At 37.6% G+C, this 115,181-nt stretch overlaps 6 protein-coding genes across 9 annotated transcripts; 3 read left to right on the top strand and 3 right to left on the bottom strand.

Moving 5' to 3' along the window:
• Positions 1-17,690: 17,690 nt before the first annotated feature.
• On the bottom strand, positions 17,691-22,666 carry tmem182a (transmembrane protein 182a). Its single transcript, XM_056243673.1, has 5 exons — positions 22,245-22,666; positions 19,526-19,664; positions 18,944-19,042; positions 18,255-18,392; positions 17,691-18,080 (listed from the first exon to the last, which is right to left on the bottom strand). The coding sequence occupies exons 1-5, from the start codon at positions 22,386-22,388 to the stop codon at positions 17,857-17,859; spliced, it is 744 nt and encodes a 247-aa protein (XP_056099648.1). The 5' UTR covers positions 22,389-22,666; the 3' UTR covers positions 17,691-17,856.
• A 5,103-nt stretch (positions 22,667-27,769) lies between these two features.
• Positions 27,770-39,477, top strand: mfsd9 (major facilitator superfamily domain containing 9). The gene is made up of 6 exons (XM_056243683.1): positions 27,770-27,928; positions 29,580-29,667; positions 31,076-31,119; positions 33,662-33,791; positions 33,886-34,095; positions 37,788-39,477. Exons 1-6 carry the CDS (start codon positions 27,845-27,847, stop codon positions 38,639-38,641), a joined length of 1,410 nt encoding a protein of 469 aa, XP_056099658.1. The 5' UTR covers positions 27,770-27,844; the 3' UTR covers positions 38,642-39,477.
• A 3,413-nt stretch (positions 39,478-42,890) lies between these two features.
• On the bottom strand, positions 42,891-61,544 carry slc9a2 (solute carrier family 9 member 2). Its single transcript, XM_056243675.1, has 12 exons — positions 61,463-61,544; positions 58,898-59,361; positions 50,386-50,636; positions 49,675-49,892; positions 48,944-49,143; positions 47,586-47,675; positions 47,420-47,490; positions 46,455-46,622; positions 46,192-46,297; positions 45,036-45,152; positions 44,127-44,217; positions 42,891-43,434 (listed from the first exon to the last, which is right to left on the bottom strand). The coding sequence occupies exons 1-12, from the start codon at positions 61,542-61,544 to the stop codon at positions 43,097-43,099; spliced, it is 2,196 nt and encodes a 731-aa protein (XP_056099650.1). The 3' UTR covers positions 42,891-43,096.
• Positions 61,545-66,639: 5,095 nt separating this feature from the next.
• inpp4aa (inositol polyphosphate-4-phosphatase type I Aa) lies at positions 66,640-94,729 on the top strand. 4 transcript variants are annotated; one of them, XM_056243666.1, is made up of 24 exons: positions 66,640-66,768; positions 78,053-78,264; positions 79,143-79,187; positions 79,749-79,867; positions 82,659-82,775; positions 82,860-82,939; positions 83,053-83,161; positions 84,189-84,279; positions 85,514-85,661; positions 85,876-86,006; positions 86,117-86,221; positions 86,303-86,411; positions 87,708-87,725; positions 88,078-88,264; positions 89,315-89,533; positions 89,620-89,761; positions 90,892-90,921; positions 91,009-91,181; positions 92,083-92,206; positions 92,301-92,568; positions 92,708-92,805; positions 93,300-93,412; positions 94,166-94,320; positions 94,402-94,729. In XM_056243666.1, the coding sequence occupies exons 2-24, from the start codon at positions 78,165-78,167 to the stop codon at positions 94,532-94,534; spliced, it is 2,814 nt and encodes a 937-aa protein (XP_056099641.1). In that variant the 5' UTR covers positions 66,640-66,768; positions 78,053-78,164; the 3' UTR covers positions 94,535-94,729. The 4 variants fall into 4 exon arrangements, with proteins under 4 accessions (XP_056099641.1, XP_056099639.1, XP_056099642.1 ...); XM_056243664.1 differs by having other exon boundaries at positions 89,620-89,926; XM_056243667.1 differs by lacking the exon at positions 87,708-87,725.
• A 10,108-nt stretch (positions 94,730-104,837) lies between these two features.
• On the top strand, positions 104,838-110,714 carry si:dkey-4e7.3 (uncharacterized protein LOC402865 homolog). The gene is made up of 7 exons (XM_056243682.1): positions 104,838-104,855; positions 105,053-105,123; positions 105,346-105,530; positions 109,001-109,180; positions 109,264-109,375; positions 110,074-110,210; positions 110,350-110,714. Exons 3-7 carry the CDS (start codon positions 105,354-105,356, stop codon positions 110,695-110,697), a joined length of 954 nt encoding a protein of 317 aa, XP_056099657.1. The 5' UTR covers positions 104,838-104,855; positions 105,053-105,123; positions 105,346-105,353; the 3' UTR covers positions 110,698-110,714.
• A 324-nt stretch (positions 110,715-111,038) lies between these two features.
• LOC130078158 (cytochrome c oxidase assembly factor 5) lies at positions 111,039-113,501 on the bottom strand. Its single transcript, XM_056243674.1, has 3 exons — positions 113,259-113,501; positions 111,927-112,010; positions 111,039-111,171 (listed from the first exon to the last, which is right to left on the bottom strand). Exons 1-3 carry the CDS (start codon positions 113,358-113,360, stop codon positions 111,130-111,132), a joined length of 228 nt encoding a protein of 75 aa, XP_056099649.1. The 5' UTR covers positions 113,361-113,501; the 3' UTR covers positions 111,039-111,129.
• Positions 113,502-115,181: the final 1,680 nt, after the last annotated feature.

Raw genomic sequence — 115,181 nt, 5'->3', positions numbered from 1 at the left:
TCCAAGCCGTTTCTGAAATTATGTAAAACCATTTCTAAACAAAGAGCAGGCTTTAATAAGACTTGCCATTTTGTTTCATGCAATTCAAATACTAGCAAGATTCTAGGGGGCAAAATGAACTAAATTTAACTAAACGTCAAAAGGGATTATAAAGCTACATATAAATAGGGCTCTAGGAAAACTTGAAGAAATAGAGTAAAGGAGTCGCAAAACACAATCTGTTGCAGAGGTTTTTGTTGTAGCTTGTGCAGTCTGAGTCTTCCTGCATTGGAATATGTGCATATTCCTTTAAGTCCATAGCCTTTCAAGCGTTTCACCTTCAGAAGTGTATTACAACTTGTGATTAAAACACTGCCAACATATGTATCCATGTCAAATATAAATATGAAGTATAGCCTTATCAGATTCACAGGACAAAAATTCAAAGGACGCAAAAAAATAAAATGTTACTTCTGGTTTATAAATCTATTTGTGATCAGTATCAATGACATTAAATGACAGAACTGGTATCATCTGAATCAGCCAATACGGTGGACCTTCAAAAATTGTGTTGGAGAATGTGGGGCCTTTGAGTCAAAAGGTTGAGAACCACTCATGTAGATGAAAAGCTTATGTTGAAGTTTGATATCAAATCAAACAAGAGAATATGCTATGATATTTCCTCCAGTATGCCTGCTTGCTGTAATTATAACAATGCTACTTGTAAAATTTGAAGAAACTGGGAGTGTTGATATACTAAATGAATTAAACATGACTGTATTTGTGATTTTAAGATAAATAATAATAAAAAAAGTTATTAAGAGGGAAAAGAAATATACTGTATATATATATATATATATATATATATATATATATATATATATATATATATTCAGATTACAGTTTATTAGTTTTTAGCATTTAAATGGTTAATTTTTATTTTGAATCATCCTGTGGCCCCCAGGTTTAGAACCAGTGATACACATGTTAACAGTATAGTAAGTAAATAAATGAACAAATAAATTAATAAATAATATTTAAATGGGTCACACTTTAGATTAGGGTCTAATTTTCACTGTTTACCTATTACTTATGACTTTTGCCTAAATAAACTCCTAATTACTGCTTATTAATAGTTATTAAGGTAGTTGTTAAGTTTATTGGGATTAGGATGTAGAATATGGTCATGTAGAATAAGGCATTAATATGCTTTTTATATAAGTGTGTGTGTGTGTGTGTGTGTGTGTGTGTGTGTGTGTGTGTGTGTGTGTGTGTGTGTGTGTGTGTGTGTGTGTGTGTGTGTGTGTGTGTGTGTGTGTGTGTGTGTGTGTGTGTGTGTGTGTGTGTGTGTGTGTGTGTGTGTGTGTGTGTGTGTGTGTGTGTGTGTGTGTGTGTGTGTGTGTGTGTGTGTGTGTGTGTGTGTGTGTGTGTGTGTGTGTGTGTGTGTGTGTGTGTGTTTTATGTACATAAAAAATGTCCAGGTGGTTAAACAAAACGAAAGTTAACATTCAGCATTAAAAAATGTGAGTAAACTCAACGAAATGCGAGTAAACTCAACTTAAAGATAGCCTTTGTTTCAATTCAATAAATAGTCAAGACAATTGATTACTTGAGAGTTTAATTTTTGAACACTTATAAAGCGATGAAATGAGTTCAAATAACTTAATGGGGAAATCATGTTTTACAGTTCCAATTTAGACTGATGTCCATGTCTAAAAACACAACACAAACATTGAAATAAATACTACACTCAAAAAATGCTGGGTTGTTTCTGTAAACAAATTGTTGGGTTGATTGTGCTGGGTCAAAATGCTGGGTTGTTTGGGGCACTGTAAACACATTATTGGGTTGCTCATGCTGGGTCAAATGAGTTGTAAGGGGGTAATTCACAAATAAACAGCTGGTTGGGTTATTTTGACCCAGCAACCGGTTTATTCTTTGCGGAACTTTCTGGATTCTTCACTTCTAACTCGAGGAGGACTTCACTCGGAGGTCGGAGCATGCAGTGTTTTATGGTAAGTTAATATGTTTACCAATATTTTTAACAATAATAATTTCACTGTTCAGCATACAGTCTTTGATATGGAAGTGTGAGGGGTATAACGTATTTATTCTGTAAAACATTAGTAACAGCTAGCCGGTTAGATTTTTTTTTGACAAAATGCCACGTTGTAAACCAGCTATATCAGCAGCCTTAATGAAATATGCAGTTTAAATTGTAATTTCATCACGTAAATATCGTATTTATTGTGGACGTTTAGTGATTAAAAGTGAGGAAAGCGTTTTGAATGAACCCGTGCACGCGCAGTATGTTTATGTCCCTAGGGCTCGTACGTAAAAACTGCGGGAAAAAAGTCTAGTCTGTGTGGAAAGTCTGCTGGCACATTTAAGAAATTCTCGTCAGAAGAAGCGACGGGGGTAAGTTCCAGCACAGTCTGGGTGTTTCTTCTGTAATGTCTATGTCGGAACCAGGATCGTTTTTACCAAAAAAATAAAATAATAATTGTATGACGTCCGACGTGAAATCTTTACAAACGGCGACTGAGGCAATGAGAAATAAATCGATTTCATATTAAGCATGTTCTCGCCCTGAACCCATTACAAGTTGTTAGGACCTGAGGTAGGCCTATAAGAATAATTTAGTACTACTAAGACAGTGGTCATGGATCAAGTGTGCGCGATTGAGGCCAAATAGTTTTTGCTATTGTCACAACAGCGCCATTTTAAACACCAGGGCAGAAAAGTCAGAAATGCTACTTTAGAAATATGAATTGTTATATACAGCATACTATTTAAATGTTAATGCAACTTTATGTATTATGCTCATATTGTTTAGCTGCTGGCTTTGGATCCTGCAAACTCTGCTTCCCCCATCCATCGAACGTTACAGGAGAGGAGGAAAGGGCATCAGACCCACCACAGAGGCTCAGAGGTCCTTGACATGCAACCTGTAAGTTGCTTTAGTGTTTCTACTTCAATAAGGGTAGACGTTTGATATGCTTGATAACTATGAAATTAATTTAGGTTTAGAATATTTAAAGGTGCAATCTCTTGCAACATAAAATTGCTTTTTTTTATTTGTTTTATAGATTTTTGTTCATTTTTAAAGCTGCAGTCCATTTTTTTTTTGTGTTCAAAATTTACAAAATGTTTATAATGAGCGAATCCATTTTCCAAATCGTGTTTTTGTCTTATCCTGAATCCCAGACTATTTTAGACTGCTAAAGTCTATTTAGATGTGTAAATATACATTTTGTTTGTTTTTCACATTTGGCCATATTTGGTAATGTTTGCAATAAAAAAATATAAATACTTTCACAAAAAACTTGCATGTCAGTTATATTGCAACACTTTAAGTGATTGTGTGTAATCAACAGTTGGGGACCAACATGGATGAATATTTACAAAATGACTGGAGCATCAGGGATGCGACGAGGGGGACACGTCAGACCGTTGCCATTGTTCCAGGCCACGCCATCGAGACCGAGTCTTTGCTGGAGGCTGGTGATCTTGGTTTCAAATTTTTATTTTGTTTTTCATGTTAAATACACGAAGAAGTGTATCAAATTAATGGAAAAGAATCGTCCTCTGTCAAATTTGAGGAAAACCCTGTGATATTTAGTCGCATTGTAAATGTTTGTAGCCAGGGGCGGACTGGCCATCTGTGTGATCTGGAGTATCACAGAACGGCCGGTACTCCAGGACGGCCGGCGGGCCGGCCCACCACCCGCCACACACGCAGTCATAACCTGTTTTTTCCCCCCACTAATCTGTTTCACACTCCAGTACTGTAGGTGGCAGCAATGCACCTTTAAGTTGGATGCCAGCGCGGAGCATTATCAGCTCGGCCCAAAAACACTGCGATCGCGGCCGAAGCAGCTGTGCGGACTGATCTCGATCACGCGAACATTATTACACAGAGTTGCGCGATCCACTGAGAAGCATTTCAATTCAGCGCAGAATTCTCTATCTCTATTATAAACCCACAGATGGCTGTGATTTAAGCTAGTTAAAAGCCAGATTAAACAGCGCTGATATTCTCAACATCTTGACGCAAAAAAACAGGTGAAACATTGTTCCAAGAACAAACCAGTTAGAAGACATTTCACTCCACAACTTATGAATTAACTGTAACTTAGTAAAACAAACTTTTTTGGCAGAAATGTGCCTGTATTCATATTAAAAATGCTGTTATATTAATAGTCATGTAGGCCTATAAATGTAGGCTATTAAATGTAATGCAGTAATGTTTTTGTTTAGAAGTTATGGCAGTTTATTTATTTATTTTGCATTAAATATTTATACTAAATGTTTATGCTACAATAGGTTTTTAAAGAATATATATATATATATATATATATATATATATATATATATATATATATATTACAAATTTTTCACCAATTGTTGAACCAGAATATCAAGATATTTTATTATTTCGCATATGATGGTGAAAAATAAAAAAGTTAAAGTTAAAAGTAAAGGTAAGGTAAAAAACACCACCATGTTATATGTATAATAAATATTTTTGAGTTTAGCCCTTCTAGATTATTTTATCCCTTGAGGTAGCCCTCACACACAAAAAGGTTGGAGACCCCTGGTATATAGTAACTAAATGTTTTATAATTACAAGTTTGTGTAATTAGGGTTTCTGTAGCCAGTGACATTTCATTATTTGTATTTTATTTTCAATGCAGATGTAATGGCATTGTAAATTTTGTTGTTTTTATTTGAAGACTGAGGCTTCATTAATAAACAAAACCCCAATTGTCATCATTGTTTTTGAGATATTACTTGCTGTGAATACCTTGTCTGATATAGGTTACAGTATTGTGGCATAGTATCAGGACATCCTAGTGGCTAGGGGCGAATGGCTGGATGATGGGCCTATTTGGGAGAAAGTCCAGGGCTGTTTTTAGCCCCAGTCCGTCCCTGTTTGTAGCTATTCTTAATAAATCAACACATCTTAATAAATAAAATCATAACCGTATAAGAGTTCAAATTAGTTGCTTATTGACTTTTAAAGGTGCATTGTGTAATACTGTATTTAGGAGGATCTGTTAACAGAAATGCAATATCATATACATAACTATGTTTTCAGTGGTGTATAAAGACCTTACTTAATGAACCGGTATGTTTTTTTTTTTTACCTTAGAATGAGTATACATTGTATTATTGTAATAATTGTTCACAAAAATATATTAAAGAGATGTATTAAAAATGTAAAAAAATAAAATAAATGATTGAAATCACATATACAGTGGCCTCTCTGGTTTATTGTATTACAGAGACAATCATTATTTTACATTAGTAATATAAAAAATATTTGTTACTAATTTTAATAAGGCAATGATACAGGAAATAACCCAGCACATGAGTAAGACTTAACCCAGCAAGATGGTCAATTTCACCCACTGGTTGGGTCAAATGAATGACCCAACAATATGGGTTAAATGGAAAAACCCAGCACTTGGGTCAAACCAATCCAGCGTGTGTTAGTGACCCAGCGGCGTGGTTAAGGTTGGGTTATTTTTTAACCCTGCATTTTTTTAGAGTGTACACTCCCCCGTCTGTCCTATTATTGTCACACAAGTATATGCTTGATTGGGACTGTTTTGGTCATGAGTGTACTGATTTCTGCCGGGTGTACTGATAATGGGACAACACCATGGTGTTGATTCTTTGACACACTGAAGGTGTAAGTCATTATCTCTCAGTTTAATCGGAGGTCATGTACTGTACATATTCTACGGCTCCCGACGGTCCTGCCAGGCCCACATGAGTGTCTTGTTGTGGAACACAGAATTTTGTGCAGTGCTGTGAACATGCTTATTATCAACACACAATTATCTGGCCTAATCATGTGGAACTGCACAACAATCACCAGGGACCAAGGAACTAACAACATTCTCAACCAGACTCGTAAGTATGCATTTATTGACACCGCATCACAAGAAAGCCAGTGTCCCTGTCAATATTCTCTTCAGAATATTTCCTGTTGATCTGATTTTCAGTCTATATTTCCAAGGATTTTTTTTATGTATTCTCTGACTGATTGATTTTCACTCCCATCTCATATTCACGTAACGCTCGGCTAGATAAACCTCTTTAGAAAGCTTCTCTGGAACACCAAAGTGTGATGCACAATCACATTACTGTACAGTATATTGCAGTCTATAACGGAGTGGTCCACAAAGTACAAAACATCTATTGCACACTTATTTTCTCTTTCAACACATTCAGAATTAATTCACACATCTGTGTCACATCCCACCGAGAGTATGAGGAGAACTTGTGAGTTATAGGGATTGATGCTTGAGGTATACCTCATATATCTCACAATCACAGAAAAGCCTATGATTAAATTTGAAGCTACAACCAAAGTACATGATTAGGATGATTTATTTGTAGAGTTGAATATTTCAGAGGTAATAGTAGTAGACAGTTTTAAGGTACAAGGTAAAGTAAAGTTAAATCACAATGGTGGCTAAGTTAAACCAGTAATGAGTTTGTTCCACTTTTTGAAACCACTTTGAATTTATTTACTGAAACACAAACAATTATTAACAGAAATGTTTGTCACAAGTTAAACGGAAACATGTTGTCATTACATAATGATGAAAACACTGTGCCATGAAAGCCTACGTGAGGCCTAACTTTAATAGCATGCCCTGTGAATGTTAGCATAGGCCCTGAGAAAATATTTTGTTTTAAAATTTAAAATTTTTATTTTAAAGCATTTATTAATATTAATCTGTTTAATACATTATTCAAATCTAATTTGTATCTGTTGATATTATTCAATTAACCTGAGATACTATTAACAAACAATACAAATATGTATTTTTATTAACTAACATTAACAGAGTCTAAAACTGTAATGACAAATGTATTGCTCATTGTTAGTTAATGCATTAAGCAACGTCAACCAAAAGGACCTTGTTAAGTGTAACTAAGATTTCTCAACAAAAAAAGTTAGTTCATGGTGTTATTTTAATTTATATTTATTATGTGTCAAACATACATTAAGTTCTAAATTTATATCACTATATGCTATACATTATTGTCCAGTATTTTGACTAAGCCTTGATTTCTCATGTAACAGTGACCTCTTGTGGCTGAAATTTAGATGGACACTACAAATGTATCTAAATAAACACTTTGTTTAAAGTGATTTCCTACAAATGACTTGTCATATTATGGTCAATCTTATTGGTGAAAATTTGTTTAGCACTATATAACTGCAGCATTTATCAGTAAACAATGGTTAGACTGGTTTATCCAAGTTGCACTAAATCCTTTCCATCCTTATACATGATCTCAGTTCAGATCTATGTGTCCACACTGGGTTATGAGAGTTTGGTTCTCATGTGCAATATGATCCGAGGCCTTTAAATAACACACTGTCCAGCATTGCAGGAGGCCAACAGCTGGCTAGAGAGAAACTTAATACAGACGCAGACATTCTAAAGACTGACAGTAAAACATATACAACCATGCAGAAATCGATACACAAACAATGCTGCAAACATTGTGGAAAAACTCGTATATTAAGAGAGCATGCAGTACAAGACATATATTGATTGATATACATGCTAAAGTTTAATGTTTGTAATATTGCTTCAACAGTCCTATGTATAGTTAGTGAGAGCGCATACACACAGCAGCTGTCACCTACCATATAAATGAGTCATATCTCCCTGCAATTCTGCTGTTATATGGACGCACCTGTCAGTGTCTCATCTCCAGTCTGTCTCTGATGGGAAAAGGTAATTTCACCTCATATATGTAGTCTTAATTTTGCATTCACATTTGGCGTAGTGCTCTTTCTTTAGCATAGAGCAAATATGGATCTATCTTTCTTTCTATTATATATATATATGAATCCTTATACATACATATAGATCCAAATATGGATCTATCTTTCTTTCTATTATATATATATATGAATCCTTATACATACATATAGATCCAAATATGGATCTATCTTTCTTTCTATTATATATATATATGAATCCTTATACATACATATAGATCCAAATATGGATCTATCTTTCTTTCTATTATATATATATATATAATAGAAAGAAAGATAGATACATATTTGCTCTATGCTAAAGAAAGAGCACTACGCCAAATGTGAATGCAAAATTAAGACTACATATATGAGGTGAAATTACCTTTTCCCATCAGAGACAGACTGGAGATGAGACACTGACAGGTGCGTCCATATAACAGCAGAATTGCAGGGAGATATGACTCATTTATGGGAATAGGTTGCTTCATCTGGACCTTTTCTCTCTCTTTTTGTAAATAAAAGGATCACAGCTGTGCAGACTAGAATTGGTGCTGGGGAAGCGCTTGTGGAAAGAGGTCCCTGTGGTAGTAGGTCATACCTGAAAATTGAGGAACTACAAATGCAAAGACTGGCGGCAGAGCTCTGCCTAGGGAAAGACACGGGTTTACCATTAGGGAAACATTATTGTGGACAATACATCATATGGGATTGCCATCAGGGAATATGGACCACCTAACCCAAGTATACAGGCTGACCTGAAAAGGACATGCATCACGTGTACTGGGCCTGGTGTCGAATTCCTCCGCTGAATTCGACTGCCGAGGGTGCTAAGGGAAAAACTCACGTCCAGGGTTTGTAGATATATATATATGTATGTGTGTGTGTGTGTGTGTGTGTGTACATGCTAACAATTTTTGTATGTTTTTTCTATTTACGTTTTCTTTAGGTTGACAAAGAAAACATCCCTGCAATACTGCAATATTCTAGGAAGGTTAGCTATTGGTTATAAAAATCAACATATCGGCAAGCCCCGCGTGGCGGGTAACAAGCACACTCACAACATCGTAACCTACCCAACGGCCCACATAAGCTGTGTAGTCCTTTGTACAACGCGGAGAAAGAAAGAACAGTACTAACCATGGGAATAGGTTGCTTCATCTGGACCTTTTCTCTCTCTTTTTGTAAATAAAAGGATCACAGCTGTGCAGACTAGAATTGGTGCTGGGGAAGCGCTTGTGGAAAGACGTCCCTGTGGTAGTAGGTCATACCTGAAAATTGAGGAACTACAAATGCAAAGACTGGCGGCAGAGCTCTGCCTAGGGAAAGACACGGGTTTACCATTAGGGAAACATTATTGTGGACAATACATCATATGGGATTGCCATCAGGGAATATGGACCACCTAACCCAAGTATACAGGCTGACCTGAAAAGGACATGCATCACGTGTACTGGGCCTGGTGTCGAATTCCTCCGCTGAATTCGACTGCCAAGGGGGCTAAGGGAAAAACTCACGTCCAGGGTTTGTAGATCCAGGGAACTCACATGGACAAAAAAGCGTATGTTATCACCTCAGGGAGGGGAAAGGCACTGTATGCAAGCTGCACACCTGGCCCATTGTCTGTAACTTACCTGTTCATACCCAATAGCACATGGGACGAAACTGGCTCAATCCGGAGATTATAAAATCCTGCAAAGGTTGATAGAGCCCAGGAACACTTCTCGTAGAGTGTGCACGAACTCCTAATGCCGAGTTCACACTGCACGGTTTTCAAAGTAGTCAGGTCACTGTTCTTTTCACACTGCATGACTATCTGGGGTGGCATTCAGTTGCTGCTGTGTGCACACTGCACGACAGAGGGATTCACATTGCATGACTGTACAAAAGAAAGAATCGCCGACAACTTCTGTCTGGTCCGCAAACTACGTTTCACAACCAAACACACGCGAGAAGGGATGAGGAAATAACGCAAGATCACGCGTGCGCGAGACTGAACTTGTTATTAAATATGATACCCCGCAAGAAGCTTGCGATCCAAATTGTCTGTGCACTGATTTGCAGCGAAAAGGAGAAAAAGAAAAAGAAAAACAGATTATGCAGGAGAAAATGGTTGGGGAGACACGGGGAGCCAGGATTGTGTGTTCAGCAAAGAGAGTTGGAGGTAAATAAATTATTTTTGCAATGTGCTGCTGGTCAAGAAAATGTTTGTGCTTTGTTTCTGTTTGATATAATTGTAAATATATCTATTAAAATACTGATATTCTGGTCTATAACTCCTCCACGAACATCCCGCTGCCCTGTATCTTGCTCTCTCGTTGGCTGTAGGTCATCGCCAATGTAATTTTCAGTCAGAACACATTTCACACAGTAGGATTTTGAATCACCAACAGGTCCACATATTTAGCATGCCAAATATCTCACGGGCGTCGGCGACTCATCGGCGATTCTCTCAGATCACGTCTTTGATAATTCACACTGCATGATTGTCACTTGCGTGAACAAGCACAGATTTGCATATGATTTCGGGCATTTGTCGGCGATCTCTCAAAACCTGTCGGTGAGTGAAAATCGGCGCTAAAATTGTGCAGTGTTAACTCGGCATAAGGGGCATGGCACGCCTTAGGCCTGGTATGCTAAGGCAATTACATCCACAATCCAGTAGGCCATCCTCTGTTTAGAGATGGCCTTCCACTTCTTCTGCCCCCCAAAACAGACAAAGAGCTGCTCAGAGCTTCTAAAGCTCTGCGTGCGGTCCAAGTAAACTGGACACAGCAACAACAAGGCTGGGTCTGCCTCATCCCGAGGCAGCGCTGGCAAGCTCACCACTTGGTCTCTAAAAGGGTTAGTGGGAACTTTGGGCATGTAGCCTGGCCGGGGTCTCAGGATCAGGTAAAAGTATGCCGGACAGAACTCGAGGCATGTTTCACTGGCAGAGAACGCCTGCAGGTCCCCAACCCTCTTGATGGAAGTTAGCATGGTCAAGAGGCCCATCTTCAAAGAGAGGGCACTTAGCTTTACTGATTCCAAGGGCTCAAAAGGAGCTCTCTGTAGGCCCAGCAATACTACAGAAAGATCCTATGAGAGAATAAGGCATGGCCTAGGATGATTTAACCTTCTGGCGCCTCTGATAAACCAGGCTATTTACATTTATATTTAATCATTTAGCAGACACTTATCTAAAGTGACTTACAAGTGAGGAGAACAACAGAAGCAATCAAACCAACAATAGGGCAACAAGGCAACAAAATGCAAGTGCTGTGACTAGTCCCAGTTAGTCCAGCACAGTATACATAGCAAGGTTTATTTTTATTTTATAAATAGATATAGAATAGTAAGTGTTAGTATTAATGGGTCAAGTTTTTCAGCAGTTTCTTGAAAATGACTCAGCAGCTCGGGTTGAGTTAGGCAGGTCAGTCCACTAGCTTGAAACAGTCAAGGCAAAGGTCAATGAAAGTGATTTTGTGCCTCTTTGGGATGGTACCACAAGGCACCGTTCAGTTGCAGAATGGCCTGAAATCTGAAGTAGAGATTTTATGTACTGTATGTGTGTTTGTAGAGCCAGTGGTTTTTCTGTAGGCAAACATCAGTGCCTTGAATTTGATGCTATCAGTAATTGGCAATCAGTGCAATTTTATGAGGAGAGGTGTGATGTGCGCTCTCTTTGGCTTGTTAATGGGGCACTTGGCAACTAGTCATTTCTTCGCCGATTTTCACTTTTGTTGTCGGATGTTTTCTCATCGAGCTCCCCCTACAGCTGTGCGGCGTATATTTTCACAACACTGTCATAAAAAAACTCACTTGCTGCACCTTCCTCCTGCTTTCTACCGCTGCTCATGTGCATTTGTTATTATCGGAGCCGGCCAACTTTATCGTGTGGAGCTATGTCTACTGAGTGGGTAATACATCATACACAGTATCATAGAATTATGTCGGATTGCCATAAAGCAGTTCGTGTTTCTCGCTCGTTTTCGCTCATTCTTGTTTCTCACGAGACTTCTATTTCCAACTTACCGGGACATTAGTCCCCATGTTGCAAGGTTGGTTTTCTGCCTGGGGACGCTGGGGGGAGCGGGTTATTGAACCATTAAAATGATTTCTAAACGGTTTTATTAAGTTGAAATAGTTGCCAAGTGCCCCTTTAAAGACCACTATCGCTGCTGCATTCTGGATCATTTGCAGAGGTTTGACAGTGCATGCTGGAAGGCCTGACAAGAGAAGATTTCAATAGTCCAGTCTGGATAGAACAAGAGCTTGGACAAGGAGTTGTGTAGCATTCTCCGATAGACATATAAGGCGAATCTGCAGGACCAGGACGACCTAGCAATGTGGTCTGTGAAGTTTAACTGATCATCAATCACAACTCCAAGGTTCCTGGCTGTCCTAGATGGAGTTATGGTTGACAAACCTAGCTGAATGGAGAAGTTGTAATGAAGTGTTGGGTTGGCTGAGACCACAAGCAGTTCTGTCTTCATTGAAGGTTAAGTTAAAGGTGGAGGTCCTTCATCCAGAAAGAAATGTCAGTCAGGCAGGCCGAGATGTGAACAGCTACCGTTGGATCATCTGGCTGGAATAAGAGGTATGAGAGTTGTGTGTCATCAGCGTTAGCAGTGATAGGAAAAAACATGTTTCTGAATGACAGATCCTAGTGATGACATGTAGATGGAGAAGAGAAGTGGTCCAAGCACTGAGCCTTGAGGCACCCCAGTATCCAGATGTTGCGACTTAAGGGGGTCGCACACCAGACGAGAAGCACAGTGTCACGTCGCGTCTAGGACAACTCGAGAGATCGCACACCAGACACGCACTTTCTCAGTTTATGGCCAGCAATATTGTTATGTTTAAGGACATTATGAAATTAAGATAATGTCTGTACTATGTTATGATTGTACTGTACAATAAAATACAATCATTGCTGAGTCTGCAGTCTGAACACGTTACCTCAGGACGTACGTTAACTGAATTAATTGAGAATCCCAGCTAAAAATTCGATAACATTAGCAATTTTCATCCATGCAGCTGATTTCTGTAAATGAATGTAAAAACTAAATGTATCTTGCAGCACAGGGTGAAGCCAGTATGTAAATTAACGATGATTTGAGACAAATATAATGTAAATTGAATATAAAACTATGTAAAAGGCGCCCTGTGGCACGGCAGGATTTTGAACAGTGTCCTGAGCCGTAGCTAGGTACCGCTGCACTTCTCGTCCGGTGTGCGACTCCCTTTAGACACCTCACCCCTCCATGACACCCTGAAGGACCAACTTGAGAGGTAAGACTGGAACCATTGGAGTGTGGTTCCTGAGATGCCCTTTGTCATGAGGGTTGATAGGAGGATCAGGTGGTTAACCATGTCAAAAACAGCAGACAGATCCAGCAAGAGTACTGAGGATTTGGAAGCTGGTCTTGCCAGTCTGAGAGCTTCAATAACCGAGAACTGTGTAAGAAAGGTAGAGACTTCATTAAACATGAACACGGTTTCTTAAGCAGTGGGGTTATCCAAGCCTGCTTAAATGCTGTGGGAAAGGTTCCAGTGTGAAAAGAGATGTTGACGATGTGAGTGAGTGCAGGTACAACTGAAGAAGAAATGGCTTGAAGGAGATGAGTGGGAATAGGATCAAGCGTACAGGTAGTAAGGTGATTGGAAAGGATGAGAGACTTCTGCCTCCGAGAGCGGCGAGATGGAGGGGAGAATGTGTGTGTTTGCCGTTAAGGTGTGAGTCAGTTTGTAGTGTAGAAATTTGGCTGCTGATGGTTGTTGTTTTATTTATGAAGAATGTGGAAAAGTTGTCGGCTGTTGGGGTTGATGAAGGAGAGGGAGGATTAAGAAGAGAGTAGAAGGTTTTGAAAAGCGTGCGAGAGTCAGAAGAATTGCTCATTTTGTTGTGGTAGTATGTCATTTTAGCAGTAGAGACATTAGCAGAGAAGAAAGAGAGGAGGGATTGATACAAACCAAGGTCAGTGGGATTTTTCAATTTGTGCCACTTCCTCTCTTCAGCCCTGAGTTTAGAACAATGTTCGCGGAGAACATCAGACAGCCAGGGAGCAAAGAGGATGGCGCAGGATGGCCTGGATGAAAAGGGGCAGAAGTTGTCTAAGCAAGATGTTAGAGTGGAGAAAAGAGCATCAGTAGCACTGTTAGTATCTCGTGATGAGAGCTGATTATAGAGAGGAAGTGTGGATGAGACCAAAGAGGATAGGCGGGAGGGTGAGAGTGAGCATAGGTTATGCCGAAAGGTGACGTGGAGGAGTGCGTGCTGTGTCATGAGCCAGGTTGAGTTTAAGAGTGAGGAGGAAGTGATCTGAGGTGTGTACTGCAGTGGAGTAACCAGCAGCTAGTCAGTGGAGCAGTAGAGCATTTAAATAAGGTCCACCTTATTTGTGAGTAGCCACAGTAGACACTCGCTTGAGGTCAAACGAGGCAAGTAGAGTGTGGAAGTTAGCAGCCAGGTTATCAGGTGATTATCAAGTTGTGCCCTAAAGATTTACCATCCACTGCATCTTGATGTGCCGCTATGACAGCCACATACACGTTCAAGGTGGAAGGGGACATCTGGCCCTCCAACTTCTCCTGCAGTTAGGAAAGCACTGAATCAACTGCGCATCTCTGTGGGTCTTTCCCTCTGGAATCAGACAAGTTAGTAAACCGACTCGGCCAGACATGGAGATTCCAGAGGTCTGGGTGCGGGTGCCAGATTGTGCCCCATCCCAGATAAAGAAGGTCCTTCCTCAGGGGGATTCACAGGGAGGGGCTGTAGCAAGGAGCATGCACTTCGAAAACCAAGTCCGGGTGGGCCAGTACAGAACAACCATCAAGACCTGGGGTCAGTTGCATAAACTGCTAAGACTAGTCTTACAAGCTTTAGTCATACATTTTTTTTAAGTCAGTTACATAAAAATGTAGATTAGTCTAATTTGATACCGAAAAGTAACACTGATTATCCCTAACTAACTGCTAGTTGGTCATATTAGTTCTTAAGACACAGTCTTAAAGGGATACTCCACTTTTTTTGGAAATAGGCTTATTTTACAACTTCCCCAGAGTTAAACTGTTGAGTTTTACCGTTTTTGAATCCATTCAGCCGATCTCCGGTTCTGGCGGTACCACTTTTAGCATAGCTTAGCATACATCATTGAAGTGGACAAGACCATTAGCATTTCTCAAAAAAAAATGACCAAAGAGTTTCGATATTTTTCCTATTTAAAACTTGACTCTTCTGTAGTTACATCGTGCACTAAGACCGACGGAAAATGTAAAGTTGCGATTTTCTAGGCTGATATGGCTAGGAACTATACTCTCATTCCTGCGTAGTAATCAAGAAACTTTACTGCCGTACCATGAGTGCAGCAGGCGCAATGATATGACGCAGCGCCTGAAAATAGTCCCCAGCTCGGTAACTTCCAACGTGACCGGGACTAAGTGCCTGCGCCTGCTGCACTCATGGTACGGCAGTAAAGTTTCTTGATTACTACGCAGGAATGAGAGTTTAGTTCCTAGCCATATCAGCCGATGTAACTACAGAAGAGTCAAGTTTTAAATAGGAAAAATATCGAAACTCTTTGGTCATTTTTTTTGAGAAATGCTAATGGTCTTGTCCACTTCAATGATGTATGCTAAGCTATGCTAAAAGTGGTACCGCCAGAACCGGAGATCGGCTGAATGGATTCAAAAACGGTAAAACTCAACAGTTTAACTCTGGGGGAGTTGTAAAATAAGCCTATTTGCAAAAAAAGTGGAGTATCCCTTTAACATAATGGCTGTTTATGCAACTGGCCCCTGTACTTCGTCCTCCCAGCTTTGGCCAAAACATTCCTAGAATGTTCTTATTCAGTTCCCAAAAAATAACTGGGACTAAATAAGTTGTAAATTATCTCTATTGACAGCTGATGATAAAGATTCCAAGATTTTAAAATCAGAATGAAATGGATCTGTTTTCTAAATGCATTGATCTTATTGTCAATTTATCCATGTAAACATTTAATTGTTTGTGACCTCAAATTTTTCATCAAAAAGGCATATCTTGGCAAAAAAAACTACAGACTTTTCTCTTGTGAAGAATTCCAGGCAGGGATGGAAATTAACTTTTTTGTCCACCGGCCACTGTGGCTGGTGGATTTCAAAATCTACCAGCCACTCAATGTTTTTACCAGCCACTTTCTTGTTTTTAACCGACAATGTGTAACTGCATGTGAAAATGAATACTACAAGAATACTTAAGCAGTTTATTTAATCTCAAGTCTCAATGAAATACTGACATTTTCTCTTTCTCTCACCCTCGGCCTCATCCACCTAATCTGTCATTAATTTTTGATTTGATGATAAATTGAGCCAGCCTCCAAAAGTAATTAACCTGTCCTGTGATTTTTTTTTTCTCCCACACAACACTCTCCACTCCAGACACGGATTTATGAGCTATAGTCTGTTGGTTGCCTTTACATTAGAATAATATTTAATATAATCTAGATATGAAATGGAATAAATAGCATTCAATACAAAATGAATATGTCTCATATATTGAAATCAAGTTTTATGTGATAAAATATTTGCTTTGTTGTGCATTAGAACCACATCAGGCATTTAGAACAAAATAATTTATTGAAGCATCCAGATACTTCACCACGTGACAGCAGCTAGGCTCCTGATTGGTTAACGTGGCGCGAATTGACGCCAAAGTTCAGATTTTTCAACTCGGGCGGCAGACGCGAATTCGCGTCAAACGCGTGAATGCACAAAAGCACTCAATAAAATCATGCGCGTGGAACGCGTAGACGCTCGAACTTGCCGCGCGAATGAGGCGTATTCGCATCTACCACGGCGCGCTCTACACCTCATTCGCGCCGCAGGAATTTTTTACGCGTGTAACGCGTCTTTGCATTGACTTAACAATGACATCACTCGCGCCAGACGCTCTATTCTCGTCTAGTGTGAACGCACCATGATGTTTTCTCTGCAGACCTCTACGCCTGTGATGTAACGCCACATTTTTGTTTGAAGGTGTGCCTCCTCTAAAAGTGTCCGCCGTCCGGGTGAAACAGTATGCTATTTTTATTTACCCGCCACCACGGTGGCCGGTAGGTGAAGCGAGTTTACCCGCCACAACACAAAATCACCCGCATTTGGCTGGTGGCGGGTGCTAATTTCCATCCCTGATTCCAGGCTTTTCAAATAATTCAGTCTGCTAAAACCGTCCCTTTCTTACAATCGAACTCAAGCTTACATTCAGAACTGCCTCCATCCAATCAACAACCAATGGATAGAACCAAATTTGCACCTTACATTTTTCTTTTTCGATTATCTGTTACATTCTTATGCACATCATCACAATACAGAAGAAAAGATTTCACTACTTCCATTTTATCGCAACTTTAATATAAAACGCACAGAGTTAATTTCTTTTAAATTAAAGGTTTAATGAATCTTTTGAAATATTACATGTCAATTGTATGTGATAGCATAATATTATTTACAAAGCAAATATATATTATTTACAAAGCAAATATATATATGTGCTATGGTGTGTGAACAAGCTGTTCAAGTAAAGCGTAAAGCTTTCAGGTCAGGTGGGTATTTCTACAAAGCTAAAAAATCTGTCTATATATATATATATATATATGTTAAAGCCTTTGGGGTGGAAACAAACTCTAATAACCAGTAAATAAATAATCAAAATGCAAAGTGGAAAATGGGTAAATGTATACTTAAGAAAGTTTAAGCAGGCAGAGAGAAGTATACCAGTATGTTTCAGGCAACATACAAATATTTTACATAATGTAATGTTTTGTGCAATACTCACATAAACACTCACACATACATGAAGTGTTCCCAAACCATTCATGATCGATGTTTACAGTACTGCTCACAGCCTGTGTCACAGCACACACGATGACCAAATACTGAAGCAACATTTGCAAAATTCGAAGGCAAATTCAAATCAAATTTATAATATCTGTAGCCCAACCTATCATAAAGTTAACGCACACTCAGAGTTTAGAGCCCAAACATGTTTTCTTCAGTGATAGATACTTAATGCACTTGGAACATACAATTTCATTGTTCTGTTTCCAAACTATTCATGAGGTTCAGTTATAATGATGTTGGACTGTACGGCCAATCACTAGGAAGAGAAGACCAGACAGAAGACAGAAGAACACGCCCACTGGAGCAAACATGAAAGATAGGCCATAAGTCACATTGAGCTCAAACTCTGAGCACTTCTTTGACTGATATTCCTTATACGAGCTCATGACATCCAAAATATCTATCCAGATAACATACATCACAGTGACAGCGAGAAGGAAGAAACCTGGAGAAAAGAGACAGCATTGAGAGTTGGAGAAATAAAAAGTAACATGAAAGAGAGAGAGATAGTGTAAAGATAAATTAAATGTTCGTGAAATCTGTAATGCATTTTTCAGTACTGCACATGTCCAAGTGAGGAAGAGATACACCTTACCTCCTCATGACATCTTTAACTTACCAGAAATGAGGTAGAGTCCACCCCCTACTTTATAAAGGTGATGACTAGCAAATGGAGCTGCGCAAATGATAATGAAACCGCCAGCCACCACAGCGGCCACACCCACCAACATGGAGACGCTCCAGAAGCCTCTGTAGACTAAACAATCATGTTTCCAATTACAAACCAGAGGGGAAACGGTTCACAGTACAGCTAATTTATTGATGATGTTCGGTGAATAGCATTGAAGTTTACTCATGTGAACAGAGTTACACTATACACTACACAGCGACACTAATGCAGGCCTTTAAAAACAATGCCAAATGCTGTTCACCGCTCGCAACCCATTTGACAGATTCTTTTTTACTTTAAATAATAACAATAAGTCAATGAAAAGAAAATTAGGAAAGCAAATAGTTGAATGAATGAATGAATGAGGCATATGATGTATATATGTATGCATTCATTCATTCAAATATGGTTAATTTTGATTTCATATTGACAGCTAATGAAAAATTCAACAGCCAGATAATGATGAATGAAATTAATTGAACCAAGCTAATTATTTATAAATAAAATAAAACATATTTTTGTGTAATTTAACAATGTCAGATACCATGGCTGTTTTCATGGTGAGTACCAGGTTAAAATGTAGCAAAATAAAATAATATTAATAAAGTAATGTAAAATAAAATAAAATAAAATCTTACTTATGGCAGACTGGTAGCTGGTAGTGTTGTAGCTCTCGTCAGGGATGGGAAAGGGGAGAAGATATGCAGGTTTGCATACCCTTGCATGTGGCTGATTTTCTAAGGGAAAAACCATGAGAATTGCCATTTATTAGTGTGTGAGTTTTAAATCATTGTTTCAGTTAATATTCAGAAGTGTTGTGAAGTGAAGTTGTTTGCTGACTAAAATAACCTGAATTCTTATTCCCTCTGTTTGAACCTTGTGTGGCCTTTCTGTAGGGCAACAGGTCAAACCTCTTTGATATTTGTGGCAAAGACTCACCCAGAGCTTCACAAGAGGGCCACATACCTCGTTCAGTGAACAAGTCACTTTACAAATATAAAGTAATGGTAGCAGTTTAAAATGTTCAATTCATTAAAACAGCAATTCTTACAGCACTTATTGTCCATTATTATGTCATGCTTATGTTAAACATATATTATATGTATAAATGAACATCAACCTATATAAATAAATACTGTAAAAGTTTGTGTGCTTGGAAAACCACAGAACATGTCTCTGAATGTCTATTGCACTAAAGCAAATATAATAATCTCTCTTACCAAACCAGAACTTCCACAGATTGTCATCATTCATGATGTCATTAAAGGTACAGCGCCAAAAGAAGCCCTCGTGATGAAAGGTAATGTTCTGGCCGTCACTAACTTGGTGCTGACCCTGGTTGACCACGACATCACCTCGCTGTGAAGGAGCAGAGAGCAGAGGTCAGAGAGCAATGGACAACTGTTGCACAGCCAGTGAAATTACAATATTTAAAAACAGCTTATAAACAAACACTTGCAATCTATGGATGGACACATCATGCTATTTATGTGTTTAGATGCACTTTACAAAAAGAATGTCAAGGACAGATTGGAATGGAGTGAATCCGAATAATAGCTTGGACAACTGTAGACCAGTTAATGACCAACTAATGACCAGCCTGGCCATCTAGAAAACAGCTATCATGTTCCAAAACACAGCTAATAGCAGGACTATTCAAGAGAAGTGTGCACTAGACCCAGAGCCCAGTGCGAAGTAGCGGGGCCTCCCTCGGTCCGTTCAGGTCTATGGTTCAGGTACGTCCTCTGATTAAGCCAATAACAAGTTCTAGGACTTAGGACATTATCAGAAGACATTAAGAAGGATGTAATTAATCCAGGCAACAACAGAAAATGGAGATAATTAAGAAAGTTGCATTCAAGCACCGCCAATCAAAATAGATACGGAATTAGTGATGCATGAAAAAAGTTCAACCTTAAGCTTTTTCCTGTAGACTTCCTGTTGGTGCTGTTGACATGTAAAGTTTGATTAAGGGTCTTGAGAATCCACGAATTCTGCTTGATCTTTTAAACTCCCTTTTTATCTATTTTTCAGCCTCCACAAACACAAGCAGATCCAACACACTCTCATGGCAATTCATAACTATTTTACGTTTTGGCGAACTGGTAGTTAATTCGTATGAATTTATATGATCTCATTTGTACGTTTCATACTCTCTTCTTACTCCTCACTGACGGTTAGGTTAATTTTTCTCACTTTTTTTCTCTACGCCACCTCGTAAAATAGTTACTTTTTATTTTTCATTAGCTTGAGTCGGGAGCTTCTCACTTTTCCCTCCCAATCCTTTATGAGGTAAACCTAATTCATGTGTGACTTCTATGAATAGACACCGCACTGAGATTCCAGTTTGGTTATTTAGTATTAATAGGGGTGTGACGAGATCTCGTGCCACGAGATCTCGCGAGACTAAATATGACGAGATTTCTCGTCGAGTGAAAAAGCTGTCTCGCGATATCCCCATTAATATTCCACCGCTACACTCACATTCGCCTAAACTATCGTTTTGTTGTTTTTATAAAAAATAAAAACCATTATAAACTAATGCAAAAGTTTGCTCTGCTCATCCAGCGCGAGTTGCCGTTGCAATCAGTGCAGCACGAATCACAGTTCACTGATCGCATGACGATGGCGGAGGATTCGTTGCGCAACAGACTAAAACGTCTGGTAAATGTCTTATCATTTAGTATGCGCGCTCAGCACCGCTGCTCCCTATACGCGCGGTCACGAATTTGTAAGTGAAAGTAAAACACAAGCTCCCTGATGTGCATTGCGCACAAATTAGGCTGCATACATAAAATAATCCGTCTCCCAATACCCATCTCTGGACTGTTTATTTGCGGCTCTGGTCTCTGTTGGCAGTGGCACTGCGAATATTGAGAGAGCACTGTAACGTACAAAGGACAACAGACAAGGGAGGCTCCGTTTCTGAACTTATAATCGGAACGCAAGAACAACTGTAGAGACAAACAGCCTCGTTTCTCTCGGCCTTTTCCGAACTCACCGCATTAACCCTATAACTGCCGGTGCAAAATAAAACCGCAATTTCACAACAATTATAAAGAGTCTGTGTGCTAACTTTGATTATGGTTGCACTCGCACTTATTGTTTGCACTTAATAAGACTAAGAGAAAACAGTTATTTATTTTTGTTATTTATACGGTTTTTATTTCTCTGTTAAATGTGTGTTAAAAGGAGTTCAGTTAGGAGGTCACACACAGCCTCAATCAGAAGTTCTGAAAGCTCTTAAATGTACAGTAAGGTCTGAAGAGACTAATGTGAAATTATACAGGAGAAAAGCCAGTCAATAAAAACCTTTTACAGTGCTTGAATATTGTTTTCTTTCAATGCATTTGATAATTCATACTCATAAAGTAGACCTGAAATGACATGCATTAGAAGATTATTAGTTAAAACATTGAAAAATGCACCTGCATACTATTTTTCCAGCCATGAATTTTGTCATTGAGGATTTCTGAAAAATTGTGCAAAAATCTCGTCTCGTCTCGTTCTCGTGAACCCAATCTCGTGTCTAGTCTCGTCTCGTGAGATAAGCGTCTCGTCACACCCCTAAGTATTAAGTGTGGTATCAGACTGCAGCATGTGATAGTCTACACTCAAGCTACTCGGACGGAGACTGTAAATACTGACGTACGAGGATGTCATATGACTGCACTGCTTAGAAAACAAATATGCCCATGACTGCTTCAGTATCTTGCTTCAGTAAGGATCAAAGAGTAGAAATATAGTTCAATTTAGTTTCAATAAAAAAGATGATACACTAAAATCCAAAACATACTGTAAAGAGAGCCTTTTCATTTTTTTATAGACCATCCCTAAATGTCTTCTTATAGAAGTAATATTCACATCAATAAAATATGAAAATACTCATCCATGTCAAACTTTTTCCTTATGCCCTAAAAGGACTAAAACAACACCCACCTCCAAAGTAACTGGACCATTTGAATGTGGATTACAGGTCTCTGATGCCAAGAGCCAATAGTCCGTGCCAAAAGACAAGAGAATGAACAGAGTTGCCAAGGCACCAAAGAGCCCAGCGAAAAATAGTGCCACATGTAACTTCATGATGACAATCTTGGAGCGCTACTTTTTCAATCGTTTACTGCTTGTTAAATAGTCTCTCCTCCTTCCCACATGAAGTAGTCGCTGAAATTATGTAACTCCTCAATGTGTGTGATAAATAGTCCAGTTAAGCTCAGCAAGGTTTATAGTGTGTTATCACAAATGGCTGTTCTAGTAATCTTCCTTGCTCCAGTGTCTATGTGTGTGTGTGTGTGTGTGTCAGTGTCCTCTCCCTTAGCCAGAGCAGGACCTGGCATTGGGTGGGGAGTGGGTTTCATGACAGCACACCAGCGTAGAGCTGCCCATTGGGCTATTTTGGTCAGTTGAGTGAAGGTGCCTGCTGCCTCTCTCAGAGGAGTGGTTTAAGAATGGGATTTTCAGGAGGGAGACGAGTGGACCAAAATATCCCCCTACAGGACAATCAGCTGAGGGAGGAATGAAAATGAAGACAATAGAGCCCAGCATTACTAATGTCTGTCACAAATCCCACCACCAACTGAAGTGATGTTATGAAATTAAGACGAATCCTGTACATCCATTTTCACATACCATATACGGATATACATCCGTACTGTAAGTTTGGGGTCCTTTTTTTTAAACAAATTAATATTCATCAAGAATGCATTAAATTGATCAAAAGTGACAGTGAAGACATTTGTAATTTTACAAAAGATTTCTATTTCAAATAAATGCTGGGGTTTTTTTTCTATTCATCAAAGAATCCTTAAAAAAAAGCAGAAAAGCGCAACCCAGCACAACTGCTTAATACAAATCATATTATAATGATTTCTGAAGGACACTGAAGACTGGAGTAATGATGCTGAAAATTCAGCTTTGCCATCTCAAGAACAAATTGCATTTTAAAATATATTAAAATAGAATTTTAAATTGTAATAGTTCACAATATTACTGTATTTTTGATCAAATAAATGCCACCTAGATGAGCAAAATAGGCTTCTTTCAAACATCCCAAACGTTTACTGCTTCCACTATATCGTAGGACTTACGATACATGGATTCCACTTGAATCTATGGATTGAAACGGTCAATACCTGGGAAAAATACAATATAAGCTCATTATATTTCAAGTGGGGCATTTTGCACTGAGCAGATAAACCTGTGACCAATTATCACTGTGCTGTGAATGAAGGCCAGAGCCACTGAAGTGGACACAAGGCTGTCCAAAAGGGCTTTGCCTGAGAAGCCATCCAGGGATTAGAGATACAGTAGAAAAATATGTAAGCTAAAATTAAAAATAATTACAGCAGATGTCCATTGATGACTGCAAGTGTTGGAAGTCTTTCTGGTGTAGTAATGACTGTCTGTGGTGTTTCTGCACAGCAGAGCAGGGGCAGTTTTATAGAGTAGAGCTAAATTTATCTCTGCGTCTTGTTATAATACTGAGAAACAACAGTCCTTTTCATCTGCACAGAAAGACAAAGTTAGTGCTACTTTAATGTTGATTCGGATTCATTGCCGCAATTTAAGCTGTCATATGTTCTGCTATACAGAATCAAAAGCATTCCTTTAGCCCAAAATGTGAGGACTATTTGAGTGGGTTCATGTGAGTGTATTTATGTAAACTGTCTTGGGAACATCACTGTATCAGCTGCACTGGGATGATCGAGTGTCATGGTTTCCAAAATTTCATATCCAATGCCGTAAAGGATTTGTAAACAAAATTCCAGAGGGCAGTTTAGCTCTAAAATGACCATGACATAAGCTTGGACTGAGTCATGCTCACCTGACAATATAACATGTGAATAACAACAAGAACACAGTCAAATTCAACAAAAAAGAAGAAAAGACTGTGAGGTTTGTATATCAAGGCAGTTTAAGGTTATGTGAGAAATATATATAGGAGGTAACGCGAGATCTCTAAGGCATGGCACCCACCCTCTCACCCACTCTAGAGAACCAACTGTTGGCACAGCCTGGCAAAGATTAGGAAGACTGCCAGTAGATGGAGCTCAAGCATGCAGAGTAAATAACTGTATAGAGTATTGTATACTGTATGCTACAAAAAAGTAACACAATCTGTGCTACAATAAATAATATAATGCTACAATAAGAACTAACTTTTATTTAATAACCAAGAACTACACTGCCAATGATATTTGTGATTAGACAAGAATATTAGAATATTTTATAGTATGTTTCGATTCGAAAAATAGTATGTTTCGAACTATTTTATTTAAAATGAGTTAATGTGCAAAAATAATAATTTAATAAATTGCTTAAAAAATATTTAATTGTTTTCTCACTTGAGGTATCGACTCGATTCATAATCACTATAAAGCAATATTTCTCTTTTTCTAACCATGTCATACATAATAATAAAATATTATAAATAGTGCTGTCAAATCGATTAATCACGATTAATTACATCTAACATAAAGTTTTTGTTTACATATTATCTGTGTGTATAGGTAACACTTTAATTTGATGGTCCCTTTTGAACATTCTGTTGACTATAAATAAGTTTGCAAGTGCAATGTTATTTATAGTCAACAGAATGTGTTAAAGGGACCATCAAAATAAAGTGCGACCTATTATTATATTTATATATATATTATATGCGTGTGTGCACGTGTCTGTGTACACAGTGAATAAATATATGTGCGTGTGTGTATACACATAAATATTATATTAATATATATACACGTAAACAAAAACTTTTATGTTAGATACGATTAATCGCAAATTAATCGATTTGACACCACTAATTATAAACTATAATAAAATAAAAACTAATAGTAAACTATGACATGGTTAGAAAAAGAAAAATATTCTGTAGTGATTATGTAAATATTAAATATTGCCTCAAGTGAGAAATCAATCAAATTATTCATTAAACAATTTATTAAGTGATAATAATAATAATTATTGTATTGTTGTACTTAGATTACTTGAATTGTTAAAGTCATTCACTCGTAAAAAATAAAAGGAAAAAGAAAGGAAGCAAACAAACAAAATAAACGAAAACAATATATATAATCTAAAATAGACCTAAATAAGATTTTAACTTGTTTTGAATTGATTTTGATATTGGGCAAAAATTTGCCTTATAATTTGTGTAGGCTACTTTAATGACCCACATAAAATGTTTTAAAGTGGAACAAACCATGTAACATCATAAAACATAATTTTAGCCAAATCATCAAACCCATTAATAATACTCACTGATACTTGTTCACTTGATCTTTTTCGCCCAAAATCACACCTGCTGTCTAACTTGCTTAGGAGGAACTATGATTGTTTTAAGAACAAACATTTTTACTTCACTTCAGAAAAGAAAATGAGAAGCACATCAAATATTTCATAATAAATGTTTCACTTGAGAACATTACCACCAGGGGGCTGTTCCATAAACCAAGATTAGAGTATAAGCCAGGCTTATTTCGGTTAGTCAGGCTTATTTTTGGTAGATTCGGTTTCATAAATCAAACTTTAAAAAGTTCAAACTCAGTTACCCTGGCAACTTATGCTGGGAAACTAGCCTGGTCCAGGGCAGGCTAACTGTCAGGCTAAGCCTCAGTTGTTACACAGATCCTCAACACTGACCGACAAGAACACAATGATATTACCACTGACAGTCTCTAATACCATTATTGGACTTTATAAATACACAGTATACAGAAAATCAACTTAAATAAGGCTACAATATAGACAATATAGACACATATATAAGGCGTTTTAAAGTTGTCCGTTTAGGATATGTCATTTTTGTAATAAAGACATTTTAATTAAGGAGTGCCTCGGTCATCAGAGAATTCTTTCTCTACACTGTCATATATATATATATATATATATATATATATATATATATATATATATATATTATGTACTTTATTATGTCTTTCAATTCAAACACATTTAACACAATTATACAAATGGACAGTTCCTTTAAAGACATCATATTTTCCCCCAATAAATATTCCTTATTTTTCCTTCTACTTTTTTTTCTTTTGTGATAATACCAACACATACATATAAATAAAACAATAAATAAATATTAATAAAAATATAACATTCACATATATCAAACTCTTATAATGAATGACACATAATTCCTAATAGTTATTCAAGTAATATTATTTAAATATCAAATATTCAATATTAAATAAGTAAATAAATAAAATAACAAATAACTAGAAATAAAAGGGAAGGTTACATAAAAATGTAGTTAATGTAGGCCAATATATATTCCTTTATTTTATGGAATATTCTTTGATTTTAGAGTTGCACATATCTTTTCAAAATGTATACATTTGTTCTTAATTTAATGTTATCCTCTCCATAATGTACTTTAGAAACTAAATCTAACCACTCATTTAAAACTGGGGATTCTTGCTTTCTCAAAAAAAATATTGCATAAAAAGCTGTAATTCTCAGCATTCTAAATAAGTATATATCATCTTTATAAAGTAGCATAGGTCCTATACCCAAAACTATATTTTGTATCTTTATATATTTAGTTTCTTAAAAAAAATCATCCCTGAATTAGGCTACTTCTGTTCAATTTCTTTTTTTTATTAGAAGTATAAAATATATGAGTGTAATGAGCTAGAAGTTCACTGCAACATATCCAACATCCTAAAGAGAAATTATTATAATTAGAAGATATTTCTAGTGTTATAAAATATCGCATATTAATTTTCCAAGAAAAATGTATATTTTAGTCAGAATTATTGCGCTCCTATTTGGCGCGCATGCGCGCAGCAGCGCTCGTTCATAAAGATTAGCAGCAAAATGGATACATTTGCACGACTTTCTAACATTTACAGATGGAGAATATAACTGCAAAATGTAATTTTTGCACTGTGGGGGGAAAAAAACATGTCACAAACGCGTAAAACAGCACAAAATATACGCTGTTTGATGGTGGATCGATTTGATCCACGATCGACCTCTAGGGCTGCTTCAGAAACGCGTGCACACGCAATTAGCTAGACTAGATAAACCTGGATCAAATTAGTGAGATTGCGTGAACTTCAATTACCTTTTATGGAACCACTTTAGCCCCAACTTATTTGTTAGGCTCATTCAAGTCCGGTTTTGGAGTTTAATCCCCGCTTTTCTAAGCTTCATTTATGGAACAGCCCCCAGGTATGTTTGATATCAGTTCAAATAAAGCGCGTGTCACTGCTCGATGCCTTCGTTCACTGGACTGTACCATAAACAGGAGATCCTGTACATGAAATGAACCATCACTCAGCATTTCACCATGTGAAACACCCGCCCATTCGTAAGCACGAAATGAGTTACCTCTTTTTGAATTAAATAAACACAGCAGCACAAAATATTCGTGATTTCCAGTAGGATATTACTCTGGTTACACATCGTGCTCCCCTTTTATAGGGGACAGATGGTCTGATCCTCATGATGTCTCGTAAAGAGCAGCATAGCAACGCTGTCCATCGCTTCCGCATTGACTGCAGTTCTGTCAATGCGGGAGAATGAATAACTCTAAATGTGCCATTACGCACAAACGACGGAGACCACAACGCATCATACGATGTATATACGTGGTGGGATTCATGGTGAGTATCCTCTTTTGTATTTGCCGATGGTCAGCTCTTCTGTATGGCATTGATCGCAATGACATCATTTTTAAGCTGCTGTCAATAAGTTTGCATAGATCTGATGCCCCTGTTCTACACATCTGATCCATATTCTCATACTGACATGTTCTCAGTAGCTCATGACATGACAAAGATTCCCATGTATTCATTTTTAACACTTAGATAAGAAGAATTTGCTAGAACTGTTGAAATATAAGACTGTTGTTTACAAAGGCTCATTGGTTTTACATAAGCAAGATATTCATAATTTAGTGGTCTGTATGAAAACAATATTTTCACATTTGCTCAGGATTTTAGATCATAGACGCTTTGGCAACTTATATGTTTGCATGTGTAGAAATCTTTTGTCCAGTCTGTGGATTTTGGTAACACTCCTGAGAAAGAACACATTGTCTCTCCTCTTCTTTCCCTCTCAGACACATTGAGTTCTTCCTGGTTTTAATTCATCCATAGTTTCTCTCAGTTTAAAGGTTTTAGTTTTTCTAGAAAGTGCCGTGACACTGGATTGAGGTACGGTGTGACTTCAATCAAGTGCTTGGGTTGCCTGACTGCAGAAGACTCACAAATCTAGATAAACAGGCTCAACGGCGAAAGGCTTTTGTTTCAGTATTTCTTTCAGCCTATTTAAGCCAACCGACATTGAGATACTGTAAAGACAAATGACACACATTATTCATTCATTCATTTAGTGAATCAGTCAGTCATTCTTTGTTTGTTTTTTAGCATTTTGATGAACTAGGCCTACTTCCAGAAAGCATAGTTCTGTTATTAGTTTTAAATAAAAGTATGTGTTCAGTTGTCAGGGAAGATATTTTAATTAACTTGAAAATTCCTTTTTTTAATCGTTGAATAGTCCTTTTATCGTTTTTTACCTTTTTTTCAAGTCACCTCTGAATCATAACATTGAGTTTTAATTCTGATTTTTTTTTTTTTTTATAGACATCAATGAGAAACCAAGTGGTGAAATTCATTTTAGAAATGTGAAATAGTATTAAAATGTCTTAAATTTCCTTTTATGACATTTTCATTTGTCATTGAAACCACAAAAAAAAAAAAAAGATATTGTATACTGTAGGTCTGTTATGCAATTCAGAAAACAATACAGAAAACTGTTCAGGATTCATGTAATTAGTAAATTGAATTCCATATTTTAGCCATCTCAAAATTAAATCTGCTGTAATTAGACTCTAATCATAGTCTTAAAGGGATAGTTCACCCAAAAAAATAAAATTCTGTCATAATTGATTCACCCTCAAGTTCTTTCAAACATGAATTAATTCCTTTCTTCTGCTGAACACAAAAGAAGTTATTTTGAAAAATGTCAGTAACCAAACAGTTCCATAGTATTTTTAGGGGGCGAATGGTCAGATGAATGTGCAGATGAAAAGTCAAAGGGGCCCATAAACTGTTTGGTTATCCATATTCAAAATATCTTATTTTGTGTTCAGAATTAGAAATTCATACAGGATTGGAACAACTTGAGGTTGAGTAAATAATGACCGAATTTTCATTTTTGGGTGAACTATCTCTTTAAATACTAGAAATGTGTTTCTTGAGCTGTGTTTGCTTTGCTGACGTATAAATCCATTTTATGTGTGTGTGTTTTCAGGATCTCTTTGGGGTCAGTATGATTATCCCTTTGCTGAGTCATCATGTGAAGTTTCTGGGAGCAAGTCCGACAGTGGCTGGGATTATAGGTAAGTCTCTGGTGTTGTTGTTAAAGTCGGCATGAAAAGGAACTTGCGATCGTCTTTTCTGTCCTATCGTGATGTACTGTATATCTGAGTGAAACGGCTTATCGAAAGAAAAATGTTGGCAGGACTTTTTTTCGAGCTGGAATTGATTGGATCATTGGATGGTTGTGGTTTGCTATTGCTGTGATGTCATGTGAGTGACCAGTTGATCACACCAGTAAACACGTCATCAGAGAAGAGAAGAGAAGAGAAGAGAAGAGAAGAGAAGAGAAGAGAAGAGAAGAGAAGAGAAGAGAAGAGAAGAGAAGAGAAAAGAAAAGAGAAGAGATGTTGCTGCAAGCGGGAGGGGAAGATATTTTGATTAAAGAATTAAAAAAAAAATAATGTGCACGGATAAATCATTTATAATAAATACTGCAATATTTTATTAAATTTTGATTTCATGGTGACTTTAAATTCCATGGTGGCACTGAGTTTCAGTATTAGTAGCATATTTCACTATTACAAACTAGTTTAGAAAATTGTTGCCTTTCGTTAGCTAGTATGAAAATGAGTTTAGACAGCTTATTTTCTGCTGTGATCAAGAGAAAAGGCTCACATTTACTTTATTTTGATTACTAAAACTATCAAGGCTACAACAAAATTAATTTGCATAGATTTGAATAAAAATCTACCAAAAAATGGTAGGAATTTAAAATTGTGTGCCCGCGTGTGTGTGTAAATAGTTTTGATTAATTTTCTGGCAAGTTTTATAGTTCATTATTCTAAATGTAGGCTGTTGCCAAACACTGTAGGCCAACAGCCATACAGTAGGTTTGCTTTCAAATGCTCCTAGAATTAGAGTCTAGAGAATTATAAAATTCATTAAAGCAGTTTGCCACATCAATTTTGGTATGTTTTTCAGGTCTTACTGAATGAATATGTTCTCTAATGATTAGAGTGATTTTTGAGGGTGCACAAAATCAATTCAGTTGATACAATTAGTGCAAATTAATTTTATTGTGTTTTTGTAAATATATAAGTCCAATTTTGTTTAATTCTGCACATCCTGTTCTCAATAGAGCCAATGTTAATTTACTTTTCTTACTTTTTCAGTCAACAGATGACTTCATTGCTGGCGGATTGTAATTTTTAGTGCAAAGACAAGCAGGTCTTTGAAATCAGCAGTACATTGCCTGCGCCTCGTCTCTGATTAAAAGGGCTGCTTAAATATGGCCCATATAATGTCAGTGGAAATCACCAGCTCAAAAGATATTTTCACTGATTTCATTAAATTGTGATCACAAGGTCTCGTTGCCTCAACCGCTTGATTGTGAAACTAAAAATATTCTTTTTTTAGTAATTAATTTATTTGGTGATGTTTCCCTCTGCTGTCATGACAAATAAAAAATGCTGTTTCCCATTGTTGCAGGATCTACCTATGGAGTGTTACAACTCTTCTCTAGCACTGTTGTGGTAAGTGGTGTGTGTTTTTTTTTTTTAGTGAGCAGCATTTGCTACAGGAATATGATAAACTCAATTTAATAATTCATGTTTTCTTCTTCTGATCTGTCTCCATATAGTTTAAGGCACATATCACAGTAATTGTTTATTACAATCAACATTACACCTCTAACTGCATATTGCACTCACGTCTGGAGTGTGTTACTGTAAAATGAGTCGTCATATTGCCATTGACAAACACACGACACACACATATTTAAAGTGGTTAAAGCCTGAAGGTCACAGGGCTAGTTAAGAAGTGAATGAGATGTTTGTCTTCTCTTGGATGTTAAGCATAGAGATAGCAGACAGGAATAGTGAGCCTCTATGAGGCTTTGTGAGCCTGTAGGCCAGAAACAGAGAGAACATAGTAAATCCAATTTAAGTTTTTATTGCATTATGCGTGTGTGTGTGTGTGTGTGTGTGTGTGTGTGTGTGTGTATCATACCTCAGTCTAATGAGTGCTGGTATGGAGATGCCTGCAGTGCTTGCCTCGGGCAAGCCTGAGACATTTCATTTGTGAGGTCCGAGGTCTGCCTGTAGGCTATAATTTGTAGCTTTCTTTGGTGAAATGCTTCTCTTTAATAAACAACTAAGATTCTGACTCAAAGGTTCTGCAATGATTCGCACACACAAAAAAAAATGTCATACTAGCTGAGTGATATGTAGTGTCCTGAAGCAGTGGCATAGCCAGAATAAAATTTTTGGGGAGTCCCATCTTAAAATGACATTATAGGCTAAATATATACTGCATATGTTCATTTCTGCCTGGGGGTTTTCCTGACCGACAACCGATTAAATTATGTTTAATTAGAATTAAATTAAAATGGATAATTGTCACCTATTAAAAATAACTAAATTTGTTTTGTTCCGTTTTCCATGCACAAATAGCAGCATAAACAACAGAACATGAAGATTCGCACATCGATACATCACGCACCTGCAGCGTTTCTGTGAATGGAGAAAAACTGAATAAGATTAAGCCTTAGGTGCCGCTTCACTCTCTGTCTCCTTGTGGAAAGATGAAGTAGGCCTACAGTAGATACTGTAGCACTTTTTCTCCTTCTCGCTCATCTTTCTGTGATTTCTTGAAAAAGCTTAATTTTTAAGCGAACTTTGTGCATCCGCCATTGTCAACGCATGTTAATGAACTCTCACGCGCAAAAGAAAATGACAGTGTATAATCTACGCACAACACGTTAATCAAACCAATAAGTTTGAAAACAGCCATTGCATTTTACTGTGCAGCATAGTTTAATCTATCAATTAGAGCAACAAATCAACAATTCTTTAACCGGCCCCCTCGTGGCTATGCTACTGTCCTGAAGTCACTAGGATCTGTTAACCACAAAAAGAATCTGACCATGGGACTCAACATGTCAGTCATTTTAAATCTTTGGGTTGGACATGGAGGGCAGGGTTTTGGAGAGAGCTATTTTGCTAAGATTAGCTGTTTTGCTAGGATTAAGGAGGGTTAGCTGTTTAGCAAAACAGCTAGTATTACTTACAGCATCTTTACATGGTCACATTCTACATAAGATTTTCACATTAGCTGCTACTACTCTAATTGTGGAAAAGAAGTACACTTTAGCATACATGTATAAAGGAGTATTTATAACTGAAGTAATATTTTAAAAGAACATAGGCCTACTTAAGTGCTTAACTGAATGTAATGTAATGTTTACTGATACTTAATTGCATGTTAATTGCAATCAAATGAAAATGTATTCATATTACATATAATTAGCCGAACTTTAGAGTTGACCCACTTAAGTAGGAATTCATTAAGTTCATCTTTATATGTAATTTCATAATTCCTTCTAAAGTCTTTGAAATGTTTGTGCCTAGTATAAAATATGAAATAAATATGAATGCAACACAGACCAAAGGCATGTAAACGAACCAAAAACTGCACATGATGTCACAAGATGCGATCCTAAAATGGACAGAATGCTTATACGCATACCTGTTTTTTTTCTTTTTTCGTCATAGTCGTGATGTTGTCTATCACAATTCGGTACAAAATCTCCACGCAGCAGGTCTTCGTTTGTGTGTGTGACAGAGGGATTCCTGCTGCTGTTTTGACTCCTTTACACATTTTATAAGCTCTTCACGAGTTCTCAGCTGGTTAAAATACCATCATATGTAGACTACGCACATTCAACAAGCACATTTATCCCAGCACACAGCATTGTTTTGGATGTTCGGTAAGTTCCGTTGCAAAATATACAAAATAAAAGCAGACCAATCAGGTTGTGAACATATCCCTATGCCCTTAGGTGCGGTGCTAAAATGCCATTGTGAATGTGGACCAGGACTAAATGTTTTTTTTTTTAACACACCCTTAATAAAACCATGCAGAAATTTGATCTTCTTCATCTCTCTTCGTCATCCTTGTGGATTAGTGTTACAGTCTGCAATTCTGTGTTTATTTCTCCATGGAGACTAATTATTGAAAATGACTTATTTTATATACAGGTATCTTTCATTGTATCTTATATTGTTTCGTCGGCAGGGAAGTTGGAGTGATGTGGTTGGGAGGCGCTATTCACTACTGACGTGCCTTTTGCTCAGTGCCTTTGGATATGGCCTGCTGGGTCTGTCCACTAGTATTGCGCTCTTTGTTCTGGCCAGGATACCAGTGGGTGAGTAGTGGAGTACTTTTGTTCATGTAGCAAATTAGGATGTGCATTATTGCTTCAAGTCACACATTAATGTGATTTCCTTTTCTGTCGAAAGGGCTTTTTAAACACTCCCTGTCTATCTGCCGAGCGCTCCTGTCAGATCTTGTGTCGGAGAAAGAACGGCCTCTAGTGATGGGTCACTTTAATGCAGCCTCAAGTGTGGGATTCATCCTGGGACCAGTGGTGGGTGGATATCTCACTGAACATGAGGGGGGTTTTTACTTATCCTCATTCGCCTGTGCAGCCATTTTCTTTCTAAATGCAGGTGAGCAAGACTGACAGTAGTTACATGATTAAAGGAAGTAACTTATTCCTTAAGAGTACAGACAAGTATAGACAAGCCAATGTTTTATGAGATTGCTGTTATTTTGTAATGCATTAGGGATAGTTCACCCAAGGACATGTGTCATTGTTTACTCACCTCATTCCAAAACAACATGACTTTCTTCCTCTGAACACAAAAGGAAAAATGTTGAAGACTGTTTGCCATTTAATTGCAATGAATGTGAGCTGAAGCTTTCAAACTTCAAATAAGACACAAAAGAACTTATAAGAATACCGTATAAAGGTGCTTCATATGTACAGTATATGAACTATATACCAAGTTTAAAGCCATATCAGTGATGTTTGAAGTCCAAACCATTTTTCATGTATCTTTTTGAAGCTTGAAAGCTTCAGTCCCTATTAATTGTACAGTAATTGCATGGAAAAGAGCAGCATTGGCATTCTGCTAAATGTCATCTTTTTTGTTCCACTGAAATAAGAAAGACATGAGTTTGGAATGGCACGAGAATGAGTAAATGATTACAGAATTTGTATCTATCAGAATTTTGAAACTATCCCTTATTAAAAAGTACACTTTAGCATACTTAAAAAAAAAAAAAAAAAAAAAAAAAACGTTTTTTATGGAAATAATATACTTTAAAAAAAATCATACTTAAAGAGTTCCCTGGTGAAAAATAAATATACTCAAATGTATTTGAAATACATTTACTTTATACTAAGTATACTACAAATACATGTACATATTTTTGTACTTTATATAAATATCCTGCAATTGTACTTTTAGTATACTAAATTGGTATTCTTAAAGTCTTCTAAATTGGAACTACTAATTTTGTACTTAATGCACTTTAGTTATCCAGAAATTGTGCTGAGGTCCAACTAAATATATACTTAAGTATATTTGATTGTGCTGAAGTGAAACTATTGCAAGTATACTTTAGGTACACTTTAAATATCTTGCATTTAAAGACTGATATTATACAGAGATCATACTATCCTTCTAGTGATATTAAAACACATTTTAGGCTTAATATTAAGAAATGTGCATTGTGCAATAAAGAAGTACTCCAAATAAAGTTTAATTAAAATATTTATATCAGTAAGTCTCAAGCGATATGTCAGTAAATATGTTAATGTGTACTTAGTATGAAATGAATGGATTTTAAATACATTTTGGTATAGGTTTTTTCACTTGGGTTAGTTTACCCAAAAATGAAATAATCCCATAATTCACTCACCCTCAAGCCATCCTAGGAGTATATGACTTTCTTCTTTCTGCCAAACACGATCGGAGTTATACAAAAATATAAAAAATATCCTGGCTCTTCCAAGCTTTATAATGGGAGTGAATAGTAATTGAGATTTTGAAGCCCGAAAAAGCATCAATCCATCCATCATAAAAGCCGCTCCAGGGAGTTAATAAAGGCCTTCTGAAGGGAAGCGATGTGTTTTTGTAAGAAAAAAATGTCCATAATTATAACTTTATAAACTGTCCGCTGCCCCCTGCCCCCTGGAGCCGTATGGATTACTTTTATGATGGATGGATGCACTTTTTTGGGCTTCAAAATCTCAGTTTCTATTCACTCCCATTATAAAGCTTGGAAGAGCCAGGACATTTTTTAATACAACTCTGATTGTGTTTGGCTGAAAGAAGAAAGTCATATACACCTAGGATGGCTTGAGGGGGAGTAAGGCCCTGTCCACACGGAGACGCGTTTAGCTGTATACGTACACATTTTGTGTCGTATTGGCGTTTCGTCCAGACAGATCCGGCGTTTTGGGACACTGAAACCGCTATTTTTTTAAACCGGGTCCCAGGGTGGATAAATCTGAAAACGACACCCTTGCGTTTTCGTGTGTACAGCCAATCCGTATATTTTGTGAAATGATGATGTCATCACCCCACGTGTCGACTAGTCAGACACTGCTTCGTCACGTAACAGCAACAACAACTGCCGGACTGCTTGCATAATAATAATAATATAATATAATGCTGCAGAAACTACTGAGCCTCTTGTATTCCTTTATTTATTATTTACTTGAATGTATTTTTATTTAATTTATTTATATTTTCTTTCGTATGCTATGGTGCTGGTCTGTTGTCTGACATTTCGTATTTTGTAGGGATGGGCATTTCAAGCAAAAATAATATTCGACGATCGATGGGAATTATTTGATTATTATTCAAAAAACGCACCCCTGCCCCACATGCTCACCGTAAAACGGCGCTCGCTCAAATTCCACTCCGACATTACATTTCTCTGTAGGTTACTGTAGGCCTACGTGTTGTAGCCAGTAAAGAAAATGTATTTAGATTAATATTTATGTTTAAATAATGTTATTTTTTTATTTAATCTAGGTTGATTATGAAAAGTGAACCGCATGCATGAGTAATAATAAGATGCGCAATATATCGGGAGACCTAATTTTGACCACATTAAGTTTTGTTTTGTATAAAGGCATTCTTTAAAGTGAATTTCGTTTTGTATAAATTGTATCTTAATTTTAATCAATGTTTCATCAACCAGTTGCCTGGATTTAATAAATAAGAAGCAAATATAGCCTATACCAGACAATATAATTAGGACATGGACGCGCCGGCGCGATATAACTTGCATTGCTCGTGAACTGGAGCTCGTCTCATAAATATATAGAAAGCTTGAAATGTCTACTTTTAAACAACATCGAACAACAATTCAAAACGAAAAGAAACAGATAACTCTCTCTTATGTAGCCTAATCCGTATGAAGTGCATTAGTCAAGACTGACACAGAAAACACTAGTTTATTAATAAACAATTAAAATGTCTCCTTGCTATATTTGACACATTCATTACTTTTGCCGGTTCTTTGTGGTAAGCTTTCTGAGTCCGCTAACTAATCGAATATCGTGACTCCCTATTTTGTACCAGGCCATTTATGGTTGTTCAATAAAGTTCTTGGTAAAAAAGAAAAGAAGCTACTGTGCCTAATATTATTGTATAGTAGGCCTATTTCTTTTACTGTCTATGTATAGTAGCCTACAGTGCGCAAGGTTTATGCGCATGCTCTAAGTCTTCTTCTCGCATTTTTTGGCAGAATTACAGCGCCACATACTGGTCTGGGATGTATACTACATCGTTTTGAGTCGGTTTCAGTGGTTTCGTGTGTACGCAGATATTTTTCGAGACGCCGCCGTGTTTACGGATTTTTTTTTTAGAACGAGGAAAAAAAATATCGGATAGGGAAAGCTCTGGCTTCGTGTGGATGTGGCCTAAATCATGGGATAATTTTCAGTTTTGGTTGAACTAACCCTATAAGTGTGAATGGAAACAAATGTTTTCTGACACTTAATTTCATGTTAATTGTAATTAAATTCAAATATATTATAGTTTGAATTTATATTAAATGCAGTTAGCTGAACTTTAGAGTGCTTAATTAAATATAAAGTACTTTAAAGTACTTTCTTAATTTTTTTTTTATATTCTTTGAAATATGGTTAAGTGTACTACCGAATGCACTGACAAGCATTTATGATAAACTAAAATACTTTATTGTCCTTTCTATTGAACAATCATTTCTATTGAACATTTAATAGAATTTAGTACATTTCTTTTTCACAAGTGATGCCTTCAGATGTCTGCTACAAAGCAAGATAAACTACAGTTTACTTATCCAGATATTGTCTTCTCAGGTTTGGTCTGGATGCTACCGTGGAGCGAGACACTAAATCACCGTATAGATGCAAATGCTAATAGTAAAACCAAACCCAGCAAAACCTATGATGGGTTAAAGAACTCAGTCCAGCAGAACTTCTCAGACAAAAACTACATTCGGCATCCTAATGCACCTGCAGTCCATAGTCGAGCAAATGGAGGATGGGGCTGGAGGGACATGTCTATCTTCCAGTCTGCCTGGAGACAGCTGACCTCAGTGTGGATGCGGATCTGCATGGTGGCGTCCTCGGATTTGTTGGACGTGTTCCTGGTGCGGCTTCTAATGGCTGTATCTATAATGCTGTACTATAGTAACTTCTCCTTAGCCATGGAGGAGCGTTTTCAGCTCAAACCAAAGATGACAGGATATTTGATCAGCTACAGCAGTATGTTGGGAGCCCTTGCTGGCTGCTTGGTGGGACCCGTAACAAACCTCTATGGCAACAACATGTCTGCTTTATTGTTGCACTCTACAGCGCTCACCTGCACATTGATCTTCCTGTATGCCACGGCACCCAATGTCTGGCAGGTCCTGCTGACCTCCACGTTCTTTGCAATCTCTACCACTATCGGCCGCACTTGCATCACCGACTTGGAGCTGCAGCGTGGGGGAGCCCAAGCTAGTGGGACGTTAATCGGAGCGGGACAGTCAGTCACAGCTGTGGGACGGGTCCTCGCACCACTGCTGTCTGGTCTGGCTCAAGAATTCAGCCCCTGTGGACCTCCTAGTTTAGGGGTCGTGCTGGGTCTGCTAGCTGTGGGCTTGCTACTCGTGAGGACTCCTAAGTGGGACAGTAAGACAAAGGTTAAAGACAAGAGTCCCAAACAATGAGGTGTAAACCACTTAAAGTGAAGGAAAGATAAAGGACTGTGATGGCAGCTGTCTTTTTCCTCTCAGGTAATGTGATTGTGGGAGTTTGGATCTGTATACCAGCTATAGAATGTCAGGACGTCAATGTGAGAGATGGCCGTCAGTAAGGCTGCCTCCTGTTCCGCCATGCTGAAAGAGAGCAACTGCCTGTTCAAATGCAGACTGACAGAGTCCGATGCAAAGTCTAATAAGATGAATGTTTATGTCAGAACATTTTGCTGTTAAATGGTCCAACACCATTGGCAAAAGTAGTTTAAAACATCTCGGTTACATATCTAACATTGGTTCCCTGAATAGGGAACGAGACGCTGCGATAGCCGTCTCTATGGGAACACATTCGGTGTGACAAATGTCTTAAGTCTTAACACCACCATGCCATTTATTGGCCAGTAGCGCTTAGCACCGCCCAAGAAATACGTCACGTATGCTTCATATCAGCATACTATGCGCCATTTCATCAGATTTCTATGACGAAGGAAGCAATTATCGAAAGGTATGGGAAAGGCCGGCATCGCAGCGTCTCGTTCCCTATTCAGGGAATCAACGTGACATAAGTACGAGACGTTTCCTTTCATAGGTTCACTTCAATGCTGTGATAGCCATTGCTATGGGAACGATAGACCATAACGCCTTCCCATACCTGAAAAAAGCTGGAAAACCGAGAAAAGAGTTCGCACAAGCAAATTAAACTTGGGAGCCAGGAGCCATCTTCACATCCAGACCACAGAACTTGATAAAGGTGTTCGGAGAGGATCATCTTGCCGCAACATAAATATCTTCCAAAGAAGAGCCCTTAAAGAGAGCCTGAGAAGAAGCCATTCCTCTAAGGAATGAGCACACACACCTAGAGGCAAAGCCATGCCATGCGCCTCATAGGTCGCAGAGATAACCTCGATCACCCAATGAGACATCCTCTGTTTGGTGACAGCAGCTCCTTTGTTTTTACCGCAAAACACACAAACAGTTGGTCAGATCTATGCCACTAGACTGTGCAGTTGACATAGATCTTCAACGCCCTCACCGGGAAAAGGCCAAGAGGTTGTACATCACTCCCAGTCCCCGAATCAGGAGGGGAAAGAGTCTCCAAGACCACCTGCTGAAGCGAAATGCAACGCAACTGTATGAATATACCCCGGCCTAGGTCAAGGATAGAGCCACCAAAAAGGACCGTCTTAAGGGTCCAAAACTTATCTGACATCGACTCCAATGGCTCAAATGGATGTCCTGCTAGACCCTACATGATAGATAAATCCCAAGAAGGAATTTGTGCAGGGCAGAAAGGCCTAAGCCGTCTTGTCCCTTGCAGAATACGGGAAACCAGGGGGTGATGTCCAACAGAAACACCTCCCCATGGGCACATGCTCAGCAGATATAGGTGCCACATAAACCGTAAAAGTGGAATGGGCTGCCCCCGCCAAAGAAAATGTATTTTTTTTGTATTGAACCTACAGGGCAATGAACTGGGTCCAGGTCACGCTGCCTGCACCAAGAGGCAAAAAGCGTCCACTTAAAAGCATTCGGGCACCTCGTAGAGGGGGCACTAGAGTCAAAAATAGTGTCTGCAATCTCAGCCGAGAGACCAGAACACATTAACGTGCTCTGCTCAGGGGCCACACCCACAGTTTCCATAAATTGGGACGGGGTTGCTAAATCATACCCTGGGCAACCTCCCAAAGAGGCCCAACTAGCAGACTGACCAGATCTGAGAACCATATCTGAGCGGGCCAGAACAGGGCCACCATCAACAGATGTCTCACTTCATCCGTCCGTACTCTGAGCAGAACCGCTGAGAGCAGTCGGATCGGCGGGAAGGCATAAAGTCTGGTCCTGGGCCACTCCTGAGCCAGAGCATCCACTCCCAGAGGCGACAGAGGAGACAGGGAGACCCAAAGCTGACAATGCGTAGTCATGCTCGAAGCAAACAAATCCACTTCCGTTCGGCCGAACCTCCGCCATATGAGGCTCATCACTTGAGGGTGTAGCCTCTTGGCCTGCGCCCAAAGTAGGACACAAAGTATGCATCATCTGGTCCGCAGCCAAAATAATCGATTTACGAGCTTCCAGAGCGGGAATCAGATTTTAATAAACCAACAGATTCACAAAGCGCTCCTCGGTTGAAAGCATGTGATCTGGGGAGAGAAAGAAAGAAAGAGAAAGTGAAATTCTGTTCACTCACAGAATACAGCTCAAGCGTACAGCTCGTGCAGCGCCTCGGCAACCGCAGAACTGGAACAGCGGGGGTTGAACGAACATCTTTCTTTCCTCAGAAAGAAAGCAGGCCTAGAGCGCAACACTTACAAACAGGTTATCACAGAGACAACAATCAGGTAGGCTGCTATTAGCTCCACTCACCTGTCATCATGAGCCTGTGACGAACCTGTCGCAGTGTGTCCATACACTTTCGGAAACTCATCGTGTCCGCCTGAGAGGAGTAATATACTGCTCTAAAGTAGTAGACTTAGAACACAAGAATCTCTTTCTGACGGGCAACAGAAAATTCTCTTCCTGAAGGAAATGAAAGCTAATGAAATGGCGCTTAGCATATTGAGATGAAGCATTCGTGCTTAGCGCTACTGGTCAATTAATGGCTTGATGGTATAAGTGCTTCAGACATTCGTCACACTGAAGGTGTTCCCATAGCGACAGCATTGAAGTGAACCTATATGGGGATCCAAGGCTATTCTATTTCAAAACATCAGAAGTGGGACATTCATCGTTGAAAAACGTTTATCTGTGTTCCCTGGTCAAATTTCACACTAAAAGTCAGATAAACATATGAAAGGTAAGGCTTATATGCTTCCAAGAAATCAATTTAGCATTTTAGGAGGGATAAACTTTACTACATGATTGAGTTTTATGGAAGTAAAATAATGCCAAATGTTTTTGAAACAAAAAAAGCCTGTTGAATTGCACTACTTGGAAAAAAATATACATTGCATTAATCATGCTTGTATTTTAATGCATTGTATTTTTAGGGCTTGTATTTTCATGAGCTGAAATTCAGCATGGTTGAATATTTAAGCTGTGAATATTTCAATTCAAAATATTTAAAACACATTTTCATTATTAAAAATTCAATAATCCATATTCACTTCCAAAATATTCAAACTGTTTAAAAAATACAACCTATAATATTCAACAGGCAATTTTCGGGCCATTTTATTTCGCTTTGAAAATTCGCTTCCAAAAATTCAGTGGTTCAAATTCGACAGTAAATTCAACGTTGACATCCAGGAACTGCAGGAAAAGCAGTAGATTACCGAGCATAGTCTCCATCTGCTGTTAGTCGACCTCACCATATTTTTTTCAAGTAGTGCAATTCAACAGGCTTTTTTGTTTCAAAAACATTTGGCATTATTTTACTTCCATAGAGTTTTACCTCACTGTGGCATTGATGCTCGTTTAACCACTATTTATCATTGGTGTACTTCAGAATACGCACTTCCTTCTGTAGTTCTCCAAAGGCTAGCAATAATGTTTTCCATACAACTATACAAAAAAACGAAATAGATCGTGACTGCTGTTCAAAAGTTTGGGGTCAGTAAAATGTTTTTGTTTGTTTGTTTGTTGTTTAATAATATTTTTCAGTAAGGATGCATTATATTGATCAAAAGTGACAGTGAAGATATATATTTTTTTTAATCATAAATGCAATATTAAAATAGAAAAGTTATTTTAAATATCTGCATTTCTTACTGCATGTTTGATCAAATAAATGCAGCCATGGCGAGTATGAGACTTCTTTAAAAAACATAAAAAAATTGCATCAACCCCAAACTTTTGAACGGTAGTGCATGTGTGGGAAATGTTTTTTTTTAATCATTGTTTTTGTTTCGATTTTTAAATTTGTTATGTTTTTCTGAATTTGTTATGTTTTACAGTTATTACTTTAAATTTAATGTCAGGAATTGTGTTCACACCTGAGCATAACAACACAATTTTTGTCTAAGAACATTTTATTTTACAACAAATGAAAATAAAAGTAGCCTGAGCCTACACAAAATTCCACTTCCATGGATCAATAAATTGTTTCATTTCACATATTTATATTTATCTGTGCCTAAATAATGTAATTAACTTAAATCCAGTTAAATCTCATCAATAGCAATATTTAAGTTCCGAAAGCTAACGTTCAATTCAGTGAATTACAAAAAAATAATAAAAAACTTGTAAATGACAATGCACTCAATTTAAATGCACATGAAGCACACAGTGGTTTTAAGACCTATATATCACAATTTCTGATGGCTTTAGTGTCGTAGAAAGCTTTTATGTAAATTCTCACATAGGAATATTTTATGATTGTGTTTAACATGGAGTAAATTCTTCCCTTTCTCTCTAGTGTAAGTGTTTTAGTTTGCTTCAAAGTTGTGTGATCTCATCCACAGATAATAGCAGTCCAGCTGCATTAACAGATCAGCGTGGCCTCCTCATCAAAGGCTGTTGTACATCATTCTGTGGTTCCTGTACCCATGTGTGGGGAGACGGCCATGATTGCTGCTCTCCACCCTCACAGTCTTTGTCACTATAGTTTCTAGATGAGCCATAAGGCGGATTTGAGGTCTGATGCCCTGAATGGCTGATGTTTGACCTCAGATGTGACATCCTGTAGCCCCTCTCCTCCTCATTTTGTTCATCCAACATGTTCACAGAGGAAGCTAGAGGCATCACTGCTTTAGATGACAATCTCTGTGGATGCTTGAACATAGGCCTGGTTGACGGATAGTCAATCTCGGTTTCTGTATCACCATCTCCTAGAAAGATACATTACCATCTATATTACTGTCAATATACAGATGCTTAAAATCAAAATAGTTATGAAAATCCCTTGTTCTAAATCGTTGTAATATTTACAACTCTGCAAGATGTTCATTAGAAAAGCATGACAAATTATTCATGACAAAAAACTCAAACTAATTCAAATAAATGCTGTTATTTTTAATTGTCTATTGATCCAAGAACCCTGAAAAATGTATCACAGTTTTCACAAAAATAGTAAGCAACACAACTGTTTTCATGTTAATATTAAATGTTTCTTGACAGCATGTGACAGAGTAATGATGCTTAAAAATGTTAGCTTTGCCAGAATAAATTAGTTTAAAATATATTAAACTAGAAAACCGTTTTTTTTTTTTTTTAAGTGTTACTATAGTTTTGATTAAAAAAAGCAGGCTTACTGAGTATAAGAGACTTCATCTTAACAAATCTTACAGACCTCACACTTTTGAACGGTAGTGCATATATTTCACCATCATGTTGAACAGTTTTACTGTACATTGTGAAGAGACAGAATTGAGGTCTTGTACATAATCTCTGAGATAATCTACTGTATGTAAGTCAGTTGCTGTCTATATGCAAAACATGTAGAATCTGTTTTGCTACATGGACCAGAGGTTGAACTATAGAGATGGTTTAATTACTGCTTTAATACTGTATATTCTCTCACCGGTGTGACCGAATCTCCGTGGAGGAAATCCAGAGTTCAGACTCTGACCCATCGGGAGAGACAAAAACTTCTGGGACTTTTTTGCAGCATTCTGGTGCAGCAGAGAAGAGCAAGGAAAGGGTCCATGACAGAAAAAAAGACTCTCATGTCCATAATCAAAAGTATATACAGATCCGGGGGGTGAAAACTTTGGAACAGGATGAAGATGTCCACATTTTGGAACAGGATGAAGATGTCTGCTAAATGAATAAATGTAAATGTAAATGTAAATGTAAGATGTCCACATTTTTCTTATTTTGTTTAAATATCAATTCATTTTTATTTAGTAGGCTACTACATAAGAGACTTACATGTTTCCCTGAAGACAAATGTACACTGATCTTCAAATTCAAAAAGTTCCCCCCCCGGCTCTTAATGCATCATGTTTCCTCCTGGAGTATCAATGTTTGAACCTTTTTTCAATAGTTGTGTTTGAGTCCCTAAATTGTCCTCAGTGTGAAAAGATGGATATCAAAATCATACAGTTACTGCTGGAAAGGGTCAAATATACAAAAGATGATGGAAAACTGAAAATGTTTCGTGACCAGGGGGATTTTTCTGAAGAATATTTGGCAGTTTAACTGCTCAGGACAAACAAGGGACTCAGGAACAACCATCATAAAACTAAAAAAAAAAAACGGTTGTGGATCATCCAGGTAACGAACGACACACAGTATTAAGAATCAAGCATAAACTTTAAACGGGGTCATTTTTATCAATTCAGCACGTTTTTTGTCTTGTGGACAATATGTAATTTTAGACATTTCATCAGTGAAACATGTTCTGATTTTAAGTTTTTGTCTTATATCTCATAATTATTTTACCCTGTATAAATAAGTGCTCTGTATAAATTTATGTAGTGTTACATACAGTGCCATGGAAGCTTCCACCTCTGAGGCTGCGACGTAAACTTGTGTGCCGTCTCATCAGGATCTCTCTGGCTGTGATATCATTGGGTAATGAATGCTTATTGGTATAAGACACTGTCTGTTAAGAATAATGGATAAAAATATATAGATCACAATTTGTGAAATATTGCAAGGCACAATAAAGTAGAAAAAGGGACATTATTAACAATTGTATGTCCCACTACTTATTCCACATACTATACAAAACTGAATCATTCAAGAAAACATTAAACTTTTCTATAAAACATGGTAGTTTTTGTTCAGTGTAACATTGGCTACTTGTTTCTGGACCCAATAACGTCATACAAATGCGACAAAAAATTGTTATATCTAATGTCGGTCAGTACCCTAAAATATATTCAAATTCTGTTGTCAAATTTCAGCTATGGTACTGGGATGTTCTGAAACTTCCTATTGAGCATTTTACCCTTTTTTGTGGTGTTTTTGGTTGAAACCTTTATGATAATTTATAAAAATGCACCTTCAGTGCATTACTTTGCATATCGTTATAAATAGTGTAACCAGTCCTACCCGACCTGGTCCGAGCGATTCAAACAGGCATCTCCGCCTCTTGAGGCCAGGGGAGTGAGGTTTACCTGCACAGTTCTCACTAGCTAGCCTCCTTTACACTTACCCCCTAAACCTCACTCCCATCCGGGTCACGGCACCAAATGTAACTTGACCTGCTCCGAGCGGGATTCGAACCGGCGTCTCCGGCATGGGAATCGCAGTCTCTAGCTCGCCTCTTGAGGCAAGAGGAGTGAGGCCTTCTTTACACTCACCCCCTAAACCTCACTCCGGGTCATGGCACCAAATGTAACCAGTTCTACTCTACCAGCTCAGAATGGGATTCGAACGGTGTGTCCGGCATGGTCGCAAAAGAATGCTAGAAAAGGACTCTAAAGACCGCAGTCTCTAGCATCGGTCTCTATCGTCAGTCGCTAGAGCGCGTCTTGAGGCCAGGAATGTGAGGTTTAACCGGGCTATTGTCTCCGTTACAATAGCAAAGCTATGATATAAAAATATTAGCTTTGAATTTAATATAACACCTAATATCTTTGAATTTTTAGTACTTTCAGCAATTCCAATATTTTTCAGGACATTCTGTCACAACTCACCCTCTGTCTGATCTTGTACATGTTTTTTGATAAGAGTTCATGCATACTTGTCACATCAGATGACAAGAACTTCTTCCTGGACTTTGAGGCATTCTTTGTTTCTTCACTATAGTAAACGAGAACAGAGAACAGAAATCAACAGGAAGCAAATCATTGGGATTCTCCTGTGACTTCTAGTAAAATGATTAATCTATTAATAAGCTAAATTAAAAAAGAGAAGCATAGGACAGGAAAAGAAGTGACTGTGCAAAAAGGAGACGTACTGTAATAAAATTAAAGAGGGAGCTGCACTGATGTCACCGGACATTGTGTCCAGAATCTCCATGGCGTTCTGAAGCTCCAGTTTCTTATACAGAGCCACAATGCTCGATTCTGGACGAGTATCACGGATTAAAATCTTGCGAATGATCCGGTTATTAAACTTCATGAACCTGACAACCAAAGATTTTATAGATCAAAACAAATTAATCTCACAATCAAAATCACATACATTTTAGATACCAGAGTGTAGATTACAGAGTGTACTGGACTGTGTACATTTATATTTAGCTTCTACATATAAACTGAGTCACTGAATAAATGTCCTTTATCCATTCAGATCTTTTTCCAAAATTGAACATAACTATCCAAGGGTAATAGCTGTGGTAGTAACTAACAAGAATAGTCTTTATGACAAATTAATTTACATAAGCCTGAGGCTGATGTTAACGCATGTTCACATATAGACTGAGACAGAGCTGTTAGACCAGTCTAACTGGTGGCACAATTTTAAAACAAAAAAGAAATGAGGAAAGTGGAAACATGACACAGAAATACTTCTACTAAGCTACTATCAGCAGAGAACTGTTCTTTTATATTCAGAAAAGCTGTGTAGAGGAAAAAAAATAACTAAAATGTATCTGCTTTTCTGCTGTTATCTCGGGACGCTAGTCCCCAGGTAAATAGCGTTCGTCAGCTCCAGATTGTATCCAGCCTCTCACAGAGACTTCAGATGCCCCAACACCTGCGATGAGATGACTAAACGCCTGTTAAGAGACAACTCGACGCCTGTGAAAAGACTACTCAATGCCGGCGATATGTTATGCCCTAAATTAATACATGATTAACTAACTGTATTTTTTCTATGTACATTTCTCAAATGCACTTTCTGTAAAGCTGCTTTGAAACAATATGTATTGTGAAAAGCGCTATACAAATAAATTTGAATTGATTTGAATTGAACTCTTACTTGTCTTTCCAGTAGTAGTGACTCCATTGTCCACATAGATCTTCTATGCCTGCAACAGTGTGCTCCATTAACTGAAACAGAGTAATGGCACCAAGACTAAATAAACTGATTAAGATTATTCATTAAGTGTGTTTAAATTAAATGAATGAAACCACTGAAAACATACCCTTTTGTGAATCTCAACACTGATGGTCTCTTGGTTTCGATTTGTCTTACGGACATTCATTAATTTTAGAAGAGGTCTTATTGTAATTCCCTGCAAAGAGAAATAGTCTTTACTATACACTACCATTTAAAATTCTGCTGAGTTTTCTTACATTTATTCAGCAAGGATGCATTAAATTGATTAAAAGTAATTGATTATCTCACAATAATGTCATTTATATTGTTACAATTTTTTTAATATAAAAAAATGCAGTTCTTTTCAACTTTCTATTCATCAAAGAATCCTGAATAAATATATGATGTTTCCGCAAAAAAATATTATGCAGCATAATAAACTGTTTTCAACATTGATAATAATAAGAAATGTTTCTTGAGCAGCAAATCAGCATATTAGAATGAATTCTGAAGGATCATGTGACTTAAGACTGGAGTAATGATGTTACTCCACAGGAATTAATTGGCCTCAAAGCAGAGACTACAGTGCGCCTGCCCGGAGACCAGCAATGGTTCCCCTTTTACCATCGGCGAAAGCGAGGAGAAAACCAAAATGCCAGCCACATAGTCCGCTCCAGTGAGAGAAACTCCTGGGCTGTTCTGGTGATAAATGCCTGTGTCTGTTCCAGTGAGAGAAATTCTCGAGTACGTTCCATTGAGAGAAGTTCCCGAGTCCATTCCAGTGAGAGAAATTCCTGAGGCTGTTCCAGTGTGTGAGATTCCCGAGTCCGTTCCAGTGAGAAATCCCCCAGTCCGTTTCTGTGAGAGTGAAATTCCGGACCTAAGCACAGAGAGTTCAGCACTGACCATAATGGCTCTGGCATTGTGTCTCTGGGCCACACTCGTCCACTCCAGCCCAAGAGCACTTTCCAGTGTCTGCTCCAGCCCAAGAGTAGCTGCTGCATCTCGTGCCAACTTTCCTTTGTGCTGCAACCAGCGACCATGACAATTGCTGTTTTTACTGTATTTTTGGTCAAATAAAAGCAGGATTGGTGAGCATAAGAGAGCATAAGATTTTTAAAATATCTTGCCGACCCAAACATTTTAATTGTAGTGTAAATTTAAAAGCCATTTATGGATCACAAGGAGTATGCGTTTTCGACTACCTCTGGAAGTGGTCGAAAGTGGACAATCTCAACACATTTTAGACCCTGTTTACACCTTTATTTAGTGTCGTCCACTTGTGATCTGATCGACCAAAGCGCATAACGCTTAATATCAGGTGTAAACAGGGCATAGCCTAACATCATTGCAAGTGTTGAACAAATACATGAAGTTAACGCTGTACTTGTAAAGATGGTTCATAAAAAGGCTTGTTTAAACACAAGCACTTGTCAGCAAGACTCAGTTGCTATGGAAAGGTACCTGAATGAACACTGTGAAGATGATGACGACAATCGTGTCTGTGATGAATAGCTTCTTGCGACCAATGCTCTCAGGGAGAGTGAAGGCCAAGGCAAAGGACACGGCTCCTCTCAGCCCACCATAGGTTAAACCAAACTGATCTTTGAAGTTAAAAGGAATTGTACGGAAGGGGTTAATGATCTGCGTAAGGACCAGGATTCCTAAAAAAAAATGGAAATAAAATAACATTTGAGCCAGTAGCTCAAGTTATGTCATTTCAGATGACAATTTGCATTTGTTCCAGACATACTGTGTCTGTGCATTAGTGATGTGGAATTTACAGGTTACATCATTAGACCAGCACGTGGAAACAAGTGACCGTCTATATGATTCGTTGAATGATTCCTAAAGTTTGTAAGTTCAAAACACTGATTCATTCAGGAACAACACACAACTGTTTGATGCTCGAAGACATGACTATTCCCTCTGCTCTGATTGGATCTATTTCTGTTGGTGGAGATAAAATAGGCAAACTAACTGGCAACGGTGTCTACTGTACGTTACTTATATTTCTTGTTTGTTGAATTGTTTGTGAAAATTAATATCAAATAGCAATAATCGCAATCATGCTGGTGTGTCAACACAGCTGCTGCGATATGGTTTAATTGTAACCGATGACAATAAGAAAACGACTATTAAAAACTTCCTAATAATTTGAGAATTTGTTATAATTCACAAATGATCTCCCATACCCAGGCCTCTCCAAAGCAGAGCAAATAGCAGAGTAAAGAGTATGTAGCCCCAGTTCCACTCGTGCTCTGTTGTTATGGTAACAACACCCAGGAAGAAAAAGATCAGAGTTTCTGACACACTTCCGAGCATCTTAATGACATGGCGAATAGTGGTGCAGGAATGCTGGGATACATTCTCCTCCACGTAATACTTCATAGTCAAAGCACAGGTTACAATTCTGTAGAAACAGGAGCACAACATTCAGGAAAATTAATGTTATTTTCAGATATCTGGAAGCAAGCTTTTACTCAGCTGACAGACAGGGAATGTTTTCTGAACTTTCCTACTGTTCTTCCAAGGTTCTCTCAAAGTTAGGAACAAACGTCCTTACAGTAACATCAATAGAATGTTTGTTCAAAGTTATCTGGTCTTTAATAATGTTCCCAAAACATTAGCACAAAAACATTATCTATACAAAGTTCATGGAAACATTTTAGTAGGATGCTAGTCAAACATTTTTAAATTACCTGTTTTTGAATGTTCAGAGAAATTCAAAAGTAACAATCCCATAATGTTTCTCTAATCCCATAAACTTTCTTTAAAGCATTTAAAAAACTTGATGTTTTGAACAGTCAGATAACGTTCAGAATTAATGTTTTATAACTTAATGGTAACGTTAGCAAAATGCACTTAGAACATTTTTGTTAGCTGGGTAAGGACCCCTTACTTACGCCATGATGCTGGAGATGGCAAAGAGCTCAGCTAAGAGGTAGGCCAGGTAACTGTACAGGAAGATGATTAGAGGCTCGATCTCTCTCACTTTTCCAGTAAAGCGTGTGGTGAAGGCAGCCACAAAGCCGAACAGAAGGCCGAAAAACACACCACCCAAACCTACCACAAAAAAACTACCTATGTCCAGAAAAACTTCTCCAGCTTCAACCTCAGGCATCACTGCTACATGATTGAAAAGATTATACAGCACCTGGAAAAAAAAAAAAACAGTGAGAACTTCCCTGAAGTAGGGGACGGAGACGTTACATCAACTGACTGACGCATTGGGATCTCGCCTGAGAGTCCAATCACCTTCGAGTTGTAAGAAAACAAGCCAATGTATATTGGCAAGTGAGATTGGCACGGCAAGCCACTCCCCGTACATACGGGTATATAAGGCAACCTGCAACTCACTCATTCAAGTTTGCACTGTGGATCTGAGACAGCAGTTCCCTATCAGTTAGTCAAGTTCGAAGTTATGTCAGAACTGACAGATGCATTGGGATCCCTATAGAAAGCGTCACAACCACTGCCACTTCCCAGCGCCCCGTGAAAGTCACATAGACCTCTGTACCTGGTGAGATGGAAAGACATAACTTTCCAAGGGGATGATCATTACCTGCTGTTCCTTTGTTTTACCCTTATACAGCCCTGACTGGTTGGATAACACTAGGGAAGCGTGCCTTATTCAGATGGAAAGGGACACTACAGAGACCACATCCTGCCCATAGGGAGGTAACATGTGGAAATACACATATGGACTGACCAGTGGAGCAGTGCTACATATGGAAAATCCCTGCGGTAGGTCCTGCCTAGACAGGGATAGAACCATTACCAATGCAGAGATGGGGCAGTGAGTGTGGGATCTGCCCAGGGAAAGACATGGGTTTACTGACAGGGAAACAGTACCATGGAAGAATAGACATATGGGATTACCAAGAGGGAATCATAATATATGGGGCATCTAGCCCAGTGAATTCATGAATTCAGGCAGTTCAGCACCGACTGGGCACACTCGTTTGTGAGACCAACTCCATACCGAGAAAAGAGATACTCTGCGAATGCCCACTTCCCGTAGGGGGGCAAGGGCAGCCTCTGTGACTTTCGTGAAGACGTGGGTCAACAGGGACAGCTCAAAGGAAAGGACTGAGTACTGAAATGCCTGACCCTCGGACGCAAAGCATAGAAACGGTCTGTGTCGAGGTAAAATCGAGACAAAAAGGCGACGGGCAGGCGGAGGGGCAGCATCTTGTGTTTGATCACCGCCGTCTGCTTCTGTACTGCCAGTCTGGGAGATGGGGGAGTCGAGAAAAGCGAACTTGGTCGGCCTCCTTCATCTAAGCCAGGTTCAGCCAGAGATGACTTTCCTGGACCACTAGAGTGGATATCGTCTGACCGAGGGCCCGCGCTGTGATTTTCGTTGCCATTTGCAGTTCCTGTCATCAACGCCGGTTTAGAATGACTCTCCTGCAGCTTCTTTAGCGCTTTGGCCTGGTGTACTTGCTTGGCGGCAAGAGCGGCCGAGAACTTATAGGCCTTGGATGGGCGGCGCGGGTGATTCACCCAGGTAGCAGCACTTTGCGGGCATAAATGCACCACAATTGCACGCTCCACCTGAGGAATCTCCTTGTAACGCTTGGCTGCCCCACCGTCAAGGGTACTGAGAGCAGAGGAAGCAGTGAAGCAGCTTCTGGCAGTAAAAGACTTCCACGACTTGGTGACCTCCTCATACACCTCTGGGAAGAAAGGAACCAAGCAGATACCAATCATCCAGTCACGAATGTTTGGGACCTATTGGAGGTGGCCTGGGGGATGCGTGGCAGATAACTCTGGATCTGATTCGAATTGCGCTCCCCGATGGGGGCAGCACAGGCGAGTCTTCATCCCCAGAGGACTCATGCCCGCTCTCCGATGCAGCTATCGACATCCAGGAGAGGGACATCACCCCCATGAGGAAGACCAGCAGCCTCACCCGGAAACTCCACAGCCTTCGATGGGGTGGAGGAGTGGGAGGCCCGTTGGAACTGGCCCGGCGGGAGAGCTCCCACTATAAATATCAGATCACCCTGAGTATTACCTGAAGTGGTCCTCGGCGGTGCAGAGAAACCAGAACGAGGAATAACAGAGGGGACTCCACATTTTTCAAGGTATTGGAGTCTCAATCTCAACATTGCAATGGCCATGTTCATGGTCATGATCTTCATCAACGAATGCTGCCTCAGCGTGCTTACGGCCCAGACACGTGAGGCAGTGATAGTGGCTGTCAGACGGGGCCAGGAAACAACCGCATCCAGAAACACACAGGTAGAATGCCATCTTGAAAAAGACACAACGTCACCCATGCTTGCTCTTTTAGGGAAAACTGCTCTTTTAATAGTTGAAGCGTCCAGTGATGAAACGTTAGTAGACTATGGAGTGCCGCAAGGATCGGTGTTAGGCCCTCTGCTATTCTCAATATATATGCTGCCACTTGGTAATATTATAAGAAAACATGGAATTAATTTCCACTGCTATGCTGATGACACTCAATTATATATTTCATCACGACCAGATGAAAACACTAACCTATCTAAATTGACAGAATGTCTTAAAGATATAAAATGCTGGATGACGTGTAATTTCCTGCTATTAAATCCAGATAAAACGGAGGTATTACTTATTGGTCCAAAAACCTACCCACAAAATCTCTTACAATACAACTTTAATTTAGAAGGATGTCCTGTTACCTTATCCACCACAGTAAAAGACCTGGGTGTTATACTAGACCGCAACTTGTCTTTCGAAAATCATATTTCATATGTTACAAGAACTGCCTTTTTCCACCTTAGAAACATTGCTAAATTACGTAACATGCTATCTGTTTCTGATGCAGAAAAGTTAGTTCATGCATTCATGACCTCGAGACTAGATTACTGTTAGCTTTATTAGCTGGTTGTCCTGCATCTTCAATAAACAAGTTACAGTTAGTGCAAAATGCAGCCGCTAGAGTTCTTACTAGGTCAAGAAAATATGATCATATAACACCGATTTTATCATCTCTGCACTGGTTACCTATTAAGTTCCGTATCAATTACAAAGTACTACTACTGACCTATAAAGCCCTAAATGGTTTAGCTCCTGTGTATTTAATGGACCTTCTATCGCCCTACAATCCATCGCGTTCTTTAAGATCCCTAAATTCGAGGCTTCTGGTCATTCCTAGGATATCTAAGTCCACTAAAGGAGGGAGGGCGTTCTCACATTTAGCTCCTAAACTCTGGAATAGCCTTCCTGATACTGTTCGTTGCTCAGACTCGCTCTCCCAGTTCAAAACTAGATTAAAGACGCATCTCTTCAGCCAAGCATTCACATAATGCTTACCTTTTATACCACTGTTGAATCAGATCGAATGCATTAATATTATGAACAGCAGCTACGCTAATTATTTCCCATCTGCTTTTCTGCTGTTATCTCGGGACGCTAGTCCCGAGGTAAATAGCGTTCGTCAGCTCCAGTTTGTATCCAGCCTCTCACGGAGACTTCTGATGCCCCAACGCCTGCGATGAGACAACTCGACGCCTGTGAAGAGACGACTCAACGCCGGCGATATGTTATGCCCTAAATTAATACATGATGATTAACTAACTATATTCTTCTATGTACATTTCTGAAATGCACTTTCTGTAAAGCTGCTTTGAAACAATATGTATTGTGAAAAGCGCTATACAAATACATTTGAATTAAATTGAATTGAATGAAATCGCTGCACTTACCTGTGCAAGTTTGCTCTTTAACTGCGAGCACCGCTGAATGCGCCATCTCTCCAACTCAGAACTGCTTCCCGCTCTTGTTAGCTCACACGATAGATGATTTACAGGGCGTAAGTGTCTGGCTCCGCTCCGAAGCGAAAGCTTTAATGAGTGAGTTGCACGCTGCCTTATATACAGGTATGTACAGGGAGTGGCTTGCCATGCAAATCTCACTCGCCAATGTACATTAGCTTGTTTTATTAACACTCGAAGGTGATTGGGCTCTAAGGCGGGATCCCAATGCGTCAGTCAGTTCTGATGTAATGTCGAACTTGACTGACTGATAGGGAACTACTGACACGTACGTACATAATACACAATTGATGCACAAATACAACACTTTCAGAAGGATTTTTTCCAACTGATGAATGATAAAAACATTTAAAGCCAATCAGAATCCAGTTTCGAAACTACAGCACAAGCTTATAATAAACATAATGTGGGTTGGCAATGGCATGGATGCTAAATAATTATTGTTTAGTTATCTTTATAGTTATTGTTCTAGGTGTGAACATGCTTTAAGTATACAGCTTCAAAACATACTTGATAAGTACAAATTCCTTAAAGGGGTCATATAATGGTACATGCACTTTTACAAGTTGATTGTACTGAAATGTGTGTTGGCAGTGCCTATACACAACCATCATGTAATGATAAAAATCCATCCAGTGTTTTTGTTTTAATCTCCTTATATGTTTTCCCCTGCCTCAAATCGAGCCGTTCAACCGTGTGACGTCACACGGTCGGACGCCCCTCCCACGATTGTTGATTGACAGCAGCGTTTCAACACAGACCCGCCCTCGCTCGTGAGCGAGCTGTCAATCATAGTCCGTGCGGACCGGCGCGGTCATTGTTGATATGCTGGAGCACTGTCTGTCTATGAGCAGAATGGAGTCTAAGCGAAGTGGTGTTCTAATCTTGGGTGTAATAACGAACACAAGTCATTTTGATGTTCCTAAATTCGAACCGCTGAAGACGCAGTGGCTGAGTTTTGTTTACGATGGGAATATTCCCCACGAGCAACGTCAATGCGTTCATGTTTGCGCGAATCATTTCTCACCAGACTGCTTTATAAACGAGGAGGGTCAGTATAAAGCTGGTTTTGCTAAGAAGCTGCTCCTGCAGTGGCGGCTTGTCCATAGGGGCTTGTCCATTAAATATTTACTATGTTTTTCAATACGTTTCATGGGCGAGGGACGCCGGACACATGGGTGTCTATGTGAGTACACAAATTCTCGGGCAGCATGTGACCTGAAGCTGGTCTCTGATTGGTTTCTTAAAGATCCTCCTCGGGGCGCAAGTCGTTGCGTCCCTGGCCAATCATAATTGGATACATGTTATTTTATCCAATCTGATCATTCAACTGTCATTCAACTGTACGCGGCGGGAAATAACCTTGCTTGCTACTAGTCTGATCACTTTTTATTACGCAATGGCAGCAGTTAATCCAAATTCTGTTATTTATTTTACAAAAAAATCCTTTCTCAAGACTTTCGCTTGAAGAAAAAACAAAGATTAAGGATCTCGGACCGGAACAACCAGATTTACACATCCAGCAGCAGGCAAGTGACAGAGGACGAAGCTACAAACGGAGCTTTACCCGCGCTTGTTACGAGAAACGGAGCTGGCTGACTGGATGTGATGTTAGCAATGCCCTGTTTTGTTTTCCCTGTCTTCTTTTTCAAAGTGTCGGCACTGAAGTTTTATGGACAACTACGGGGGTAAGCGACCTCAAACATCTATCTGACAAATGCAAACGTCATGAAAGTAGCCGCAGCCATCTTAAGAATAGCGTGAAATTAAAGTTTTTGGGCAAAGTAAGCATTGCGGAACAACTAGATGAAGGCTACAGGATTGGCATTAGGAGGCACAACGAAGAGGTGACAAAAAATCGACACATACTGTCCAGGATAATAGACTGTGTAAAGTTTTGTGGAGCATTTGAGTTGGCTTTACGTGGTCATGATGAGAGTGAGAGCTCAGATAACCCTGGTATATTTCGCGGATTGGTGGATTTTGTGGCCTCTCCTGGTAAATTTCTCATGGTATCAATCTTCTAAATATCTTCCTTTCTGTTCAGCAGAAGAAATTAATTCATACAGGTGAGTATATGATGACAGGCTACTACCTTACATTTATATATTGTTTAATTATCTCTATAGGTCTGTGACACAATCCTGGTACACACTAGGGAGCGTTTCTCCTTCACAGACCACCTTGTCTGTGCCACCTTGTTGCAGGGGGACAGGTTTGACGAGTACAAGGATACATTTCCTGACGATGCATTGAGCAGCACCATCAGAGCGTACCCGATGCTCAATGGAAGCAAGCTCAAGACAGAGCTCAGTCTTATCTACAGCAAGCAAGAGTTCTGTGCCTGCCGTGGTGCTGTGGACCTATTCCAGCTGTTTATGGAGAATAATCTCGAAGAAGTCTTTTCCGAAACTGTGACTCTCCTAAAAGTTATCATAACCACACCCATGACCACGGCTGAAGCTGAGAGGTGCTTTTCAACCTTGAAAAGAATTAAAACCTTTCTCAGAAACACCATGACCCAGGAGAGGCTGAATGCACTGGCATTGCTGTCCATGGAAAAGAGACTTGTCACAGCGATGACTGACTTTAATCAGAGAGTAATTGAGAAATTTGCTGGGCAGAAAGAGAGAAGAGCTAAATTTATGTTCAAGTAGGAAAGATGCTTTTTGGTACTGATTTGTTGATCTGAAATGTATATAAAGAAGAGCATTGTTTTATGTTCAAGTAGGAAACATGCTTTTTGTTGGTCTGAAATGCACAGACCCTTTCGTCGGAGATAACGAGAATTCACTTAAGAGACCTACAGACCCTTTCCAAAAAATTAGAATATCATGGAAAAGTTAATTTTTTCAGGAATTCAACTTAAAATGTGAAACTAATATATTATATAGGTTCATTGCTTGCAAAGTGAGAGATTTCAAGCCTTTATTTGTTATAAGTTTGATGATTATGGCTTACAGCTTATGAAACCCACAAAATCTAAATGTCATAAAGCTTTTCTGCTGAAGGAAGCATGAAGTGCTCTAATGTCCTGGAAGTCCAGAGTCAATGCAGCCGTCTACCAGGACATTTAGAGCACTTCATGCTTCCTTCAGCAGAAAAGCTTTATGAAGATGCTTTATGAAGATGAAGATGATTTTCAGCAGGATTTTCACCTGCCCACACTGCCAAAATAACCAAAACCTGGTTCAATGACCATGGGATTACTGTGTAACTACTACAGTGTGATTTCATGTAATATTCTAATTTTCAAAAATTGATTTCGTGGGTTCCATAAGCTGTAAGCCATTATGTAAGCCATAATCATCAAAATTATAACAAATCAAGGCTTAAAATATCTCACTTTGCAAGCAATGAGCCTTTTTTATAAAATTAGTTTCACATTTTAAGTTGAATTCCTAAAATAATTGAACTTTTCCATGATATTCAAATTTTTGGAAAGGGACTGTATATAAAGGAGAGCAGCAACATTATGTTCAAGTAGGAAACATGCTTTTTGTTTCTACTTTGTTGGTCTGAAATGTAAATAAAAAGAGATCAAAATAGCTTTTTTGTTTCTGCTTTGTGTTTACACTCAGGGTACATTACGGCATGTATTCTATGTAACGTAACGACGTTCTCAATATAATTCATAATCCCACGTTTATAATGAACAACGCGTTATGGTTATTGTGTTATTAAAGACTGTGTACGCAGAGGGGCGGAGTCAGCTAAGCTCATTATTATTTAAAGGTATATGCACTGAAACAGCGTGCTGAAAACAGAGCTGTTTTTGACCAGGTAAAATTAGTGTTTTCTTAAAATACTAATGAGAATTTTTAATAAAAGTATATTACAAAGTTTTCATTTAGACCCCAAAGATTCATATTAACTTGTACAAAAATGGCATTATATGACCCCTTTAAAATAATAAATACTTACAGTAAAAAAGTACAATTAATCAAATACTTTGCATCCCTGGTAATTGTAGCACATAGTATTATAAAATCACACAGAATTTTGTTGTTTGTTTGTTTGCTTGTTTCAGAGCATTCCAGTGTCAAGGAGAAGCCAAAACACAGCTCTGATTTTTTTTTTTTCTGAATTTGAGATTCACAAAAACGTCTCTCTAACTATTCTAGCTATTACTATTCTTTTCCTCCTTGCTATTCCAGTTAAAATATAATAAAAAGTAAGACATTTAATTGTGCCTAAATAGTTGTTTTATGTTTGACATAAAAAAGAAAGGTGAGATTAAATTCATAGCTTCTAAAGCTGATTGTGTTTATCATGATGTTTAAGCCTGTATCAAATGACCGAGCAGTTACGCTGGCTTGTGTTGAGTTTTGACTTCAGATAATCTGTTACTGATGAAAGATTTGAAAGGAGACCAGCATATTTATTTTGAAACAAACTGTGATACTTTTTGATGAATTACATAACTCTGGATCTCTGCCCGCTTTTACACAGGCACAACATCTTAAAAACAGTCATTGATTAGAGAATATTTATGACTGATGTGCCAAATAAAAGCATGTTTAAAGCACATTTCCCATTGAGAGTATGGCAGTGTATTGCTCAGAAGTATGTTTTATTCTTAGTCCCAAATCCCTTTCGCTGACTCACACTTCATTTGGTTTTGTATGTCAAGATTGCACACATCACTTACCACAGTGACAGCATCATTGAACAGGCACTCTCCAAATACAACAATATAAAGCTGCTCGTGGATACTGATGTCCTCAAATACAGTGAGCACAGCAACCGGTTCCACTGTTGAGATGATCGAGGCGAAGAGGAGGTTCTCCTGCAGGTTAATGTCCTGTACACCAAAAGCCTCGATCTGGCAGATGGCAAACAGGGAGATGCCAATGCCAATGGAATTCCACAAGGTGCCGACAACAGCAAACCACAGCACCGTGCCAAAATTCTCAAAGAAAGGCCGAGTGGGCATGAAGTAGCTTGAGTCTAGAACAATGAGTGGCAACATGTAAAGGAAAAAGGCATTGGAGGTAAGCACTGCCGGGGGCTCCTCATTCACCGAGTGCATGATTCCCCCCACTATGAGACCAGTGGAGATCAGCAAACAGGATTCTGGCACCCAGACCGTGATCTTATGGTAGACATGGAATCCTATTTAGAAAAAAACAAAACATATACATAACAGTTAGTTCTGGTCCTCAAATCTGATTGGCTGAGAGGCCTTCCAGGAAGGCTGATATTTCAACAGAATCGCTGGGAATGTTTACCGTTTCACTCATCTTGTCGGAATCCATTGATGAAGAAAGTAGTTCCAAAAACAATAGATTTTTTTAAGACACACTGTGGTTGTTTCTTTTATATTTACCGTCGATCTGTTGTTTCCCTTTATAAAAATAAGTATACATCAAGTTCATTTTATTACAAATACTTAAGTAAAGTTCAAGTATACTTTAAGTATACTGTATCCAATGTACTAGTGGTGTACTTGTAAGTGTACTATTTTAATACTGCTTGGGACTAAATGCCCCCGTTTAGTGTATGAAAGTAAACTTTTAAGTAAATGTAACAGTAGTAAACTTTGAGTACACAACTATGTGTTTTTTTTTGTACTGCAACTGTACAACAATTGAACTTATATCTATACTGATATAGGCAAATACTTTTAGCACATTTTTTAGTTTATGAAAGTACACTTTGAAGTATACTCTCAGTAAACTAGTTTAGTTTAATACTGCAAGAATACGTTTTCGGTAACACTTTATTTTAAGGTGCTTGTAATAAGCAGTAATTAACAGTTAATAAGACACTTATAAGACCTTATAAGATGCATATAAGATGCATATAAGCATTAACTAATGATAATAAATAAATTAAATTAAATAATAAATTTCTCAAGTATCAATACATTGCACTTTTAGAACAGCCGAACAAACATAAATGGTAACACAAACTCCCAGGCCCTTAAAAATTGACCTTCCCAAGAGGGAGTAGTTTCCCTGATCTCTTCAGGGCCTGGACCTTTAATTAACCCTTATATGAAGTAGTTAATGCTTATATGCATCGTATATGCATCTTATAAGGTCTTATAAGTGTCTTATAAGGTCTTATAAGTGTCTTATTAACTGTTAATTACTGCTTATTACAAGCACCTTAAAATAAAGTGTTACCAAGTTTTCTTTAAGTGAACTTAACAACATACAGTACTCAGTTTAGTTTATATATTATGTCAGCACTTTTAGTATACTACTGTGTTCCCATTTAGTTAATTTTTATTCTTGAATAACCTTTAACTGTACTTTAATATTTGAAGTAATCTATGTACACTGCATTGGACTACACACAAATTCAGATACTCAGTATAGGAACAAATCTATTTTCTTTATAAATCAATATTTTGAAACAATGTAAGTTTATAAGAAAGTATGTAAAACTGTGTGAAAAAAAAATATTTAATAGGCTACTCAAACAAAAGAGTACAATTACAAGCCAAGTACCTAATTATACTTTCAAGTATATCTTGATCAAAAGATTAAAGTGTAGGCCAAATATACTTAAACTTTTCTGTCAGTATATACTTAAGTGTAAATTTAAGTGTATTTCTGAGAAGTACACAAAAAGTATACAAAGTAAACTTTCTTATTTTTAGTTTAAAAGTAGTAATAGCACACTATTACACTATGTACACACTAACACACTATGAAAACACCTCTTTTTTGTAAGGGATATAAGAGATCATAAGGCTCTATATCAGCACGGCTGTGATTATACCCAAACATGTAAAAGTGAGTCAGAGAAATTCATTCATGCATTAACTCTGGGAAATTAAAATAGTTATAATGGAAAATGATTGTAAGTAGGCTACCTTAATCAGAGGGGACCATGGTAATTGATATGCAAGTCTCATAAATATAAACCTACGGTATGTTCACTTCATGAAGTACATTTTTAATCTTATTATCTTACATTTTAATTTAACACAATAAAGTTACCATTCTGACTATTACATATGAAAAAAATAAAAATATTGTAGTGAGAAATGTTGCTAGTAACACCCGGCATAGATACTATTGTTTAACAAATGCTAGGCTACATATTTATAGGATACTGGTAAAACTGGAATAGATTTGGTACTTAACAGTCATTTAAAAATAAATAAACAAATAAAACCAAGCTACTAACATCAAAAAGACTCTAGTTAGTTTAAAAGTAGCATATATTAAACCAGCTTTCCATAGAATGTGTGATTGCTCACCTATTTTGGCAAAGGAAGCAAGCAGCACCCATAAAGTAATCTCAAACGGGATCTGGATACGGGGGTAATTCAGTACAAACATCGTGTGGGTTGTTTTGCCCGGGTCGGGATCAGCATCAGTCTCAAGTTTAGATGGAGAGGTAGTCGGTCTATAAGCAACATTGCCGTTTGCTCCATATTCTGATACAAAAATTACGCACAAAATCAAAAAGGTAAGATGCGTCGTCCTTACATCAAATTTAAGCACCATATTTTATCCGATTATATCCCTATGCCAGAAAGTTGACATAAAAGTAGCCCTAGCATACCGTAAATATTTTAAAATATAAAAAGTAAATGTTAAAATCGTTTACATTCCTACAAAGTCCCTTCATATAAGCCTATAGCCTAAACGTCCATATTTCTTTGGTAAGTCATAGCGATCGTCGTTTGCGTGTGATGATCCGCACTGTCTCGACTGGAATTTGTCTCTATCTCTTGCAGGTGTGTGTGTGGTCAGATCAGATGAGGGCCGGTCGAGGACAAATGCCACTCCTGATTTGTCTGCCTAGGACACTTGCCTTTGAAATGGTTTCGCTTCCTTTATAGTTCTCTGAAAACATTTTTTAATAGAGATAACCTGTTCCCAAATGCCACAAAAAAACACTTCGAAGTAAAACCAGTTTTTCAAGCGTAGGCTATTGTGTTCACAGTTAGTCATTGTATCTCAAATGCAAACATGTTGTCATGTTTCCGCCAAAACAGTAGCTAGGCTAACTAGGCTACAGTTATTAAATTAAATGATGTTTTATTTAACAAGGTTCGGGAGGAGCAGGTGCAGATAATTAACCCAATCAGCACAAGTGGAGATTAATCAGTAATCAACTCAGGACAAGATAAATAACAGCAGAACCCACTTTTGTTCCTTGACAGTTTATCGGCATCCCACCTCCACCCCATCTCCTCACTTTTAGTTCCATCTCTAGTTCCATCTACTCTTACCAACGGGGGGAGTACTCTGGGTTCAGGCAGAAATTCCGCGCTCGGAGCCCTCCACCCGGACAGCACGCCAAGTACGCATAACCTTTACCATAATAATTATATGTAGATGTGAACTCGTGAAACTGTATTATTTGTGAAAGAAAGCCTCTTATATTGTATTTAAACACTGTAAAAAAATCTACTTGATCAATAAGTTTTGACAACATATGTTTTTACTTTGCTTTTACTCATCAAAATAAGTTAACTGGGGTCCTTCATTTAACAGTCACACTCAGGACCTTCAGGACCAAATGGTCCGGGAGGGTGGGATTAATATTAAAAAAAATCATCTTTTTTTTTTTTTACTTGTTTTTTATAATAATTTTTCTTTTCTTTTTTGGTGTTTTGAGATAATTTTATGATTTATAAATAATATTTATGCAATGATTATGACCCATTTTTTTTCCTATTGAATATAATAGAATTTATATATATATATATATATATATATATATATATATATATATATATATATATTTTTTTTTTTTTTTTTTAAAGCTGTATTTCATTTTAGAGTCAATCCTAGGCCTCATGAAAGCTATTTTTGAAATGAGATGGATGCCATCTGGTGGACACACTGAGCATTTTAAAAATTCAAAACAGATATATGTAATCTGAATTTATTTGTGTGTGTGTGTGTGTGTGTGTGTGTGGATGTGTCTGTTTTGCACTCTTGATGTTTTATAGATTCACCCCTTCACTGTTGTGTACTTTTTTTCTGGATCGTGGCTGATTTGTAGATTGTACGTACAAAAAAACTCTGTATTGTCACATTTTTGCCAATTTCCCATTCATTTCCTATGGGGGACCATTTGGTCCTGAAGGTCCTGAGTGTGACTATTTTTTTAACAACCACTTAGACTATTCAAATCCTGTCGCCAATTTTTTTGTTTTTGGGTGTTCATATACCAAGTACCAACAAAGTCACCAAATTTCGGACCATTCCGATGAAGCTATGATCTTTTTACATTTTTTTATTTAAACGCTTCGGGACCATTTGGTCCGAAGGACCCCAGAGGGTTAGCTATTTTCAACTTTTTATAAGGTACAAGAATAAACTCGTTTTTTAAGTCAGTTTAATGTAATTTAAGTTGAAATGACTTAAAGTTGATTGTGCTTAAAAATGTAATTCAGCAACTTTTTTATACAGTTTATGCTAATTAAATTACAGAATATAGTCTGTCTGAAAGTGGTCCAGTGCAAAGAGTCAAACGAGCGAAACATTATTTGTTTCACAAACACTAAAACACATTTCACCCCCTTTTAGCTAATAAACTGTCAAATACATTATGGGATAATAATGATTTTACTGCATGTATGGCAGGTATGGCAGCATATTTGTTGGAAAAAAAAAGGTTTTTGAATTTAGTATTTTTTCATGTCATTAAATTTTTTAGAGCATTTTTTTAATTTTTTCATGTCATTACATTTTTTTAGAGCATATGAAACAATAGATATAACATAACACACACACACATATATATATGTGTGTGTGTGTTATGTTATATCTATTGTTTCATATGCTCTAAAAAAATGTAATGACATGAAAAAATACTAAATTCAAAAACCTTTTTATATATATATATATATATATATATATATATATATATATATATATTTGATTCATATGCTATGCTATGTCCTAGTCCTCTGTAGTGGACAGGAGGACTCAGTTGTTAAAAAAAATAAAAAAAATACGACAGGAAATTTGTCTGGGAAAAAACAATGGGGTTTCTTTTCATTCACCATTCAAATGTAAGTTTCAGGTTTTTTTTATCCAAACTTTGTATAAAGGCATTGCATGTCTCACCTATGTTATAAAATATATAATGGAATTAATTGATATACCATTTTACTTTATGCAATATGTGAGTAAAATTGCCATAATGTGTTCTTGGGGCAACATGTAATGAAAAAAGAAGATTTATGATGGGAGTAATGATTGGCAACATTTTCATAATAATATTTCATATGAATATTGATATATAATAATTTATTTCCCTATTCACTTGTTGTGTCTCCCAAAATGTCTGATACAGATGACATGTATGACATCAATGTTATTTCATTGCCTGTTTCATTTCTCATTTCCCAACTTCTCAGTACTGGTGTTGTTCCTCTGGAATTAAAAACTGCTGCCGTCACCCCGGTCCTAAATAAACCTGGCCTTGACCCCTCTGACATGGCCAACTACAGAGACCAATCTTGAATTTTCCATTTCTGTCAAAGCTGCTTGAGAAAGTAGTTGCTGCTCAACTTAAAACGTATGTGTCATTTCATAACCTCTTTGAATGTTTTCAATCTGGCTTTCCACTAGCCTGGGAAAACCCAGACAACTTCCGGCAAATTTAGATTTGCTCTGAAAGTTAGTCTGGCAAAGAGCTCATTCAAGCTCATTTCCAATCCGCCGAAATCGAGGCACCAATCAGAAACGTTGGGGCGGGCTTTACATGATGACGACAGCGCTGGGATTTTGAAGCAGATTTTGTAGCCTACATTACAAAGATGGATGCCGCTGTCGAACATCACTCGTTCGAATCAGCTATCGCGTCTGTTTTAAGCGATTTGAACGTTTCCCTTTTGTTAAAAACCGAGCAAAGAACAACACTCGGAGATGTCTCCTTCATCGCTCTGATTGGTTTTAGGTCTATCCGCGACGTCCGTTGGTGACGCCCCTCTGGAAATGATTTGTCTATGACGCTTTGCCAGACCATAACTCAGTTACAACTGAGAATGGTCTGGTTTTAACCTTCCACAGCACTGAGACAGCATTTCTTAAGGTTGTAAATTATCTCCTTATGGCCATTGACTCAGGCTCCATCTGCATTCTAATTCTTTTAGACATTTCCTCTGCATTTGACACAATCTCTCATAGTATTCTCATCTCACGACTCTCTGCTCTTGGGATTTCTGGCACTGTCCTATCCTGGTTACTTCCTACCTGTCTGACCGCCAGCATTACATCTCTATCCGCCAGACTGTCCACTACTGCCCCTGTCTCACACGGTGTTCCCCAGGGTTCTGTTCTTGGGCCTCTTCTCTTCGTCATCTACATGCCTCCACTAGGTCACATTATCCGTCATCATGGCTTTAACTTACATTGCTAAGCAGACGACACAAAACTTTACATCCGTTCTCAACGTAATGCTCCTCTCCCCACTAATTCCATATCAGCTTGTATTGATGCTAAATGATTGGATGACCAGTAATTTTCTCAAACTCAACACTGATAAAACAAGATCTACTTCTTGTTGGTTCACCTCAAACTACATCCCATGTCTGTATTGACAATGTTAATATTATTGGTATCTTGGTTCAACCTTCTACCACGGTTAAAAACCTCAGCATAATCTTTGGATCCTCTCTCTCCTTCCTTCCTCATTTTTCCTCACTCACTAAGTCTGCCTTCTTTCACCTACATAGTATTGCACGCTTGTGTCCGTTTTTAAATACCAACGATTCTGAGACCCTAGTTCACGCTTTCATCACTTCACGGCTTAACTACTGTAATTCTCTTTTCTATGGTTTACCCAATACATTAATAAATAAGATCCAATATGTTCAAAACTCTCACATATACAAATAAATCTTCCCACATTACTCCTATCCTACGCAGACTCCATTGGCTACCCGTTCACTTTCGTATTCAATACACTCCTTATCACATTCAAAGCACTCCATGGTCTTTTTAAGGACCAAGTAGAAGTTGTTGTCATGGTGAAACCTCCATATTTGGTAGGCCCACTGAAAAGCCCTGAATGAGCTCTTTACAGGACATCCAGACTTAAAACTGTGACATGTATGTTGTCAGAGAAATTCACTAAAATATAATGTCCACTACAGTGGACAAAAGTCTATTCCATGGGTCCCAGGAGGATAATGTAAATTCCACCTCATAATCCAGCTGCAGTTTATCTTCTATGAGAACTGCTATGCTGTAACCACTAGATGGGTGTCAAGGTCTTCCGACAACGCGCTCGTTTAGGTCTGTATATTATCCATCGAAAACATTTACATGAAGCGTTCTTTAAATACATGTGGCCGAAAAAACAATTAATTATACACTATTTCCACATCTTATAAAGAAATCTTCTTTTGGCTCACCGTATTTGTGATGTGAACGAGGCGGGGTTTTTAGGGCAACATCTCTGACGTAATGCGCGGTGACGTCAAGGCAGGGCGAGTCCACAATGCAGAGCAAGTGAACGAATTGCGGAGATCGCCGTGAATCAAAACACTGATCTGCATACTACCTTAAAATCATGGAGCATATCGGTGACTGAAACGTAAGTAATCACTTCTGCCTTTTTTTAAAGCTGGTATGTTTGCAGTCCGTGTGTAGTAGTGGTTAAACCAAACGCTTGGAAGGAACAAATAAAGAAAAGGGAATCAATTGTCTTTTGATATGCACAAAGTCCGTAATATGGCAGAAATTGGGCGAGGGTGATATTAGCAGCTCGTGTGGTGTATTTTGAAATGTTTTATTATAAAGCGTATTATAAGGCATATAACGGAGGACGCAATCGTTCATTCAGTCGTCATCACTCTTTATTATTCCGTCATGAGAGCTGTTCAAATGTCTAACGTTAACGTTAGATGTTGTCAGCTTTTGCTGCTGCAGAAGCTTTACGTTGTTTCAATGTGCTCTAATAATGTTCCTGGAGGTAAAAGAATCAGATGGGTCATACACTGTCTGTTGACATTAGGTGCCTTGGACACATTATGGATGGAACCTAGACCCAATGAATTACTATTTCCATAAAATTCCGGAATTATTTTCTTGACGTTCGGTTTTCGACTTCTGTCAGTGCAGAGGGAACACTGTACTAAAATACTCGGACAACGTTCTCTATACAGCGGTGACACAACATCATTATTAAAAACTACAACACGACACATACAGGCAGCGTACATTCCCGTTACTGAAGAATGACTCGGTTGAGCCGGTTCTCCGTAGTGAATCAAAACAAACAGCGCGACGAGTGTTTTACGGTTCATAAACGAATTATTCATTTGAGTCGGTTCTCCTTACTGAATCAAAACAAATAGCGCTACCAGTGTTGTATGATTCCTAAACGAATGAGTCGTTTGTGTCGGTTCTTCTTAGTGAATCAAAACAAACAGCGCGAACAGTTTTGTACGATTCCTAAGCGAATGACTTGTTTGAGTAGTTCTTTTTTTAAGCAATTATTCAATCATTCTTTTTGAATCAGTAACGCTTCTGAATCAGTCAGAACTGTTCTGAATACATCTGACTTACTTACTTAACCGTATAACTTACTACTAGAGTTCTGTAATCAGTGGTATTTTATAAAAATGAATAAATGAAATATGTTGCCTCTATTTTGTTTAAGTATTTGAATTTTATATTTAGGAACAATTTCAAATACATTTATGCCAGCTGTAAAATATCTGAGAAAAGATTCGGTGTACACACTTTTTGCAAGAATTGTATTAGGCTACATTTATTTCTGATTTGTAATATGAAATCTAAAATGATCTTATCACTTAGCCCTTGATCCCTAGAAAACACAAGGTTTACGTAGAGAGCCAGACCCCAGTTAGAGGTCACATAACTGGTTGCAGAATCTTTGATAGCTCTGATGACTTGATTTGATGTCAACCCTACGTCACAATCAGAAAGAATGAAAATAAAAAGATGTGTGATAGTGTCACCTTTTATTTTAAAGTCCGTATAGTTTTTTTTTTTTTCCCAACGTAAATACAAGGGCCTCGGGGCTGTCTCCTTCTTCCTCAACTTTTTCTAGTTGTTCCTTATATATAGGATTGTCTTTTTCAATTGTGACCTGCTCTTGTTGTGTATAAAGGTTCACTGTTCTTTAATATTCTCAGTACCTGGATTAATGGCACTATTGATTGGTGGATATGCCAAAGACTCACATGCTGTACTTATGCAACAGTTCACAAAGCCTTCCAGTGAGAGATCTGGGTTACTAATGCAAAGATTAGTTTCTCATTCCTATACTTAGTGAATTCACTAGTGAGTTATTTATTTTGCTGTGTGAAAAGGATGTAAATTTATGATTGATCTGGGAAGAAGAATTTAAGAAAAAAAACTGTTAATGAAAAGCCTGGCGCTTTGTTTTTGTTCTACGTTTGGCTTGATAAATGATCAGGCTAATAGTTTATTTCCCCATTTCAAAAAAAAAAAAAAAAAAAAAAAAAAAATCCAAGATGTACTACTCACTGACCTTTACAGAGACAACTAATGTTGTGTAGGTTTATAACAAATTATCCTTTTTTTCTGTCTGACCAGTGTCACAATGGTCCATGAACCTAAAGTTCATGGATATTCTATTGGCAAGACAATTTCTGCCAATGACAGGTGTTTTACTGTTATTCTGCCAATTCATGCATGAAACACAAATACAGAACATATGTTACTGTATGTCTCCTGTCTCCCCTTCTGCACTTGTTATGGTTTATTCACACCATTCAGCTGTGTGCCAAGAGACAGACAGTGACGGATTGGCTGCTCATTTTTAAGAGAAGCAGATTTTTCCTCAGCCAGATGAAATGATGTAAGGTCTAGAGATGAAAGCAGAGCATGGATAATCATGTTTTCACCCAGACGATGACTCATCACTAAAAGGAAATGGCTGTTCATTATGATTGGCCAATGATGTCAAACATGGCACAGAAGGTTGGGGCTCAAATTTCAGATTTAAATTTTAGTCTGTTCAATATATAATATTCAGAGTTCAGAAGACTTATGCATAAGAAATATGAACTAATGGTGTTTTGGAGCTTGACATTTCACTATGGCCATGTTCAGACTGCCAGAAAAAATCAGATTTTTGCATATCCAGATTTTATCCAGATGGGTTTCTGAAGGTCTGGATAGCAAAAAAAAAAAACTAATTAAATAATTTTTTCCCCCCAAATCTGATTCAAACCACATTATGGAGGTGGTTTGAAATGCGATTCCAATCAGATCTTTACAGGTGCATCTCAGTCTGGACGCTCTGGCTGCTCAAATTGGATTTCAAACTGTCTTTTGCGTCACTCTTAATGATGTTTTTATTAACAAAGTTCGGGAGGAGCACGTTCAGATAATTAACATGGGTGGAGAGCACTCAACAATCAATGATGAGAGGTGTATATATAGACTCAGCAGTCTCACCTCAATCCATTGACAGTTTAGCAGCACCCCTCCACCGCCCCTTCTCCACACTTCTAGTCCTAACTACTTACATGGGGGGGGAGTACTCTGGGTTCGGCCCGAACTCCGAGCTCGGAGCCCTCCCCCCGGACAGCACGCCAAATACGCATTAAACTTTCCCCCCTCTAATTGTATAAGTGTGAACTCGTGAAACGTGGCACACAACAAGTGTCAACACTGGTGGTTAAAATGGTATGTCCAGAGATTTTGGCATTTTCCTGTGCGATGGAGATCTGTACCTTATTTGGAGAGTGAGAGGATGCACCTCCATTTTTCCTGCATCCGTTTTGAAAGCCTTGTCACATGCGTGGGTATTCCTACGTCATTACCAAAGCAACCCATGCAGATAGATTGGTTATGTCTGGACACACACATCTTATTTGATCATTTGCAATTGCAATTATTAGTGCTGACATTCTGCCTGAAAAGGCCTGAATCTGATTTGAGAAAAAAAATCTGATTTGCCTGCAGTCTGGACATTGCCTAAGAAATCAAGCATAGCGTCAGTTCTGGCAGGTCACGTTAGTCAAGCTCGCATCAGCTGACTCTCAGCTGATCCACGTCTACCTATAGGAATACAACGCCTATCACTGTATACATATATAAGCTCCTTCAGTATTATCAGCAGCTATCACGTTTCTCAGGAGCAATTACCCTCCTCCATCCCCAGCTCCTCCTCTCGTCAGTCAGTATTTGGCATTCAGAATAAATTCTCGAATTATGTTGTACTTTAAAATCTTGAATGAATGATATCTGCAATACATTCATGTTGGTTCTGTTCTGTTTACCCTAAGGGGGGTTACTGCTGCTCTCCCTGCTCTTATCCATGCTAGGCTGCATGGATGCGCAGGGAGTTCTTGCCCAGAACAGAACCATACCGCCAATCCAAACTGTATGCTAATTGTCAATCGTATTTGACGATAGTGGTCCTGACAGAACTGTTTTTGTATGGCAAAGAGCTGTGTAAAGATTCTTCAAAATATATATTTTTTTTTTCGTGCCCCATGTAAATAACAAAAGCATACAGGTTTGAATTGGCGATTAGATATTAACAGAATTTTCATTTTGGATGAAATATTCCTATTAAAAGATCCCATGATTTTTAAATGATTTTAAAAGTCTCATATGATCTGCGTTTATTTGATCAAACATACAGTAAAAACAGTTATGTTGTGAAATATTATTACAATTTAAAATATCTGTTTCTATAATAGCGTATTTTGAAATGTAATTTATTCCTGTGATGGCAAAGCTGAATTTTCAGCACCATTACTCCAGTCTTCAGTGTCACATGATCCTTCAGAAATCATTCTAATATGCTGATTTGCCGCTCAAGAAACTTTTCAAATTATTATCAGTGTTGAAAACAGTTTCATGCACCTGTGCTGAATAAAAAAAAAAAATTCAAACAAACAAACAAAAAACTTTTGAACAGTAATGTAGCCTACTCCTGGATTAGTTTATTTATACACAGACACATGCACATAAAGTGCTGTTTATTCAGAAACATTCTCACGCATGGATTAATTTCCTCTATATGTTTATCATGCACATAAGAACTGTGCATACATAGAAACAAGGCTCAGTTCTTGGCTTATTTTTATAATTAATTTTTTCTTTTACAAATAATTCTGTGGCATGGTTTCACATTACATTGCTATGTCAATGATACACACATCAATATTTGTATAGTCCAGGGCAGAATTTCCACTCAAAGTGTAAATGTCTGCTAGCTTTTTCTAAATTAACCCTGACTAAATGTTAGTAGGCCTCAAGATTCATCTCACTCTAATCTGTGTTTAGACTTGAAAGATGTATAAAAATGCCTTCACTGACTGCACCGCCTCCTCTGTAGTATTGCCTGCCTCTGTTCCTCTTTTAGTTTCAGAGATGCCGAAACTGTTTTCCATACCATAATTACATCCCACCTACATTAGATCTCTTTTCATTGTTTTTTTCCCCCCCCCAGAGTCCCAGTTGACATTTTAGATTTCAAGAAGGTGCTCATGAGTGCTATGTTTGCGGCAACTTTGCACCACGTTGTTGTCAAGCCCGCACTGCATGAAACCTCTGCATTATGAACCTAGAAACAGCACTGCAACAGAGGTATTGATTATTAGACCTGAATATGCAGGTCTGTAGCATGTATACATCTCTGCTGAGGTAACAGTTTAACCGAAATGCTCTTGACAGTCCCAGAAAGCTCAGCTGAAAAGAAAGTCACTCACACTTCCTGATTAAGCAAAAGATCAGGATGTGGTTGTGAGAGGAGGTGGACTGAGAACTGACAGTTTAGCACGAGACTGCAAGAGCATGCGTGTGATGGTCTGTATGCTTAGGCATAGTTATGTTTGGTCCATCACCCATTGTTCACAAAAAATAACTGTTTTCAATCAGGTCTTGATGTGTGTAAGTGGTTTGAGCTGAATAAATTGCACAAAATTGTCCAGAAGAAAAAGAAGAGAAATTAATATCACTCCTCAGTTTGTTGAATACTGAAACGTGAGTTGTCTTTGTCCCAGCATCATGTGCACAACTGGCACAAGCAATGTGCCGTCATGAGCCAGAAATAAATTGCACTCCCTTTATTATTATCTACATTCGGAGTGTCCATGACATTGAGCTTTCAGTTGATAGACACCTGTCTCTATTTCTGATGCTGCACAGCTATTCGTGACACTTTATTTTCTCTTATGCTCACCAAGGCTGCATTTATTTGATAAAAAAATTATAATAATGCAAAACATCACTGGTCCTGTCCAGTGTAGACAGGGTGTTAATGTCATGTGGAAATACTTTCACAAGGCTCTGTTTTTTTAATCAATGGCTTCTTCTGTACCACTCTCTTGCACAGAGCTCAAGATATGGCTGACCTGTGCTCTAGTTCCCTTAAAGTGGGCTTCTCTGTGACTTCTCTCACAAGTAATCTCCATTTTTACACAAAGAGCTTAGAGAAATGACTTCTTTGAAGCAGTGTTGGTTGTAACTTCCACTTCCTGATAATTGAACCAACAGTGCTCACTGGGGCATCCAAACAGTTTTTATGCTCAGTCAGATCTGATGTAAACGTTTTCTTTAACAAACGCCAAGCCACATATCGCCTGTAATTTACTCATCATCATATGAATAAATCATAAATGGTCTGTATTTGTTGAATTTAAAAACGAAAATTCACTAAAGCGGTATGGACATACTTTATAGCAAATACTCAACACATTGGGTCTCATTCATGAAACATTCGTAAATATACGAGTAAATATGAGAGTGATTTGCGCGTAAAGAGACCTTCCCGAAAACTCATCTCCTGATTCACAAATACTTCGTAAACGTCAGATGTAATAGTGAAATGTGTGTGTGTGTTAATGAATTCCAATCAGTCGTAAATGGGACGCGCGTGCACGCTCATTCTCAATTACCATAAATCCCGCCCATTAAATCCGACTGGCAACTATATATGGGCATCATATTATGACACCAAAGGAAGGATTTCAACATGTCTTCTCAAAAGCGAATGATTGAAAAAGAACAATTTCTCAGATGCAGAAATCGAAGTTTTATTATCAGAACACCACATTTTATTTTCAAGCATAGGCTACATAGTGGCGTATCAGGTCCTAAAAAAAGGAAGTTTGGCACCATATTACAGATGCAGTTAATGGAGTTTCATCTGTTAATCAAACAGTCCCAGAAGTGATAAGAAAAACTGTATGTAATTATATGTAATTTTTTTCAAAATGCTGTGTAAATATGTACCCGATTAAGGTGAATTAAAATGCAGCCTTATCCAACGTTCGGATGTTAAACTCACTATTTACGCGTGGCTGGGAGCAGGTGTAGATTTCTTTCGTACCAACTAACATTTGGAAAATACGAACATTTTAATGAATCCGAAAATTTACGCCAGAACCACTTTACACACGATTTACACAAAAATTCGTTCTGCTCGTGTTTCATGAATGAGACCCATTCAGCGTAAAGTTATACCACATGAGTTGTGTGATAGAAATATTTTATGTAATGGGTATTTTCAACATTAAAGGGTTTGTTCAATCTGTCAGTAATTACTCACCCTCATGTTGTTCCAACCCCGTTAGACTTTCGTTCATCTTCGGAACACAAATTAAGATACTTTTGATGAAATCTGAGAGCTGGCTCACTCCTTCATAGGCTGCAAGGTAATTGCATCTGCCGGCCCAGAAAAGTTAGTAAAGACATCGTTAGTCCAAGTGACTACAGTGGCTCAACCTTAAGTTTATCAAGCGACGGGAATGCTTTTTGTGCCAAAAAAACCCCAAAATAAAGACTTTATTCAACTATTCATTATCTTCTGTGTGGGCCTCTGACGTGAGTTCACGAGAGCGCCACGACGCATGCGCGAGAACTGAGAAGATAGTAGCTTCTTGACGCGACGCCGTCAACATACTTAAGGGAAGTATTGTATTGTAAGTATTCAGGGAATTACCTTGATACTGTAGTAAGAAGTCAGATTTAGTAGGTTATATTTCGTATTGAGAATTTCCACGACAGTTGCATCATAATTCAGCCATAACAATAAGTTATGTTTGCACGGTGGTCATTTCTTATTTTGGTGAAATTCATGTGAAAGGGAACCAGTAATTTTACCTTCTCAGAATGGTGAGATATAAACTCGGAATTGCAATAAAAAAGGGTAAAAGGAATTGTAAGATAAAAAGCTGCTTCCACTGCTACTGCAGAACTGTCACTGCCACCAGGCAGGCTCCGCCCGCAAAATACGTCTTCGCTGAGTTGACTCAGAAAATGTAATCCTTCGCTAAGAAAAAAAAAAAACTGCTACCACTGTGGTCTGTAAGATTTTAAAATGTTTTTTGAAAAAAGTCTCGTATGCTCATAAAAATCTTTACTGGGGATTATTATGAGATTAATAGGGATTAGGGTTGTCACAGCACCAAAGCACCAGTAGTCTGTACCGTCAGTAAAATTTCGGTTCTCTGAAAGAGCAGAGCAGAAACTGTAAACTTTAAGTATTTGTCCCATTTTTGTCTCATCCATTTCTGATTCAGTTGCACATTTAAATATGGTTGTCAATCCAGAAACTTTGCAGTGTATTTAGCAGCATGAAAAACTAAACTTTTCAGATTGTGAAGAAAGCATGAGAAGAGCCATCCCTTTATAATAACTAAGGCTGTCAATCTCTAAATCGCAATCAGAATTTAGCATGCAAAAACTCCCGTTATAATAAAAAAATTAATTGTACAATGTATTTATATCATGGTTACAATTAAAGGATTAGCAAGCACGCGGCTCATGTTGAACAAAGCAAAACCTTGTGCGATTTCAGCGGTGCTAACTTACTGATTAGCACCTCTGATAGGCCATTGCATTCCGCTCACATGCTCAACAGATTTGATTGTGATTGGATACAATGCTCAACGCTTGTAAAAAAAACATGCTGTAAGTGTAAATAGAAACCTTTGACGCTCAGAGAGTACTGCTCACACAAACACGAACGAGAACGTTTGAAAGCAGCGTCTATCAGCGGGTACCGAACATACCCGGTACTCAGTCGGGACTACCAGTACTGCAGAACTTTTTTTTGGACTAACTGGTACTGGTGGTGGTAGTACCGGTACGTTTGACAACCCTAATAAGGATTATTTAATAAGAATGTCATTTACTTTTGATCAATTTGATGCTTCCTTACTGAATAAAAGTACTGTATTAATTTCTTTAAAAAAAATCTTACTGACCTCAAACATTTGAAAGGTAGTGTGTAATTGAAAGAATAACCTCATTATGATTTAACCTCAATCTTTTTGTTGAAAATCATCATCACCCAGTTCCGTTCTTCACTCCATAAACCTGTCTTTTCATATTGTAAGTGGAAGAGGCAGCGTGTCTCTGTTAAATGTGTTTGTTGTGCTGTGAGTGATTCGGATGAGTGACTACAAAAAAAAAAAAAAGCCTCAGGGAGAGAGACATTTAATTAGCATCAACAAACTTCTCAACACATTCACTGTCATCTGTTTTTCCATGTATTTCCATATTATCATTATTCATTTGGCCTAACTACTTTTTAGACATAACCTAAACATGCATAAAGTCTGAATGAGGCTTGAGAATGAAAGTGCTGAGATTGGTGGTTACTATACGTGAAATGTCAATGCTAATGAGTGTCTGAGGTAATTATCAATCCTTCTGCCACAGTTTATGGAGGCGGGAGATGACTATTCTGATGATGCCCATTTCTATTCTTGATTGCTGTTAACACATTATGATAAAAGTGTAGTTCATTGTGATTAGTTTCTAGGCTGTGTAGTGGACTATAACAGGCAGATGGATGGCTGGTGGGTTGTTGGTTGTGTATGAATCAGCCGTCCACCGCTTCATCCCCAGACTGCAGCCATGCTACCTGCTGTTTTGCCTACGCCACAGCCCAAAGCCCTCCATCCACCACTGATGTAGAGTATTTGCATCCTCATCCATTTTCTCTCCCCCCACCTCTCAGGATTCAATTGGGTTGTTCAATCCCAGCACACTGTAAAAGTTTGCTGTATTCTTTGCAGCTAAAGACTCAGAATGGGAAGTTGCACCACTAATAATTGCGTATAGAGGAGAACTGGCCCCCCGACAGAAATGGGTTCATTGACACTATTATACAAGAACTGAACTGAGCTGGACGATGACTTCTCGGTTTACTCCAGAGCGGCTATATATATATTTATATATATATATATATATATAAACTAAATTAATAACTTTTTTTTAAAGAAAAATGAAACATCACTGAACTAGTGAACTTACTTAAGCTGGACTGTGATGCTATTTTCTTCTGGAAACAAACTTGTTTGCATTATGTTCCTGTTATCTCTGTAAAGCTGCTGTGAAACAATCTGTATTGTAAAAAGCGCTATACAAGTAAATGTGGCTTGACTTGACTACAGCTATTTTTGTCAAACTAATTTTGTATGTGCATTAACGCCTAGTTGATTTGCATAATTGCTTTAGTGAACTGGATACTAAAACGGCAAATAAATATCACTATCCCCACTGCGCCTGGTTCATTCTTAGTGAATGCTGAAAGACTTGCAACCTTATTTTCAGGTTTTGGTGATAGATATAATCCTTCACTATGTCTCATATTCTTTATCTAGGGCAAAGTCACCACCAGCGATTAATTTAATGACGGGATGCATTATATAGTAACAGTCATATCAGCATCAGCTGAAAACATAATATAAAAGTAATATAGGTTAATAAAATATACATTACTTATATATTGTTAAACACTAATAAAATGACATTCAGAGCTTGTAAGATTTATTTATATTTTATATCAGTGGCACACATGAATTGTGTTTCTTTAGTCTGTTATATTTGTGTTATATTGCATGTCCATTTTACTCTTAGAAATGAAAGCTGCATGGTGTTTTTGAACAAAGTCTATTATGCTCACCAAGACTGCATTTATATAATAAAATACTGTTTATTTTAATATATTTTAAAATGTAATTTATTTCTGTGATGGCAAAGCCAATTTTTCAACAGCCATTCAGTGTCACACACAATCCTTTAGAAATCATTCTAATATGCTTATTTGATGCTCAACATTTCTTAGTATAAACCATGCTGAAAGTATTTTAGTATTTTTGTATTTTTGTGGAAACCATGATCCATTCAAATTTTTGGAGTAAGTAAATTAATAATTTTATTCAGCAGTGATGCATTAAATTGACCAAAAGTGACAGTAAAGACATTTATAATGTTACATTTTTTTTATTTCAAATATATGCTGTTCTTTTGAACTTTCTAATCATCAAAAAAAATCTGAAAAAAGTATCATGATTTCCGCAAAAATATCAAGCAGAAAACCTGTTTTCAACATTGACAATAAGAACCATTAATAATACTTAAGTCCCTATTAAAATATGATAATAATTGAGTACCAAATCAGCTTATCAGAATGATAGTTCATAGGCCTACATTTGTAAAATGGTTGTGAAATAAGGATGATTGTATTCTGCGGTATGTGATGTTTGGTGCCATTTGAAGCATGTATGATCCTCATTAAGCTATATTTATATAAAGTGATGGCCTGAAGATAACAGCATCCTGTTTGTGAAACTTTTCCTTTTAGTCATGAATTATCCAGTCATAAACTTAAAACAGTTCTCTGGCACTGACTCTCTCTGATTGCAGGTCTATCATTGTGTTCAATTATAAATGCCCTCCTATGAAACTGCATAAATAATGCAGACATACATAATGTCTTGAGATTAAGGACAAGTCTCATTCTTTAGTTGTCTCAGGTTAACCGCCTCGGGGTTCACTGGCTCTTTAGTCTCCAGACAGTTGGTGACGCAAATATTGACTCATCCTTTTTGTCCCCTTTTCTCTTTTACGTTTAGATTCAAAACTTTTAGACTGAAGCAGAGCCTGGATTACTGGAAAGTATTGTACCTGCAACATAAAGTGGGTGTGTAAGGGGTAATCCTATTGGTCACTGTAGCTGGCGGCAAGATGGCGGGAAGAGAGCGCAGTCCACGCCACAGGCCATGGTCTGTGTACCGAGCCAACACCTTTGACTTGTCATCTGAGATGATGGGTTTAGCGCTAGCAGGTGAGCAACTATAAGCTTTTTGGCACTTAACCTTTTGAGGTTTTGGACATTTAACTTTTGCCTGTTCAGCAGGTTTATACCATAGTGATCTAAGAAATGTCAGTAACACATAATCATACGTTTTCCACCAAGAAAAGTAGTTACACTAACACTACAAAAGGACAGTTTAGAATATTTTTTTATGTAGGTTTTAAGCTAAATGCAAGCATTATATTTCTGCTTTTAAAATCTCTGCTTTTTTGTTTCACAAACTGAGAGATGAGATATGTGTTACGTAACGTGGTGCTAAGAAATACTCACGATGAGGAATAACTCGATTAAAGAAAGATTTTAATCATCAAATACTTAGGAAAACCACATAACACCAAACGTTAGCGAGAACCGACAGAGACTGAGGGAGAACACAACATGAGACAAACAAAGGATCTTAACAAAATAATTTTAAGACACACAGCTGAACCAAATAAACTAAGGAAGTCGGTAACCATGGAAACAAAGGAGTGGCGCAAAACTGAACAAATGCAAACAGAAAGTCCAAACACAAACTGGAATGCAACAATATGATCTTCTGAGGTAATAATTAGCATGCCACAGATGCTCTAAAGACCTTAAAGAGACAGTCCACCCAAAAATTAAAATTCTTTCATCATTTACTGACCTTCAAGTTGTTCCAAACCTGTATGACGTTTTTTTCTTCTGTGGAACACAAACACAAAAACAAGATATTTTGAAGAATGTCCGCAACTAAACTGGTTTGGTTACCATTGACTTCATTTTAAAATCTCTGCTGTTTTTTTTTTTTGGATAAAAGAAATAATTTGCAAACAAACTAATAAAAAGACTATGGAAATGCTGTGTTGTGTTCCACATGTGTTTAGGAAACAGTCAGGATCCTGATGAGCCAGTGCTTGAGTTCAGTCTGGGTGAGTAACAGCAGTTCAGTCAATCATAAAGTGATTACGGTGCAGCGTTACCCAAGTGAAGTACTTTTCAGTAATACAAGCCGCCAAAGCAGATATCCACTCATTCAGGAGATGTGTCTACACCTGCATCCAGTGAAGAGTCATATTCACTCATATTCTTCCTCCTTTTTTGGCTTCCTACGCTAATATTCATCCTACTGTATTTGTGTAGGAAATAAACTGTTTATCAGTCCTACCCTCTTAGTTCACATGCAATAAACATTCATGCAGCTTAAATCAAATATTTCCATTGTGCTAGAAGCACTGGGTTTTGTCTGATTTTAGCTGTACTCTCTGACAGTTATATTACTTTTTCCATGATGACACATCATGTAGATTACAATTAGCCACCTAGAGTTATTTGATATTTTTATGCGCCGTATTTCACTGTTCATCGCAAGACTCGTTTCAGATAGTTGCTTACACAGTCTGGATTGTAATGCTACTGTGAGTACAATCACAACTAAATCACTTCACTTCTTTCATGATTAACTTACTGAATTGTTCTCCTTCTTTTCCCAGCATGCAGTGAGCTAATCACTCCATCACTGGACCGTAAACCCAGTAGCTTTGTAGCAGTGAGTTGCACCACCCCTCCACAGGCATTTTGGACCAAACATGCACAGACTGAAATTATAGAGGTGAGGATGGATTCATGGAGACGTGCTAGAAAAACTACCATGATATACCTTGTTTTTATTCTTTGGATTTCATTTCAAACAATATGACATGGTATAGCCATCTGATCTGGTCGATTTACATGTTAGTCAGATGGCTTATTTCCATCCAAGTGAGTGGTTCTCAACCAGAATATGCTGAAATACATTTTAAATGCAATCTTACTAGACATTATTGGGAGATGCATCTGAAATTGCATAATGTATAGTAGGTACTACATTTGATTTAAACCTTGCTTCGTGACTGTTAAAATAGTATGTTCTGTATAGTATGAATGTGTGTAGTATGAATGAAATTCAGACATACTACATCCATCATGTTGTCACTGTCATGTGACCTGCAGCATCAGTTGCGTTATTCACAAATCCTCTTGGGAAATTAAAGGGGTCATATAATGGTACATGCACTTTTACAAGTTGATTGTACTGAAATGTGTGTTGGCAGTGCCTGTACACAACCATCATATAATGATAAAAATCCATCCAGTGTTTTTGTTTTAATCTCCTTATATGTTTTCCCCTGCCTCAAATTGAGCCGTTCGTTTTTGTGACGTCAATAAAACGGACGCCCCTCCCACGATTGTTGATTGACAGCAGCGTTTCAACACAGACCTGCCCTCGCTCGTGAGCGAGCTGTCAATCATAGTCCGCGTTGATACTGGAGCACTGTCTATGAGCAGAATGGCGTCTAAGCGATTGTGGTGTTCTGTTCTTGGGTGTAATAACGAACACAGCAGTCATTTTAATGTTCCTAAATCCGAACCGCTGAAGACGCAGTGGCTGAGTTTGTTTTTGAAGGGAATATTCCCCACGAGCAACGTCAATGCTTTCATGTTTGCGCGAATCATTTCACACACCAGACTGCTTTATAAACGAGGAGGGTCATAAAGCTGGTTTTGCTAAGAAGCTGCTCCTGAAAAAAGGATCGGTACCAGATATTCGTGTTCCTGCTGAACCTCTAGAACAACTGAAGTGAGTGTAACGTTTTATTAACCTTTATATTAATATTTATATTAATCTTTGCAAATCGCTTGCACGCTTCACGATGAATGCGGCTAAGGTTTACACTTAGGGTACATTACGGCATGTTTTCTATGTACGACGTTCTCAATATAATTCATAATCCCACGTTTATAATGAACAACGCGTTATGGTTATTGTGTTACAAACGGTGTACGCACAGAACAGAGAGGCGGGGTGAGCAAAGCTCATTATCATTTAAAGGCATATGCACTGAAACGGCGTGCTGAAAACAGAGCTGTTTTTGAACAGGTAAAATAAGTGTTTTCTTACAATACTAATGAGAATTTTTAATTAAAGTATATTACAAACTTTTAATTTAGACCCTAAAGAATCATATTAGCTTGTACAAAAATGGCATTATATGACCCCTTTAAAGTATGCATCGGTTGCGCACTACAGAATCTCCTCGGTCATCCGGGTACCTTTTGTCTACTTTTTTTTATGAATACAATGAATTCCGACATATTAATCTGCTCACATACTGTTTTTCGCCTACTATATACTATGGAAGTAGCCGTACACGGATGCAGGGATAGAGTGACAACTGATATTTATATGCAATTTATTTATTTAAGTAGTTTGCTATACTGTTATAAATGTCATTGATTTACATTACAAAGCTATCAGAATTGCATCTTACTTTTTGGTCTTATAAATATCAGCAACTTCTGCCGAACTGTATATTTTTGCACAGTTTGGCCCTCTAAATAAAACTGAGGTGTTTATTCCTCCTCAAGTATGAGCTCCATATTCTCCTATATCATACTATATGAGCCATAAAAGTCATGTATCAAATATGATACTCAACAAAAAATTCTTTTTTTTGTGTGTGTGTAAAGGTTAAAAAAACTTTTCTATTTAAAACAATTTCTGACTATAATTTCTTATGTCAGGCTTCACAGGGTTAAGATAATCTAATGGTTATGGTTACGCTTTATTTTAAGGTGTCCTTCAGTGCAATTATGCATTGAAGTACTAAGTGATAATAGCTAACTGATGTACAGTACATGTAGTTACTTTAGGGTTAGGGTTTGGTTTATGGTTAGTTGTGTAATTATGCATAATTTATGTATTACTATAGTAACTACATTAAACGTGTAACATGAACACTGTAAAATAAAGTGTTACCAATATAATTTGCGAACAAACTGAAAGATTATGTGTATTTTCAGTCATCTTTAGTCAAATGCATTTACATTGTGACTGTGCCTCAGAATGCAATCAACTCTATCTGTGTCTGTAAAGGTGTGAACCAAATGGCCCAAAGAAACGATAGGTGTGAATGACAAGGAAACAGCATTACTCAGAGAAGATTGCAGGGTAGATCAATTTCATGTGGCAGTTCACTATTGTTTGTAGCCCTTTTGTATTCATTTATAAAATTCTGTCTCACAGACATGACTTTGGGTTAAGATTCTTTGTAGGACGACATGCTAAGATCGCTGCTGAAGAACTGCTACACTACAAACCTTCAATAAATTCTTCTCCCCTCAAAAATGAGAGAAATCTAATACATTGGCAAGCCCCCAAACAAACGCTCAGCTAAATATAGAGAAATCGAACAAAACCAATAAAAAGCTTGGGCATTCATGGAAATGCTGTGTTTCACATGTGTTTAGGAAACAGTTTTATCTCAAGGATATTTGCTGCTAAAATCCATCTTTGGTGTGAAATTGGCCATATAAAGCCTGAAAGTATCAGATTTAGCATTTCCTACTTAATTTTTTCTCAGGGCACCAGCAATCCAATCTTCTTGAGCAGCATTGCCTTCTTCCAGGACTCTCTGATTACCCAGCAGACTCAAATCAAACTGTCTGTCTACGATGTGAAGGACCGCTCACAGGGGACTGTAAGACAGAAAAAAACACATTATTCTTAACATTTTGCATCTGTTTTGCTCAGTCTCATAAACTCGACTCTCTTTTTTTATTAGATGTACCTGCTCGGTTCGGCTATGTTTACAGTAAAAGAGCTGCTTCAAGACAAACACCACAGGCTACACCTCACACTGCGGTATGTGAGATAAATATAGGTACAAAGCCAATATGTAATCCCACAGCATAACATTAGTAGGAATTCCAGGAAATGTAGTCTGACAGGTATTTGTGTGCGTTTCGCTGGCTCAGATCAGCAGAGAGTGAGCGGATGGGTAACATCACCATCATCGCATGGCAGATGGAGGAGAGGAGAGACCAGCGAGCTCCTCTGGCACGTTCTGACACAGTGAACGGCAGGGTGAGTGCTTGAGTACGCTGTTCTTCACACTATACATTAGTGGTCTATTGATGTGAGTTTTCAAGTGGCCGGTGTCCAAAATCCATATTTAAAGAGCAGGGTGGCTGATGGCTGATTTGATAATTATATATGTCCATTGGGAATACTTTCAGTAGTTTTTTTTAGCAGTGTCATGAAGGTTATTTAAAACTATTATAAAATTATTTTAATTAAAATAAAACTGAAATAAAATACACATATTAGATAAAAACTGAAACGAAAAATAGAAAAGTTGAAATAAAATAATATATTAATACTAAAATTGCTCAAATTAAAAATAAATAAATAAAAGTTAAAAAAGGGAAAAAGCACCTAACAAAATTACTAAAACTAAAATTAAAGCTAACAAAAAAAAAACAAAGCTAATTGAAAATATTAATAAATGTAATAGTACTGTATATAAATATTACTACAAAAAAAAAAAAACACTGGGGACTACACTACTGTTAAAGGGATATTTCACCCAAAACATTTTTATTCTGTCATTAATTGCTCACTCACATGTCGTTCCCAACCTGTAAGACTTTCGTTCATCTTCGGAACACAAATTAAGATCTTTTTAATGCAATCTGAGAGCTTTCTGTCCTTCCGTTGACAGCTGCGCAACTACCACTTTATATAAAAGCCTAAATTCAATCTGTTCATCATATAACGCGATCGAGTCTCTTCAGAAAATTTGGACTAAACCGCTCAATATGGATTATTTTTATGATCTTTTTATAAACTTTTTGAAGCGTCAAAGTGGTAGTTGCTTAGCTGTCAATGGAGGGACAGAAATCTCTCAGATTTCATCAAAAACATCTTCATTTGTGTTCTGAAGATGAACGAAAGTCTTACGGGTTTGGAACGATATAACGGTGAGTAATTAATGATGGAATTTTCATTTTTGGGTGAATAACCCTTTAAGGAGCCATAAGTCTCTATTTAATTCTGTAAATCTGAGTCTGTTGACAGATCTTCAATATAATTATTTTCATGTTTCTTACAGATGGTGTTACCGGTGGATGAAAGTCTGACCGAATCTATGGGAGTAAAAGCTAAATCTGCCTCCTTATGTAAAGACAGTCTTTTAAAGGCAGGTGAGTGTCTATATACTGTACGAAATCTGTGCATTTTTATTTCTTAATTATTACAGCCACATTCCATCTGGAGGCACATTTATTTCTAAATGTGCCCCTCATAACTGAATCAATGGGCCATAGCGTTCACTTCCTGCTGTGAAGATTCATGAATGCCACAGGCATGACAGCTGTGAAAGAGGTTCGGAAAACGGTTCCTGCATCCATTAAAGAAACACGAGCAGTTATTTATAGAGTGTTAAATATTGGATGTGAATAGATTTATAAAGACTACAATTAGATTAGGATTCCCTTAATAGAAAGAAAGAAAAGAAAGAAATACTAGAAAGAAATACTAGTGCTTTGAGGAAAATTTTGTTTTATTTAAGTTTAGGTTTTAGGTTTCAGTTCTGCATAATGCTGCTTTATTTAGCATATATCTTGTTTTCAGTTACTGCACGCAAGAATCAACAGTAGTCATGTTGCAGTGTAAATGAATCATAACTATGAATGATTAGATACAATCTACCATTCAAAAGTTTTGGGATTTTTATGATTTTAATGAAGATTTTTTTTTTTTTAAATTGAAAGAAGTCTCTTATGCTCACCAAGGGTGGATTTATTTGATCAAAAATAAAGTAAAGACATTGCTTAATGTTGTGAAATATTTTTTCCATATAAAATAAGTGTTATCTATTTTCATATATTTTAAAATGTAATTTATTCCTGTGATGGCAAAGCTGAATTTTCAGCATAAATTACTCCAGTCTTCAGTGTCACATGATCCTTCAGAAATCATTCTAACATGCTGATTTGATGCTCAAGAAACATTTCTTATGTATTATCAATGTTGCTTAACATGTTTGTGGAAACAGCATTTATTTAAAATAGAAATGATGATATAAAAGTCTCTACTATCACTTTTGATCAATTTAATGCGTCCTTGCTGAATACAACTATTAATTTATTTCCCAAAAAAAAAAAAAAAAATTGTACTGACCCCAAACTTTTGAATGGAATATGCAAGACAATATCACTTACAATTCAATATGAAAATATAATGTCAGAACTTCACCAATGCCGATTACAGAATTTTATTTCAAACGAATGATTTCAAGTACTAGTACACAATGCTTCAGTTACAATGATTCAGTCAATGCAGTGAAATGCGGGACAAAAATGTATAGCTTTTCTTTTCCATGTATTTCACAGTTGCATTCAGAGATTCACTGACTGATTGATTGATTGATTGCAGTGTTTGGAGGCACTATTTCACGGATGTACCGATTTCCCACCACGGATGGAAATCACCTGCGTGTGCTGGAGCAGATGGCAGAGAGCGTGCTTTCCCTGCACATACCAAGACAGTTCGCCAAACTACTGCTGGAGGAAGATGCTGCCAGGTAAACCCAATTCACAGTTAGTGCTCATGCTCAGAAAGAATCTTTTGAGTTATTTTGAAGAATCAGTCAAGACTTTCATTTGTGCAGCGCATTGCAGTAATGTGGCATTAGCATGTCATTAGCTTCTAACTAACAATACTCAAACACTATGAATGTAAATCAGAATTCTAAATGAGATTATATTATGTTGTTGCACATTTCTATCTGCACGCAGGGTTTGTGAGCTAGAAGAGTTGGGCGAGTTGTCCCCCTGCTGGGAGAATCTGAGGAGACAGATCATCACTCAGTACCAGACTATCATCCTCACCTATCAGGAGACTCTCAGTAATCTACATGAATACAAGGGTAAGTTTGAAGATTTCACGTGTAAAGCCGCTGTCACAGAGGAAGAGATAATTAAAGGTGGTTTCAACATTGTATTACTTATCTGATTCCTCTCACCTACTATCCTGCAGGTCCTTCCTTCAAATCTAGCTCTCTAAAAGGAGAGAAAAAACTAGAGTTCATGCCTACAAACCTCCACGTTCAGAGGATGAGAGTGCATGGCGAGTCTGGCTACGGTGAGATGGTCAAGATGTGCATTTCATAACAGACATTCTTCAGTGGAGGCTGGTCTTTACATAACGCACATCTCTGAACAGATCGCACATATGACGTGGTGACCACAGGGGCTCCTGCGGCGCATCATCAGGGCTTTAAGGGCAGTGGACTGAGGAAACTCATTCAGAAATTTGAGGAAGCCAAAAAGCAGTAAGACCTTTTATTAAAAAGTCTTGGTGAAAAATATGAATCAATTTTTTTGTGTTGCTCTGCTAGGTTTTTGGCTTTTTTTATTGTGTTAAGACCTGTTCACACCAACGATGATAACAATAAAGATATAGTTCTAAAAATCTTTCTTAACCCTTAAATGCATGAATGTTTCGCCAATCATTATTACATGTTTGGGTCTTTAGCGACCCGGATCTATATCTAACACGGATGAATGAATCTCTACCTGTCGCGAACTCGCGATAATATAAAACTCTCCTGATATTAGAGTAACAATTCCAGAAGAATAAAATAGGGTTCAGTTTGAGCAGATGTTTTATACCATCATCACTGAGGACGTCAGAGCTCATTTCCCAGTACATTCAGCATCTGGTTCATATTCACGATCTCAAACATATTCTCAAAACTATAATTTTCAACATCTTCAAAATCTATATTTTGATCGCTGACAGCTTCTTCACCAGATCCACCATCAAGTGACAGTGACACTAATATTTGATTGTGTTCAGTGCTTGCTCTGCTGTAAATCTCTGAGCCATTTCAAGTTTTGCTGATGATACTTCCTATTCTTTTGTTTTCTACCTGCGGTAACTATGAGTGAAACGACACTTCAGATGAAATGCACATATTCAGTCATTAAAGATTCAATTATTGTTCTGTAGAAAAAAATATACTTGCACTGTTACACACCACCGGCTCTTTAGCAACCCTATACAATTTTTTTTTTAATGGGAAACAGGCATTTTTTTATAGTAAAAAAAATCTTGTTATATTGTTTATAATCACTTGATTGGGGAATACTAAAAAGGTTGATGTCTAACAGGGTTAATAAAAAAAAGCAGACTCCACACCACAACTTTAATGATAACAGCACAGAGAAACAATATCATTGGAATTATTCAAATGAACTCAGCATTTAAAGCAGCAGACGACAAAATTGCAGTGCCTGCTTAGACTCAACAGTCCTATATCATTCATTGGTCTGGATGCTAATATTGTTATCATTACAGTTCTTGTTCTTGGTGTGAAAGGGCCTTAATACTTGTAGTGAGAGGAACATAATATATATATATATATATATATATATATATATATATATATATATGTTGCTGTTTTATTTCACATTTAGCGCATTAACTGCGACTGTAATCAGTTGCCCTTATGTTGTTTGCTTTCTGATCCGTCTCACATTTTTTAATATATTGAAATTTTATTTCACACTTATTGCGTGACTGCGATTGTAATCAGTTGCCCTTATGTTGTTTGCTTTCTGATCAGTGCGAATGAGGGTGAAGGGTGAGTTTCAGGGTTGTTGACTGTTTTCCTGTCATTTTCACATGTGATGGTGTTTCATCCTGTTTATGATCAGTCGGCGTCGAGTCCTTTACTTCCTTTACATCTGAAGGATCTTTCTTGTTTGCACCAACATTTGTAATGATGATGTGTTAGCACAAAACTGCTTTCCTACTCCATCCGATCGTGTGCACTTTGTGTTTGTGTACGTCTTCTGTGTGTGCTTGTATATCACACCATCTCATTTGCAAGTATAGTCCTCTTGGCCACAGCTTGCGCAGCTGAACAAGTGATAACTAATGGGGAATTGGAGACTGTGTTGTTGTTTTGTTTTTAATGCTGTGTCTCGTTTCAGTGCTGGGGAGTCAGCTCCACTCTCAATGCGATACCAGCCACAGGATGTGGTGAAAGCTAAAGAAATCATTTCCCATATTAACACTCTAAAGACGCAGGTCAGTTACTACACTGAGCGGCTGTCCCGCGCTGCCAAAGAACGCTCAACCAATGCACTGGAGAGGACTCTTGCTATCCTGACAGAAAAGGTGAGAGGCTTTTGCATGGACCACGTACTGTTTACTGACCGTCTAATGCATATTGCACACAAGAGCAGGCTGAAATTGCCAGTTCCCATCTGATTGGCTGGTTTTACGCAACTTAATAAGGGCACACAGTACGACTCTTAGAAAGATATCGTCTGAGTTTTGCCTGAGATATTTAAACTAGCAATTAAATTAGTTAAACACCTCACACCACAGGAAAATCATATAAAATAATCTGTAGAACCCTCAAGATAATCCGATAATCGGACTTTACCCTAGGATTGTCGGAAGGGGAGAAATCGCCCCCAATATATTGTAGTCTGCGGCGGCCTTTAGAGTGTTATATTTCTATTACTCTATTATTCTCTATTAATTCATTTTCTATTAACTTTAATGTTATATATTATTACTGTATTATTGTGGTATAATATATTTCAGATTAACCCGCCTCTAAATGGCACATAAAACAAAACCAACTTTTGGTTGGTCACTTTATACGTCAATCCTGTCTGGGTGGGTGGCTCTTCTCAAGAGATTTTATAATGTTTAACAGATCTGTAGTTCTTGTGCAGTCAATTATGAATATTTATGAATCATTATTAATCAAATTTCATAAAACCTGTAATGTACATCAATCTTGATTTTATATTTAAGCATTAGTTTGTAAATGTTATGTTTTCACAGATTGTGATGACACATTTCCTCAGTTATAAAGTAACATCATAAATCAATATATATATATATATTTTATTTTTATTTAATGCCAATTTATTTAAAAAATTGTGTTTTGCAAAGTCATAGAAACGCTATTGTGGAATTTTTTTTTTTTTTTTTTTTTTTTTGCTATTGGAGCGAAAGGGAAAGCAAGTAGTAGTTTCATTCAGCATTATAGAAGTTTACGCAACTATGATGACTTCTGCTTCTGAGAACCCCAGAACTATTGTAACTATTATGTAATGTTTCTCGTGCTCAACAGATCTTCCAAGTAAAAGCTTTTGAGATCCACTTAATGAGTAAGTGCCATGTCTGTGCCGTCCTCTCTGTCTCTCTCAGACGCGGCAGCTGGTGACAGTGTGTGACAGTAAGCTGCTAACTACAGCTATCCAGGCACTGAGTGCTGCGCGCCCGGAGTTCATCGCATCCAGAGGCTCTCCGTCCACCCATGACACTGAGCGCGTGGTCCTGAGGAACGATCAAGGCTCTCCACAGGCCAAATGGAGCGGGAAGGGGAACAGAGCATCCATGAATTTAAACTGGCAGGAGGAGGAGTGGGTAAGGTCATTCAGAGACCGACATTATACCTTCGTGATTTGACTTAGAAATAATGCAGAATCTGAAATATGTCCTTTCTCCTTCAGGAAAAGATCTGGCAAAATGTGGATAAGAGTCTGGAGTGTGTGATCCGCTGTGTGGACAGGCTGCTGACGAGAGAACGGTTGCAGAGCGACAGCAGTGAAGACGTCTTCTTGTCTGACCAACAGGCCGACACTAGCAAGAGAGGTAGCCAGGGCAATGCATTCTGGATCAACCCTGGTGACAGGCTCTTCTCCCCTTGCTCCTCCACCGCTCTGACCTCATCACAACCTCTTTCAGATCAGTCCTCTTCACCATCCTCATCACCCTTACTGAACCCTGCATGTCCATCCAGTCCTAACACTCACTCCTGTAGGTTCCACCCTGTTTTAAGTTTTCTTTGAATTCCTTTTCAAATCTGCTCAAATACCACAGATGCTTTCACTTTTACATCCTCTTTTAGTGGCACATGTGATAATGCTGCACTCGGGACATTGATATCGCCAACTTCAAACAATCAAAGTGGAAAAAGAAGTAGTTTTAAAAGAGTACTTATTACATAAATAATATACCTTAAAAGTATAGTTATATAGTTAAGTGGGAACTGAATGTTACGTTTTTAACACTCAATTTCATGCTATTTGGATTTAAATGAAAAGTATTATAGTGTAAATTTATATTAACTGTAATTAGCTGAACTTTAGAGTGCTTTTTTTGAGTAGGGCTTAAGTTGTACGCCTAAATTTACTTGACACGCATTATGGTAAACATATGTAGTTTCTATTTAAACTTGTATCATGTATTTAAATATATTTGTTATTACACATAATGATGAAGTACATTTAAAATATATTAACTTTAAATGTAATATTGAAGTATGCAATGTTAGCATTTGTTCTGCAGGTGCATGATCATCAGCAGAGAGGAACTTTGACTCATTCAAACATTTTATTTTGATTAAAAAATTAGTGTTTGTCTTGTAACTCTTTGGGTGCCACCATATTTGTGTGACATCTGCATCGTCGCAAAATTACGGATTTCTAAATGTGCACTATTTTAAGTAGGAAATTAATTTCCATCATTTTTCCGTGTTGATTGGAATGCAGCATAATGCATGGTTGTTGTTGCTTATATTGGGATATACATGTCTATATATGTCGATGCTAACAAACCAAAAACGACATCACAAGATTCATTCACAGTGTTTGCATAGTGATGGCTTTTTTTCTTCTTTTCTTTTTTTACTGATTAAGGTATTATTAAATGATAATATAAAAATAATTAGTATTACCATAGTTGTCTTTAACGACACTTATTCTCTCTCTATCCTACTTTAGATAGTCCCAGTGTTGAGGGGTCCTCTCCTGGTAAGCCTCTCAATGCAAATCATTTTTACCCTTTGCAACTATATATGTGGGCTGTCCAGTTGTTAGCTGTGTGTTTTATGGCTCTAGGTGAATGGAGTGATGCTCTGTATCCCCTCCTGACCACTCTGAACGAGTGTGTAGCCATGATGAGCGACAAAGCCAAGAAGTCCATGGTGTTTCTACTGATGCAAGACAGCGCTCCCACTATCGCCATGAGTTTGTCACTACAGTACCGCAGAGATGTGGTGTTCTGTCAGACAGTTAGTACAAGATATATTAAATAGATACACAACATCATTTTATTGAGAGTCAGATATAATCCGGCTCACATGAAATGTGCTCCGTAGAAAGTTCCAATTACTTCTATTGAAATGGGACTCCTTTTCATTTATAAAATTCTGTGAAATTAATTCTGTTTAATTGTCAGAGTATCAATAAAAATACATAGTCATTCTGTCAGGACCTGCCCATACTGAATCATATATATTTTCAAATGTATTTTTAAATATTTCAAATTATACCAAAAATGTCCAAATTATATGGCTATATTTACATAATTATATCTTTGATAAGATTTTGTTACTTTATATTTCCTATTTAGTATTTGTCCTATTTATTTTTATATATATTTTTGCATTTACCCAAAATGTTTTTTTTAAGATTGGAAATGTATTTTCCTGCCAATTTTAAGTACATTTTGTGATATTTTGTAATATATTAAACCTTTATATTTAAGGCTTAAACTAAATATATTTTCAATTTGAATAAATATAGCTAAATATATTTAGCATATATTTGATACTGTGGCCAGGCTTTTTTTTTTCTTTTTTTTCTTTTTTTTTGCCAAATGGATGTTTGTCCCGTAATGCATTAGTTTTACCAGGATTGGCAGTGATGGCAACATCATTGCGACTTTCTGGAAAATTCTGGGGGGGAAAAAACTGCATTGTGAGATATAAATTAGAAATTGCAAGAAAAAAAACAGAATTGTGAAATAAAAAGTTGCAATTCCATAAAAAATTGGTTCTACTTTCAGAGTACTCTAAAAAGATAACTTTGGTAATGCAATAATGCTGCATTGCCCAGTGTACAGACATTTCCCCAGCTGACTGTAAATTAGCATTTCATATCCATTCTAATAAAATGCATTTTCCTCTGTAGCTGACGGCATTGATCTGTGGATTTGTGATAAAGCTGAGGAACTGTCTAAGTGACAGTGGCTTCCTCAGACAACTCCACACCATCGGCTTATTGGTCCAGTTTGAGGGTCTCCTGAGCACCTATGGTAAACATACAAGCACATTTCAATTCAGCTTATTTATGTATGGTGGTAAATGTATCTGAATATGTTAACTCAGAGCTCTTCTTTCGTCTCAAAGGGGAGGAACTCTCCATGCTGGAAGACATGAGCGTAGGCGTCATGGACCTTCGGAATGTCACCTTTAAAGTTACACAGGCAACCTCCAGCTTCAGCCCCGACATGCTGCCTGTCATCACGGGCAACAGAGACGGGTTTAACGTGCGTGTTCCGTTACCGGGGGTGATGTTTGATGCGTTGCCACGGGAGATTCAAAATGGGATGCTGTTGCGTGTTCAACCGGTGTTGTTCAATGTAGGAATCAATGAGCAACAAACACTAGCGGAAAAGTAAGTGTAGTGAAATCGACCCGCCTCAGTGTGGAGCCCGAATTGAACAAGTCATGAAATATGAATGTATTCATTCATTGTACATTCTGTATACAAATATTTATACAGCATTGCTATATTTGTTTATATCATTATTAAGGTTTGGAGACACTTCGCTGCAGGAAGTAGTGAATATGGAGAGTCTAGCTCGTCTTACATCCTATTATGACCAGTTTAAAGAAGTGCTGCCTGAAGACTGTGAGTCCTGAACACTCATTTTGAATACACTGACTGACTTGTGAAAAAGTACACTTTAGCATACTTTAAAAAGAGTTCTTGTTACAGATATAAAATACTTTCAAAGAATATACTTAAGAGTGAACTGAATGTAATGATTTCAGACACTTAATCGCATGTTAATTGCAATTAAATTAAAGTGTTTTATAGTTTGAGTGAACCACTCAATTTGTACTTAAATACTTTATATGTAATATGTAGTCTTTGAAATATGGTTAAAGTGAACTGTCGAATGTACTGACAAGCATTTATGGTAAACTAAAATATACCTTAATGTCATTATATTGCATGTCATGTATTTAAATATATTTGTAACTAATTACACATTTGTAATGATGAAGTTGCAATTTAGTACATTTAAAATATATTAACTAGTCTTTTTCACGTCCCTTTATGAAAGAAAGTTAGTAGATGTTTTCTGTCAGTCCTAACAAGTTAATTGTCTCCATCCATAGGTCTCCCCCGCTCTCGCAGTCAAAACTGTGTGCCTGAGCTACTCAAATTCCTCAGTCAAAATGTCAATGCCAGGAAGAGCAAGAATGTGGACATCCTGTTGCAGGCAGCAGAGGTACAGCAATCCACCATTACTATTCTTCTTTAGTGCCTAGAGGTCTGTTCATACCACCAATAATGTTCGGCACAAAAATGCACACAATTTTTCAGACCAATGAGTGAAAAACAGCAGGCGGGTTGAATGAAAATGCAGATTTACTCTCTGACAGTAGATGGCGCTTTTAGAAAAGCAGAAATACTCCAGGTACACAAAGCGCTGCACAACTTTTTTTGTCACCTGCTTGTCACATGTTTTCATGAAAAGAGAGCCAGTTCTGGGCTGCGTCTGAAATCGCATTCTTCCCTATAGTAGACGATAAACAGTATGTTACAAAAAAAGAATGTCCGAATTCACAGTACTCATAAAAGAGTAGGCAAAAAGTACTTCTGGTGAATTTCTGAAGTGTGCATACGATCTGCCTCAGATGTCAAACCCACGGTCCATTGGCTGAACGGCTGATGCATATGGCACACAAAATTGGAAACACGAAGTCGTCCTCTGATTGGTTGAATTTTACAGGATGACTAACGCCACTAAACATGACACGGAACAAAACGAACTGTGATTGGTTGCTTTACAGTCCTTGTCGATCGACAATGTTTTGTGCATTAATTATTTACACCAAATATACGTCTTGGTGTATAAATCTTAAACCTTATTTTTTTGTGTGAAACTCCTCATAAAAAAACAAACACATAAATATGGGGAAATCACAACTTCTAGTGGTAGCCGTTAACGCAATGACATCTTTCTCATTTGTTGCTTCAGGTTTGTCGGCGTCTGAATGGTGTGCGCGTGACCAGCTGCAAGAGTGCAAAGGATCGCACGGCCATGTCGGTGACCCTGGAGCAATGTCATATCCTCCAGCAGGAGCACTGCATGGCCCCGCAGGTCTTCACCCAGGCCTTGGAATGTATGCGCAGGTGAGACCACACTTACAGTTAGGAGTCTTTCATTTACACATCATTCTATCCCTGTCTCTCAATCACCTCTCTGGTCCACAGCGAGGGCTGCCGGCGAGAAAACACCATGAAAAACGTAGGCAGTCGCAAATACGCCTTCAACTCCCTCCAGCTGAAGACTTTCCCTAGGCAGTACAGACCACCAGAGGGCACCTATGGGAAAGTGGAGACTTGAGCTGACAAGCAGTCCGCTGTTCTAGCCCGCTGGGACTAGAGCTGCATGTTTCTCCTTGTTCGCTTTACTTTATTACCACATATCTGATGGAAAAGTTTGATTATGCACAGTCATGCTCTGGTTATCATCCAGATGACAATGTTAATATTTTCAGATCCCCGAACCTCCTCTATGAACCGTGGCTCTGAGAAGAAAGGAGATCACGTGAAGGTATATGAGTAGGTTGTTGCACTGAATGCAGGTAAGAAGGCCTGTTAGATTCTAAATTACTTTTTTTCTTTTAAAAGACCCTGATTTAATTTATCAGAGCAGTTCCCAAATAATCCCAAATTCATTCCATCTGTGTTTAGTTAAGTACATTTTAAATAATTTCCAGCACCACACTTGGTCTTTGTATTAAAATGCAAAGGTTGAAACTATCAGCACTGAAGCAAAGCTGTGTTTTTATCATACTTTAGATTGTATTCAAAGTTCAGTAGGTTATAGGTAATGTGTATGTGCTGTGGTATAGTAGATGATTTGTTCCCAAAGCCAGTTTTAACATTTATAAGGATAAGTCAGGTTAAGTTAGAGAATCAATATATAGACCCCATTGTCAATCATCACTTCATTTCAAGTATACACAAAACTAGCTGCCTTAAGAGAGTCCACCATTGCATTTGTTTAGATAAATATGTAGATATTTCGAAATCTGTGTATGACTATTTGTGACGTGGCAGATTGTTTTATTTATTTACCGTAAGACTCTCTCTTTACGAAAGTGTTAGTGCTTTAATGCAGGCCTTTGCCCTCCTGACTTGCATTGTACGGGTTGTAGAGTTTAAGAGGACAAGCTTCCTCGTACTGTTGCCAAGCACAGCTAGTCTCTGTACAGTGAGCATACAGTGTGAATATACATTCTTTGTAAGGAAATATGTGAGAAGACACTATTGATATGTTCATTGACTGTCTGTATATGTTTTCATAGTTCGAAGTTTCTTTGTTGGACGTTTGTATTGGTTGATAATATGAATGTCCGTACTGATCTAATAAGGAGCACTGCTGCAACTAGTCCTACAATGTGAAGAATATTTCTTGAGGTTTTTTGTTTTCCAAAGCTGAGGGATGCATTTACACTATTTATTTTATTGTAATAGTTATAAGAACACCGTAATGTTGCATTACTGAACATATTAAAAGACTCTATATGTTACCACAGTGAGAAATCATCAGCCTTTGTATCTGAACAAATAAATGCACAAATGGACTGTAAGTTCCTGGTTTGTATATTGCAAGATTGAACTACTGACTGAAAGCTTAAATTTGCAACTTGGGAGACAAGAGCATGTGTCTTTCTTAACCTCTGCTAAAATGATTTAGATTTGAACCAGACGCACTGCATGGAAGGTAGGCTACTAGTGTTATTTCAGATTATACTTAATTGCTATTTTTAATAAATGTATATTTAATTATTTTACCACTTTGATCATTTAATTTATTATGTTTCTTTCTTCACTATTGTAAGTGCAAAAGCACTGCTATGTTGTCAGAGAATGGTGTCCTATTGGTCTTTCAGTGTGTTTTTTATTTTATTTATGTATGTTCAAATACCTTGCTGTACAAAATGCCTCTTTCTTTCCCCAAACATACAGCTTTAAAATTAAAATAACATACCAGCGTAAATGGTAAGCTACTTTATTGCTTTGTTCACAGCTATGTTATATAGACAGACAGACAGATATATATATACAGGGGTTGGACAAGAAACTGAAATGAAACACCTGGTTTTAGACAACAATAATTTATTAGTATGATGTAGACCCTCCTTTTGCAGCAAATACAGCATCAATTTGTCTTGGGAATGACAAGATACATGTCCTTCACAGTGGCCAGGGAATTTGAGCCATTCCTCTTCCAGGACAGTAGCCAGGTCACTGTGATGCTGGTAAAGGAAAAAGGGTTTCTGACTTCGAAACTCCAAAATACTCCAAAGTGGCTCAAAAAATATTTAGATCAGCTGTCCTATTGTTTTGCTAATTCAACCTTCACACTCTGCTCTTATTGATTTAGTGTGAAATCAGTGAAGTGAAGCACATAATATAGGTGTGTGTGTGTGTGTATGTACATTTTATGTTTATCTATAGAATCTATCCGCCATTCTACGTTCATTCTACAGCGTTTTATGCTGCTCCTCCTCTTAGGCCCTTTGTCAGATGTTCACCAAACTTTGTAAATGTCAGCTCTATGCTGGCAAAAATGTATCAAAATAATATGATCTGACATATTTGCTGGGTGTGGCCCATTCTGACTGCTATTTATATATGCACAAAGTCCAAACTTCTCATAACTTTGTATGTATGGAGAACAAGTCATTCTGAGCAAACATGCTTAGTTTCATAAGTTTCACCAGATAAGAAATATCTTATGTCCAATCTTTTTTAAATTTCCACTCTAATAAATGCTTAGAACCAGTTTATTTGTAGAACTATGCACTGGCAATATAGATTTATATAGTTAGTTAATATGTATTTAATAGATCATTAAATGTTAATTTCACTTCTATAATATTAAAAACACATTTGTCACATTGACAGACATGATTAAATATATCTCTGTCCATTTAAAACGAAGAGACAATTTTTTTTCTCCGTTTAAAGATAATATATTTCTATGAAGAGACACTTAGGCCTATTTAGCGTTATGAAAAACAAAGCACTTACGTGCTGAACTTCAAGCATTTAAGTAATCATACAGGCATTCTCATATAACCTGACAACAGCTCAGAAAGCACCTGATAAATATATATTTTTAAAGTGTTCACTTGGTTGTAGTTTTAGTTCTAGAAAACATTGCACATTCGAATTTAAACACAACCGTTCACACAAAAACAGTTTTACGGGTTAGAAGGCAACACATATTCAGAATCGAAATAAATAAGATAAAAATTAAGATACTTCTGTAGCCTATTTACAAATTTTTGAGCTAAAAGTGATATTCACACTCGTTTGAAATTAACCTATGATGATGTGTGTATGTGCTGTAGCCTGTGGAAAAAAATGCATGTTATATGATGTCATCATACTAATTACTGTGAAGAGAAAGATCACTTTCAGCTCAAACATTTGTAAGTAGGCTAGTCTGAAGTATCTTAATTTTTATCTTATTTATTATTATATCTTACGACAGTAATGTATTTTTTACAGAGAGCCCCCAATATATACAGTATATAGGCTATATAATACCGTTATTGCATTGTACCGTTATTGTATTGGATGGATAGGTAACAGCAGGGGCGTAGGAGCAATTTTGAACCTGGGGGGGACAGTAAATGCTAGGGTGGGGGATGCTTTGCATATAAATTTTGTAAAAAAAAAAAAATTTATGGGCTTATTTATTGACTTATGGGAACAGACTGTATTACTTAGTTAGGTTCTAAGCAGTGATTAAATTGGGATTTATTATGTGGGCTCTCCCTAGGGGGGTCCGGGGGTATGCTCCCCCGGGAATTTTTTTTGAAAAATAAACCATTAAATGGCACTTTCTGGAGAGTTTTGTGCAAAGAAATTGAGAAAATGAGTCTTACATGATATGTGAAAAACTGCAAGGTTAAGAGCATATACTTTGCATTGTTGTAGTATCAACAGGTATTAGGACATTTAGCATTTACATTACTGTTAATCAGTCATGTACTGATTAACTAAAAATTAATAACTCAAATAAATGGTTGATTTAATTTCCATTAACCACCTAGCTTACCCCCCAAGGATTGAAAAATAAAATCAATCTATCCTTGTGGAAAGGTTCCTTGGTAGCTAAAAGTAGGTCTAGCAAGTCTTATATTTCTGTAATTTACACAGATCAAAAACAAATATGCTGCCTGAATAGATTGCTAGTTTATTTTGAGTAGCCAGCTAGCAGTTCTCTTGGCAGTTTGCTAATAATCCGGTGTCTGAAGTAAAATGCTCAAAACATCTCCTGAGAAAAATCACATGGCCAACCTAGTCTTGGTTATTTCATTTAGATTTAGTCTTATTTTCCTTACCTTGTCATTCAAGGCCAGGGCACTTTATGTACATTTCTGGAACTTTTGCACGCTTCCACATCCCGCGCAACTAGGATCTCCTAGGAACACTCATTATATATCGCTGCGTACATTTATCCGTTTCACCTAGATGCGCATGCGCGAGCGGTGCGCGATCATGGTCGACTGACAACGAGATTAGCAGCTGAAGAATTCGGCCGTTTTTTAAAATTGAATTATGTATTTAAAAGTTGCCGAATGTATTCATTTGGAGACTCCGAAATCGGCAGAGATAGGCAGGCAATGCAAAACAAAATCTTACATTGGGAAATAGTGGGGGGGACAAAACTTCGATTTTGAAATGTGGGGGGGACATGTCCCCCCCACGTATAATGGCTCCTACGCCCCTGGGTAACAGACATTAGCCTACAGCTAAACACCGTTTCCCGCGCAATCCTCCAAGGGGCGCTCGGCGGCATAGAAAGCCGAATCCCCATTGAACAGCGTTACAAATTACAATACTTTTTTTTCTTATTGGATACAATTGTCTAATAAAAAAAATAAGAATAAATGAAAACTATTATAAAAGTAATATCAACCAGCAATCTCTGGGAAATAATTTTAAACGTTTTATCTTGAAATTGCACACACGTGGTAACTTACAAAACATTCAGTGGCACATGCTAGTCAAATACAGATGTGCCACAAAATGACAACATTTTAGAAAAAAAAAATATTACCGACTTCAATGCGTTTAGTTGACATCTAAAACCTCACTAAATTAGGTTATTTATTTAGTATTTTGTATCACAATTATGCTGGTATAGCTGATCAACGCATCTGTCAGTAAGGTGTCACAACATACGGCGACATGGTCCGCGACTCGGTGTCAGTGTTTCGACATGCACTATCCACTGGCACAAACCAATGAAGACCGGATGTGTTATAAGCATAGCGACATGTGCCATTGGCTTCTGTGCGTCAGATGCCATGTCACTTATGTTGGGGGACTATCGGGACTATGCATGGGCACTATATTTTTTCCGAAATAAGGTCCCATGAGCCGGAAGCGGAGGGGAGGGACTTAGCTCCTCCCTCTCCCTTTGGCATGCGAGCGTGCAGTGTCGGTGTCCGTCTGTCAAAATCTTTGTTTACAGTCTATGATCAAAATAGTCAGAGATGGGGAAGAAACGCAGGGGAGGCGCAGAGGAATTGCGCGAAAAAGAGAAACAGGCAAAGCGTGTCAAAATAACCGATGTGCTTTCTGCAACAGCAGGACCCGGCAAGGAGAGGGAGAAAGATGAGTGAGTCAGTAGAGCCTGGGCTAAAACAGGCTATGTCATGAAATAACCCCTTGATAAAACTGAGCCATTAGCACGAGTGGTGGACAAACTAACGTTAGCTGTTTGCAATATTATGGTGACAACACTGGAAATAATAATAATAATAATTGCACGCTTTGCTCTATGACTGCGTCAGTTTTGCCTTGATACATTTATGAGCGCGGACCACGTTAGTTTGCGAGTACTCTCAGTACCCTCCCTCGGAACAGTTTACACGTTGTGCACAACTGGCTGGCTGACAATTATCAGATCTTTTGTGTCTTTTAATGCGTCTTTTTTAATGCGTCTCGTTGTTATTGAAATTGAGAACATTATTTTGTGAACCATGCAACAGTGAGTCAGCTGGGAGTATTCTTGTTTTGTTAATTTATTAGGCTGTAGGGGGAATATAGTGTATTTTTCGGACCAGACAAAAAATGAACGGTTCGTTTAAAAGACCCGACTCAAAAGATCCGATTCATGTGGAAGTGCAACATTGGCCCTGTCCCAAATGACTTAAATTGCGCGTGCTCGCCGAGTCTACGAGTAGGCCGTCCCATTTAGCATTTTAAAATGCTTCAAGGGTACAAAGGGGGCGCTGCTGAGCACACTTCAGAGCGTTAAACGCCCCCTTTGTACCCTTGAAGCGGTCTTCCGCGAAGCCCGCATAAGATGCAGGCTCCACGCACTTTAACTACCCAGGAATCCTTGCGAAAGGCCAATCAGACAACGGATGGGACGGGACGAGATTTCGCTCACAGACAATTGTTAACATGGCTGAGAAGAAAATATTTAAGTGTAATTATCATTACGGTTTTTATGACAAGTTTATACAAACATTATGATCATCGACCAGTGGTTGATGTCTCAAACATATAGGCTAATAATAGCGAGCTGAATAATACGATCGCATTATGATTCATTAAATAAATAGAACAGAATGTCAGGGCTTTACTGAGTCATATGTAAACACAACAACAATAGGCAGCATATTTCCCCGCTCCTGTCCATAACAACCATAGACTGTAAATAACAACAATCAGACCGTCTTCCTGTTTCCGGCGTGACGATCGAGTCTGTCCCAAAAATACCTCTCAATGCGCCCTCGCGGACTCGCGCTAAGGGCCCTATAGGTCTGCACTACATGACGTCACCGAAGTGTGGACTCTGAGGAAGTCCGTGGCTGCGTTCCAAACCGCATACTCAATGAGTAGGTACTTAATTTCAATGAGTACTTACTCAACGAGCGCTAAAAGAGTAGGTACTTTATAGCCAGATCTCGTTGAGTATGAATGCGAACCGGACATCTGCCATGTTGATGTTATCATGTTACCTACGACGCGTTATCACACGCGCAACAACTTAAAAGATTTGAACGACACGTTTAATTCATCTATCTGTAAATATCTTGATATTGATTAAACTTGCTAATTTTGTGGTCTTTTTGAAGAAACTGCTGCCCATTTACTTTGTAAATACATTTAGGGTTGATTTAAGTTCTTATATTTAACCCTACTAATGTGACCCACCGTTTTATACTTAACGATATTATTTATTTTTATTACAAAATCCCAAAATTGTCATCTCTTGAATATGTTATTAATTTCTTTATTTTATATCCAAACATTTTCATCCACAAGCAAAAAGTGCTTACTGCTTTGTTTTGCTCTTTTTCTTGTTGAATTTAACTCTCGTTTCATCCTTAGGCCTATAAATTACAAAAAATGCATTTTTTAAATGTATTATAATTAATTATTTAAGAAAATATATTTTAAGATATTCAACCCTGTAGGTTCTTTTTTCCTGTCTATAAAATCTTATATGCAAACCCATGATATATATATATATATATATACCTCACAAGTTATAACATCAGTAATTCGACAGCCCTACCTAGAACGGGTTTCCTCAGCGTTTGTAATGTCTGCACAAAGGGCAGCTGTGTGAAGATTCACCTTTAGAGAAAACTGTTGATTTTATACTGGAAAAATTTAAGTATCATTAATATTAAAAATGTATATTACCCCAGAATGAATTGCATTGCTCTCACCCCCAAAACATACAATAATAACAACGATAAATGCTGACCAATACTTAATTATATTACTTTTTACTGAAAATATAATTCAATAAAACAAACAAAATGTAATGTCATATGACATAGCTATGGTTGAATACACTCTAGATGTGTATATAGTGAACATATGTACATTTTCATTCAAACAATTAAATAAAGCATTAATTAAATAATATTTTATTTACTGACAACAATGAGAAATATTAATAAATTAGTAAAAGAATGAATGAAAGTCACCATCACACAATAAACAAATGCATAAGTCAACACATGAAACAAAGCTTTATTCAAACTACAATCATGTATGTAGGCTAGGCGCTGAACCACATCCTTCTGCCGTCTCAACACAGCGGTTCCCATTCTGCGGCTTTATTCTGATGAATCAGCTGACCGCCAGAGGTGAGCCGTGCCTTCGTGGCTGAGGTTGTTGCGTGATGAGTTGTGCTTCACAATCTGAGGCAATAAGAGTAGGTGGAGTGATGGAGGGTCTCGTAAGGGCACCATCTACAGGATTCAGCTCTGGACTCCTCATCCTCAGTGCTCACACCAGCCTGCTGACATTTCAGATCCTACAAAAATGCACAAACATAACACAAAAGCAGTCATTTTAACCGCACAATGTCATTTGATTTCAGTATTATTTTTTTAGAAGACAAAAACGCTTTTTTTCACAAATGCCGCCATCATCTTTCCTTGCAGGTCCTGCTCCACCACAAAAGATCTGCAGCAAATGCACAGAAATCAAGAATCAGAAAAGTGCTGTAATAGCTCTGTTTGAAATTACAATAATTAAAATAAACTACAACTTAATATTGAAATAGTTGTTGTTATTCATTTCTGTAGTGTCACTCAAAGCATTTGATGGCAGCATTCAGCTTCATGATCTCTCCACCGGATAAACACACACATCTGTTCATCTGTCCCTGTAACATCCAGACAAGATTCACATTACCTCTGTGATTTATGAGCTCAACAACACTACATTTACATGTTGAGGTTGTTTTAACTTTTTATCCAACATAAATGTTCCTCAATTTATCAACAGTAATGGACAAATAAAATAAATAACTTATGTTTAGTTACTTTACAGATTTGTTCTACATAATAGCACACATACATCACTCAGGAGTCTATTTCATGTTGTGATGTGCTCTTCTGCAATACTTACTGAAGATTTTCCTGTCAGATGTAAATAGACATTTAAAATAAAAGTCTTTAAGATGTATATGGTTTATGTAAATCCACGTTAGAGACGTAACTTACGTGTCCTTACTGAAGCTCCCCTGTTAGCTAACGTTATACATAAAACGTGTTTTTACAGCAAAATCACAACTATACCATACCGTGTAACGTCTTTACACCTTCAACAATTCAACAGTTTACTCTACAGTAGTTCAACACATGCAATTTTAACACAAGGAACCGTGTTTACTCACATTTGAAAGCACCCGCGTTGCCGATCTCTACGATGTTTGATAATGACGTATCCTCTCGCGTGGCCTCCTGGGATAGAAGAGTATCCATCGGTTGAGCACTCGAAAATCTGTCCGGAAGCAGTAAGCCATCCGGGAACCTCTCGCCTACTCTTTTATGAATACTGATGTTTCGAACGTACTGCTTCCTTCACGTACTGTTTTCGCCTACTATATAGTAGGAAAGTAGGCATATTCGAACGCACTTAAGTCCGAATCTCGCGATAATTAGTACGTCACCCAGGTAATTCTCGCCTACTCTTTTGGATTCATACATACTTTTTCGCTCGCCTACTCTTTTTCCCATACTAAATAGTAGGGAAGTATGCGGTTTGGAACGCAGCCCCTAAGTCCGGAGTGTGCCATTTGGGACAGGGCCATTTCTGGATGTAAACACCAAGGAGGAGGAAGAAGAAGAAGAAGATCCGGTTCGTCGGAAGTGAGACACCGTTAATGTGGACGTAAGCCCTTTTCGGACGGTAATTGTTTCTCATGTCTACGTCTGTAAAAAATAAATTTGCATGGCACCTCAGTGATAAACGGATGGCGATTTATACGCTGATTTCACGCAGCCGTTATTTTGAAATCGAAAGCGAGGCTCCGGTGGGAAGTAAACCGGAAGTGCCGCCTTTAAGGAGAGTCGCGAATGCGATGGCGTATTGTTGTGTTTAATGTAGAAATTAATTATTCTAAAACTGTACATACATTTCTTTAATACTTTAGACTATATACAGTGAAATTCATTTATAAATAAAATTATTTTTAATATATATAATTCAGAACGTAAAAAAAGAAGCAGGAACGAACTATATTGGATATTATTATTTTTTTCTCTCTTATTTCTGTTCGCTGAGGTGGAGCGGTGATGAAATATTGTTCTTGTAAATAAATACTTTCCAGCATTTAATGCATGCAAATTACAGTGAAACGAGCGGTGATCAAAAGGGATTTAAATAGTGAATTTTGAAGTGATCTCTTCTTTTAAACTCATTTAAATTCGGACGGCAATACCATTGGTGTAAAAACAGTAATTCGGCCGGGGATTTTTACGCGGGTGGTGGAAGAAAAACCTCTGGATTCGGATTGCAATAAAATCACCGACTAACTCCTGTAATGTGGAAATGTACGACCCCATGAGAATTATACCGTCCGAATAGGCCTATACCCCCTTAAACCACTGAGTTAATATACAGTTAACGTTCAAATAAGAGAATTATTAATAATAATATAAGAGAATTATAAATTATTAACCTCTGCCTGTACAACGTCCACCCCACGATCCACCTGTTTCACGTCGATATGGTCATTCTACCCGCATGTATTTTTTTACTACAAGATCTGTCGATTGCATAGTGCGCGTGCACTTTAAGTAGATGTTCTCTTCTGCATTATTTAGATGGACCTTTAGAGTAGTGTTTCGACAACGGAGACTTGGATTAAACAAAACTCGGTAAACACACAGTTACACTCCGGTTTGTTTTGTGTTGTGTTGATTTGTGTTGGCTTACCTACAGTAACGTAATATCTCAGAATATGGTGGAGCGCGCGCTAGTCTAACACATTTTTAATGGGAAAACCCTATATGAAACATTATTGCGTAATAACTATCCAAAGTTCCTCCGACAGATAAACTGACTCCTCTTACAGATACCGAGAGCTCGCGACTGCTTCAGACAGCTTTAAAGAAACTCACACGAACGTCTGCCACTTCACTACAGGTAAGATATCCTGCAGAGTCCTCATTCATGTACTTGTTACTAATCGGTCATTTGGCTGACATGTTTATCCTAAGTGTCTAACAATACTTTTATGAAGTGTCTTGCTCAAGGGCACAAAGCCATGTGGATTTTGAATGTACAACTTTCACCAGCCTGGACAATCCGGATACACAACCAATTGTTGTTAAACTAAATTACTTTTGTTCTCATATCTTTGTGCAGAAGTCAGCATGAAGAAATTGCTTGTGGATGTGGACTGTGGTGTGGATGATGCTCAGGCTCTCATGATGGCTTTGGCAGTTCCGGATGTACAGATCCTGGGCATCACCTGTGTTCAGGGCAACACTTCAATAGAAAATGTCTGCAAGAATGTCTTGCGTGTCCTGAAAGTGTGTAATCATCTGAAGGTGAGATATGCTTAGAAAAAGGGGTGTGGTAGATTTTTTCTTCTTTCGCACCTGACTTAAATTTATCCTCCAATCGACACCCAATAATCTTTATACTCTAGCTCTGCGTCTACAGTCGACAACTGGCTTCGAGTTCGGACGTCATCTCGTCCCTTTCCCTTTAACACTATCAAAGTGTCAAGTAAGCTTCACTAACTAACTTGCTGCGCTGCATTAACTAGACAGACTACAGACAATGCCTTAGAATATGCTTTAATCACAGCCGGAGGATCTCAGCCAAATTTCAGAGAGAATCCCCCCAGCAAAAAGAATACAACCGTTTTAATAGAATAGGAGCATTGCAAAAATGACATGATACATTACATGATTTCCCTACAATTTCATTGGTTCTTCATATGCAAACCCTTCTGTTACTTGGTAGAAGCAAACTTGGATCTCAAATCATACAAAAAAAAATGGAAAAGAAGTTCAGTTGTTTACTCAATATGTCATGAGACTATTCTAGAATGTTATATTTTTGCAGCATCTCAGAATTTTCCACTGGTTTCGACACAGAGTACATTTTGTTCAAATGTTAGAATGTTAGGCCTAAAGGAGAGAAGTAAGATTAGATGTTAGAATTATTATTAGTATAAAATACAGTTTACTATTTTATTTATTAAAAAAATCCATCACAGTGGTCAGCATTTTGACTTTTAAGTATTGTGCAGTGATTTCATTAAATGACCTGGACCAAGTATTGAAGTCGGCATTAAATGGAAGTCACGATAGTCTTTTCTTCGTTATTGTGACGTATATCAGAGCAGGGTTGCGATGTCTGGGTATCAAAACTAGCCCAATGGCCAAACAAAAATAGCTCAAAAGTAGCCCATTGACCGTATCCCAAATACAAAAAAATATGCCTCTCCCATATCTAAAATATTTTTCAGTCACTGTTATGCAAATATGAACACCACTTGATTGTATCGTAGTGATCATGAACACAGCTTATCAAGCACAGTTTTATCATTGGTAGAATATAAAATATTTCAATACAAGCAATTCAGTCAAATATTATTTATGCAATATGTCAAACCTTTGACTCAAGGGGGGGAAAAATTAACCCACGGCAGGAGTTTAAAATTAACCCAATTTCACAAGTCAAGTCATCTTCATTTATATAGCGCTTTTAACAATGTAGATTGTTCCAAAGCTGCTTTACAGTGATAATAGGAAATTAAAGAAGATTGTTTTGGCTTTATGACAGCTCTAGAATAAAGTTATTTTCCAGCTAAAGTTAGTTTTAATTGATTCACTTCTGTCGCAACGATCATTAGTTATTAACTTAGGGGCCGCTTACACAACACTGTTTAGTTCTCTATACGGCAACCTTAAAAACGCGAACCTGTGAGAACGCTGATGGCGTGCACATGCGTATTAAGAGTTTATTCTATAGGTATGCGCGTTTGAATATATGTGCGCCGGCATGTAGTCCTTCCCTAAAAACCAACCCTTAACAAACTACTTGTCTGACCTTAAAATTTATAATACAGAATTCTATTGCTTCGGTGTAGCCACGTGAACCGGAATTATCCTGACATCAATTATCTGTACAGAGGTAAAGGGAAGGAGGCCTTCACAGGGGAGGGACAGGAAAAACAAATTGCGGACTCTGCAACTCTGTAAACAAGTGAAATGGCTACTTGAACAAGAAAAAATTAAGGGCGGGACTTGATTTTGTCCAACGGTAATGGGGGTTATGCACAACAAACTTCCGTATTCTGAAAATCAGGTCTCCTCGGTTCCGGTTCAGGTCTCTTGTATGTGCTTCCTGGGTTAGTTCACCTAAACATTTTTTTTAAATTCCATTAATTACTCACCCTCATGTCGTTTCAGACCCGTTAGACTTTTGTTCATCTTTGGAACACAAATGAAGATCTTTTTGTTAAAATCTGAGAGCTTTCTGTCCCTCCTAGACAGAACTACTTTGAAGCTTCAAAAAGTACATAAAGAGATTGTTAAACTAATCCATATGAATTGAACGGTTTAGTCCAAAAATTTTAAAGAGATTTGATCGCTTTATTTGATGAACAGATTGAATTCAAGCTTTTATTCACATATAAATATTCATCTGCTCAACGTGCGAGAACCAATGAGGTTCATTCTCATGTCAAGCAGGTTCGGTTGAGCTTGTGTTTACGTTCGCTGATCAATGTTTACATGTAAATAAATGCCTAAATTCAATCTGTTCATCATAAAAAGTGATCGAGTCTCTTCAGAAAAATTGAACTTGCGTTATATGACATGAGGGTGAGTAAATAATGACAGAATTTTCATTTTTGGGTAAACTAACCCTTTAAATATAGAGCCGTTTTGCTCTAGATACCTTTAAAGGAGCGAGCAAAGACGAGCATAACAATGTTCTTCACATATGCAGGTTGATATCTAAAAGTTTTTTATTTTGTTTTTCTCACTAACATTTAGATATTTAAATCAAATTAAATGGCAACAATAAAAATAACTAGCTAGTTTAGCTAATTGCCTTGAAAGTCCATTGATTTCGCCGTCAGATCGTAATGGTCAAAAAAAGGTCCATTTTGATTTCATGGATTTTCAAGGAAGTCAATAGGCAAGTTTTTGATTGCATATTGGCTTTGAAATTCCAATACTAGCTCCTTGTTGTCAGTTATTTATTTAGTAAATAAGAGGTTTAGTAAATAGTAAAGCAGAGGTTTTTCAAAGAGCTTATACTTTGACCCATTAGTATGTCCTACAAGTATTGTGCAATGATTGCATAACTCTGACAACCTGCAAAAATTGGTGAACCATTCTGCTTAGCACTATCAAAGGGACTCATGAACAACCAGCTCAAAAGAAAAAAAAATCATGGATCATCTAGGTAATGACACGGCATTAAGAATCAAGCATATGTGAACTTTTGAACTGGTTTATTTTTTTTAATTCAGCTATATTTAGTCTTGTGCACTGTTACGACCCTTCACTGTTTTTTAAAGTCTAGGGAATTAGAAGGGGAACATCAGGCCACCCTTAAGCAGTTGTTACCATTATAATACTGGGAGAGTGAATAAGACCATCGAGAAGCAGCAGAACATGTAAACAAATTCATTATGTGCAATGATCGGCCAAGAATATTATATATATAAATATATATATAAAATGCAAAGTATTATGTAGCACATGACTCATTTCACTATTATTGAACTTGATTATCTCTGAATTGGAAAAGTGGTCCAGACTTGATGGAAGTGATAAACAGTGTTACAGAAATCATTGCATTGTGATTGTTTTTCAAAGGGATTTCTTTATGTTCAGAAATATATTCTGTTATAATTCTAGCTGTTTGTATAGATATTTTGAGCTTAAATTGCTGTGCAGTAAGAAAAGTTACTCAGAGTTATGTATTGTTATCCAGCACATGACAGCCATTTACAACAAAATCAGAAAAACTGATTGTGTCTCTGAATTGTTAGATTCCTGTATTTCGTGGAGCGACTAAAGCGCTCTTGGGGCAAACCATCAGTGCTGGAGATTTTCATGGCAAAGATGGACTCGGGGACGCCCCAGACCCCCAAGCTCCTGGGCTGGAACTGGTCCAGAAAGAGGGCGCTGTGTCAGCCATGATCCGAATAGTCGATGAGAATCCTGGAGAGGTCTATATGATTCTACAGTAGCAAATATTTGAAATAACATGCATTTCAAGTATTTTACCATGTGTTGTTCCTGCTTCTCTAAGGTGTCTTTAGTGGCCACGGCTCCGCTGACGAATGTGGCTTTGGCGGTGAAACTGGACCCCTCCTTTCCCAAGAAACTCAAAGGCCTTTACATTATGGGTGGCAATACAGACTGTGAGTCCCTAAACCGTACTGTTTTATCAGAAAAGGATGGGTCAATATATCCAATATTAGAGCTGTTAAGTTTAATTTATTTCAAGTTTAATGTGACCGCTTTGATAAATTGGTTCAAAGTATATGTCTAAAGTCAACGTTTTTTTTTAAAAACAGACTTTTACTTGGCACAGTGATGGCTTCTCTCAATGAAATAAATCGAAATGGTCACAATTTACTAAAAATGAATCAAGGCCTTTAAGCCATGTCAACGCACAAATATAATGTAGACAAACACTACCAGTCAAACGTTTGTAATAATTAAGATTTTTGAATGTTTTTGAACAAGATGTTCTCTTATTCTCACCAAGGCTGCATTTATTTGTTCAAAAATACAGTAAAAACAGTAATATTGTGAACTATTACAATTTAAAACTATTTTCTTTTTGATTTTAAAATGTAATTTATTCCTGAATTTCCTGTAATGGTAAAACAGACATCATTTTGTTGTCACCAGAAGAGTATATTTTTCAAAAGGATGAATAGTACTTTTATTTTATGCAATGCAATATTGCCCAGCCCTTAACCAGAATCATGTGCCCCTTAGTAAATCTACATTCAAACATTATAATCAGTCTGATCTGTATTGCTGGTCTTCTATATTAATATTTTTCATGCAATTTAAGCAGGTTAGAAAAATAACCGCCGCTTCTCTTTAGCTCGTGGGAACACCACTGTGTGTGCAGAGTTCAACTTTGCAGCTGATCCTGAAGCAGCTTATATTGTCCTGAAAGAATTCATTTGCCCAATTTACATTGCAACCTGGGAGTTCACCTGTAACAGTAAATTACCATGGGTGAGATACTCATGTCTTTAAAAAATATATAACAACCTAAATAGATGATTATGTATAATGTAAATGCAACTGTTGGTGTTTATACATTCTTGTATACACAGCATCCGTGTCATATAATATCCGCGCATGTCTGTTTCAGGATTTCTGTGACGGTTGGCTGGCCCAGGACACAGATAAGGCTCGCTTTATGAAGCAGATCTTTAAGCACAGCATGGAGTCCAGCCACAGCGAGAGGGTTGAGAAGGAGCTGGTGGCGGGGCAGGGATTCATCTCCTGTGATTCTTATGCTATGGCAGCAGCCATAGACCACACATATATTGTTGAAACCGACACCAAAGCGGTCACTGTGGAGCTGGCGGGGAACTACTGCCGGGGAATGATGGTTGTAGATCACCTCGACCTTCTGAAGACGACTCACAAAGTCAAGATCTTGAAGAAGGTGGATTTGGAGAAGTTTAAAGTGCTCATGATGAATGCTTTGAAATAAATGTTCGTTGGCAGCCATGATGTCTATAATTGCATGATGTTATTACGGTACTAGATTATTCTTTATAAACATTTGTTGACAATTTTTTGATACTGGCTACATTCCCTCATCAGTGTAACACATTTAATTAAATCCTTTTTTTTTACTCAAATCATTTGTCAATCGTTTTGGATGACATACACCTTTTTAATGAAATATAAATTTTGATAAGTAAACTACTATTGAATATTGTTCTCGTTTGTGGATGCAGTGATTAAATGAGAGATCATTCAGAACTGGAAAGACATTTTATTCGATGAATTCTGATGTTGGTGCACTCATGGGCATCATGATTGATTTTCCACAAGAAAAATGTGCTTAAAAAGCAGAATATTTACAAGATTGAAAGCTTTTTCTTATGTCTTGGCATCTTCATACAAAACACAGTGTTATTCAGTCTCCCTTTCTGCCTCTGAATCGAGATCGGGTGTCCAGCTGTAATAAAAAAAAAGACATGTTAGCATGTACACTTGGCCATAGTTTAGTTGGACTAGAACAGAGCTATTAAACTAAATGAAATCAAATTGGTCTGAATACAGTGGCACACAGTAATTTAAACCACACACACACAAAAAAACTTATTGTGGTAGCACTACATAGGGTTATTTTAGTTACAGTAGCTGGGTAATATAAGGTAACCACATGGGTTAGGTTCAGGGTTAGTACCTACCTATTACCCAGTTATTGTATTGCTATAAAAAAATACATTGTATGTATGCAGAAAAGGACTGTAAAATAAAGTACTCCCAAAATGTTAATTGAAACAAAATAAATCTAAAACAACTTGAACTTATGTTGCTTTGGCAACTACCTGAAATAAAATTGTATTCATTTTGTTTAATAATTATAATAGTGTCTCAAAGATACTAAAATAATCTGTACCACAGTACAAATGCTAATAATGTGGTACCGAAGGATTAACACATTTTAATGGTATTCCAAGGTGGCCGCCATTTAAAAGTTTATACTTCAACAATGAATTGGTGTAGAACTAGAAACATAATTATGTCTGAGTATGATTTCATTAAGAAAAATCTACATGTACTATATATATTCAAACGCATCAAATCAAGAGCTTATGAATCAGAATATTAAATTGATTTGTGAAATCTGTGTCGATACCCAGCCCCAAAGGACTATCAAATTACTTTTTTCCCTAAGCAGTTCAGAAGAGGATATTGGAAACTGACCATGGATCTCTTGCACTCAAAGAAAGCCACCTGCAAGCCTTTGCAATGTCCTTCCTTCAGACACTCACTGGGCTTCTTACCTTCCTGTGGACACAACAGAGACCAGCACAGACTTAGACACAGCTGGGGGGAAATATCGGTTTACGTTCTGCCAGTGAGCTTTAGGTATTTTGTAGGTCTTGCTACTGACTGCACTTTTTTATTAACAGTAACTTTTGAACTTGGTGTGTACACCACACCAGACATCAGAATGGTATTAAGGAATCAAAATCAAAATGTGTAAAAACAAACACCTAGTATGTCATTCAGTGGCCCCAGATAGCAAACGTACGTCTGCGAGATGTCTGTTAAAGACCACTTAATCTGGAAAGCAACTGCTGTTTACTAACATCTGATAGACGTCTTTAAGATGTCAGTTTTACATGCATTCTAAATCACAAACATCTTAACCCTTTCATGTATGAATTATGATAACCTCAACTGTTTTTTCTTTCTTTCTGTGTTTTTATTGCTCTTAGGGCATGAAAAACAAGATTTGAAATTTCGAAATTCAAGATTTTTTTTACACACATTTTTAAAGAGATTTTCAAAAGTCCACTTGAGTGGACATGACAGCATGCATTTATGGTTTAAATTTAAGAGATACTGTATTAAACATAATACATAAAGCAATAGAGTGTGTATTATAACTAACAAATCAATAAAATTATATAAAATCATGTGAAAACTATAAAATATGAACAAAAAATATAAATGCGAAATATCGCAAAGGCAATTGATCTTCATACAAGTTGAATTCGCGATCGAGACACAATGGCTTGCCGCTTGGTGGCAATGTATAGATGATGCACCAGGGTCACGGTAGAATTGATGTGCAACTATGCCATTAAAACCCTTGCAAATGCAAGAAAATGCTTTTTGAATAGCTGTCCACGGTAGTGATCTCTATGCATGAAATGGTTAAAGACATGTTCTAAACTTCTATTTGACATCTGAAAGAAAACGTCCTATAGACGTAGCCTATTGCAGATGAGCAAACACTGAAAAATACGTATTCCAGATGTAAACACGCACATCAAATAGACGACTCCGTGATGTACGTGTATTGTCATTAAAAAAACATTCGCTCAAACCAAATTAATTCAATTATTTAGACCATTATGTTTATGTAATTGTGATATTGTACAACTACTATAGTTTCCATGTTTTAAATTGTGAGTTTTGTATATCACCCAATATAACAGGAATTATCCATATCTTGTGCAAAAGGAATAAAATCATGACATAGATCTGTGTTGTGATATGCATGGTGATATATGACGCTGATGTTACCTTCACTACACAGTCATGCTGAAGGAGACAGGCTTTGAAATCCTCTCTTACTCCAGCGCAGGCGCGACCATCTTCCTCTTTATCTTCGTAATATTTGGGCATTCTGTAGCGCTTTCATCCAAATGAGTTTAAGCGAAATATGGATTGAGAAATGTGGCAAAAAGAGCAAAACAAGCTACTGATAAGTCAAATGTGAGATTATTATGAAAGCGGCCATGTTAAATATGACGTATGTGCGGAAGTGGAACCGAAGTGCGTTGTGGGAATTGAAGTTCGCGCTTACAAACCTCAGCACGGATCCAAGCATTTTAAATGGAGAAATGGTGTTGAATGATGCCATTTTATACTTTCTATAGTTATGCATATATTTAAATTATTTATTTTATTAATAATTTGACTGTCCCTGTAGCAGTGCAAAGTATTTATATTGACCAGAAGATGGCGCTAAAATAATGATTTTGTCCCAAAAAAATATGTGTACACTTAAAGGGATAGTTCACCCAAAAAATAAAAATTCTGTCATCATATACTCAAGTTATTCCAAACCTGTACGAGTTTCTTTCTCCTGCTGAACACAAAGATATTTTAAAAGAATGTTGGTAATCAGACAGTTGACGGTAGCCATTGAATGACTTCCATAGTACTTTTTTCCCTACTATGGAAGTCAATGGCTACCGTCAACTGTCTGGTTACCAACATTCTTTAAAATGTATTATTTTGTGTTCAGCAAGACAAAGAAACTCATACAGGGATGGAACAACTTGAGGGTGAGTATATGATATAATTTTTATTTTTGGAGTTAACTATCCCTTTAAGCCACACTTGAAAAATAGTAAAAATACATGCAATTTCATTGCTTTAGAATATTAATTGTCAAACCACGTGGCAGTTATTTCAAAGAAATACGGCACAAGCACACTTAAAAAAAAAATGTTTCACAAAAATATATTTAGGTCTATACGACAAGAGTTTGGACAATTTATTTTGTCAAATGTTAGTGGAACATTTTTATAGTTAGTCCAGGTGGTTAAGTCACAGCAAAAATGGCTCACAAAAAGTTATTTCTAGCACATATGTTTGCAGATGCTGCCTGATATTTTGTTATCTAATGCAATGAACATTCACAGATTTTAAGTGTGACTTTGTGAGGGCACTGTGCATGACATTTATTATAATACAATAATTGCATTACGAAATTATTGTTTAGGCCCTAAAATGGCATAAATCATACATGATAATCACAATTACAATATACCTGTTCAAAGCATGAAAATGTCACTCACCGTTGCATGGTAAATAAATGTTTAAGATGCAATGAGGGGGACACTAATGATGAAGTATGTCAAGACTGGTTAATTTTGGAAGAGTTTATTCAAATCAATGTCAGAGCTGGAGAAAGACAGATGAAGGCACATGAAAGTCTACAATGCACCATACACGAGGAGCATGTTTCATGTCTGATTCATCTCAATGTATGACTGAAGGGTGGATTTCAAGATGGACATCCCAGAAACGCCTCATGGGAGTTTAATAGAGAGATAAACAGAAAAAAATCCATCTTTCAGTGCAATAACAGGTGTGGAAACAGATCACTGAGAGCAAATCTGCAGCAATTTAAAAAATAAAAGGCAGCAATATGGCAAAACACTGAAATTCACTTGTGTTTTCACTTGTCCATTCCCAAGAAGTCACGTCACATGAGCATGTAAAGAAGGGTGATACAGTGCTCCATATCAGATCAAGGATCTACCTCAGACTCTCCTCTCAGGAGAGATCATAAACCAAATGTAAACAAATGCTATGACAGTACATTGGCTTTCTATTACAAAACACACATTTCTCAAGTACTGCAATTCACAAGCAGCTCCAAGTAGTCACAAAAAGGAGGGTGTATGTAACTAAAAAGGATATGCTCTGAAACTT

Source organism: Rhinichthys klamathensis, unplaced genomic scaffold (assembly GCF_029890125.1).
Source record: "Rhinichthys klamathensis goyatoka isolate OS25496 unplaced genomic scaffold, OSU_Roscu_1.1 h1tg000825l_1, whole genome shotgun sequence".
Classification (NCBI taxonomy): domain Eukaryota; kingdom Metazoa; phylum Chordata; class Actinopteri; order Cypriniformes; family Leuciscidae; genus Rhinichthys; species Rhinichthys klamathensis.
This window is presented reverse-complemented; position numbering and strand designations above follow the sequence as displayed.

What these genes read in the sequence shown, in the direction of transcription:
- tmem182a (XM_056243673.1), bottom strand. Translation starts at nt 22,388, where the DNA reads ATGAAGTTACATGTGGCACTATTTTTCGCTGGGCTCTTTGGTGCCTTG. An exon ending in CAGCTACCAGTCTGCCATAA is followed by an intron (nt 18,393 to 18,943) that starts GTAAGATTTTAT and finishes ATGATTGTTTAG; the next exon opens with TCTACAGAGGCTTCTGGAGC. An exon ending in TGGACTCTACCTCATTTCTG is followed by an intron (nt 18,081 to 18,254) that starts GTAAGTTAAAGA and finishes TCTTTTCTCCAG; the next exon opens with GTTTCTTCCTTCTCGCTGTC.
- mfsd9 (XM_056243683.1), top strand. Translation starts at nt 27,845, where the DNA reads ATGAATAACTCTAAATGTGCCATTACGCACAAACGACGGAGACCACAA. An exon ending in TATACGTGGTGGGATTCATG is followed by an intron (nt 27,929 to 29,579) that starts GTGAGTATCCTC and finishes GTGTGTTTTCAG; the next exon opens with GATCTCTTTGGGGTCAGTAT. An exon ending in TCTGGCCAGGATACCAGTGG is followed by an intron (nt 33,792 to 33,885) that starts GTGAGTAGTGGA and finishes TTCTGTCGAAAG; the next exon opens with GGCTTTTTAAACACTCCCTG.
- slc9a2 (XM_056243675.1), bottom strand. Translation starts at nt 61,544, where the DNA reads ATGTTTGTACTGAATTACCCCCGTATCCAGATCCCGTTTGAGATTACT. An exon ending in TCTTCACAGTGTTCATTCAG is followed by an intron (nt 47,676 to 48,943) that starts GTACCTTTCCAT and finishes TTCTCTTTGCAG; the next exon opens with GGAATTACAATAAGACCTCT. An exon ending in CACTACTACTGGAAAGACAA is followed by an intron (nt 46,623 to 47,419) that starts GTAAGAGTTCAA and finishes TTTGGTTGTCAG; the next exon opens with GTTCATGAAGTTTAATAACC.
- inpp4aa (XM_056243664.1), top strand. Translation starts at nt 78,165, where the DNA reads ATGGCGGGAAGAGAGCGCAGTCCACGCCACAGGCCATGGTCTGTGTAC. An exon ending in AGGACCGCTCACAGGGGACT is followed by an intron (nt 82,776 to 82,859) that starts GTAAGACAGAAA and finishes TTTTTTTATTAG; the next exon opens with ATGTACCTGCTCGGTTCGGC. An exon ending in ACTGGCAGGAGGAGGAGTGG is followed by an intron (nt 89,534 to 89,619) that starts GTAAGGTCATTC and finishes TTTCTCCTTCAG; the next exon opens with GAAAAGATCTGGCAAAATGT.
- si:dkey-4e7.3 (XM_056243682.1), top strand. Translation starts at nt 105,354, where the DNA reads ATGAAGAAATTGCTTGTGGATGTGGACTGTGGTGTGGATGATGCTCAG. An exon ending in TCGATGAGAATCCTGGAGAG is followed by an intron (nt 109,181 to 109,263) that starts GTCTATATGATT and finishes TGCTTCTCTAAG; the next exon opens with GTGTCTTTAGTGGCCACGGC. An exon ending in GTAACAGTAAATTACCATGG is followed by an intron (nt 110,211 to 110,349) that starts GTGAGATACTCA and finishes TGTCTGTTTCAG; the next exon opens with GATTTCTGTGACGGTTGGCT.
- LOC130078158 (XM_056243674.1), bottom strand. Translation starts at nt 113,360, where the DNA reads ATGCCCAAATATTACGAAGATAAAGAGGAAGATGGTCGCGCCTGCGCT. An exon ending in AGCATGACTGTGTAGTGAAG is followed by an intron (nt 112,011 to 113,258) that starts GTAACATCAGCG and finishes TTGTGTCCACAG; the next exon opens with GAAGGTAAGAAGCCCAGTGA. An exon ending in TTGAGTGCAAGAGATCCATG is followed by an intron (nt 111,172 to 111,926) that starts GTCAGTTTCCAA and finishes TTTTTATTACAG; the next exon opens with CTGGACACCCGATCTCGATT.